The sequence below is a fragment of the Sphaerodactylus townsendi genome, linkage group LG01 (genome assembly GCF_021028975.2).
Source record: "Sphaerodactylus townsendi isolate TG3544 linkage group LG01, MPM_Stown_v2.3, whole genome shotgun sequence".
NCBI lineage: Eukaryota > Metazoa > Chordata > Lepidosauria > Squamata > Sphaerodactylidae > Sphaerodactylus > Sphaerodactylus townsendi.
This window is the reverse complement of record NC_059425.1, coordinates 87,819,524-87,937,491: the sequence shown is the minus strand read 5'-3', so window position 1 is coordinate 87,937,491 and position 117,968 is coordinate 87,819,524. Positions and strand designations below refer to the sequence as shown.

The 117,968-nt window shown below is 43.8% G+C and overlaps 1 protein-coding gene across 1 annotated transcript; it reads left to right on the top strand.

Moving 5' to 3' along the window:
• Positions 1-27,145: 27,145 nt before the first annotated feature.
• PGBD5 (piggyBac transposable element derived 5) lies at positions 27,146-115,700 on the top strand. Its single transcript, XM_048486402.1, has 7 exons — positions 27,146-27,812; positions 80,568-80,995; positions 87,872-88,006; positions 101,157-101,337; positions 107,575-107,772; positions 109,071-109,176; positions 112,008-115,700. Exons 1-7 carry the CDS (start codon positions 27,146-27,148, stop codon positions 112,201-112,203), a joined length of 1,911 nt encoding a protein of 636 aa, XP_048342359.1. The 3' UTR covers positions 112,204-115,700.
• Positions 115,701-117,968: the final 2,268 nt, after the last annotated feature.

Genomic DNA, 117,968 nt, shown 5'->3' with positions numbered 1-117,968 from the left:
AAGAGTGATAAAAAGAAACATTTCTTCACGCAACACATGATTGGTGTTTGGAATATGTTGCCACAGGAGGTGGTGATGGCCACTAACCTGTATAGCTTTAAAAAGGGCTTGGGCAGATTTATGAAGGAGAAATCGATCTATGGCTTCCAATTTTGATCCTCCTTGATCTGAGATTGCAAATGCCTCAGCAAACCAGGCGCTCGGGAGCAGCAGCAGCAGCCAAAGGCCATTGCTTTCACATCCTGCATCTAGAATTGTAATGTGGAACTCCACAGAGAAAATGTTTTATTTCCTACCTCAAAAGATCCGTGAGGAAAGTACCCTTGTGAGGTAGGTGAGGCTGAGAGAGTTCTGAGAGCACTGTGTCCAGCCCAAGGTCACCCAACAGGCTTTGTGTGTAGGAGCGGAGAAACAAATCTAGTTCACCAGATTGGAGTCTGCTGCTCATGTGGCGGAGTTGGCGATCAAACCCAGTTCTCCAGATTAGAGTCCACTGCTCTGATCCACTTCACCACACTACACCATAACTGTGATTAATAATGGCATTCAGATTGTGTTACAATAATCATACTATTCATCCTCATATGAGATCTGGTGTGGTGTGGTGGTTACAGTGTCAAACTAAGGCCCCTTCCGCACACACAAAATAATGCATTTTCAAACCACTTTAACAACTGTTTGCAAGTGGATTTTGCCATTCCGCACAGCTTCAAAGAGCACTGAAAGCAGTTTGAAAGTGCATTATTCTGCATGTGCGGAATGAGCCTAAGATCTGAGAGCTGCTATGTAAATTTGCTGATAACCTTTTGTGAGGATAAAATCGAGGTGAAGAGAACAATGTAAGACACAATGTAAGACAACCCATTGGGTTGAAAGGCTGGGTATAAAGGAAATAAATAAACATTTATTTCCTGCTTTTCTCCCCAATGGGGATCCAAAGTGGTTTACAACAACATTCTTCCATCTTCCATTTTATCTTCACAGTCTGAAGTAAATTAGGCTGAAATTAAGTGGCTGGCTCAAAGTAATCCTGTGAACTTCCTCAGCAGATGGAGAGTTGAACCTCAGCCTCCCAATCTAACGCTAACCACTATATCATACTGGTAAAACCAAGACTGAGAGATTCTGCATTAACCATGAAATCCTAAGAACATGTTCTTGGGAGAAAAGTGTTATCAGCCCATTATGCATGAAACACTGATCTCAGGACTCTTCCCTATGGAGTGGGGTTGACCTAGGCCCAAGTCCAACGTATCGATGATGATAACTACCGTTTCACACACAACCCAGGAAATGGTGGAGATTTGGAACTTCAATCACTTTTTCATTTAATGATTATTTACATCAGCCTGAACTGATTCCTTCATATATTTTTTGCTAAGTAGAAGCCAGCAGTATTTCTGCCTTCCCCCCACCCCACAAACACACATATTAGTAACCAGCCTCAGTCACAATCATGTGATGGTCTGTATTTAAAGTGCTTCAGTTTTATTTATAGCTCCCCTGAAACAAGCAACAGCTCATCATTTCAGCATGGAATAGAATATTTGATCACTGAAGCACAGTTTAAAAATGTCCACTGTGTTTCCATCCTTCTCCAGAGTATTCGAGATCTATGCTATCTTTCTCACTGTCTCTTCATGCATGCACACAGTTTCCCATATACAGCTATGCTCAGGCCAGGTTATCCCATTGCTAGTGGTATTGTTGAAAGGAGATTTGCTTATCTGAGTCCAGGATTTTGCCTTGCATTAAAAGACTAAGCAAGTTAAATAAGCAGGTGTGTTGTAAAAATGCAACTAGTTATATAAGTTTGGCAGATAATTCATTGTACCACAAACCCTTGCACCATTTTCAGCCTGATGGGATACATGTGTGTAGTCTTGCCCACGAGGCCCCAAGGAAGAGACGAGACACGGAGATTTCATCTGGTGGAGAGAGCCAGTAGCAGGAAGCGTGGGATCCTGTGATCCTGGCAACTCTGCCGTGTGCTCGCCCCTCACACCTTTTATTAGGGTTTCACTGGGGGCGTGTAAAGGGGTCGGGCAGGTGGGAGAGCGGGAGGTCGGGAGAACGGGAGAACGGGAGACCATCATGTGATGCATGATCTCATCGGGCTGCTACGTGCGGGAGGAAGCATCTGCGTCTGGGTCTAATCCTCACCTGAGGGCAAGAGCCCTTTTGTCCCTTTGTATGGGACACCTGGTGACCGCGAGTCAGGCAGTTCATGACCCGTGACTCACGGGGGAGCGGGGGTTGGGGGAGCATGTGCGCCCAGAAGGCGTGCCCGGCCGGCATTCCAAGCGCTCTCTCTACGGTTCTGCTGGGTTCGCGGGCTCACCCCTACATTTCCCCGTTTCTAACATTTTAGGAAGGAAGCCGAATCAGTTGGGGCAATTTAGGGGGATGCTTGCCTCCCCAGGAGCTCACTCAAGCTGGCTGAGCGGTTTGTGCAACATGAGGACCTGGTTGCGACATAGGGGAAAGTCAAAGGGTCTCTTACAAACGTTACAGGCAAAAGCAGATACACATTGAACAAGGCAAGATCCGACAATGAGGCATATGATTAAACCAATGAAGAATTGTACAACAGCGCTTAACCATCCCCCTGGCAGCCAACTCCAAAGGGCTGACCAGCAGTGAGGCAACACATCATATTTCAGATTAGATACATCTTGCAACTCACGCACTTTCATATGAATCAAATGGGAGTTATCAGAGAGATTAAAACAACACATATTATGTACATTTTCACAACCTTGGTGATGCAGTAACAGCAAGTAATAGCGACACGATTATCTAAAGTCGCTTGACGAAGTTCCTGTTGCTCGGAGGCCAGGGCATCCAGAGAAGTGGAGGTGGAATTAATGGACTTCGCAAGGGCACAGGCCAGCCGGCCAATAGTCTTAGCGTTGTAGGTGGCAGTCCTGGGACTCCACCAGGGAGGTTCGCGAGGAAACATACTCGGCTTTTGGAGAGAGCAACCGCTGCGTCGCTCCGGCAGGAAGGGTCGAGGGAAGAGTGGAGGCGGCGGCGGCTTGGGCTCCCGGGAAGTAGGCGGAGCCTGAGGCGAAGACGATGGTGAGGCGGCTAAGGCAACAAAGAGTTCGGCTGGGAAGGTGAGCGGGGATGTAGTTGAAGGTTCTCTCCCGCCAAGTCCAGGAACCAACCTTTAGGGTGAAGCGGGATGTTCCCCATATATGGGGGAATGTCACTCTACATGTGTGGCAGTTCCAGTTGGCCGAAGCCGGTGACTGGAGAACCGGGCAAGCTTCTTTGTCCCCGGGCCACATCAGCAATACTGGGCTAAGTGTTGGACCTGCGTGGTTGGCTTTACAGTTTGGGTGATGAGAGAGAGGGCGCCCAGCGGGAGGGTTTTGTACAAGCGGGGTCCCCAGCGCTTGAGCTCATGGAGTGCACCCTGATAGACGAGGCATTCATGAAGGGGCTCAGGCCAGACTCCTCCAGGAAGTCTCCAGGGCTTTGCAGGCGAAGAAGCAGGCAGGAGCTTAGCAAACTTCCCACCCCCCCCCAGATACTCGGGCTCCAGGCAGAAGGAGGTAAGGCGTTGGCAGCAAGCAGCGGGCAGCTCCCAGACGTTGGCTTTGTTGAGCTCCAGGGGGGGTGACTGAGTGTCACCGGCAGGAGGCAGCAAAGCAGGCAGATGATGGTGACCTGCCGAATTCGCAGAGTGATAATCGCGAAGATGGCGGCGCGAGAGATCCCTCGAGGGTGTCTCGGGCAGCCTCGGCTCGTTGCAGCAGCTCCCGAGCTTGGCTGGTCGCTGCCTTGACGCCCCCCCCCAGGTCATCCGGGTTCTCGGACCGCTCTGGTGCTGGCGGCCCGGTTCTTGTTCGAGGCCGCTGAGGCAGGGGTCTTCCAGGGAGATCTGCTCCATCTCGGGGATCGGGTTGGTTTTCGCTTCTGGAGTGCCATTCCATGGGTTGGCTGGACATGGCGTAGACTGGAATCCACTCGAGGACCCTGGTAGGGAGAAGGATTGAAGCATACCCCCCTCTTCCCCAGGCAGGTTAGGGGGGGGATCGGGCCCACGCCAAGCTTGATCTTGGCGCGGGTGGGAGGGGACCTGTACGTGTGGGAGAGGCTCTGATTGCCCAAAGTGCCTCTCCATGGGGAGCAGGTTCGAATTTCAGCAAGGGGGGCAGGCCAAGGGGGGGCACCTATTCCCCTTTCTTTTAATTTGTTTTGGACATGGGCCGGGGAAGGCACGAAGGGCTTAGCTTACTCCTATGGAGAGTTGGCTTCAAAAAAATGTCATCAAGATGCTGCTAGTGCAAAGCGGTCCGAAGCCCCCAGGGAGGGGGGGGGAGGGGCAAGTGGGACCGCCAGAGGAATTGTGGGTATGCATGCCCAATTTTGCAGGATAAAGGGACTTTGGGAGGCGTGCATCAGAGAAGGGAATGTCCAGAAAAACATGACGCATCAAGCACACTTGGGGTTGGTCTTTGGGACAAAGAGGGCTGGGGAAGTTCCATCTTAGAGTGGGTCAGCCCTTACCGTGACTCACAAGGATTAAAAAGAAGCAAACATGAAGCCTCAGAAATGGGGATAAGCTCCTGAGTATTCTAGGCACTTGGCATGACCAGGAGACCAGCTCCTTATAGAGGCGGTTTATTAAGAGCGCCCGGAATAGCCTAGGGTCCTTAATATATTTAGAAGTTATGATAGTGCTTAAAGCTGGCTTATAATTCACCGAGGGACCCCTTGGTTTTAGAAGTGATGATATAGGTTAATCTGGGGGCCTGTCCTGGCAGTGCTTTCGCGGTACCAGGGATGGGCCTCCAGATTTTAATCCAGGGAGGAGCCAGTCAGCCAATTGGCCCTCCTGCCTTCTGCTGGATTGCAAAAAAAAATAGAGGAAGAGGGGAAGAAGGAAGAGAGAGGGAGGAGCCTCTGGAGCAGGGGATTTTGGGGCTGAAATGGGGAACACAGTCGGGGATGGGAGGTGGGAGATCTCCAATGTGACTGGCTGCTATCTTGTTCTTTCTTTCTGGGCAGCGCCATCACCATCGCTGCTGCTTGGTCTTGGTGATCCATGTGGAGGGGGGAAGCGGTGGGAATGGGCCTATCCATCCCAGACTAAGGTTGTCCTGACCTGGCTCATCAAATCCCTTCCCCACAAGTTAACGTGGATGTCCAAGACATCTCAGGTGGGAGCTGGCAGCTCAAGTCCCGAACTCTTGGACCGCGAGCTGGCCGAGGCCCGGTCTCTTCGCCGTCTCGTGGTCTGCTTTCCCCCCCCCCCCCCCGAAGCGCGGGCCAGCCTCTGTTGGCCACTGAGCAGGCCACTCGGCTGCTCTGATGACGGTTACGTCGGCGCCGGTGTCCACAAGCCCCTTGAACTGACACCCTTCTATGGTGAGCTCCAGGTACGGGCGGGAGCTACCGATGGGCATCTGCACTGCCGCCACGGTGGCGCCAGCTGCACCTCGATGGCTACTCAGGCTCGTGGCCTTTATTGAATCGGCGGCAGGCAGCGCGTGGGGCAGGAGGATCAGCTGTGCGCAGCTGGTCCCGCTGGGCAATTCCTGCGGGATGTTTGTCCACACCTGAACGTGAACGGCTCCCTGGTGTGTGGAGTCAATGACCCCGGAACGCACAAAACAAGCCCTGCTTCAGCGGCCAGAGGCCTTAAGGCAAGACTAACCCAACGGCCTCCGGGGAATGGGATAAGCTGTACTGGGTTGGAGCAACGTAGGATCTCATGGGGAAACTTGAGGGAGAGAGGTTGGGGCGCAGGTGAGAGAGATACCACGGGGAAGGGAGGTGGTTTGGTAGCGGGCCTTGTGGTTCTTGGGATGGGTTCAGTATTCTCCTCCTTGGTCCTAGGGCTGGGGAGAGGTCCGGGTAAGAGTTTTCTCCCGACGGGCACTTTCGCTTCTCTGGAAGTGAAAAGCCCCTCTCGACACCTGGGGGGGCATCTGGTCCTGGGTTTTTCTGGGGGGCCTTCGCCTCTCTGGGGAGGAGACCCTCCTCCATCAGGGTTGTAAGCCCCCCCCACCGGGTATAAGCCTACAATCCCTCGGAAGTGTCCCCGCTTGCACGCGGTTGAAGCACTCGCCTTGGGGCCTGTCCCGGGTGGTGGAAAGTGTCGCTGACTAGGAGGTTGGCCTGATGGGGCGGGGAGACCCCGATATCTCTGGCAAGCCTTAAGCATATTGGCCAGTTCAGGGTTCTTCCCTAAACCTGTGATAAGCCTCTAAGCGACACCTCGATTGGAGGCGCTCTCCTTGGCAAAGGCTTATGAGGAGCTTCCGTGGCTGGAGCTCACGTCAGTTGTTCGGCCTGCCTCTGCAGGGCCCCCTCCTCCTGGAGCCTGTTCAGGAATTCAGCATAAGGTCTCCTGAGGCTTCTGCGGGACGTTGGAGAAGCTTTGGGTTGAAGCTGTCCGGCAGCGGGCACTCCTAAAAACGCCTTTGTAGGTAAACAGTCGAGAGGCGACCTTAAGGGTATTGGCCTCCACGGCAGGAGCGATCTATGGCTGGCGTTGGGAAGGGCCGAAACAGCCTTCGCGAGCCAGCCACAACTGCGCAGAGCAGTATAGAAAGGTAAGATCTGCCAGAGGCTGCGTCCTCTGCTTATGCATTGTTAGGCGTGTACTTGCTCTCCCAGACAACATATTGGCGCAGAGGGGTTCAAGAGAGCATGTGGAAAGTGGTTTTTCCAATCCTCCAGAACCATTACGTGATTCCGCGCAACTGCACTCCAACATGCCTCTCACATAGGGGTTGGTGGATTCTACCGACTGCCCCGTATTGCCTTTGCGGAGACTCAGTGAAAACGCGTTATAACCTATGGGGCGATGCTTCGACAACTTCGCTGGATGACGCCATCACTCCCATCGCACGGTGCATTGAAGTGGGCGGGCAATACAGCGCAGGAGATCGGCATCGCCTTTCTTCCGTCAAGGTTTCCTTCCTCCGCAGATCGCGGGCTAATACGGCTCTGCTAGAGAGTTTTTTTGAAATTCGCGCCATTACGTGGCATTGTGACGGAGGTGTGGTGGCTTTCGGAAGCGGGAGGGGGAAGCAGAGCAGAAGGCGGAAGCGAAGCGAAGGGAGGAAGCGGCAGGGCATGGCGGAGCAGTCTGGCGGGAGAGTTTGAATGAGGAGAGGAAACCAAGTGAAGCGGGAGGAGGACGAAGCGTCCTGTTTAGTGGATAGAGAAAAAATCTCGGGCTTGAAATTGTAGGTGAAAGATCAAAGGAGGGAGATCCATGTAAAAGACACCACCATGGACCTGGTGCAGGCTGATGGCGACATAACATTGGTCGCCACATCAGTAGCGCAGCGACATTGTCGGCGTGGCGCTCTCTGTGCAGAGAGTGCGCCCGGGATGCGTTTTGCCCCAGTCCTTAAGATTGAATGTCGCCCTCTCTGGGTACCATGGACATTGGCCCTATCAATCTCTCTCAAACCAATTCGCCACAAGCGATCCCTTCTCTTTACTGGGACTTCCCCTGTCAGCTGCTTTACGTTAGATGCCTTCTAGCTCACTAACGCGTGCTTGTCATATAGCTTGTTGCTTTACTGGCGCCCATGCTACTTACCCGGTGGTTAGTCAGGCGAGAGAGTGTCCTAGAAGAGCGGGTCTGAGGATGCGCTGATCCAGGTGGGACGGTGGGGGGTACCCGGCGTGCGGTCCGAGGATGCGCTGTACCGATCCAGCGGGCCGGTCGGTACCGGTGAAGCCCTTTCCCAGAGGCGCACGCGGTAAGCAGGGTGGAGGTTCGAGGATTCCCGGGTTTTAGGCACCAGCTTGTAGTCTTGCCCACCGCAGGGCCCCAAGGAAGAGGCGAGACACGGAGGCCTCAAATCTGGTGGAAGAGTAGCCAGTAGCAGGAGGCTGGGATCCGTGCGGCGGATCCTGGCAACGCTCTGTGCTCGCCCGCACCTTTTATTAGGTGCTCTCGCGACCTTTTATTAGGGGTTTCACTGGGGCTGTAAAGGGGTCGGGCAGGCAGGTGGAGAGCGGGAGGTCGGAGCGCGGAGAAAGCGGAGACCATCATGTGATGCATGATCTCATTGGGCTGCTACGTGCGGGAGGAAGCATCCGCGTCTGGGTCTAATCCTCACCTGAGGGCAAGAGCCCTTTTGTCCCTTTGTATGGGACACCTGGTGACGGTGAGTCAGGCAGTTCATGACCCGTGACCCACGGGGGAGCGGGGGTTGGGGGAGCGTGTGCACCCAGAAGGCCGTAGCCGGCACCAGCATTCCAAGCGCTCTCTCTATGGTTCTGCTGGGTTCGCGGGCTCACCCCTACACATGTGCTTCCCAAATCCCAACAGAGAACATGTCTTTATATTCAGAAGGTCATGTATGAAGCAGAGCATGCATATTTTTCAAGTGTCTGGTGTATGTGTGACTGCTACAAATGGTCCTTGAAGATATTTTTGTGCTGCAGTTAACTGCTTGTTAATTGGCTTCCATTGTCTTCTCAGCTTCTGTGTTGCATCATTCTCAAGAGTAAGAGAATGTTTCCACTCCACTTTGCATGACAGAAAAATCCCATAACAGCATGAAGCAAGGATCCCTAAGGTGCTTCCATTTTCTTCCTTGTCTCTGTGACTAGGTTCAACTTTGTTGCTTTGTTTAAATACTAGAGCCCAGGTAACGTATAAAAGAAAAAAATGAACTGCACTGTCTCTCAATGGATTTTGTTCTGTTATCAGATTATATCTGCATTTTCTTTCTTTCTTTCTTTCTTTCTTTCTTTCTTTCTTTCTTTCTTTCTTTCTTTCTTTCTTTCTTTCTTTCTTTCTTTCTTTCTTTCTTTCTTTCTTCTTCTTCTTTTTCTTCTTCTTTTTTTTCTTTTTCTTCTTCTTCTTCTTTCTTTCTTTCTTTCTTTCTTTCTTTCTTTCTTTCTTTCTTTCTTTCTTTCTTTCTTTCTTTCTTTCTTTCTTTCTTTCTTTCTTTCTTTCTTTCTTTCTTTCTTTCTGACAAATTCTGTATAGTATGTTCTCCAAAAAAGCTCATCATTCTGTTTTTCATATTCTGTTATTATCTAACTTTACAGAATTGCTGTGAAGACAAATGCAAAGATGGGATGTCGTTACCTGTCCTGTGGAATTAGATTAGCCACTGACAGCATTCTGCATGCTCTGCATCTTAAAAACAACCCAAGTCAACATTTTATGTAAACTACTCAAAAGCTATGCCAGGAAGGCTGAATTCTGCAACTTAATCATGCAAATTAAGGACATCTGCATGCAAATGCTGCTTTCTGTAATTGCTAGCCCTAGCTTTAAAAACAAACCCATTTCACTTCTTATTCTCATCTCAACCATCATGCACCAGCCAAATGAAGTCTTGTCATTTCTGAAAACTCATGTATTCTCTAAAATAGTATATATATATCTGTATGGGGGGGGGGGGGGGAAATAATACATGAACTCACCCAACCATGTTGGCAGGTGTTGTTTTCTGGTACAAGCACTTTTTTCACCAGGAAGTATCGTGGGTGGTCAGGCCAGCTCAAATTGGCTTGTCTCATTCAGCTGGATCCACAGGGTCATCGAACTTTAGAGGACAAGTCCTCAGAACTCGGGGTATCTCCAAAGAGGTTTTGGATAGACTAGAGAAGAACATGGAAAATACATTTTTATGCCCTTCTGAGTGTCTTGTAAAAGCTGGATGGGACACAATTGAACATAGGAATTGTAGTGGCACATGGTTTTAGGCCTTTGTCTCAGACATGTTGGATCCAACCCAGGGGTGGATTGGGAAAGTTAAAATGGCCCAGATAAACCACTTCTGTCAGGGCTGTTCAGGTGTGGCTAGTGACTCCAGCAAGGGATGCAGAAGGAAGCAGGTAAGCCAATACTCATTTGATTAGCTGTGAACTGAGTCGCCCTGTAGTGCTGGCAGAGATACTGGGACTTGTGTCTGCTTGCTCCAAGCAGCCAGTTGTCTTTCGAGGGCACACCAGAAAACTTTCCTGTAAGCTAAATAGCCAATCAGCCTCTAGACCAAGCCATTACTAAGTGTCTCAAAATAAGCATGAAATAAAAAAGAGAATGGGTATCAAGCATTTTCCTATTCTTTTTTCTTACTATAGGTAAACAATGACAATGAGGGACCAGCCAATATATAAAACTGATCCTCAGCTTCTTGGAATTATCTTGTCCAGTCCATCTTCATATCATTTTAAGTATATTGATTCTCCTTCCTTGTATTTAAGATCCATGTATTTAAATTCCACCTGACTGAAGTGCTCTTTCAGCACCCGTAGCCTTATTTTTATTTCTTGGAAAGACTAGTGATATCTTTTCCTTATCTGTACACTCTTATCTAGATGGATAATTGATGGCAATACAACAAGCACATGGTGATGGAATATCTTCTTCCCCTTTCCTTAGCGTGATTTGTTTCTGACCTTGGCTACTTAGTATTTTGTAGCTAAAGCTGCTTCATTCTAGTTTTAATAATGCAGCCAAGCCGCTTTCTAACATAATCTCAATATAATCACCATAATTCCTTCAGTTTCCAATATAGGTCACATTGTACTTGATTCAATAGAACATCTTTCTAAAGCTTCATTATTGTGATGGTATATTAAGTTATTTATTTTTATACCAGACCTGTTATTTTTATATTCTTTTAAGATACTATTTTCTTCTAATATTGAATTATGGTAAAAGCCAAATTTCACATTCATAAAATCACTTTATAAACTACTGCTCTTCATGACATTAAAAAGATGTTGTTACCCCAACTTGTCGATTCTGTTACTTTTAATTGTTGGGGGAATTAGCTGGAAACAGACCTGCAATGCAAGAGGTGGGTGGGGGAAACTCTACTGATGTATGCAGAGGTTACACTCTGAAAAAATGCACTTAAAATCAGTATTGAAAGGAAAAGAGTTACAATTTTATTAAAAGATTTAAAAATAATTTTAAGAAATACACTTGCAAGCTGGCAAACACACACACAAAGAATTTTAAGAGCTTAGGAATAAAGAGATGAGTAATAGCGGAAGTAGAAAAGGGGTGTTGGGAAGAGTGATATTTACAATTCCAGAAGTGGAGAGGTCCAAGGGAAGTGGGAGAAACAGCCAGCACTTCTCTTAGGGAGGAAATCCAAGTGCAATTTTTCGTGGATTTGAGGGGGTCTAGATATAGCAAAACTTGATCTTATGGCAATGATAAGAGGGGCAGTTCCTAACACAAAGCAAAGTTTCATTCCCAGGCATGGAAAATGTTGAGGAAAAAATGATTGGATTGGATTGGATTGAAACCTGGGAAAGCCCAAGACCTGATCAGTTTTGGGGAGCAACATTACATTGATAATTCCAGGTCTTTATGAGCTTGGACTGTTAAAGCAAAGTAACTCTGGAGGTTTGATGACCCTTAATAGTTAGACAGGAGGTCTGAGATTAAGTTAACACTTGGGGGAAAGGGGATTGTAGGGCAATCTAGCAGGTTCTTTGCAGGTTCTTTGTAAAGCAGGAGCCAGGTGTGTGGTCTCAAGGCTGGGATGTTAATCAAATTTGAGTGGTTGTGCACTTGTCTGAAATTCTGCATTCTTAAAGTTGGAGGGGAAAGATTCATGTCTTGTGTCAGGCACACCCTCTTGATACAAAGCCCGTGAATTAAGATTAGTATCCATTTTACCCTTGCTCTGCTCCATAAGATTGGGCTGTACATGATATCAAGATTATGGCTGGTGGGGCATTCAGCTCATCCCAGCAGAAATCCCCCCCCCCCCGTCTGACTTCAATTTGTGTGGGTGTCAGTTTTTAAGTGACACAGAGCAAGCTGACCAATATAATCTTAAATATTGGGTTTCTATAATGAAATGTTACTAAATGATAGTAAATAAAGGGCAGTAGTGTCATAGGACTGGCCAACCTGAGTAGTCTACATAGGATGACAGTATATCTGTATTGACATATTCCTGTGTCTGCATATATAGTATTAAAATTACAATCCTAAATTCAGGTCGATGGAATATAGATAGAAGAAACAAGTGAAAGAAGCATTTGTGTAGTTGTCTTTCTGCAGAAAGAAAAAGAAACACTGGGATCATTAATAGAGGCCTATTTGTGGAGTGGCCTTTTCCTTCTCCTCCCTGCTCCCTAAAGTGCTGCTCCCAGGGGCCCAGAAGTCTCTCAGAGAACAACACGGGGTACAGTATAGTGATTCACAGTGGAAGGGGGTGATGAGTGAAAGTCACCCCTTTTCCACTAGTGCAAGTAGTCCTCTCCCAGTAGAGTCAGGTTTGGATCAACCCAAAAATTTAAAAAGAAAAAAAAATGCATCCTTTGACAATATACAGCAGCATTCATTAGTATAATTGCATATGTTGAAAGCTTCATTATGAAAGAACAGAGAGTACTCACTGGCTAGAACATTGTTGCAAAGCGCTAATTTTCAGATGGCTGCCTGTCAGCATTTTTATTTGTTTCTTATGGCCAGAATGTTTGGGATGATATTTTTTTTTTGCCACATTTCAACTTTTAAATAACTCTTGCCCAATAAGGACTGTATCACCCGGATTTAATGAAAGGGAACAAATGATTTTAATCCTGTTGGTAAAGAAAGCTTGGCATAATGCTGAAAATATTTTACACTGCAGGATTAAAAAGAGGCATTTCACACATCATAATAAATATCAGATTATTTAAAGAAATCCCATATCATTTTAAAATTCATTTCTAATTTTCTTGTTTGGAAAGTATTAGCTCTTTCCTGCATGTACAGCTTACCACAAATTTTCTCACTAGTCAAACCATGTGTCATGGAAACATTTTCTGTGAAATCATTACGATACCTCCTTCCAATCTGTCATTTTGGAGTTTTCCCCCCCTTGTCTCTTCAGTTGCGTTTATTACACTTGCTACTACTGACAATATTTTATTCCTGATGATGGTGGGATGTCATCCATGACACTGAAGATCAACCCTTCCCTTTTTAACTTTTGTGCACAGGCTCTAGTATTACTGCACAGTTATCCTTTGAAGTGTCAACTCCAAAATGTATCAGCCTCCATTTCTACTATTGAGGAGTACCAACCCAAAATGGAAGGCTCCACAGCTCCTGGAGTAGGTGCTATTACCTGATGGAATGGAAGTACATAACCCCCCCCCCCCCCCCCCCCTCACACACACACACACACACACACACAAAGAACCATATTTTCAGGTCAAATCTGATCTGCAGTAACACACAATTGTTACTGCAGCAGTCCCTGATTTCATGCAGCATTTACTCCTTGTTTTTTTCAAGCGCCTCAGTGTTCTATTGCTGATGCAGTCACCCCCTGATTCAAAATTGCTCTCTGCCCTTAGATTACATTGCTAGTTCTATGTGAAATTGACAACGCTGATCCAATTGCCTTTTCTTCTTTGTATCTCTGCCTCAATGTTACATTGCTAATTTATTATGACAAAGAGAAAAATTGCTTTTGAAAATGGAGGAGAAAGGGGAGGAAAAAATGGCTGAAGGGGAAGTTGGGCAACTATGGGGGTGTGAATAAGAGTTTGGTGGGACAGAGAAATAAAGATTGTTTTGACATGGGAAACTGGCTTGGAAACAGGTTGTAAAAATGTGGTTGAAGATCTTGGGGAAACATTTCTGGAACTAAACAGGAAAAAACAAGCAAAATTAAAAGACTGGTTGTTGTGGGTTTTCCAGGCTGTGTGGCCGTGGTCTGGTAGATCTTGTTCCTAACATTTCACCTGTATCTGTGGCCAGCATCTTCAGAGGTGTATCATAGAGAGAAATGTGTTACACACTGTGTTCAGTGTGAAGGAAATGTTTAGTAAGGTATATATTGTCCATGTCCCAGGGTGGGGAACCAATCAGTAAGTATTTTGGGTGGAACTTGCTATGCAAAGGTGTGGTTGACTGCATTGTATTGTGGGTGGGGTTTTCAATCCATTTACATTTACAGTCCATTTATGGACTGAAAACCCCACCCGCAATACAATGCAGTCAACCACACCTTTGCAATGCCTCTTCCTCCTCCACTGAGTCTAGAAGCGTCTCTTAAACAAAATTTCTGGCTACTGGCCACTTGGCCCATGCTGGGATTCTTCTTCAGAGGAATAAAGAAATACTATGCATTCTGCCAGAGCTGTCTGCTTGTCAAGGGAAATTAATATAGCTATTGTCTGACAGGATGTTTCTACTTTAGTTGGTCCTGATGGGGTTTTATGTCACTGTGGAACAAAGGCACGAGCTGATGCAATTTCCTATACAGATGAATCTTTGGTTTTTATTGGTTCAGTGATCTCTTAGGGAGATAATAACTCCATGACATTCATTTTAGAGTTCATTCATCCCTCTCATTTTCTCAAATAGATCAAGATTGTGTGTTTCAGGAACAGGTCAACTTTTAATTTTTCTACACTGGGGACCCAAAGTGGCATATATCATTCTCCTCTCTGCCTTGTTATCCTCACAATCCTGTGAGGTAGGTCACGCTGAAAGAGGGTGACTGGTCCCAGGATTCTGTGGGAAGGCAGGGATTTGAATCCTGGCCTCCCAGATTCTAGTTCAGAGGTGGTCAAACTGTGGCTCATAAGCCACATGTGGCTTTTTGCAACATAACGGTCATTTTCACACAGTCCAAATATCCCGGGTTAAGCAAGGGAAATATCCTGGTTTGGCCAAGAAGTTCGCACAGTTCCCAATCCTAAGTGGGTTTGTCCTGCGATATTTCCCTTATTGCATTCCCCCCCCCAAAAAAATGCTAAAATCAAGATAATTTTCTGGGTTTTTTCAAAATCCTGTATTGAACCTGCTACCGTGCAAACACCATGGGAGCAAAACTGCTTTATTTTTCCCACCCTGCCGCCTGATCTCCTCACCCCACTGCTTACCCCGCCTGATCTCCCCACCTGACGTAATGGCAACTGGTGTGGCAGACCGAGTGCCATTAATCCTGGGTTAATTGAGAGTTAATCAGGAACAGAGTCCCCAAAATCTCCCCTTTTTCTTTTCTGTATATGTACTGGTAGCTTGGAGTGTGCAGCTAGGGAGATGCACACCTTCTGTCGAATGTTACTGGGAATAAGGGGGGGCAGTGCCTTGTTTTCTGCAAAATAAGAGAATGTGAGTGAAAATGTGATGTTCTGTCCCATTGTTGCTCCACATTTTTGGCTACCACTTGCCGTGTTGCGGATTGCGCCGGCCCCTATCCAAAACTGAAAAAAAGCGGGGGGGGGGGGGGCTTGGTTTTCCTGCAGTCAAGGTGGGTTGACCAATCAGAGTTGCTGCCTTTGTGGGGGTTGGAACATCCTGAATTGGCAAGAATAGCAGAGCAGGTATAATGGTGGGCACTAGCAAATCAAAAGGGCGGAAACAATCATTCAAGTTGATATCCTGCAACAGCCTTAGCAGATGATATCCTGCAAATGCCTTAGCAGACCAGGTGCTCAGGAGCAGAAGCAGCAGCAGGTTATTGCTTTCACATCCTGCACGTAAGCTCCCAAAGGCACCTGGTGGGCCACTGCGAGTAGCAGAGTGCTGGACTTGATGGACTCTGGTCTGATCCAGCAGTTATTGTAAAATCCAGGTCTATTTTAACCCTGTTTCTCCCTTTGCATGGGTGTCTGCTTCCATGAAGGAATCAAGCTAAGATTGGGAGGAAATGCTCCAGTTTGTTTTGCACAAGCCTGGGTTTTTTTTTTATTTACACCCCAAGCATACCCGCATATGCACAATCATCCCCTGTATCCTGCGTTCTGATTGGCTGTACTTTTTGGGTAGTAACTTAAGAACATAAGAACATAAGAACTAGCCTGCTGGATCAGACCAGAGTCTGACCAGATATCTGAACCAGAATCTTGTACCTAATAGCACTGTTATACAGCATAAATATCTGCAATGTAGTTGTTTCAACACAAATGCAAGGGCTCAAACTCTTTATACACAGGGTCTTCCCCATTCTTTTTATTTATGGACAGTGCAACATTCCATGCACACAGCAGTGCATTACCATGCATAGCCAACAGCCAGAGCACCTGTCTTCATATAAAAAAAAACAGAAGAACCTGCATACTTGGTATCCCTCAGTGACATTCCCCATTGATATGTGTGTTTTGGGAGCTCATGGAGAAAGATTATATAAGATGCTTCCCATTCTGCCTGCGAAGTTGATGGCATATCAATCCATTCCTGATATACAGATACAGTAGCTGACTGCTTTTCTGAGGTGTGGATATACCAGTTGTATTAGATACAGCTTTTTATTTATCCTTATTTATGGACAGGTAGAGGCACAAGGTCTTCTAATTTATTTGCTGCCTTTAGCTATTTTTCTCCATAGTGGAATCAATGGTTCTTTATTTAAAGTCCACAGACGTAAGCTTCTTTGTGCCTGGCAGAATTGTTTAAGAAGCTTTTCCACATAAATCTTGGAAGAAATATATCTGGAGAGAAACATTTCCAATACAGATAAACATTTAGGGGTTTTTTAAAAAAACTTTCCTCATTTAGCTTTCATTCTACTTTTGTGAGGATTTCAAGATAAAGAAGATTTATGAGATTTTTTGCTTCTAGAACTGGGAGAAAAGATATTACCATCAACAGAGGAAAATTTGAACTCTGTTCTCCTTCACATCACAAGAACTCAGAAAATAGAGTTATAATGTTTCAAGACTTATTTCAGAACATACATCTGATAAGATTTACTGCATTTAGTGGCTGGAAAATGATGGAAAAGAAAAATCAAGACTATGTCCTTAAAGAACAATCATATCACATTATTAATCTTGAGAAAATAAATTGGTTTGCTGCCACTGTGGTTAATGACTATTTTGCTAGAAATATATTTGATACAGTTGATATATTTGATCTTTAAATAGGAGTAAGTGTGAATTTGTCTGGAAGAGGAACATGTAGAAAACTGTGTATATCTTCTTGGGAACTTCTACTCTGCTAGCTTGATTTTGAAAGTTCAGTACACTGAAAAGGCATACAAGCCATGCTAAAATGCACATAAATCACATATTTGTCCTGCTTTTGTACTGTCAAATGCTTTATGGCCAGAATCGATTGGCTATTGCTGGTTTTCTGGGCTACATGGCCCTGGTCTGGTAGTTTTTGCTCCTAACATTTAGCCCATATCCATGACTGGCATCTTCTGAGGCATGTCATGATGACATGCCTCTGAAGATGTCAGCCATAAATGCAGGCGTAACATTAGGAGCCAAAACTACCAGAAAACCAACAACAACCAGTTTCCTGCTTTTCTTTGATCTTATCCTCTAGCCTGTTCACACAAACAACCCGGTAGTATAGGTTTGACAGAAAAAAATGCCTGATCCAAAATCCCCCATTGAATTACATGGCTGAATTCTAGTATAGCATTAACATGATACTGGCACATTACTGGCAGTGGTTACAGTAGCTTTAATTCCAATAGTTAAGAATGACTCAAGTTTTTAATTTAACAAAAGACCCAGATTCAACTCTAATATTTTGTGCTTGATGCAGCTTTGACTGACATTGCCAATCACCTGTTCAGTGTGGGATGGGAAGGGAGAGGAAGGGAGTATTTTTACTTCACTAATTCTAGCTTATGCCTCTAAACCTTTGAAATATGGAAGTTAGGTTAAAAATTTACATTGGTCATAACAAATAAAACTGTTTGCATACAGAAACAATCTGTTATTTTTCAAACTCTTAGCATTTTTCTCATTTACCTTACAAAATTATGCGCATTGGCAAATAAAGTATTGTATCAGATTTATAGTGAAGTGTTATTTTTTTTCACTATACCTCACTGTTCACAAAAGTTATCCCAGACAATAGCATGCATTTTAAACAGTTAAGCTCTTTACAGAGAGAGAGAGAGAGAGAGAGAGAGAGGGAGGGAGGGAGGGAGGGAGGGCGGGAGGGAAAAGTATTCATCATTGCAGAGGAAACAGATCACTTGGGGTAGTGGCACAACTTCTATATTCCAAATGAATACATATATTCATGTGATGATTGCAGTTATAACATGATGACTTTCATGTGCATGTTAGCATTAACCCTTGTGTGACTAACATTTGCATAATCAACATGACACTGGTTATCCTGGAGCTGAACTGACACACTTGAGATGGTTTGGTCATTACCTGCTGAGGTCTGGATCTGGCAGGACTAGCCCAAATGTAACACAAGATAACCCAGGACTTGGTGAGGAGGATTTCAAGGGTGCCACAAAGCAAGTAGGGAAAGAGAAGGGAAAGGGAAAAACAGACAGAAGAAGCCATTTGCTGCATTCAGATGTCATGATAGACCATGTCTTAGTTTGTGGCATGTGCCATAACATCTGGTTAATCAATGTAAACAACAAATGCAGATTTGTGCACAAGCCCCAATTTGCCATATTCATACCTCCTTTCACACCACCCAGACAGGAAGGGGGAGTACTCTTCATGTACTGCTGTCTCAGTGGCCAGATAGTGGTGCTAAGCAGGAAAGGATGATTTTTGAATTCAAATGTTACAAAAAATAACACCTCACCCTCAATTAATTTCCAACTATGGTTCATAAAGCAGTGATCCACTCTAGTTTCAGATCCCAGGTAGTGTAATTTCAGTTTGTTGGATCATCTGTATTCTGGTGTCACAAGCAAATGGTGTTTGATTACACCGTAATTCATAAACCATACTTTTTAAATGATGTCTGAATGTAGCCTTTGCTGCTTGATCTCTTGCCTCAGCAGCAGATTTGAACATAGGGGGAGTCTCTACAGGTTGTTTGCGTTGAGCCCCTGAGCCCTAGCACCGCCTGGGGTGCCCCTCCCCAGGATCTGAGGAGCCCTCCCTCTGGCCTCAGACAGGACGTTTGGGTGCAGCTAAACTTCAGTGGCCCTTTCCCAAGACTAACAAATCCTTAGTTGAACCACAGCTACATGGGAATATCCTCCAAGCCATCCAGGCCCTCACCCTTTTTATTTCCTCCCCTCAGTTTTGGCTCTGCCCCCAGCCCTCCCCCTGGCTCTTGTCACAAAGCCTTTAAGGGCCCTCATCCAGCTCACTTGCTCCTCCCCTTCCTTCCTAGCCAGGCTGGGCCCTACCCAGTGGTGGGATTCAAATAATTTAACAACCGTTTCCAGTGGTGGTTGTGGCTCAGCCTTCCTTCCACGCCTCTTCTGTCACTGTATAGCCTTTGGAGCCCAAACACCCTCTGCTATAGGGCAGAGCTCTTCTTTGCAAGCTGCCTGGCCCTGCAAAGTCTATCCACTGCCTGCTGCCCTGTGTGCCCCTGTGGTCTGGGTAAGTCTTTCTCCTGAGGCTTCTCCTGGGCCTTCATGACTCTGTCCTGGGCCAATTACACACAAAGTGTTTGCTGTGTGGCAGCGGCAAATGTCCTATGTGGCAAGATTTCTTGTACAGTCATATTTCTTCCAGCCCCACTTTCACCTTCCACTCTCTCTGCAGCAACCAAATCCCCTTATAGCATGATTTTAATTTTGCTTTGCTGCTACAGTTAGACAGATTTGCCAGTGGACACAGCTTTGCCCCAGACCTTTTCCCTCCACTTACAACCAGCCCACCTAGTCTCGCCCCTCCCACTCCTTTGTGATGCTTTGTACACTTCCCCCTCACCCTCCTCCCTGTTGCTGACTACTTTCTGCTTCTTGTCCTGTTGTATCATTTCTATTGCCCATAGCCTCGCTGCTCTTGCATATCTTCAGATCTTTAGATTTTAAAAAAATAAATAACCACATTGGTAGATCAATAAATTATTTGAAATACTAAAAAAGTGAAAATAATAAGACTATCCGATCAGTCCAAACACCCAATTTGCCCCTGCATTTGATCAGCAAACTGGGACATCTCCAGCCTCATAGTTTTATACACAAGCAATCAGTGATTCAAGACTACCTCAGGGAAAAGCCTATCAGTCTTGACCAGGGGTGGAACAAGGGGGAACTGCCCTGGGCATACGTGCACCCTGTGCCCTGTCATTCCCCTATCTGCTCTCCCCCACTCCAGAACAACACCCACATTCCCCCATGCCCTCACCATGCCACGGCAGGGGCGCACACCCACTTCATCACGTGCCCCCCCGTCCCCTTGGCGCTACACCACTGGTCTTGACACTTGGGTTTTCAGCACATTGGGAGATGGATTATTGTAAACCTGGGGAGCTTAGCAGACAGCAGTTCACGTTGTCCTTTTGCAGTTTGGATATTGCCATTACTCCCCCCTCACTTCCTGCCATAAAAGACAATCAGTGTTCAGGCAAAGTGTACACATGCTGCATTCAAGATTTTTCTGTAACAGTTTCCTTTTTTATGTTGCTCTATCAATCTATCGATTGATAAATTGCTACATTGATAAGATTAAAGATAAACATGAAATATTACATTAAAAATTAACACACATACGCATGATAGAGAATCCACGAAACAAGTCTCCCCTGGGATGCAAGCAAAAAGCCAGCTGATGAATAATGCCTGCCCCACTGCAAACAGGGTGGTGGGTAATAATGCCAAACATGCCTTGAAACAAAGACTCCCTGGCCAATTCTCTTTGAAGTCGCAGGAACCTCACCGTGTACAATCTGCCCTAATTGGTGTGGGTGTCCGGGGACAGTTTGAACAAGGTAACTATATGGAAGAAAACACAAACGGATCATAGAGACTCAAATCACAGATCTGCATTTCTGAAAAATCTCTTAACTACTCATAAAGTACTTTCAAATGCCAAAATGGCCAGATCAAGCAACCTGTAGGTGAAAATAAGAGTAAAGTTGTGACAACTTGGCAAATTTCAATGATTTGGAGCAAGCAAAATACTTTAGTCTACTAAACTGTGGCTCTTGGCTAGCACATACAAGATCCATGATTTAAAGCTGCAGTTCTGTACTTACATTGACCACAGTGGGATGTACTTCTTGCTAATAGCGCACAGGTCCAGGATATATGGCTACAAGCATAAGAACACAGATTTGGAAGAAAATCCCATTAAAATCAGGGCAGCTGACATCCAAGCAAACTGCCTATCCCCCAATCTGGCAATTTGTTTTTTGAAGAATGATTTGTGTACCTATTTGGGATCACAAAAGAATCATCATGAGTGGAGCATGTTGTTCTTCAACAAATGTGGATCTGATCATGAAATACATTTAAAAGCTGCATGCATCTGTGTAGAAATCAATGGTTTAGTTACATGGCAGAATGCATGGACATGACAATAACATGACATGACAATAACAAAAGGTACCCAACTAAAATATAAGCCCAAACTTTAAGTGCTTAACAACAAAGGCCCATTCTGCATAAACCAATAAAATGTTTGGAGGCAGGAACATTTCCTCTGTGGAGTTCTGCATAGTTTTTAGCCCAAAATGTTTTATTTCCTGCCTCAAAATGTCTTATTTGTATGCTGTTCCCAAGCTATTCTTTTTAAAAAAATAGTTTTGTGGAAGCTTTTCTTTGGTGAAATGGTTTTCACTTGCTGTGTGGATCTCTTTAAAATGTTTCCCACACCACTCTGCAGTCTCCGGACTTCCTCACTGGCACCATTTGTGAGCTCACGCTGTCAGTCTCATGTTCTGTCATTTTTATTTATTTCAGGGGGTCATGTCTACATAGCTACAGCCCACAGAGAATCACAGCACAAGGCTTTGAAGCCTCATAGCATCAGATCTACAGATGTGTTAAAAAACACAAACAGAATGACCACAAAATGGTGGCCAGGAAGCATTTTTGAGGGGATGAGTGAGATCAAATGGGCGTTTTTGAAAACATTTACAAAACATATTCAGGAGTTTGTTCAGAAAGGGCCTTTGTTTAAATCAACTGTACATAGTTTCTTTCTGAATTATCTGGGACTTGTCTACAATCAAGCATTTAAAGCCAAAACATTAATTATACATGCACATAAGATCATTTACCCTAGAAATGTGTTACTCAGTCTCAGTTCTAATTTTAGCTCAGTGAAGATAGCAGTCATTTTAAATACCTGTAGTTTTCAAGCACACAAAAATTCCAACCTCTGTACTAACTGCATACATATTTTCTGTTTCAAAGGGGACAAAATATACTTATTCCACAATATAAGCACCTATCTAGTCCATATAGCTGACCACACCATCCAGCAGCAGAATATGTGACTGCATTGCTCATAAATGTTGTTGTATACAGTCTACAGTATAGCAGACAGATCTTGAGTAGCTTAGAAATGAACAGAATTACGCAGACATTTGGTGGGGTTATTTAGGCAGAAAGAATGAGTGGATCCTTCAGACATAATTTGAATTTTGGAAAGCCACCACCAGCCTCCTACCTTAATCCACCAGGATGGTTCCATATGAGTACACTAGCTGTGGCTAAGCTACACGTGAATGAAACCTCCTAATATATATTTTAAATGTTTATTGCATTTATTTATTTTATTACGTTTATATCCCACCCCTTCCCAACTGCAGCTGCGTGCGGGGCGGCTTACAATATATAAAAATGACACATATAAAATACAATATTGAGTAGGTTAAAAACACTGAGATATACAGATCCAAATAGCAGAAATTATAATCCTTGGGTTCGACCTACAATCAACATTCCCAATCTTTCATTGATCTGTATCCTGGGAGTAAAAAAGACCACAGGCTGGATGGAAAATAAGGCAAGCAAAAAGGGGATGTGCTAAGCATGAAATATAGTGCGCTAGATGACATTAGTTTTTTTTTCTTTTTTGCTGGTCAGTGGCTGATCTAAGATTGATTGTTGGGAGTCTGGCAAGATGGTATAGGGACAGCTGGTGGTCTCAACCAAAGGCCTGGTGGAACATCTCTGTCTTACAGGCCCTGCGAAACTGTACTATATCCCATAGGGCCCTGGTGTCAGCCGACAGAGAGTTCCTCCAGGCAGGAGCCATGGCAAAAAAGGTCCTGGTTCTGCTGGAGGCCAACCTAATGTCCTTGGGGCCAGGGACCACCCGCAAATTTCTATCAGAGGATTGCACAGTCCTCTGTCAGCAATTTTACTACAAGGGCTCTAAATTTAGCCACAGTAGAGACACTGGGGAAGGCAATGTTTCCCTCCATGCTGTTTTCCTGATCTATATTGATCCTGCATTTTTTTTTCCTCTTGCAAGGCTAACAGAAACTTTGGTGGAGCAATTTAGATCAGAAAAAAAATCCCTCACAGCTTGTTCCAACCATACCATGTCTGCTTCCAAATAAAAATAAAAGCACCGGAAAGGCCAAGCGTAGATCTCCTATGCAATGTCTCCTCTTACAGTTTGATGGTTACCCCTGAGATTCAGAGGTGAGCAAATGTGTCACCACTGAGGAGCAGAAAAAAATTCAGGCAAGAGGGAAAACCAAACCATAGCAGTGAGGACTGCTGGCATAGCACAGTCTGTTTATTGCTTTCTGCTCCAGAAATGAATTGAGCCAATTTTCTTTAGTCGCACTAAAGACATTCCAGCTTTCTGGCAGATTATTAGGCTGGGAACAAACTATGCACCTGCCCTTGATACTGAAGTCATTAATGTTATGAGGGGAAAGGTTTTCCATCAATGAAATGTATTCCTTGGAGAAACAATCTGAATTTTTCACAGTTAAATGACTCATACTTTCCACCCACTAGAAGAACATGAAGTGCTGCTTCAAGGAGCCACCGATGGATTGGTGGTAGGTGGGCAGGTGCTGTCACTCACTGCTGGTACAGGGAAGTCCTAGGAATTCTAACAGGAGTGGTGGAATGTACACCCCCATGTAGCCCTTGCAGTATACTTGACCACCTTTTGCCCTACCACCTCATCATGAAAAACATAACATGCTGGTATGTTATATAATGGTGCCCAGTGTAATTATCAGAGAGAATTGAGAAGGGTTGTTAAAGGACCTGTGAATCAATTCACTATGAACAGCCCATAAATTAATCCATGCCTTGCTGCCTCAACCAAGGACTTATGAGCAAAGTATTTTGCTTTCTCTCTCTCTAGATCTTTTATAAGGACACTTAATATTACTGCTGCTCTTAAAAAAAAAGCACATACAATGGGAAATTTTTCACATGCTGATGACTCAATTAGATTTATTCCTTAAACACTCAGAGGCAATTTCTTTGTCAGAGCTTATTTGCTGTCTTTTACTTTTCCCTGGCTAAAACTAATTTTAAAAACTTAGGCCGTTTCCGCATGGTGCCGGAAACGGCTGGGTCGGCGCATTTCGCGCAGACCCGAAGACGCTGGGACCGTCGGCATGGACGGTCCGGGGAAGAGGTGGGATGCCGGCGCCATGGAGCGCCGGCGCCCGGCTGGCGTGTCCCTATATAGGGCCTCGGCCGGCGTCAATACGAGACCTGGGGACCGCCCCTGGCCCTGGCCCTCGCGCACCTGCTCCAGCGCCGTACAGGCCAGGGGGGCGTGTCCCCAGGAGCCTCGGGCGACGCGCCTCGAGGCCCAGGAAACGAATACCGTAAGATGCCCGGTGGTGGAGGCTGTGCGTGAAACGCTGCCATTCGCTTCGGGCAGGCGGCTTCACGGCGGCGTATTCCCTAAAAGAGCGCTTCCCAGCGCTCTGGGAATACGCCGGCTTCGGGCCTGCCGGGCGGCACGAGGGCGGCGCAGCTGCGCCCCCTGTGCGAATGGCGGCCTGGAGACGGCGTTTTTACCCTCTCCAGGCCGTCATTTTCTGCCCGTGCGGAAACGGCCTCAGCTTTTGAGGGGGTGGTATATATAGTAGAGCAATAAGCCCCATTCTTACTTACTGCATCTCTCTGTGGTGACCACACGGTGATGTTGGAATGATGTGCACCCTGCAATCACAACATCTGGCCAAAAATTTTAGCCATATATTTATTTTGTGTCTCCCTTCCACAGGTTTTAGCATTTCCTGCAATGTTAGAGGCTTGGGACCAGGGTACTTGAGGGACTGCCCTTCTTTTCCAGCCCACCACTTAAGATCCTGCTATCTATGCCACCACCTTCACAGGTGAGGAGGGTGTGACCAGGTCTTTTTCTTTGGTGGTATCCCAACTTTGGAATGCCCTCCCTCCTTGCCTGACACCTGAGCCCATTTAAGCTCACCATTTTTTCCCCCAGAAGCTGTTCCCTATGTGACTTCAGAACATGAGCTCAGTCTGGGGAACAGTAATATTCAGTTTGGCCCTTTCCCATGGAGTTTGGCTGCCCTTAACTGACATTGGAGCAGGAGTAGGTTTTCCCAGTTTCAGTATTCAAACCATTTCTTTTTGAAGTAACAACATTTCTCAACAATAACCTGTTTGATGGTTGCTGCGACTAACCTACTTGTATGTTTACAGATGTGAAAATCAATTTCTTAACTCATCTTGAGTAGATTAATGATGTTTGAATGAAATTTGTTTCCCAGTTATTCAACCTGTCCTGTAAGAGGAATTTCGGGTAAGCTGGCCTCTGGATGTGGTGGGCATCATAATGCAGTTCCCCCTACATAGGCCTGCAGGCTCTGGCTGGATTCGTCCTTTGATTTGGATGGGGATGTACATTCACACCCAGGATGTAGGATTAGCTGTCTCTTGCTATATCTGAGTCATTGCCTGTGTGTTTATTTCTGGGGTAAAACTGGAAGCAAGAAACAGCAGAAGTCTGTGTGATAGATCCCTTGTTTCCCATGGTGTTCATGTTCATTCCATTGGTCACCTTTAATCTCTGGTTGAACAAGGGTGGCAGCTATACAAAATAAACAATACAATTCAGCTCCAGACTTTATTGCACAAACTCCCAGAGGCAGCAATGGAAATTGCTGAAAATAGACAAGTTCAGGACTAGAAATTCTACAATTAAAAAAATGGTTTCAGATTACTTTTTATCTTTACCAATCACATGTGCAAACCACAGTATTTTTTAAAAATAGAATATGTGTTCTTTTCTATAGTAGCTTGTAATGCTAATTCTTTACTTGCAGCTCTGACATGAGAACTGTGAAATATTTTGGAAGGTGAGGCAATACACTGGAACAAGATCCTTTTTGGAATTTGTTAGGCCTTCAAATATTGATATGTGTGGCATACTTTACTGACATGGTCCTGAACCTAAAACCATTGTCAAGACTTCGACTGTAAAAATCACCAAAATGGTTTTTGAGAGGAAGGGATTGGGTGGGCCAAGCCACAAACATTAGACAGCATAGAAACCCCAAATGCTTCTCTGAAACGTAGTGTGCTTGTGGCAAGTGGCAAGTGGCAGCAATGTGTGTACATGAAACACATCTTTATGTTCACCGAGGCCACCCATTTAACGGTAACATCTGGTGCAGAAATATTTAAGAAGGGTTGACTTTTGAATATTTTAGTGTAAATATTTTAGTGTAAAATAAATATTTTAGTGTAAATATTTTAGTGTAAAATATTTTAGAATATTTTAGTGTTACCCTCCTTGCCATAACAGCCTTGACAGCTTCTGGTGTTGGGGATGCAGATCAACCTTTTTGCAGTCTTCCTCAGGAGCAGAAATGTGTGCTCTCCACATGTATTTGTGCCACTTCAATTCAGCCTGCCGTGAAAGTGTCTTGACCATAGCTGAGTGCAGTGTGCCTGGTTGCAGATGCTATTATGGATGAAGAGGCTATGACAGGATGATTATTATTACTGGCTGATTGCCGTACAGCACAGTCTTTGCAGAAAGGCAAGCAGGTTGTCTGTTTTTCTCCCTACTCTGGCTCGGGTCCTCCTAGGTCCTCCTGCTTGTCTACTTTGATATGTGGACCCTGTGCCAAGTCTGTTGACCACCGTGGGTGATTCAGGAGAGCGTCAGCCCCTTTCCGCTTTATCTCACAGGGCGAAGGTGGACACGTTTCTGAACTCCAGGTTTCTAATGGGTGGGTGGGCGTCAGCACCAGCGCCGCTGGACAGCACCACGCGTGCAGAGTCCAGGGGATACAGGCGAGCCTCGCTCCCGCCCGGCTTGGGCTGATGGTGCTCGACTCCAGGTCTGCCGGAGGAAGCCTCAGTCGGCGCCGGATGGGGCTCTGCCGAGCGCCTCCAAGCCTCCGTTTGGAGGGTCACTTGCTCTTTGCGCAGCCTCTGGCACTTCTCAAAAATCAGCCCTGTGAGTTTAAGCGGCGGACCCCCTCCCCCCTCGGGGGTGGGGACTGGGAGGGCTCTGGGAGACTGGAGTGCCCATAAAACCCCTCCTCTCCTTTTAGGACTGCAGCTATAATTGGCTAGATGAGGAGGCACCGGGAGCGATGTTGAGCTGGCTGCTTCCACCCATGGCTCTGCACACACACAGGGGCGGGTTGTGCCGGGGAGAGCGGGAGGCTGGGCTCCGAGGCGGCGGCGGCGGAGGCGGAGGCGGTGGTGGAGGAGGAGAAAGCGGTGGCGCTTCTTCCCCGGCTTGCCTGCCTCCCTCGCTCGCCGAGCCGCTCCTGCTGCTGGGCTGCTGCTTACGGCCGGACGATCCGGCCGAGCGGGGGCTTTTGCTGGCGCCGGCGGCCGCGATGATGGCGGAGGGCGGCGGCGGCGGGCCGCGGCAGAAGGCGCTGTCCCTGCTGGAGGCGGCCCGCTGCCGCTACGAGAGCCTGCAGATCTCGGACGACGTCTTTGGGGAGTCGGGCCAGGACAGCAGCGGGAACCCCTTTTACAGCACCACGGCCGACTCGGCCTCCGAGGAGGAGGACGACGAGCGCCCAGCCGCGGAGGGGGAAGGCGGCCACCGGGGCAGGACTGGAGGGCGGCCGGGCTCCAAAGCGGCGGCGGAGCAGCAGCTGTTGCAAGCGCAGGGCGGCTCGGAGGCGACTTGCTCGAGTCCCGTGGAGCAGCAGCAGAAGGTGACTGAGGAGGAAGAGGAAGACCAGAGGGGCTGGAGTCAGCGCCTGCGAGACACCACCACCCCTTCCTTCAAGGATACAAGCGGTAAATGTGCGGGGGGAAGGGAGGTTGGAGGGGGACGAACCTCGAAGGTTCCAGCTTGGCATGCTCAGATGTATGTTTGGGGTTGGGGGAGAAGAACCTCTTTCGTTAGGGGGTGAGCCCCGGGGGGGGGGGTAGTGATTGGTTTGGAAGCCCTTTTGCTGCTCCCTTCAGCACCGAAGGTTGAGGAGGACTTTGTTGGAAACTCTTGGTTAGAAAACAGGGGGGTGGGGTAGGAAAGATGTTGCGCTGGTCAAGTCAGCTTTCTGGTGTGGCGCTCCCCAGTTTTCAAGGCTGTCCTCCTCTTTATTGCCAAAGCACGTGCAAAGCAGCTGTCTGGGCTCCAGGCTCGACTAGGCTTTGCACTAGGAAGGACTGTTGTCTAGTGGCTTTTCGCGAGGAGGCTAAACTGGGAGCAGGGACACCCTTGTTCCGCAGCTCTCTCCCTTTAAGCATCCCAACTCTCCAACCAGAGCAGAGTCACCTACTAGATGAGCTCGGGGAAAGAAAGCTGATGTAGCAGAAGCCAGAATGCAGACTGCGGTCTGGTCTCTGCTGCTCCAGAAACGGAGAGGAGGGGAACTGCCAAAATATACTTTCCTTCTCATTAATCAGTCATTGATGGTGGGGGAACTGCGGATAATCCACTACCATCCCCCCAAACTGTTTCAACCAGAGGATCAAAAGCGGCCTCCCCCCCTCCTATCCAACTTGTTTGAGCTAGTTTCCAAATGCAGGGCCTTGCCTAACTGTGTTACCTGCTCTGTAGGGCTTGATGAAGGTGCAGAGCATCCTAAAACAAGGTATCTTGGGAGTGTGATGTGGTGTAATAACCCCTAAAATAAAAGAGGTGGTCTTTTAGATAAAGGTCAATTGAAACTATGGTTCAGTCTGATTCTTCCCCCAAGAAACTGCTGTCTGCCAGTGTCTGGTTCATCTGACAAGCCAAACAAACTCAGTGTAAAGAGAGCTCGGCAGGGCAGAGCTGGCTCTCTCTTTCAGGTGTTTGTGAGGGATGCTGGATTCCCAGAACTCATAAGACAACCTAGCTCGGATGTCTGACTGCATCCTGGCCTCATTAAAGGTCTGGCTTGCAGGGCAGACTCCACTTCATCATGTCTTTCATTCATTAGGGAAACAAGCCCCAGGGGTGGGGAAACAGCTGCACAAAAGCAGCAGGGTCTAGATAGCTGTTCGATCACTGCCTCCTTTTGAGAATGCTTGTGTGAAGAGATTCCTGGGCAGAGGCTTCAGTTTTCTTTGATTTCACTTTAATAAAGTACTGGTTGCACACACTACTGGGGACTGGAAAGCTTAGTCATGGACAGCAGGGCTTGCCTGGATTTGACAGCTGGACATCTTTTGCTCAGTGGTCTTCCCTGGGTGCAGGAGACCTCCCGATTGCAAATACTTGTTGCTGCCCTTCTTTGATCATTTCAGGGTGAATTGACAAAAATGACAGGTCGTTGCTCAGTAGCTGCCATATAAAGCAGTGACTTGTATGGGGAAGCAGTGGTGACATGTCTCACAGAGGCAATGGAGCTGTAGCTTTTCTTCCTCACAGACTCAAGCTCGGGAGTCTTGCTGGACAGACAGTTCCCTTGTTCTGCTGAGCAATGAGTATTGAGGGGTATGCATGCATATGTCAATCCAAACTAAGGACACTTGTGAACGACCAGGCACATGATGCACGATGCAGTGTTCTCTGGCCTGCTGCAGCTCTGCACGAACCACAAGTCCTGCTTGTTTTCATCTCGCCCATATCTCACAGCCATAGAATCAGTGACTGGGAAGACATTTGGAAGCCGAGAATGCCAGTGGCCAGTGAGAATGCCAGCTAACAGGTGTGAGCCTTGATTATGTAAAATGTCAGGTTTTATACATGTGTCACAATGGAGATCTCATCTGACCTGGTTGCAGCATTTTGACATGTTCTCAACTCAGTGCCCAGCAGCTGTATTGGATGCATTTAATATAAGGGGTGAAGGGCATTTGCAGTAATAGTCAATAAATGTCTGACTGATGGCTGCCAGTCATTATTATTTTGTACTTATGTATGCAATTGTGGAGCAATTCTAGACTGCAAATCTCTCGTTATTCTCTCTGAATAAAAATGAGATGGTTCTATACAGTAAATACTATGCTTACACAATCCTTGTTGTTCCCAATTATAAGCCAATAGTTATAATGAGTCCTTAAAAATCAATATGGCACATGCTACATCCACACATTGCTATTTCATAGCACTGTTGCCACCCCTGCCTTATCAAGAAGGTTGAGAGCTGGCATCAGGAGAGCCAAGGCACCAAACTACAAAGAGAGAAAGAGCAGTAGTAATTCTTTGATTCACCCAGTGCAAGGTGTGTAAAGGATTGCAGAAAAGCTCAAGGCACAAAAAAGGTATACTGAAGGATGCAGAAAAAATATGGCTTTTAAAAAAATAATTCTTGCCTCTCATGTCTTTCCCACATTGTTGGATAGGTGGTGGCTGTGGGCTGTGTGTGCCCATGTCCTTCGTGTGCTTCATGCTGCATGAGAATGTTGGCAGCTAAGCACAGCTTGCAGCCATGAAGTCTCAGCTTCCAGAATTAGGAATAATGCTGAAGGGAGCAAGGATCTACTCTGCTTGCTTCCCTATAGCCTCTGAGGAAGTGCTCCATGAGATTCATCTTCTCTTTGCTCCATTTCCTTCCTTAATCCTTTTAATCAGTGAATTTATATGGGCAGGGAGAATGCTAACCGTGAAGGATGTATGATGTGAAGCATACTTACTGGGTAGCTTGCCTTGGTTGATATAAACAAGAGGAGTTCCTACACTAACAGTACAACTGTGAAGTATCAATGAGTGAAAAATTCCAGAATATGTGCCTACTGTAGATGGTTTAGTGAGGGACCGTGGATCATTGGTAAAGTATGTGCTTTGCATGCAAAAGGTTCCTGGTTCAGTCCCAGTCATCACTTGCTAAAAGGATCCAGTAGTCCAGGGGTCTGCAACCTGTGGCTCTCCAGATGTTCATGGACTACAATTCCCATCAGCCCCTGCCAGCACGATAAATCGGCCATGCTGACAGGGGCTGATGGGAATTGTAGTCCATGAACATCTGGAAAGCCACAGGTTGCAAACCCCTGCAGTAGTCGGTGATGTGGAAGATCTCTGCCTAAGACTGCCAGTCAGAGTGGATAGTACTAACCTCTATAGACCAGTGGTCTGACTCACTATAAGATTGTTTCATATGTGTCCATTTGGCACAACCTGTACTATGATTTCTGGAGGTTTAACACTCTGCCCCGTGGCACTGAGTGGCAAATTGCAGTATTGCAGTCTAAGCTCTGATCATGACCTGAGCGCGATCCTGACAGAAGTTAGTTTCAGGCAGCCAGCTCAAGGTTGACTCAGCCTTCCATCCTTCCGAGGTTGGTAAAATGAGTACACAGCTTGCTGCAGGTAAAGTCTAGACAACTGGGGAAGACAAGGGCAAACCACCCTGTAAATATAGTCAGCCTAGTAAATGTTTTGATGCAACATCACCCCATGGGTCAGTAATGACCCGATGTTTGCAGAGGGAGCCTTTACCTTTGCCTGACTTTTATCCTTTCGGAATATTATACATTACACACTGACCCTAAACGTATTTCAGCAAGACAGTGCACACAAGCCTGCCATTCAACATACATTCGTAAAATTATTCAACATAATCCTGCAGAATAACCAATGAGCATAAATCATCAAAATCATTAATCAGATCTCAGCATCACTGTGGGTAAAAAAGAAAGTAATATAGCCTACCCTTCCCCCGTGCTGAGGCAGATGAATTAGAGAGGGACTAAAAAGAGAAATCATAATAAGAATAGGGGACCTGGCTACCCTTCCAGCCACCTTCTGATTATAAAAGAGACAAAATGTAAATCTGATGAATGTTTGTGCCTCAGAACAGTCAGTGATGAAGCCATTTTCCTCCTTATAGAAAAGGCAGACCTAGGGCAGGGGAGCTGTAAGGAATTGCAAGAGGGCAACAATGGCGAAATCACACCACTCCAAAATCTCTTTTTTCCTAGTCCTCTAAACTCTCAGGGATCGGCAGGATGATTTCTTTCACCCCTTCTGTTCAGTTGCTTTCATCTGGGGCCTATTTAGTTCTCATTGAGGTTTTTGTAAGGCTTGGGGTTTTTTTTCAGTCTTTCCAAAGACTTTTTTTCTCTCTGTTAACCTGTGGAGGCCCCTGAGCAGAGTGGCAGTGTTGTGCAGCTTCTGTCATCCATGCAAGGGCCAGCCAGGTTATTATTAGATATAGTGATGCTTATCCAAGCAGAGAAATGTTGAAAAAGAAGCCAAACAGAGAGATACTAAACCTCTGAATACCAATGCCAAGGGGAAGTCTTTGGCCTCTATGGTCTGCTTGTTGGTCCTCCAGCGCGTCTGGTTGATCACTGGGTAAAACAAGATGCTGGACTAGATAAGCCACTGGAATAATCCAGCAGAGCTCTTCTTATGTTCTAGATCTGTCCCCAGGAACCCAACTGTGCTCAATAAGTCCCTTGGTCTTCTTGTTTGGTTGTTAGCCTGTAGCTTCTTCCCTGAGCTTACAGATATCTAAACCAAGTTGACTTGGGTTTTCAGAGTGAGCATTAAGGAGCACAACCAATGTTCTCTGTATGCTGTGTGGATGCGCAGCTGCATGGCCACCTTATTGGTGCTGTGCAAATAAAGGACCGCCTGGTAGGGGGAACTCTCCCAGGGGCTCAGTTCAGGTCAGCTTCCAAGAAGTTCTACACAGCACTGGGGGACTATTGAGCACAATATGTCTTCTAACTCTTGTGCTCATTTAAAGCTTGTATCATTCTTGTATCATTCCCAGCCTTAAAAAATGGCAATCCAACCCACCCTGTTTTTAGCTATGCATAATATTTTCTAGCTGGGTAGTTCTCTAATGTGTTTAATTGTGTTTTACCCTTTAGCCTCAGAACAGACATTGAAAAAAGGAGAACATCTCCTATTCTCTCCAGGGATTTCATGCATTATGACCTCACAGATGTATAAGCTCGGCTCATTAGAGTTGTTATATTCAGTGTGGAAGAGCATGACACGTCTTTTGATCCTTCTGCTTATTTAAATACCATGTTTTCTCAACACTAACTGTCAGATTTTTTTCCCTGCTTCATATTTCTAGTCATGTTGATGGCTGGTTTCATAGTGCATTTTGATTACATTTGACTGCAGAGAACGGATGCTTGAAAAAACCTGGAATACAACTGATTTTTCTTAAGAAATTCCGTGCCGATAGACCACACTGAATACATTAAGGAACTTCTATCTATATTATAATCAAGGCTTGGATTTATTTTAGACAGTTCCCTCCTTTGGTTAGCTAGAAGAAAAGTGAATGAAGAAACAATACACTGAGAATAGCAATAAGTCCTTGGCCTTAGAAAGGTCTAACTCAGCTTAGTATCGCACTGTAAATTTCTCTTGCAGCTTTATATTCTTGTTTTATATTCATTATGTTTAAAATGTTTATATTCATTCTATAGTTTTTTAATGAGGGTTAAATAGTATTTTTATAAGAAAGTATGGTGCATTGTTTAGTGTGTACTATTTTTTATATTTTATAAACTTTGGCTAGTTTTTACCACAAAACAGGTGGTTGTTCCTCTATGAATAAGATCTTTTAAGATCTTCCTTCTGGTAGCAACCCCTTCAACTCCAGAAAAACTCACTCAAGTTCATGGACACTCTGGAATAGCACCTCAGGAGGCATAATACATCATCTCTGGGAGGAAAAGTTTGTTTCTTTCCTCTGTACATGACTTCCTGATTATGCATGGGAGTCTGGATCCCACCCCATATGATGTGTGTAAAGTTTATTTGTTTGCTATAGATTGCCTTGGTTAATGGTTTTTTGTGTCCTGAAATGAATTGGACACTTTAAACTGAAAAACTCTCTTTGAACTTGATTTGCCACAGTATTCTTTTGTGGACTGATCTTGTTTTGTGCTCATTTGTGGGAGTTTTTTTCTTGCTAGATCAGAGGAAAAAAATCAGACAAATCTGCGAGGACAAGGCTTTCTGTAACAACCAAAGTTCTTTCCAAATGAGGCACATTAAAAGAAGCATAAACTAGCCATACACATATGAGTTGATAGTGCACACCAAAAAAGAATTTAAAAGACCTTAAAGACAAACCAATTTTGTTCAATGCATCAGAAGCAGGAAAACAATCAGGGAAAGAGTGGGATGATATATATGATGATGTTTTAAAAGTTAATGAAAGATGATACGGAGATGGCAGAGGAGCTGAAAGAATCCTTGCTCTCTATTGCTCATGTATACAGCCACACCACAGATTTTGTAGCCAAATGGACATATGCACCCTTTTTTTCCAATGAGGGCATCTGAAAAACTACCAAACAAAGTCTTGGGTTAACTAATCAATTAAAAAATACTTAAGGCACTCAAATGTGAAATTGTTGATCTTCTAAAAAATAGGCAGTCTGAAGTCAACCTCCTAAAATCAGCCTCCTTATCAAAGAACTGGAAATAGCCAGTATAAGACCATTTTTCCCTAAAGGGGAACTGGGAAATTATAGACCTGGCCATCTAGGTTTTTTCCTAAACTGGTAAAATATTTTTACATGTATAGAATTAATAAACACATAGAAAGTTTTGCTGAAGAAGAATCATTATGGATTCTGCAAATGAGAACGCCGGATTCTCATGCAAAGGAAAGGAAATCTGAGCATTCATAATTGTTGAGAGACTGAGGAGGGCTTTAGGGATTATTATAGAGGTAGCATACCTGACAGGAATTGGGATTCCTCTAAAGTACCCACTCAAAACTAAGTTAGTAGCACTTGCCTATCAGGATAAGGGAGTGAGGACTGAAGCTTCTGCTACCCAATGACATGTTCTGATCCACAAAGGAAATTAAATATGCACACATATCCGAAAACTTGACAAAAGGTTGGGGGAGGGGCTTAGGAACATAGAGCTGGTCAGAATGAGCTGATCAGGCTTTAGAAATCCCAATAATATAGGTCATTTTTCACATGGTTATATTTCAAATATATATTTATATAAGGGCATCAGGATTCTGGTTGTTACGTTTTCCAGGATAAAATGGATATTTACTGCTCACTCTTGACTCCAGATCATTTATGAATAGATCAATATAGACAGTTCCAGTACTTGAGAGATCCAGCTACTAGTGCCATAGCTGTGGAAAATGGAGCTTGGGGGCAAGCACTGAAATTGCACTCCCTGGACTTTGCCGCCTCAGCATAGACTGCACAGCAGAGTCCAGATGCTTGGCAAATGAGGATTCCTCCTCCCAGAATCCAGTGCCCCAGCATGGTCTCCACAGTTCTTCCTCACTGAAAGGAGATGGTTTGGCTGCTGAGGAATCCTCAGGAGCCAAGTCATTTTAGTTAATAACTAGGGTTGCTTAGCTCTTCCCCCTGGACTCTGCTGCCCCAGTGTGGCTTCCACAGCCCTTCCTTAGTGAGGAGGCTCCAGCCTGGAATCCAGCACCCCTGAGGAAGGGTTATGGAGGCCACACTGGGACACTGGCTTCCAGGTTGGGGGGGGGGATTGTTGAACAACCCTAGTTACTAACTCAAAGGAGTCACCTTGGCTCTTGGAGAACCTGGACTTTATACACAGAGGTTTGTAAGAAACATTAATTGCTCACTACTGGGGAATGTACAAATTGGCAATGCACAAAAAGAGAAAGAATCTGTTTGCAATCTCAGAATGTTTAGAGGCTCTCCAATCTCCTTCCTCACTTAATGGATAGGAAGGAGTCAGTTGAATCAAGGTTCCTGTGAAAAGAAGAAGGACTAATGGGGTGTGGAAGCTGGAATGTTTTTCTCTCTTGGCATGCTTGCTGCTGCCATTGATCATCCTAGCAGGAATCCCCATCAGCCTATCAGGTGGTCCCTTATTCTGTGCTGCCACCAGTCAGGTTTTTCTTGACTGGCAGTCCTCTGCTTGTCAAATATAGCACTGCATCATATAAAATTCAGTCCATATAACTGCTGCCAAAAGACTTCTTCTAAGTAATGAGGCTGCACGCTGGGACATAATATCTTTGAACTGGGTAGGTTGACTGATATTGCATCTTCTTGAGATGCCTTTGGAGAAGAATTGGCACAGATCTTCTCAAATCCTCCCTGCTCACAGTCAGCCTTACCCATGATCGCAAAATAATGTTTTCTTGCCAATGCTTGTCAGCCACTCCTCCCATTTTTACTTAAATGCTAAAAAAATGGGCATAACTGAGTCCATTTAATGCTGTACACTTTAATTCTCTTCCACTCCTTTTATATGCATATCAAGCTAGCCAGCATTGAAGTCATTTATCCCTGATTTTATGGATACCCAGGATGAGTACAAATGATATCACTCTTTCTCTGTCTCATGGATATTCATTTGTTTCAGCATCCAGAAGAACTCTGCTTGATTTAAAATCTGTAGGACAACTGAAATTCCAGGGCATTAGTGGTGGTTCTAGTATTGTTATACTGGAAGTGTTGAATATGGGAGGAACTGATGGCTATACTAGTAGCTATATTTTTGTGGATGGTAATTGAATATAAACGATATTAATTTCTTTTTGAGATTATGTTAGTGTGATGCTGCCTGTGGCCAATGGGTTGGTAAACATTGCTTGACATTCAGTGCTCTGATGGCTCTACAAAAACTGAGTTTGCAGTAGGATTTTCCATTGGTCCTAACAGGGCTGAAAGCACTTTGTTTATTTACAGCTTTAGCTAATTGATTGGTGGAGGTCAGATTTAATTGGCGAAAGTGTGAGTTAAGGGCACCCATATGTGAGACTATCTTGGTTTTTTCTCCAGTGTGTTACTGTAACAGGGAATGAAAAAAGAAGTACATTTTATTTTTAGCAATAAATGGTGGCCAGATCATTGCAAGTGTTCTCGTTCTTCCTTTCACATCTCAAACAAAATAGGAAGGTTTGAGCAATGTGGGCAATCCAGTCCGAGTGTAATGGGTGGCTGCTGAACTAGCACTGAGCCATTATAATGTAGTAGCAGTCCTAACCTCATCCTGCTGGAATAGATGAAATAAAGGATGATTCTGTTGATTGGTTAGTCAGCTAAATCCTTCAATTGACAACTTTTGCTTTGACTCATTACTTCAGATAGGTTAATTCCATAATAAAGTAATTCTTGTGATCAATAGTGATTATGTTTATGTAGACTTTTTGACTTTTATGTAGACAAGTATATTGTGCCTGACTTAAATGCAGGTCTGGTGAGGCAGCTTTATGCATGGGCTCAGGGTTTTATTTAAATGGAATTGCAACTTTTTGGAGTACTTCTGCATTCTTAAATATGTGTGATGGCACAATATCTGTGTTAAGTAAACCAAACATGCAGAAATGAGTCAGTACAAAGTCACTTGGGGAAGCTCTTTTGCCTCACCAGTTCCACAGGGAATGCAGACCTCTGTTTTCTGAGAGAGGACTCACTCCTAAACTGGTGTGACCATTCTTTCCTGATAGTTTTAGCAAGGTGCATTTATCCCATGAGTCTCACCTAATCCCCTTTCCATTTAAGATGAAAGTCAGGTTCTCATCACGCAGTCTCCGTTTGTGCCTTGAAACCTCTTTTTCTTCAGCTGCTTGCATTGTTACAACAAGCTCTGCTCATAGCTGTGGCCTCCAATTCTGCCTTGCTAGTGAATGAAACCTGCAAGGGTGTGTGTGTGTGTGTGTGTGTGTGTGTGTGTGTGTGTGTGTGTGTGTGTGTGTGTGTGGTGATTTTTCCATGTAAAACTTGAAATACAGCACACAAGAATGCAAAACTGTGGATCTTTCAAGAGTGGATTTTAATTAAGGAAAGAGACGTGAGCTGTGCCATTATTTTCAACAATATATTACTGGTAGTTACCGCTAAAATTGCATTATTCCCATTAAAATGGTTAGTTTTGTCTGTTGATTATTATCATAATAATATGCTATTAAAATGTCTGGCATTTAAAAATGTCTGAATGGTAGAAAATGTAGAGGAAGCAACCTTTAAATAACACAACATTGTTTGCAAAATGAGATGGCAGTTTAGGAACTCCCAAATTCCTAAGGACAGTTTTGGGGTAATGGGTGGGCTGAGAGACAGGGTGGACTGGGGAGCTCAAAAATGCCACTTGACCTAGTAATTTTCAGCTCACATGCCCTGAAAAATCCATATCACAGTATTGGGGTGATTGGTCAGCACTAGTTTGAAAGTAAAGCTGCCCCGGATGTCCCCATTGCTGCTACACGTCTGCCCCGTTGGGCATTGCTGGGGAATTTATGGTCAGCTTTTGTTAAAAGCAGAAAAATATCCATATAACACAGAAATATGATATAACACAGAAATACTGATATAATCTAGAAATATTGATATAACACAGAAATATTGATATAAAAAGTGAAGGGGCTTTAAAAACAAAGCCAGCAATGGTTCAGTGACTAGGAGCAACCTGGAAGTGGGGGCAGGGAAGCCATGCAGTGGAGCGATAAACCCCGAGGAAAACACTCAGTGCATCATGGACCTATTTATTTATGTCACACTTTTCTCTTAAGGAATCAAAGCTGCTTACAGAACAAAAACAAACCAACAACAGTCTAAAATATCAATACAACAAGAGGATAGCTAGGAATGGTGCAAAGCAAGCTAAAGAACTTAGCCACCACCGGTGGAATGCTCTCCTCTGACAAACAGCTGACTTGACAGCCTCAGGTCACAGATCCTTTCAAGCTGGGGGGAGCCAGAAGGCTGAGCTTCAGCATGGCAGTTCTGCCAGGTGCCTCTTATCCATACCTAGGCCTTCCAAAGACTTTGGGCTTTTTTATAATGGGTATATGATGAGTATATAATGTAAACCTGTTGATTTTCTGCTTATTATGGAACTAAACTGTCCTTGGACTAGAACAGGGGTCTGCAACCTGCGGCTCTCCAGATGTTCATGAACTACAATTCCCACCAGCCCCTGTCAGCATGGCCACTTGGGCCATGAACATCTGGAGAGCCACAGGTTGCAGACCTCTGGACTAGAAGCAGATCACAAAACAACTCAAGGTAAAACTCCTTAGCTAAAAACCTGGATAAAAATAATTTTTTCTGGCCTGACGACTAAAAAATAAAGAGGTAGGAGCCAGGTGAACCTCTGAGAGGACAGTATTCCACAGACAGGGTGCCACTACTGAAAATGTCCTGTCTCTAGTTGCCACATGCTTCATTTCTGCAGGTGGGAGCAGTAAGAACAGGCTTGTAAGGCAGACTTGAAAAGAAGCATCCTGCCCTTTAGGCATAGAAGGGGTTATATTCAGGGACGTAGGTATGGATTTTTTATGGGGGGCGTTTGGGGGAGGGGCCACACCACCACCACCCGCCCCTAGGGCATGGCCATGCCTCTCCAAGCCCCGGCCCTGGCCTAGCGCTTATAAAAGCAGCTCTCTGAGGCTGGGACGGCAGACTCCCCTGCCCTCCCCCGCCCCCCCACCAGCTGGACTCCCAGCCAGCAGTTCCTTCTGCCCTCCCCTGTGGGCAGAGGCTTAGAGGGAAAATGGAGCCTGGTGCAAAATCTGAAATCCCCCCCCCCCTCCCCCGGGCAGCCGCTGTGATGCTGGAATCCACCCCCAAACAGCATCACTTTCAATGGTGTTTAAACTAGAGAGCCCAAATTCTCCTTTTAAATCCACCTTAAAGGGAGAATCTGAGGTCCCCAGTTAAAACAACATTGAAAGTGATGCTGTTTTGGGGTGGATTCTCCCCCACACTGAAACAGCATCACTGTCAATGTGGCATAGTGGTTAAGAGCAGGTGAATTCTAATCTGGAGGAACCGAGTTTGATTCCCTGCTCTGCCGCTTGAGGTGTGGAGGCTTCTGGGGAATTCAGATTAGCCTGTGTACTCCCACACATGGCAGCTGGGTGACCTTGGGCTAGTCACAGCTTTTCAGAGCTCTCTCAGCCCCACCCACCTCACAGGATGTTTTTTGTGAGGGGTAAAGGGCAAGGAGATTGTAAGCCCCTTTGAGTCTCCTACAGGAGAGAAAGGGGGGATATAAATCCAAACTCCTCTTCCTCTTCTAAACTGGGGACCTCAGATTCTCCCTTTAAATCCATGCCGAAGGGGGTGGATTTAAAAGGAGAATCTGGGGAAATTTGGGGGAGGGGTGCCTGCTGTCAAGGGTGCAATTGTTAAGCTAGTAGCACCAAACTTTCAGGATATCTTTAAGAGACTCTTCTAATGATACCATCCAGGTTTGGTGAAGTTTGGTTCAGGGGGTCCAAGGTTATGGACCATCAAAGGTGTAGCCCCATCTCCTATTAGCTCCCTTTGGAAAAAATGGGGGATGGGGGCACCCCCTTTGGGAGTCCATAGCTTTGAACCACCTGAACCAAACTTCACAAAACCTGGGTGGTATCAGTAAGAGACTCTCCTGATGATACCTCCCAGGTTTTGTGAAATTTGGTTCAGGGGGTCCAAAGTTATGGACCCTCATAAGTGTAGACCCCATCTTCTATTAGCTCCCATTGGAAAAAACACTAAATATGTTTTAAAAACCCACAAACTGGGGGTGGGGGGTGGGGAGCTTCGGACATGAATGGGGGGGTTTGAACCCGAGAAACCCCCCTTACCTACATCCTTGGTTATATTATTGAAGATATATTTCTGCCTTTGTTAAATATAGTCATAAAAGGCATGCTCTGACCAGGATGGCCCAGGCTAGCCCAGTCTTGTCAGATTTTGGAACCTGGTCAGCCTGGTTTAGTACTTGGATTAGTACTTGAAGCTACCAAGGAAGTCCAGGGTTGCTATGCAGAGGCAGGCATTGGCAAACCACTTCTGTTTGTCTCTTGCCTTGAAAACACTGAGTTCACCATACCGTTGCTGCAACTGGACAGCATTTTCCACCACATGTAAGTCAAGGTTGGTATGGAACTCATGAACTCTTCATGTGACTTTTCTAGGTGTCTTGTGTGAAAAAGTTCTATTAAACCTGTGGGCCCCTTGCAAGTCTTATAGGGTCTCAACAAATTTCCAGACTTCCAAGATTCCGAATATTGAGCCAGTACATGGGAATTTACATGGATGCTGTCTGAATTTATCATCCTATTTTCCTAATGAGTAAGAAATGTTTCAAATAATTCACATGCCACTTTTACTGGAGGAGTTTCTCCCCTCAGATTTAATAGGAAAAGAAGCCCACTGAATAGATTACTGGAAAAAGAGCTGGCCACAATCCACAGGGGAATGTAGTTGCCTCTGAAATTAGGGGGAATTGTTCCGAAGAATGAAATTGCCTCTCTGCCAAGGAGAATGTAGCTAGACACTTATAAATGGATAATCTCTTCTGCTGAAGAGATGATGACCAGGCCTGTATGCACTGGTGCAGCACAGTGTAGATTTTTATGCCAGGAAGGCAAGGAGAGTATTTGATTAATGCAGAGGCCTGTTTGGTCGCTAGCCAGTGCCATATTTGCTAGATCTGCAGAGCGCTGCTGATGAAATGCAATGGAGAGCATTAAAGATTTTACTTACCAAAATGTCCTTTCCCACTGTGTTTTCTCAATAGTGGATCAAAGAGAAAAACAAATAACAAATGTATGGTAAGCGTAATTTCTTGATGTGCTGCATTCCATGTGTGCCACAACATTCAGTTGGCCCTTGTGTTGTTTTTCTCAGTTAAAATATTCCTGGCAGCAACAGAAATCCTGAGCAAGCATATAGGATGTGTGCACCGTGTCCTTGATTATGCATGGGACGTTGGCTTTCCTTTGTCAAATGCTCCCCTGGAGGAATATGAAGAATTTGTGATTGGTTGGAAGTTGCAAAGAAAAGCTGGATGACAGCTTTAGGGCACTGTGATGACACTGTTTGAGATGAGTCAGGTATCTCCTAACCTACCGCGACTTTTCCCGTATATTCATGTATAAATAGCATAAAGTCATAATTTTTTAAATGAAATCCACTGATTAGGTTAATAGATTGGAACCTATTTAATTAAAACGATGACCGCAATTAATTGGGAAATTAATTTTTAACCTTTGACAGTTATTTTTAATTTAAGAGCATATAAAAAAGTGCAAAGCTGGTAACATCTTAGAAAAGGCATTCCCTCTATATGACAGCTGAAAAGGAGATGTGTCTTACCAGAAGGTGATATAAGAACTATGCAGATACCAGCATATTCTATCATACATGTGACCACCCCTTATTTTTACTAGATCACTATAATCTATATGACCCCCCATTTTGGATTCACGTCAATGGATATGGGATGCCTGAACAGTACTGTCATTTTTTAAAAATGCAAGTCCAGTTCGGGGTATTTTGTCACTGCAATCAAGGTGTGCTTGATGCCCACTCCTATGCTGAACAACTGGTGCTTTTGGTGCATCAATGCCTTTCTCATGTGCTTTTAGTGCATCAATGCCTTTCAATGCATTTCTCAGTCCAATCAGCTGCTTTGTTGTTTTGGGCAGAGGACTAGAACTAGACGTTTCTTAACAAATGGGAGAAATTCACTTAAGGTGCAACTGCTTGCACATTAGAATGTTTTCTTATTTAAACAGGAGGCTGTGGTTATGAGTGGTGAATAGGCAGGCTCAAAATAGCCCTCCTCAAGATGTCTTCACTTCCCACAGTCCCAAGGACACTTTGCTTAGAGCAAGCTCACTCAAATAACATGAAATATACTTCTGCTTAGCATTGGTCCCTGCAATGGTAGCTAGTTTGGTTTAGGGGGTCCAAAGTTATGGACCCTCAAAGGGGGTGCCCCATCCCCCATTCTTTGCTAAGGAGATGGGGGCTACCCTTTGAGGGTCCATAACTTTGGACCCCCTGAACCAAACTGCACCAAACTTGGGGGGGTGCCATCATCTCCAGATGATACCCTGAATTTTTGGTGCCGATACATCCAAAAATGCACCCCCTGCAGGAACATCCTAGAAATTTGCCCAAGAATCTTTGTTCTACATTGAGTTTTCTGCATTGCTGTCAATGGGGAGGCACATTTCTGAAGGCACAGTCTCAAAACTTTCATGGTCTCATCAGGAGACTTCCCTAATGATACCCCCCAGGTTTGGTGCAGTTTGGTTCGGGGGGGCAAAGTTATGGACCCTCAAAACTGTAGCCCCCATCTCCTATTAGCTCCCATTGGAAACAATGGGGGATGGAGCACCCCCTTTGGGAGTCCATAACTTTGGACTCCTTGAACCAAACCTCACCAAACTTGGGGGGGGGGGTAGCATAAGGACAGTCTCCTAATGATACGCTGAAAATTTGGTGCCACTAGCCTAAAAACTGCGCCCCCTGCAGGCCAAAAATGGAAAACCACTAAAAATACCCAAAAACGAACCCTGCATTTTGATGCCCCCCACAAGGTGATGCCCTGGGCAGCTGCCCACCTTGCCCAATGGGCATTACGCCCCTGCTTCTGGCCATATCTCTACAAGCTGGGGTATGGCGGTGGTTGTTTCTTTTTGTTAAAAAAAAGTCTAGTACCCATTTTGTTCCTGTTGCCCTCAAATTATATCCAACTAAAACATTAGGACAACTTTTGTATGGGACACACTTGGGACCACCAGTTACTTGTTTTAATCCACTGAGAGGTACAATCCAAGTTCTTGACAGCTGTCCTCTAAGTGCCAAAAGTGTCCCAAATTCTCTGATACGGCTTGAGACAGGGATGTTAAAAGTTGAGGCAAGGATTACGCTCTCATCTCTATTTGTGGCTTAAAGTCAATACAAATCCACATGGCCTACTTCCTTTGATTTTGCATAACTTTAAATCTAAATAACTTGAAGCTGTCAGAGGCAAAATAAAGAGTCTTTGCTCCCCACCCCATATTCTGTTGGGGCTAGCTATGGACCTAGCAAAACAGGGTCTAAGACAAAGACCTGAGAATACAGAGTGCCAATCTGATCTTTCGACATCTCCTGTTTTGAGATCATTGTTAAGCACTAAGTATATTCCCCCGTAGTGTTTCTATAGCAAATGGAGTCCTGGGCAAGAACTGATTCCCCCCACCCCCCAGAACATCTGGCCGGCAAGGGGGTCTATGTGGCTACCTGGCTGGGATCTCCAGGGCAGACTTTTGGATTAAGCCCCCCTCTTCCGCTGCCACCCCTACCCCTGTCCCCCAGATTTCTCTATTTTGTTAGGCTGGAAATGTGCTTCACGACACATTTTTGTTGAGTGCTGAGGGGGTAGAAATGCTGGATGCATTGCCCCTATAGAATGCTTATCCAACAAATCTAGAAAGTCAGGGATTAAGTTCAGAGTTACCTGGGCTGAAGGAACTGGGGAGGGGGCTCTGCAAGAATTGGAGAACATGCAAAAGGAGCGACTGCAGAAAAGTGGCAAGTTTTCTATGCTTTAGGGCATAGGTGTCAAACTCGCGGCCCTCCAGATGTTTTGGACTACAGTTCCCATCATCCCCTGCCAGCCGCGAGTTTGACACCTGTGCTTTAGGGGGTCTCTATCGTGGATACAGCCTCAAAGAAGGTGACCCTTTCCTCCATAAGCACCTACCAGTGTCAACCGATGCAATCAGAGCAAAATAGACAAATGGAGAAAGCCATGTTAGTCTCTTGCTTACTAGACTCTTTGACCCAAGGTTGCCACTGGGGCCACCACACCTCCATCCCAGCCAGCAACTCTCCTGGGCCTTGACAGCCAGGGCTGAGACGGGCACTTCTGCTATCTCCAGCTAGATGTTCTGCCCTCAAGAGTTTGGGAAGGGAAATTTAGTTAGGCCCCTCCCTGTCTTGGAGAGATTGTGCCCATGCATGTCCAGGGAAGTCGAAACTCTGGAACGTTTTGTTCATAGTATATTCTATAGGGTGGCTCACTCCAAGGTTCTTTGCCCATGATAGATAAAATCCAGAACATTCAGAATCAGCAAGGATACAAGCAACTAGCTGATAGGATTTCATTATGTCACCAGTCAGATTGCTAAATTTTGTACAGCAGTTTATTAGGTTCACAACATAATATATGGAAAGGCTCAGACCAGAGGTGGGATCCAACCAGTTGTCACCACTTCTCTAGAAGTGGTTACTAATTTTTTCTGAGTGCCGAGAAGGGGTTACTAAAGCAACCTCCCTGCCCAATAGGGACTGGAGGTGCGTGTGTGCGGCGGCGCCACTGTTTGAATCCCACCACCATCGGAACCTGTTATTAAAATTTTTGGATCCCACCACTGGCTTAGACCACAATTGAAGGAGAAGACTAAACAATTATCATACTTCTTTCAAACTGTAAATACCTGAAAATGTGTAATTTTAAGTAAGTTTTGGACTAACATATTTTCAACTAAAACTTTGTGTTATAGGGTCTTTTTATGTATTTTGGCCATAGATTTGTGTATTGTTTATTGACCAAATTAATAATAATAAATTAATAATAATAAATTGAATTGAACCACGTATACTAGCAAGAAGACATCCTTATTTATTTATTTACAAATATTTTACTCCACCTTATACAGGGATTTTTAGGCTGCTCACATTGTTCATCCTTGAGCAATGGATGCATTGGGAAGTTGCTTATGAAAATGATAAATTAGATTTTAAAAGACTATTACTAGCTGTTTTCAGAGTTAGATTCAACATTTATTTTTACTACTTCTCCTAAATTCTACATTTAACATAAAGTCAGCAACAAAGTACAGTTGTTCTGAGAGCTGAGAAACGAGGCTGGCATGGAAACTTGTTTTTCTGCTTTGAGAATAATAGGCAACTAAGTACACTTTGCACTAAGTGCACAAAAGTTAGCAAACAATGCAATTTAAAGATCCAGGGCTTTGTGTAGAAAAGTCCCCGCCAGGGGAGAGGGCAAGGATGCCGTCGTCTGGTCACCCCTCAGCTCCCCAGTTGTTTAGCCCCATTGAGGGCTTTCCAGCATTGGATGTTTTCATTTTCCTTGCCTCCCTGCATGGCCAGAAAATCCTCTGGAGATGGAACAGTGGTGCGGTAGTTGCACCGTCACCAGCTGCCTTGGGCTGTGGATTGGGCTGCCTGTTTGCTTTCCTAAAACCACTAACTAGAAAAACTGGGCAGACTGCCAGTTACTGTCATGAATGGTTCCTGTACTTTTCTTGATCTGATTTTTGCATAGTTACAGCTCACTTTGTATTTCCTGCATTTCATGGCCCCTTGACCCTGCTGGGAGCATTTTTTCTTCATGACTTTATCTATAAATGTCTGCCTATTGAAGTCCTTCCAGTTGTGTGTGACAAAGTGAGCTCCAATGTACCAAAAACTTATTACAGAATAAAAGCTTGTTTGACTTGAAGGTATCATAAGACCTTTGCTTATATTGACTAGACCCAAATAAAACATTGCCAACTGGTCCCTCCAGCAGTCCCTTTAATGTCAATTTGATCTGCAGCAAATACCTAGAGATATAATTTGCAGTGTCCAATACTTCAATAGGCAGACAATCGGCAGGGAAAAAATGCTCCCAGCAGGCTCAAGAAGTTAAGGTGTGGGCACATAATACTCTGGACATCACAGTGACTGAGGACAAGAAAGTGACCATCATCGACATACAAGCAGGGTTGTTGAAAAATAACATGAATCCCTAATTTTAGTCACTCAAGAGCAAGTCATTAGAACAAATTTGATCACGGCCAGAATCAAAAAATCTTCTGATGATGCAAAGTGCAGATTGTGCATGGAAGCTGGCTTTGATTAAGATGGCACTACCTGACAGTTCATAGGATGGTACTACCAGACACTCCCCCACCATGACTGAGCCCACCAAGGCCGCCCCTCCATCCCAATCTTGGAAGAAGAGCCCACGCCTGACTCACCAGCTGAGGCAGCCACCCCCTCCCCCATACACACAATCCCAATCTCCGTGTGCTTGCCCTTGTACCCCTCTTGGTTGCACTAGGTCCAAAGCTGCTGGCTGGCATCTCGCCAGGCAGCTGCTACTTAGTTTTGGGGAAATTTAAACCCCTTCATTTATGTTTTAAAAACTTTTTGGATTTTTCTGCAGACCCCAGGTTTTTCAGGTAGTGAGATATTCTGGGGCAGTGCAAGATGGGTTGGTTTCCTTTGGATATGGATTTAAGTATCCATAGGTGGAAGGCACACCTAGGAATAAGATATATAGTCATTAATTAAAGGCCAAATATTAGGTGTATGTTTCCAGTAACTCCCTCAATAGGAGGAAAGTCCAATGCACTTTATATTGTGTCAGTTGTCCTGATATACACAAACATTCAATATTGAAATAATTTTGGCAAGTAGCAACTTTCCATCCTCACATCAACCACAGCAGAACAACCCCATAGTATTCTTATGGACCAATAAAATACTCTCTGAATTTGGATATTGTCCAAGTGAAGAAAGTCTTTTTTTTGTGAGCTACCTGAAGAAAATCCCATCTTAGAAACAGCTTCATGCCACTTCAAGAATTTTGCTGTTCTGCAAACCTCTCTCCTTTCTGCGAGGCAGAAGCCTACCATAACCTTTTAACTCTATGTCTCTGATGTGTTTTTGAAGGAGCAAGCTAGAATGAAATTGTTTGAAGGTTCTTATTGTCAGCAAAACTAAAGACTGAAAAGAATTGTTCTTCTCCTCTGTTTGGAACTGTGGATTTCACCCTGGACATTACTGAACATTGACAAGATACCTATTTAAAATTCTTTGCTTTCCCTTTGCCTTTGAGAGGTGCTTCCTGTGAACAAAACCCCGTGCCCATTATAAACTACTGCATAACCATATCCACTTTCTGTACAACTGTCCTCTAATTAGCAACAGCCTTGTCAAAGCAGCCAAATATATCCCATTATTCTTTCTCCCACAGCACCCAATTTGAATGCCTGCACTATCAATTCCACAATGCAGCCTTGAAAACAGAGGTCATTTATGCGTTGCATTACTTACCCTGGAGCTGTTTGCAACACTTTGTTGTTGTTTTTGTTGTTTTCGTCTATACAGAGGATTCTCCTCCTCCTGCTAAGTGTCCTGAGCCAAACCGAGCTGCCATTTTGGCCAGCCGCCATTTCCTTGTTGTTTCCATGCAACCTTCATTCAGCTGTAAGAACTTTCATGGCCATGACATGACTTTGAAGTTGCCAGCCATAGATGCGGGTGAAATGTTAAGAGCAAAAACTATCAGACCATGGCCACATGGCCCAGAAAACCCACAAGAGTCAGTGGATCTATGAGGGAAAATATACATTAATGAGACAGCCCCAAAATTAAGATATATTAAACAAAATACTTTGAATGGGCAGATAAGGGTAAATGGCTAACAACCTTAGGGGGAAAATTGGATACAAAATCAATAAAGGCGTTGAAAGAAAATGAACAAATATTTACTAAGGGTAATGAAATAGAGAACAGTTTAATGAATTTCTATAGGAATTTATATACAGAAAAAGAAAAAATAAATGAGGGGAAAATTTATGAATATTTCAATAATTTAAAATTTCCCAAAATAAACAATCAATTATTGGAGGATCTGAATAAACCTATCACAAAAAATGAAATTCAAGAAGTAATTAATTTACAAAAAAAGACAAAACACCTGGACTAGATAGTCTTTCAGAAAAATTATGTAAATCAATATCATTCCTACTAATACCAAAATTATAAAAAATATTCAATAATGTATTAATGGGGGGCATGGAAAGAAACTACAATGATTTTGATTTCCCAAGGAAAATAAAGAGATTCGAGAACCAGATAAATTTAGACCAGTTTAGGCCAATATCCTTATTAAATTCTGATTACAAAATCTTTACAAATATTCCAGGGAATAGATTGAAATAATATGTAAGGAATACAATTAATGATAATGAAGTAGGATTTTTACAGGACAAGTACCCAAAAAATAACATTATAATTACGTTGGATATAATTGAATATGCTGAAAGATTTACCAATAAAAAGTTAGCCTTTAAAAGTCTTTTTAGATGCTTAGAAAACCTGTGATAATGTTAATTGGAAATTTATGCTGAAGATGCTAGAAATGAGGGGTATTGTAGGATCTTATCTAAAAGCCATTAAAGCAATATATGATGAACAAACTACCTCACTGAGAATTAATGGTCAATACTCTAAAAGTTTAAAAAAATTCTAAGGGCACAAGACAAGGGTGCCCCCTATCATTCTTGCTGTTTATATTATATTTGCTTGACTTGACTTGACTTATATTGTATTTGGACTGTTTAAACAAAAATATTGAGAAAGAAAAGAATTGGAAAGGATTAAAAATAAAACATCAATTCTACAAATACAAAGCTAATGCTGATGATCTAGCTTTAATTATAGAAGGACCAAGTGAAAATGCTCAAAGAATGCTTCAAGTAGTAGAAGAGTTTAGCCAAGTTGCTGCCTATAAATAAATAGAGAGAAAAATAAAAGTATTACCCTTAAACATGAAAGAAACATGAAAGAAACAGAAAAATTTACAGAGCTGATGGGCTTTAAGGTAACTAATAAAGTAAAATACTTAGATACCACCTTGGGAAAAATAAATAAGTTGAAGATAACTTTAAAAACTGTGGGATGAAATAGTGATAGATTTAGAAATTTGGAAAAATGAATTTAACTACATTGGGGAAAATAGAAATTGTAAAAAATATACTACTTCCAGAATCTACCTATAATATTATCTAATACACCTTTTATTAATAAGAAAAAAATAACTAAGTTTATATGGTCTGGAAAAAAAGAGCAGAATTAAATATTTAAATATGATTGGGAAAAGAAACCGTGGGTGGGGGTTTGCACTCCCCGATCTGCAATTATATTATGAGTCATATACATGAATAAAAGAATGGATTGAATAAAAAAAATAAAAATTTGTTAACTACAGAAGGAATACATTTATATAAAGGATGGCATGATTTCCTATGACCCATGGATAAGAATAAAAACTTTAATGGTTTCAACTCGCATCTGATTAGGAAAGCTTTAGCAAGAATTTGGAATAAATACAGAAATATTTTTTATAGTAAAATCCCACAATGGATCTCAAGAATAGAAATATTAAATATAAGAGAATTTGCTGAAAAAGACCAATGTGTAAGACAAAAAGATATATTGACAATTGAGAATGGAAATATAAAACTAAAAGAAAGAATGGAAATAGGTAATCAAGATAAACAATTTCATTGGTTGAGTTATCGACAATTACAAGGATGCCCAGATGCAGGGTTGAGCACTGCAGCAGCACTCCCATGCTACTGCCAGCCCCATCAACATAGAAGGGCCATGGCAGAGGTGTTCCCAGGGGTGGAGCCGATGTTAGTTGGCTTCCAACCTGGGTTTGTGGGGAGATGCACAGTGCCCCGGCCCTGGGACATATGCCACCCTTTTGGATGGTGTATGTCCATTGAGCCCTATGGAGGGCTTTCCAGAAGTAAGGAGTTTTTTTCTGTTTCCTCCCTGTGCCACCAGAAAACCCTCTGGAGGTGGTAGGGTGCCACCACAGTGGGACCATTCCTGGCCACCTGGGGATTTGAATTGGGCTGCCCAAGTCCAAACCCTTTCAGAATCCTAGAACTAATTTCCTTACACCTTTTACACCTTCTCTCCACACCACTTCTTCTCTATCTTGCAACCATGAGGGCAGGACTTGTGAGCTGTATCTCCCTCCATCCTAGTTAGTTAGCCTTGATTAGGAAATCATATTTACTCTTTTCTATCTATAAAGGACCTCTTATAATAAATGAATAGATTAAAAAGGCTCTAAATAATTTTGTTTCTGGCATACACATAGAATAGATAGGATTTGCTGCCCACTGGCTTTGTGCACTGTGCTAAATAACCAGATCCTCAATCTAACAGGGCCCAGGTTCTGAATCCAATACCCGCAACAAGTGTGGCAAAGGTTTAAGGAACTAAGTACTGATAGTCATTTTTATTTTAAAAAGAGTTGTATTGTATTGTATTATTTGATTTGTAACCATAACATCAGTAACCATAACATCAAGCACATTAGGGAACAGCCTGCATGATGAAGTTAGGAAGAGACACTTAAGCTGGTGAAGGCTCCGTGGGCAATGATTGCCTCCGTCCCAGCAACATTTATTTCAGTTATTTTTAATCATTCCTAAATATCATACTTTTTTGTTTGAAAATACTACTGAAAAAGCATTTATGTATAAACATATGTATGCCAGAAAGGTGCATGGGATTTCTGACTGGGTTCAAGTTAATATTGGAAGTTAGTAATAGGGAATCGAAAGTTTTCCCAGATTAGTTCACCAACTACACTTCTTATCAGTTTCACTACCAGCATGGCCAATTGGCCATGCTGACAGAGGCTGATGGGAATTGTAGTTCCTGAACATCTGGAGAGCTGCAGGTTCCCTACCCCTGGGCTAGATGGAAGGGACTGCTGCTGTTTGTGGGGTGGTAGCATTTTAGTTTCTGGCTGAATTCCCACTGAAAATTTAATCTAGATACAGCCAAGTTTCAAAAGAATCGGCATCTTTTCATCCAGGTTCCAACATCCTCACTGCAGCATGTTTCTAGTGAAGACATCTAGCCTGCCCCTTGGGGTGCCTGCTGTCTGGGGGGCAATTGTTAATCTAGAAGCACCAAAATTTCAGAGTATCTTTAGGAGACCCTCCTGATGATACCACCCAGATTAGGTGAAGTTCGGTTCATGGCGGCCAAAGTTATGGACCCTCAAATGTGTAGCCCCATCTATTAGGTCCCATTGGAAACAATGGGGGATGGGGCACCCCCTTTGGGAGCCCGTAGCTTTGGACCTCCTGGACCAAACTTCATGAAACCTGGGTGGTATCAGTAGGAGACTCTCCTGATGATGCTACCCAGGTTTGGTGAAGTTTGGTTCATGGAGGCCAATGCTATGGGTATTCAAACGTGTAGCCCCCATCTTCTATTAGCTCCCATTGGAGTGTTTTTTCAAAAAGGTGCATATACAAGCAGGTTCAGGAAAATCCCGTGATGGCGGGGGTGGGGGGGGGGCACCAGAAATGGGACTGATCTGTTTTCTGCAGTTCTGCTGTGAGGAGATCTCGAGGGAACCTGGATATTTTGGGTGACTATCCCAGGATTAATCTCCAGTGAGGAAACCACCTCTGTTGCTTTTCAACCTGTTGATTATATTGCTTTGGTTTTATGTGAGTTTATATTGATCTCTATGTATTTGTATGCACTGAATTTTCTGCCTTGACTGTTCTGTTGGCAGAAAGCCAGTGTACAAATATTTTAAATAAATGATATGAAAGGAAATTACTCAGTGATGGACCAGTACATGTTCTGCTTCTGTGAGGTTGATTCCATAGTACCACACTGATGGATGGCAGGTCACGGGAGGGGGAAGACATCTACTCTATTCCTAGAGAGCTAAGTTTAAGAACTCCTATTAATTCACACAGTCCTGGGCAATAAGGATCATTGACCTGCTGTTTGATCTGCATAAAATAGTTCCTCCCCCACCCCCAAGATTATGTTTTATTTAACAATTGCATCAACATGTAACCCGGGAAACAGAACCTGCAGAATAGAAAACATACTAAAAATTTAACTTTAGGAAAACAGGAGGCTGGATCCTATGGTTGCATAAGCAGGATGGAAGCATTTGTGGTGGCAGATCTTTCCTTTTCTTCCTCTTCTGTCAGCAGCCCTTTGTGACCCGCCCCCCCACCCAAAGGCACTGCCATTAGAGGAGTCAAATAGTCAGAGGCAAAGGGAACAGGAGGAATTAGGTGATACTGCTACCACTGTTCTCTGATGCCAATAAACAAGATGGTGGAGAAATCTTAGTAGAATACAGCATTATTAGCAAGGATAATTTGGGAAAATATAGCTTCTAAAAAGATAAATCAGTTTCTTGAAAAATGTACATATTCACTTACCCTAAAAAGCACTGTCATAATTGTTGGGCAGCAGCTCTCCGGGGTCTGTTTTTATGATCACTTTCTGCCTGATCCTAACCAGAGATGCTGGGGATTGAACCTGAGAATTTCTGAATGCAAAGTAGATGCTCGACCACTGAGACACACAGCCCCTCTTCTATATAAAGAGAAGAAAGAGGAATTAAATCCTAATGTGCTCTGTTATGCCATGTGTCATGACAACTTTGAAATATATTTTAACTAAATAAAGAAAAATGCAGTTCTTGTACCATCTGTAGCATTAAAATAATATCTATCGTTGGGCAGAATACAAGCCATGCAAGAGGATAATATTTTGTTTCTTTGACATGTTTATTTATTTGTTTTATAACCCATCTTCCCCCATCAAGATGGTCTCATAGCGGTTCACAACAATAGTTTCATACAATAAAATATATCATATCAAAGAAACTGGAAGGGGGACCAGCAAAGATGGATACCATCAATAACCTCAGCCATAGGCCTGGCGGAACAGCTTACAGGCTTTGTGGAATTGAAGCAAGTCCCATGGGGCTTGGATCTTACTTACTGTTCTACCAGGCCAGGACCAGAGCCAAGAATGTTCTGGCTCTGGGGGAGGACCATAAGCAAGTTGTGGTTTGCTGAGTGTAATACTCTTTGGGAGAAGGGCTGAGAGAGGTGGTTCTGCAGAAATGAAGGTCACAGACCATTTAGGATTTTAAACATTAATTTCAAAACCTTGAACCTGATCCAGTATTACATCTGAGTGCAGCTGACAGAACATGTGCTGTTCATGGTGTCCTAGTAAGGACCCATGTAGCTGCCTTCTTGACCAGCTGATGTTTCCAGAGTTGCCTCAAGATTAGCTCTACAAAGAGCAAGTTACTGTAGTCTAGCCTGGAGGTAACCATCACATGGATCACTGTGGCCATATCAGGGCACAACCGGTAAGCTGCCAGTTGCCTAGCCTGGCGAAGATGGAAAAGTGCCAGTTTGGCTACATTTGTGACCTGTGCCTCCATGGAAAGGGAGGCATCCAGGATCACACTCAGATTCCCAACAGAGAGCATAGATCATAGTCAACTGAGTCAAATGCTTCTGTCAGATCAAGAACTAGCAGCAGTGCTGACCCACCCTAGTCCACTTGTCTCCACAGATTGTTTGTGAGGGTGACCAGAGCCATCTCTATCCTGTGGCCAGATTGGAAGCTGGACTAAAATGGATACAGCACTGGTATGTCCTCCAGGAATGCCTGGAGCTGTTCTATAGCTGTTCTCTCAACTACCTTCCCCAAGGATGGGAGATGCAACACCAGACAATAATTGGACGGAGCAGCCTTACCAATGCCTTTTCCAATCTGCCTGGAAAGACAGATTGACAATGTCCATCAAGGGGGTTCCTGTCTCATCAGGGACATAGGTATAGATTTTTATGGGGGGGGGGTTGGGGCAGGGACACGCCCCCACCTGCCCCTGGGGTGTGGCTGTGCCTCCCCAAGCCCTGCCCTCGGCCTCAGTGCATTGATGAGCAGAGGGAAGGCACTTGGCAGAACGACACAAGTCATGTGATATGACTAAAAGAATGGGCAAATCTATTGTATCAAATGAGAAAAGAGCTGCAATTTTTTAAAATAGGAAGCAATGAACCTTTGATCTGTAGTAATTTGCTTTTTAAATTTTTAGATTACATTTTAATAGCAAGCATTCATTAGTTGTGCCCCTTATTCCAATCAAGAACAAAAAAATTAAGAGTACCAACATTTTCTTTAGATTTCAACAAAGTTTCACTGATGTCTCTTTCATTCTCTTCTGTAATTCAAAAGGTCTGTATTCTGACCAAATATTGTGAGTAAATATGCATGAGGTGAGAAGGAATAGGTCAGTGATGGCGAACCTATTGCACGGGTGCCAGAGGTGGCACTCAGAGCCCTCTCTGTGGGCACACACACACACAGAGTTCCTCATGTGGGGGGCAGAAAATCATCCCCCCCCACACACATCTAGGCTGGCTTGGACCACTGAGAACGACGGGTGCGCATCGCGGTGAGCAGAGAGGACTCGGCTGGCGGGCCTGGTGCCTGTGCTCCGGGTGGCTGCTGCCGGGGGGGGGGGGGCAGAGGAGGCAGAGATGCTAGAGAGGCACAGAGCGGTGTGTGCGGGACTTGCTGGAGGCTAAAGCAGACTGGCCCCTGCTCGAGTGGGTGGGGTGGAGGAAGAGGGAGCCAACCGGTTTTTTCTAAACTAAAACCTCAGCATTCAGGTTAAATTGCCGGGTTGGCACTTTGCGATAAATAAGTGGGGTTTGGGTTGCAATTTGGGCACTCAGTCTCAAAAAGGTTCGCCATCACTGGAATAGGTGGTGGTATTCATCATCTTATCTGGAACCTTCTTGAGAATTGCCTATTATAGCAGATGACAATATGATTATACTTTTGCTAGTTGTGTAGAAGATGAAATTGTGGTAGGAGTTGCTTGTCAGTACCGGAAAATATCTCTGCCTCTTCTTTTTACTGCATCTGGCTATCCTACCTCTGGCCTGCCTTGTAAAGTTATAAAAAGCAAGTATAACTCTCCACTGTAGCCTGCAATAGTTGAAAAGTTGCCATACATTTCAAGTTCAGAATCCCCTTCAATGCCTCATTTCAAAGCTTTCATTTCAAAGCTTTCTAACCATCATTACCTCAGACTTGTAGGATTCCATTTTAAAGGTCCAGACAATGAGTCAGAGCCTCTCTGCTAGGCAGAAACTTGTAACATTTTGTTCTATGTCTAATGCTTTCAGGATGAAGAAAACTCTGTGAAGTTTGACATGGTGTGAGTGTTGTAAAAAAACACAGGGGGTTTATGAAGAAAATCAGTTGTTAATATTTGAAAAGGTTCAGTGAATTACTGAAATGCATTTCAGTTCAAAGAAACAGGTGTGTGTGTGTGTGTTTCTCAGAGTGTTTACAACATTTAGTATTTATACTGGAAATGTTGTTATGTTCTTACTTTAGATTTGAATCTTGAAAGTTTATAGCTAAAATTTTGTTGGTCTCTAGGTGATATGCTTGAATCTAGTTCTTCCCCTGCAGACCAACACAACTCCCCTCTGAAACTATCAACCATGCAAGATGCTACTATAGGATGGCCTACAATAGGCAGCATCTTGCTGATGCTAAGAAGAGTTGATCTGGAGGTGGTCAGTTTCCCCTCTGTGCTGTAGGCTGATCCTGCATTGAGCAGGGAGTTGGACTAGATGGCCCCTTCCAACTCTATGATTAGATTCTGTTGTCAAGGCCAGGATGGGAAGCCTCCTATGAACCCTTTATGGGCACTGCCTTGTGTTTCTTGAAGGAAGAAAGATGGGATAGGACTAAAATAATTGAATTATTTCCATTTTGCAAATCTTTCCTTCTTTCCTCTAGTGGGTTTTGTGACCAGCAGGGTAACCCTGTGCAGGGTTACTCCAGTTTAAGCCCACTAATTTCATTGGTTCTAGACTGAAGTAACTTTGCATTAGTTAATTAAGTCAGGATTTTTAATGCCACCTGTCCAGGGTCTTGCTGGCTACATCTTAAAATTAATAAATTAATTAAGTATAATAAAAAATATTAATGTGGAAACAAACTATGGGTTAGATCAAAAATTGGTTTCTGCTAACAGAATGAAACTTTTCTACCACCAAGCTCCTGCCCACTGAGAATCCCAAAATGATCCTCTTTCATAAGAAGAGTCCTGCTGGATCAGACCAGCTGTCTAATGTCTCCAGCATCCTGTTTCACACAGCGGCCAGTAAGTTGCCTGGAGGGGCAACAAACAGATCTCAGAGGCCAAGGTCTTCCCCTGATGGGTTTCAGAGGTTTGTTGCCTCTGAATATGGAAGTTCCCTTTACTGACCATGGCTAGTAGCCTCTGATACACTGAACCTCAATGAATCTAATACCCTAGGAATTGCATTTTGGGCAGATCTGTGGACTGCTGCAAGAGTTCTACTCTGCTGGTGGATGTGCCTTTATTAATGGGAAATTTAGTCTTAGTCCCATCTAGTGCAACTGTGATTTTCCTGAAAGGGGAACAAGCCCTTCAGTGCAACAGATGTCTACATACCGAACATCTATGAACAACCACAATAGTAAAGTGTTGAACTAGAAAGACTTGGGCTTTTTCTGCACAACACATATTAAAATGTCTTGCAGCTGTTATAAAAGAATCATTTTGGCTTTTTTTTGTCCACATAGTGTGGAAAATAGTGTCTCTGGCAACAACGGTTCTTTCTGTTTTTAATTTTTTTCTGAGATGTATCTTCAAAGCTATGGAGACTCAAAATCTGTGCATATTGCTGATTCTCATATGTTTCTGTAGCTTTGATGTTGGCTCACAGAAAAAAAAGGAAAATTAACATGTAATCAGCAGGCAATACTGAGTTTATTCATGTACTCAAATCTCTGAAATGGCGGGCAGCCACAAAGCCAACTGAGGAAATGTCCGTGGGAAATGTTCAGCAAATGGCAGATACCATGGAGAATCCTGAAGCAGCACAAAATGGTGGGCGCGAGCAACATAGAAAATGGAAGTGAGAGCTTTAAACTTGGGCAGGAAAAATAAAATGTTTCTTGCTGTCTGCACAGCAAGCAAGAGACATCTTGAACCCATCGTGGAGAAAAAAGATTGCTAGTTTAGCATTTTCAAATAAAACCGTCTTGGGCTGAAATAGACTGTTTTGCAAATGTTTTGGGGAAAAGGCTGTGGGGAATTCTTCCCCCAAACTTCTTCTATTTCTGTCCTTTGCATTGTGTGGAATCAACCTTGAACTCAAATTTCCACTCTACCGTGATGCTGCCTAGGTGGCTTTGGGCTTTGAGCTGCCTCAGAGGATTATTGTGAAAATAAAATGTAAACTCAAATAACTTCTGTATGCTGCCTTGAACTCTTTGGGTAAAGGGCTGGGTAAAATAGATCATTTTTGTTGTCATTTAAAGTCGACAGGTAAAACTAAGCTAAAACTCCTGTAAAGACCTAGTTCTGTCTTTTGTTAGCTTGCAAAGAACAGCATTATATTTTTAGTCTATTTTATTATAAGCAAAAAAATTGCATCGAAACTACAAATGTTGAAGATGTTGCTCATTAATTTATTAATGGTCAGCAATATCAAAAGACATAAAACTATTTTAAACTATTTTTAAAAATACAGAATCTCCTGGTTGGTGCTTTGACTGCTTCCTCTTTTTACTTTCTGAAATTTGCCTCTCCCACAATTCCTACAAAAGTTACCTCACACTAGAGAAAGACTAGCAGACAATCCTTACTGACTTGTAATTTCATGCTTCTTTTGTTCAACTGTGCATTATTAAAAACGAACTCTTTGAAGGGAAGAATGTTCAAAAGAAAAGCAGCTCTGAAGAACAGCAAAGGCACCATGAATTGTTATAAGTCCAGCAGCAGTGACAGTTGCTTCCAACTGAAAATCTGAGGTCCAGGACTGATGCAGACTATGCTTTTTCCCCATTCCAGAGGCTCCAGTGTGCTTGTGAGCTTCCTGATGTGTGTGTAAACCTCCAGGGGGTGGATGCTTTCTTAGTCAAAGTTGGACAGAGTGGCTAGGGTTTGAATGTTGAAAAGCTGGGGGCCTTTGAAACTTATTGCAGTAGTAAAATGCTGTTTTGAAATCCTTGAAGGGAGGCGGGATGACCAAAGTACTACATTAATCCACCCGTTAAACTTTACCAGCTACCCTTAAGTGCAGTCTTGCACAGTTTGCCTTTTAGCTGCTGTCCAGGGATGGAGTTGCCTCCCATTGCCTCCGCAGCCTTCCCACCTTTCTTCCTTACCCAGACAGTTGCCCAAGGACCAAAGGATGCTCTGTAACTGGCAACACCATTCCTGGACTTACCAGCAAACTACAGAGCATCCTGGAAGCCAGAAGCCAGGAGAAGCTACAGGCTTAATTATGTGGGCAGCAGGAGCAGGCCTCAGCTGTTCCACTGAGTCCAGCACAGCCCCAACCCAGCTGCAATCAACAGGCTTCAGCATTTTCACAGAGTGGGGCAGGGCCAGCACAGCCCACCACAGGTTGCAGTCAGGGAGGAGGGCCTGGAGGCCAATCTGGAGTCAGCAGATATTGACAGCCAGCCTGCCACCACTGGTAGGCTGGAATAGAGAGCCTCAAGGGGGGAGTGAAGAAACCCTTCTCAGAGGGATAAAAAAGGAACATAGAGAAGGAAGCCAGGGTGGGGAAAAAAGGAAGGAGAGAGTTGAGAAGGGTGCAAGAGTGCTGTAAACTGCTTGCCATCAAAGTCTGCCTGCTGGAAACAACTGACCCCCATGTGCTTTGTTACTCCATGGGTAGTCTACTTTATAAGAATGGTGGGGAGGGGAGATGCTCACAGTAGCATAGATCCAAAATATTAATAGCATTGCAAGATCATTGCAAGATCCCCACTAGTGTCTTAATAAACTGGCAAATCATCTGGAGATTCAGGCACACCAATGAAATGTGGAGTGTTCCAAACCTGTGAGCCTAAATGACCAAATGATGCTGTAACAGCAGCTCTTCTGCTTGTCTGTCAAACCCAGGAGGTGCAGCAATAACCAAATGAAGCCAAACACTATCAATAATGGAAGTTCCAGCCTGCTCACACTGGTCACAACAAGGCTTCACCATCATCATTACTTTTCTATAGTGTAGAATTATTACCTGCCAGGCAGGCCAGATCGTCAAGTTAGGTGTCTATGAGCTCTACCTATTAGAAATATCTAAAATCGCTAAGCACTAACATTTTACTGATCCAAACAGCTTTATTATGTTTCATTTAAACTGCTTCTCTGCAGCTCAGACTTCATAAGAATCAATAAAATAGTCAATTAATTTTCTGAAAAACAAAGGAATTTTTTTTGGCCACACTTGGGAAAAGCCAGGATAGATGAGATTTTTCATACTCTTCAAGGATTGGGCTCAAAAGGATAGGGTTGCCATGGAGAAAGATCTGGCCTTGTCACTTGCTGTAATGGAGAAACCACCCACAGAGACTGTTATTTGCATTGTAACAATGTTGTCGTAAGATCTGAAAAGTCATCTTATTTGTCAGCATCTGGTATCTCACTTATGCATGACTGTCTGGCCAGTGCTGAAATGGTATCATTTAAAACTTCAACAGAATGACAATAGTTCAGTGGTTGAGTACCAGCTAAGCATGCAGAAAGTCCCAGGTTCAATCCCTGCTCTGGCATCTTCCAGTTAATTGGATCTTAAGGAGGAAGTGTTGAAAAATAGTATTTTTCTGCCCCAAATCCTGAAGAGAGATGACTCATGGAGTATTGATCTTGGGCCAATCACTCTGTCTCAGTTTAATTCACCTCACAAGTTGTTGTGAGCATAAAATAGGAAAGGGGAGCCCTGTGCCACCTGTAAGGAAGGGTGAGATAAATATGGGGGGATAAATAAGGGGGGAAGCCCTAAATCCTAAAATGTGGCATGCATGAATTGGGAATTTGCATGTAAAATAATAAATACCGGTAATGCTTGTTAGTGGCACAAACCTCTCCAGTTCCAAAGACTAGACTTGGAGCATAATGTAGCATGTATGGGTGTTCCCCAGATAAGCAGAGCTACTGAACCTTCTTTTGAAAAAAGGACAGCTTGAAACAGTGTTGAGACTGATTTTAACCAACAGGCCATAAGTCAGTGAGAGAGCAATACTTAACAAACAGAAGGTGCCAATGTCTGTTTCAAAGGAGTTGAAGACTGAAGGAGATATTTGCCATTCACTGTCAGAGAAGGGAAGTAATGCTTGGATAGATGTGTCACTGATTTATATAAGGCAGCTTCAAATGCTTATACATTTAAATAATTAAAGAATGAAGGAGAATGTCCCACATGGCACAATGCACTGTTAATTTCTGTCCATTTTCCTCTTATTCATTTTCATTAAGATACAAGATATTTCCATGTGGTTTTGGTTTATATTGAAAATAGGCACATGTGTGGTCCAGTGGACAGAATGTATCTAGCTTGAAGACCAAGTAATTTAGAAATCCAAATAATTTATTGGTTTGCTCTGGGGATTTTTAAAAATCCTGCCCTTTTGCTTAAAGACACTCATGGTGGCAAACACTCTACAATCAAAACTATAAAATAGTAAAATATGTGGTCAGCCACAAACTTTATGTCATTAAAAGCATCTGTCAATACCTTGTGCTAAACTACTATGAAGTTCACTGAGTAATATTGGGTATCAGCCTCAAGGACCTCACAAAGTGCTTAAAAGAGAAGAAAAGAGAATAATTTTAACAGTTTCTACATTGATGAAAGCAGGGGTGAACCATTAAAAACCCCTCCACAGTGGGATAACTGGGGTGAGGGGGCAGGACGAGCGGGGCAGGCAGGCTATCTAAAATTCCCTTCCTTTGGAGACTATACACAGGACTAAGCCCATGCTATCTATGGGAAACTGATACTTAACAATGAAAATAATAAAGGCTTCTGTGGGGGCATGACAGATGGTATTTCTCTTCTCTACGAATCACAAGCAATAATGACTTGACCAACAAATATTACCATTCAGTTCAAACCAGGCTGGCAGGATTGATTTAATCTTTGACTTAGCATGATGTGCATGAAATCAGCTCCTTCAGTTCAAATATTTCTTCTTCATTTTTTTTCTTTTCTGCTATAAGGCAGTTTCATTTAAAAAGGACAAAATCTCCACTAAGGAATGGAAAGGATGGCACAGTTTCAATAAATAGGCCACACAGAGAATAGGGAAATGGAAGGAAGTAAAAAATGTACCAACAATAGGCTTAATGAGACTCCAAATAGGAGATGTGAAGAAAGAGACATCAGGAAAGTGGGTGGCTGAAAGAGGAATAAATAGAGAATATATGATCCATGATTTATACTTATAATTTCAGTCACATTAGTTCTCATAGACTGCATATTCTTCCATGTTATTCTGTTGGAGGTCTCATTTAGCTTTGCTATCTGCAGGAGAGCTGGTAAATATTATGTGGTAAGCTAGTAAATGGCCCAAGCTAACCAAATCTCCTCAGATCTCAGAAGCCTGGCAGGCCGCCTCTGGTTAGTAGTTGGATGGGAAACCACCAAGGAAGTCCAGAGCCACAAAGAAGATGCAGGCAATGGCAAACTACCACTGTTCATCTCTTGCCTTGAAAACATACTGGGGTTATTATTATTATTAATTTGATTTAGTAGGGGTTATTATTATTATTTATTAGATTTAGTAGACTGCCCTACCCCTGGATGGTTGCCACAAGTCAGCTGAAATTTGACAGTGCTTTCCACCACCAAGCTGGAAATGATAAAAAAATCATTAAAATTTTTTTTCTAGAAATTATGGGAACGTTGACGACATGTGTACTGAATTTCACTTTCCCATTGCTTGGGAAAGTACTGGGGTTGGGGGTTGGGTTATGCAACTTTTTTTGTCTTAGGGGACTGCCTGGTGCTATTATATATAATGATAATGCTAATGACCTGAAATTCTAAATACAGACTTCTAGCTAAATCAAATGTCTTACTTGACTAATCAAGGCCTGTTGATACCAACCTTAAACCGATAATCTCAGGAATCCCTAACAGTATGGCAAATGAACTGTTCCACACCAAAAAGATTTTCAGTGGCACTGAATTAATCAGAAACAAATGACATGATTTTTTTTTGCACTTTTTGCTTTCTGTCATCATTCCAAGATTCTTCTTCTTCTTCCTCTCAGGAACATAGAATGATAACACCCTTCGAATGGGGGCGGGGAGAGAGTTAATGTTTGTTCTAAAAGAAAGTTCAGTACTGCTTGAAAGGATGGGGAGGTTTCTACCTCTTGTGAGCCTGGACAATTTTTCCTGCACTCCACCATTTACTGCCATAACAAGCTGCCTGTTGCACTGTCACATTCTTGGCAGTTCTTGATTGGTGCTGTTCAGGTGTGCCTTCTGCATACAGTTACTGGAGAGGAGTTTGCAGAGGTGGTGTTCTGTTGCTGAGGAACGCTAATGCTATTTCTAGACGTTGCTCTGACATGATCAAATTATTTGTCTGTCATTTGCATTGCTGCCCTCTTTTGCAAATGTCTGCAAGTTGCCTCCCATACATCCAGCTATTTATTGTTTTCCCAACCTTTTAAGGTAAGCAGTTGTGTATTGATCATCAATGTATTTGCAGTGTCTCTAAAACGTCAGTACCAAGGAGAGGGGCATTTCAAAATCAAAAGCAAATTCCCATAGTCAACTGAACACTCACAGAGGATCCTCTCAAGTTCCAACAAGATGAACATTCCAACATAGTTCTCAAATTCATGTTAACTGATGCCTGGTGCAAAGACCTATATTTCAGGAAAATATTCAGAGAATCCTATAATTGTAGGGTAAGTTCATGTAATCACTTTTGGAACTTTTGGCTCATAGATGACATGCCCAAGGATGTGATCTCAGCAGGTAACAGGCAGTAAGTTGTTTAGAGCCATGTTTCCCGCTGTTGGCCTTGACCCAGAGGTGAACACTGAAACCAATGAAAATGAGTCCCAGGGGTTTGCAGTTTTATTGATTTGTGCATGCACTTTTTTTAAAAAAAAGTAGGTCACCATACCAAGTAGATTTGGCTTGTGGGTCACCATACAAAAAAAAGGTTAAGAACCACTGGTTTAGCTTATTAGGTGTGTGACAAAACAAGCACTTTTCAAGTCAACTCAGACATATGTAAGATGTGGTTTGCATCAAGGACAAGATTGTATTGTATAGAGCAATAGTTTATTTATTTATTTATTTATAATTGGTTTTATATACCGCCCCTCCCCCGAAGGGCTCTGGGTGGTGAACAACACAATAAAACAATAGTTACAATAAAAACCCCATTAAAACCACAATCAATAATATTATATTGGCATCCAATCATAAAACAGAACTTCATAGATCCACCCTGGAAAATAAAACAGAGAAGCGGAGAACCCAGAATGTAAATAAAAGGAAGGAAAGGAGGGGCATCAGCGGCCCGGCCCCTCCAAAGGCATCCGGTGGGAACAATTAGGTCTTACAGGCCCTACGCGAACTCTCCAAGATCCACGCATGGGCCCGGATAATTAGTGAAGTAGCAGTGTTCCATTCGCAGGCAGGGGAGCCAGGGCTGTAAGAAGCCCTGGCTGGGTAGAGGCGTACAGTCAGATCATCGAGGGGCCAGGGACCACCAGTAGAATTGGCCTCCTAGCGAGCGTAGAGGCCGTAGTAGGGACATATGGTGGTAAGACGGTCTCCGAGAAGGTCACAGAATGGGTCCCAGGCCGCGTAAGGCCTTAAAGGAGTAAGCAACCCATACCTTAAGTGAATGATTCGGAACTCAACTGGAAGCCAGTGCGAGGCGGGCGCAGCACAGGTTGGATATGTTCTCTAAAGGCACCACCTGTGAGAACACTGGCAGCCCGTCGCGATGCTGAGGACCAGCTTCAGCTTCAGAAGCAGGCGTAAGGGGAGGCCCAGCTTATAGAAGCCCCGAAGTTACAAGTTAGTCCCTAACCTACGAGGTGACCGTTGCATGGATCACAGTGGCGAGATCCGCTTCTGGGAGAGGAAAGGGGCCAGCCGCCGAGACCTGTCGAGAAGATGTGGAAAACGCAGCCGAGGGTTATATGGGCCACCTGGGTCTCCCATTGAAAGAGACTCTAATCCAGGTGGACCCCAGGCTGCTTGAAACGGAGGAGGCCGGTGCCAATAAAGCCCCCTCCCACTCCGGCGGTTGGAAATCCCCCACCTCCCCCCTGCGGCCCAGCCAGAGGATCTCCGTCTTTGATGGATTCAGTTTTAACCTGCTCTGTTGTAACCATGACTGCCCCCCCCCTCCATCAACAGAATGAGCTGAGTGTCATCAGCGTACTGGTGACAGATCAGCCCAAAGCTCCGCACCAACTGAGCAAGGGGTCGCATGTAGATGTTAAACAACAGCGGGGATTTAACGGCGCTCCTGAGGCACACCGCAATGAAGCGGGCACTTCTGGGAGGCTTGATCCCCGCACCACACTTGCTGACTCCGGTCCCGGAGAAACGAGACAATCCACTGAAGGACAGTGCCCCGCACCCCGGAAGCGGCCAGGCGGTGGGCCAAAAGGTGAAGTGGATTGACCATATCAAACGCTCGCGGTAAGATCCAATAATACCAGCAAAGCGCCCGATCCGCTTCCGGTCCAAGTTGTATGTGGAGCGTATCTGCTTGACAGCAGCGAGGGACAGTCTCCTGGTCCCATGCCCAGCACGGAAGCCGGACTGGAAGGGATCGAAGCCCGTGCAGGTCCTCCAGAAAGCCCTGAAGCTGCTCCAACACCACTCTCTCACCATTACCTTCCCCAGAAACGAAAGCATTCCAAAGCGGGTCGTGATGGTGGCCAGATCCTGCTTGATCTAACTTGATGGTCTTTTTTCAAAGAGTGGGCGGACCACTGCCTCCCTTCCAACCCACCTCGAAAGGCGCTCCTTGCTCAAGGGAGCCATTGATGATTTTTTTCAACAGGTGGGGTCGGCCTTAGCTCCCCCCTGGCAGAAGCTCTTCTTTAATAAGCCAGGAGGGGCACGGATCCAGAGGACAGGGTAGTAGGTCCTAACAGCAGCCAGGACCCTGTCAACATGGGGCTCCGGAGAGCAGGGAAAACTGGGCCAAACAAGGGGCCAGAAAGACCGGCCAAAGGGAGCCTCCTGGTTCGCTAATTGTAGTCAACGCGTGGCCGGAAGGTTCCTATGGCGGGCGATCAGTCGACTTTATCTGCAAAAAAGCTCATAAATGCCTCTACAGCTGATCGCCCAATTGAGAATTTGCTTAGAACCTCTAGATAATGAAAGGGTCAAAGACTGAGATCCAAAGCGTAAACAATTGAGCCGAGGCGAGAGCTAGCAGATCGCTTGAGAGAAGAGGAGAAGAAAAGCTCTCTTACCGCCTCGCTTTGTCGCATACATCTCATAGGCTTTCATAAACATCCTATAAGATGTTCCGAATTTTTTAGCTCCGTACACGAGATTTCTTCCACACTCGCTTAGCTAGCCGTCCCCACGAGCTCCCGATCTCATATATGAGCGTAGCTCCTCGGTATACCACCGGGGCTAGCCGAGGAAACTGGCGAGGCGCAGAGGACGCCCGAGGGGAGCAGCGACCTGCGATGGCATCGGGAAAGCTGGGCATTCCAGTCTTCCACTTGCTCATCCCGAAATGCGTGCCAGCGGGTTCAGGGTCCCGTAGAGCATTCAAGGAAACCAAGTGTGGATTCCACTAAGTCTCCCCACGGGCGGACATAAATCAGTCCATTAAGCCCTAGACAGGGGAGGAGGCATGACAACCGTCCATCCGGACTCTTCAGGGCATAATGGGTCGGACCATGGCACTCTATCAATGAGAGGATACGCACCATAATATTGATTCCCGACCCGAAGACCAGGTCCAGCGTGTGACCAGCCTCATGAGTGGGGCCGGAGTTTATTAAGGAGAGGCCCAAGCGTCATGCCATGGATGACACTAGGTCCAAGCAGCCACCCATTACATGAGGTGGAATTGTCGAAGCATCAGAACGTTAAAATCCCCCAAAACAATAAGTCTAGAGGGAACCTCAGCATTGTCCAGTCGGCCACCACCTCCAGCAGCCGCGGCAGGTCCGTCCCCGCATGCGGCTGAAGCTTAATCCGAGGGTACACCAAGAGGGATCGGCCAACCTCTCCAGAGCCAACCACTCTAGGCCGACACACTCCATGCACTGTAATCTCTGCGGGACCCGGGATAGCCCTAAAGGGAATGGAATCACGGATGAACAGCTGCCACGCTCGCCCCCCCGGCCCCGATGTTCGTGACTGGGTGGGAGACACACGGCGAAACCTGGTGAGGTGAGACCTGCAGCGTAAAGCTTAACTGTCTCCTCCTTCACACACCCAGGTTTCGGTGATTAGCAAGCCAGGTCCAGTTAAGCGCTGACTCCCTAGGAAATCAGCGAAGCACTGCTGTTTCTTTTGTTGTTAATGGACCTGGCATTGATTAGCACCAGAGGACGAAGTGCGGTGTCCCTGAGCCCAGCTAACCTTAGGTGTCTTGGGATAGGTCCGGAGGTCCAGAAAGGCGAGCGAGCATACCCATATCTTGTCCGTCTTCTCTCATAGGGCCACCGCCTACCGCTATACTTGCCCCGTCCCATTAAAACTGGGATCCCTAGCCCCAATGGCGCCCCCATATTTCCACGCGCTCTGTTTATCTAATGGCCTACTAAATAAATACTAAATCTTTAAAGGTGAGTCCAGACTTACTACTAACAACATCAACCAACTTAATACAAGAAATAGGCTGGACACTCCACCTAATCAGACTAACTAACCTAACTACCCACTAATTCCATAAATACTAAACAACTATCCCAACATTAGCCTTCTAATTATAACAATAACAGGAGTTGGATGGAAGAGCAAGATCTACATTTCTCTTAAATATAGCAGCCCAGTACTCTCACTAGCGGGCTGCCATAGAAGTAACTACATGCAGGCACCTGCCTCCAGCTCCTAAATAGACACTTTGCACTTTGGATTAAAATTTTGCACTTTGGATTAAAATTGAGACTGTAAAGGACAATTTGTGTCAAGTTTTGTTTAGCTCATAAATTATACAGCAGCCACTGGGTGCAAATTGGCTGGTTTCCAAACCTCCAGGTGGTGGCTGATGATATCCTGGCATTACAACTGATTTCCAGGCGACAATGATCAATTCACCTGGAGAAAATGGCTGATTTGGAAGGTGGACTCTATGGAATTATACCCCATTGAAGTTCTCCCTCCCCAAACCTTGCCTTCCTTAGGTTGCTCTCCCAAAATATTCAAGTATTTCCCATCCCAGAGCTGGCAACCTAAAGCCTTAAGCTTATCTTATCATGTGTCAACTGGCCCTGTCTGTCAGCTAAACCTCAACAATGGAACACTCATAGAGCTCCAGCAAAGAAAGGCAGTTCTGTCAATCAGGTGGCTGGTGAAGACTTTTTCTATTTGCTGCTGTTGTTGCTGCTTAGGAGTATAACTCCCAGTACTTTACATTATTGCATCTGCTCTGTTGCCTCCAACTTCAAGCGCATAATGTTATCCCCAAGGCACTAGACACCAAGTCTGAGAGGCTAACAGCTGTTTGGGTGCTGATAATACTGATTGGCACTACTCACAATAGAAACCAGCTAGATATTTAATGACTGGCATAAACGCTTTCTACTAAGGGCTCCCCGCCCCAATGGATCAATGGGCAATGAGAACTCTTCATATTTGTTTGTGGGTTTTTTATTTGTTTGGCTGTTGTCCGTTTTCTGGGCTATGTGGCTGTGGTCTGGTAGTTTTTGCTCCTGATGTTTTCACCCACATCTATGACTGGCATCTTCAGAAGGATGTCATAATGAGATGTGTTTCTCCAGTGAGAAACACATCTCACCAAACAATTTAAAAAATGCCAGCCACCATGGAAATTTTTAATTTGTTAGTGCCAGATTATTGTCCTCTGTCTCCAGTGTGTATGTTGGTTCCAGACTAATTTTTCCAATGGCAGAATGGAACTTCTATGCTTCTGCCCTCCCACTGTACCCTATCAGTCTGCATGACAAGCTACTTCTGGGGATAGGAGATCCAGAGAAACACAGGGGACGGGGTTGTAGGGTGAAGTGCCTATTTAGTCTGGATCTAACTCTACACATGCAACAATTAACTGACACAAGTATGCATACATGTTTTAGGAGAAGAAAGCCATGAAGGTTATAGGGTAACAGACAGCATTAAGGTTTCAAACTGACACCCAGAGGCCCCTAAGAATAAGCCCATCAACTAAACCAAATCAGATCTATTAACTTTTTGACACCTCCTTCCCAAAGTTTACTTTGAGTATGAAAGAGTAAGTAACGTTCATCCTCAGGGGGTAGAGGGGATGTGGCTAAGTGGTAGAACATCTGCTCCACATCTAGAAAGTCCTACATTCAATCCCTGGCATCTTCAGTTAGAAAAGAATCAGATGGTGGGTAATGTGAAAAACCACCATGGTCCTGGAGAGCTACTGCCAGTGTAGACAACACTGGTCTTGACAAAACAGTGGTCTGACTCAGTATAAGGCAGGTTTGTGTTATCAGGAAAGCCTACCTCTAATAGTCAGAAGTCCATTTCATGTTTTATATTAGTTCCAGAGTGCCAAAGTCTGGAGTAACTCCAGTCCAGGTTTTATTTGTGCCTCTAAGTAAGGTGGATAGGTAAGCTGCTGTTAAAGACTTAAGTAGGACATGGGTTCTTTTTTTTTTGTTCTCAGAGAAGTTATACTTGGTTTACTCAAACCCTCTACATGTCCCTGAGACTTCAGCAACCCACACAGTCTTTTGTGATTCTGTATTTGTAACTTGGCTTGTGGGAGAGGAGAGAAGACTTATGGGGCAAAGCAATCCCAGAGCAGTGACTCAGAGAGAGACAAATCAAATAGCCTCCCAGGGGTGGAAATGATTATGCTGCATCTCTCCTTCAGGGGTAACTGAATGATGCTGAGACATGGCAGAAGTAGCTGCTTCCGAAAGAGACCAATTAAAGGCAGTGCCAGACCAGGGAATCATGCAGCGGGTTACCCTAATCTGTGAGTGGGTAGTTTTTGGATCTCACTCTCATGGGATTATCATGAAGGGATGGCATTATAATGAACCACATAAAATTTTGCTATGATTTGTTCAGCCAAAGTCCAGAATGTTGTATAATGGAAGATTGCTTGAAGGTTAAATAAGCCTGACAATAACTGACACAGAATTTAGCGGCCTTGCATTTGATGGGGTGATTAAAAAAAATAGTCATTTCGTATATTAATGTATTGATGTGTATACCTTGCATAGTGATCCTTAGGCAAAATTCTTTTTTTCCAGGTTAGTATTTATTTTCGAGTCTGTAAACTAACAGCACTGGCTTAAATAATCAGTCGTTTCCCTAGAACAGGGGTAGGGAACCTGCGGCTCTCCAGATGTTCAGGAACTACAATTCCCATCAGCCCCTACCAGCATGGCCAATTGGCCATGCTGACAGAGGCTGATGGGAATTGTAGTTCCTGAACATCTGGAGAGCCGCAGGTTCCCTACCCCTGCCCTAGAATCACACATGAGAAAAATCTGACCTTAGGGCTGGAAAAGAAGCTTTCAGCTGTCTTGTGTCTCACTCTTTGGTGTTGCCTTTATGACAGCAGAGAGATAAGAGCAGGCACAGAAGTACAGGCAGGGAAACAGAAATCGCAAAGCAAACATTATTTAATTTTTTTAAAAGAATAATTGCGTTCAACCTTTGTTTGTGTAAGATGACTGTGAGAATTGTAATTAATAGATAGTCCCCTACATGCTACTTGTGGACCACAGTGATTTGCCATCACTGCAAAGGAAATGATGTGTATCAGTGCTGGTGGGCAAAGCAGAACCAGTTCTGGGACAGCGTCTCTGAAGATTCTTTTCAGGCTGTTGAGTCATAATGTCCTCAAGAACAACCCTTCACTCACCATATAAATAGGGTTTATCCCAAATTTTCATATGTTGGTGAATGTTTATTTTATGCAGATTTTTAATGTATGGTATAGTGCAAATTGTCATGGAGACCTGGGCTTAAATTCCCACATTGTTGTGACCTTGCACCAGTTATTCTCTCTTACCTTGCAAAGTTGGTGTGGGGAAAAAAAGGAGAGTATGTAAATTATCATGAGTTCCTTGAAGGAAAGATGGAATAAAAATATGCTAAGGTAGATGCTGAATTAAACTACTAATGCACTACTGGCTATATCTGATTCCTCTTGCGGCAGGAACACATGCTACCAAACAAGAAATATGTGTTGTGCTACAAAAAAAAAAAGTATTCTTCCATATTGTTTACTTCGTATACACTGAGTTTGATTTAAATCAGTCCTTCTCTGTCCTGCTGTTTTCTCTGCTTCTTCTCTCTTGCTCTCTCCCCTTCTGCTCTTTCTGGGGTTGGCAACAATCTGGAGAAAAAAATGTCCTGTCATTTTGATAGAGGTCTGCTGCATGAAATGGGCAGGTGAAACTTTTCTTGGCATGGAGGTGAATTATATCCCATTAAGTCTTGATTAAAAAGATGGAACATTTTTTCCTCCAGGTTGCTGGTAATCCTACACTCTTTCTCCAGGATGCCATAAGAAAACTCTTCTGGCTATGTAAACCACCTCCTTCATTTTATGTCTTCTGCATTTGGAAATAGCTATCTCTGACTGCCTAGACAGAAGTGTTGGTGATTATAGCATTTATTGTTTTCCTTCCCAATGTCCTACTAGTCAGGAGTGAAGAATTCAAGCTAGACTGCAGGTGAATAACAGCTACTGGGCTGTGTGCTTCTGCAGGGGTGCATTTTCTGCTGAGAATACACATTATCAAAAAAAGGTGCTTATTCCTTGAGGCGCTACAGTATTTCATATATAATCTGGTACTTATTTGTTTCTTGACTACCTAGTGGAGCCACAATGCAACACCAATCAGAGGAATGTTCTTTTTGGTTCCTAACTTCCAAACTGTGTGATAATGTCCACACAGCAGCCCTTAGGGAGCCTTCAGTCACTTGATTTCACGCTAATAGTCACATCACACAATGGTCCCTGTAGTTCTATTACTGCATTAAGTTACCCTACCACGGAATGCTGAGTATAGTGTAGATTTCCCTTTAATTGCCAGTCAATGGTGCTATTGCTGAAAAGCACACTTTGTTTAAAGCAGTGCAAAAGAATGTCAACCATGATGGGCCTTTCAGTGGCAGAAATTAGAATCTTCCTGCAAAGCAGCAACTGGGAAGTTAAAATGGTCTGCAAACCAGGACTGCAAGGCCACTCAACTCAGCAGGGCCTTTAATGGGCATTGGGTCACCCTGTGTTGATGAACAGGGTGGGCCTGGAAGAGGCTTATTCCTCCCAAGTGGGTTCAGTTCTGCCATTATCATTCCAAGAAATGGGGTGAGCAGTACTGAGTGTTGCTGTTCCCCTGTAGTTCAAGAGCCATGAGTGGGTCTCCCAACACAACTTGCCAGAGGATGCCAACCCCTAATACTGCAATTATTCCCTCCTTCCCAGATCTCAGGGCACTAAACAAAAGTCACAGCAGGGAGCATGAACCTTGCCCAATGTTACCCAAAATGGTGAGGTCTGCTCCTTTTAAAATGGGGAATTAGCAAGGACAGACCTTGTGTAGTAAGAGGCTGGGTAACTATTTCAAGATCTTTTCCACCAGAGTTCACAAAGGTGGGTTTCTGCAAGAATTCTGCAGGAATCAGGAGTAAAAGTTTACCTATTTTAGAAAAAAAATATTATAAAAAGTAAAAATTGAGTCTTTCCTCTGTTTCTCTCTGTGTCCCCCTCTCTCCTCCCCTGCAAAGAAGGTAAGGACTAGAAATATGCATGGAGAAAATGCTGCCAAGTCATTAAATTAAATTGGAGTAGATGAGGTCATTATGGAGAAAGCTGCGTAGCAACATGCAGGGCTGAAGGCAGAGTGCTCGCTTGGCAGTTCTGCACTGTTTCAGCTTCAAAAGCAAAGAGGAGTGTTTGCAGGACCAGGGCTGACATGATGGCTAGGTGCCAGCCATCTCCAGCTGGAACACTGTCTTGTTAAAAGAGGCTGGGAAAGAGGAGACTATGTGGAAGCAATAAGTCTGCTTCCTGCTGCTAGAGCTATGTGTGTATGTTTATTGTCTCCTTTGTGCTGATCTTAGCCTGGGCTCCTGGATTTTTGTTGATCTTATTGCCTTTGTTTGGAAGCATCATTCATGAGTAAGGACTATTGATGCTGACCTGGGACTGAACTTTAAATATGGTCTGCATGTGCGTGATAGGTAGTTTGATATGACAAAAAGAAAAAAATTAAAATCCTTTTGAAAATAGAGGTGGGGAGGAGAAAATTACTGAAGAGGAGGATGGGCAAAAACCTGGGGAGTGGATAAAGGCCAGGTGTTTGCACAAAAATTGAAGCAAAAAACCTCTTACTACTGGAGCACCATTACCTGAAGGAACAGAAATACATTGGTCCCTCCCCCTACCAAGAGCCAAATATTCCAGCCAAATTAGAGCTGCAGTAACATACGATCATTACTCTGGCAGTCCCTTGTCAATTTCTTCCTGCAAAAGCAACTTCCCTTGTAATTTCTCTTGCTCTTAACTGTGGACACAGTGTGTCTTTACTCAAGGTTACATTGCTGAAACAATCGACCTGGCTTGTGTCTGTGACCTATCATTGCATTGCTAATGCAATATGACAAAGAGAAAAAAATTAAAAATTCTTTCACAAGTGGAGGATGAAGGAGAAGAGAAAATGGCTGAAGGGGAGATTGAACAACTACATGGGGCATGGATAAAGTTCAGGTGATTGGTAGTGCTGAGAAATAAAGACTGTTTCAACATGTTCTCATGCTGGAGGGAAGCTGGCTTGGAAACAGACTTTAAAAACATTGTAGTAAAAGTGCTTGGCAAAACTATGGTGGAAAAATGAGGGGGAAACATTTCCAGAACTAAATGGAGGAAAAGACATGTAGAATTCAAAGGAAAAATGTAACATTTGGCAGCAAGATATGTTGTAAACAACTTGTTTTATGTCTGAGCACAAAGGTCTGTTACACTCAGCACAAAAAAGACATCTGTGGGACATCTTAAAAAGAGGCAAATGCCTCTTTTCAGTCCATACAACCATAAGACACCCAGGGGACATCTTAAAAAGAGGTGGCTTCCAGTGTGTTTTCCAGACAGCAAAGGCATCAGAAAGGAAAAAAGGCTGCTTCCCGCCCGACTGTTTTGCTCTCTGGTCAGTTTCACCCTCAGCTTGCCCCTGACATTTTGTATACAGCTGAAGGGATTCTTCCTGCCACCATTTGCTGAAAGTTGCCCCAGGACATTTGCTCTGCAGGCTCCAATCCTGGGTGCCTTTTCAGCCCAAAAAGTTGTACTCAGCTGGTCCTGCCAGTCAACCAGCTGGTCAACCCAATGCTTCTCAATGGGAGGTAGAGGGTTCTTTCCGAGCTGCTTGTATTCCGAGATTCTTGTATTTCTGCCTGTATAGCTATGAAGATAGCTTATTGAAAAATTTTTAAAATAGGAAAACTATATATTGCCAGAATCAGCAGGACCAGCTGAGTACAACTATGCACTTTGGGGGGCTGAAAAGGCACCTAGGATCAGAGCCTGCAGAGCAAACGTCCTAGGGCAACCTTCAACAAATGCTAGGGAGAATTCCTTCAGCTGCACATAAATATTGGCTGCAAGCTGAGGATGAAACTGATCAGAGAGCAAAATGGTTGGGCAGGAAAAATAAGATGTCTCCTGAGCTCTGCAATCCACACAACCAGGCAGGAGATGTCTTGCAGGCACCTTAGGGGGAAAAGGGGCACTTTGAAGCATTCTCCAAAAAAGATGCCTTGAATAAAACTAAAATAAGGCAGAGACTGTCTTGGAAAGAAAGCTGTGCAAAGTGCCTTCCCAGGATGCCTTTTTAGCATCCCCAGGACATCTTATTTAGGGTATATGGAACAGACCAAACAGGAAGCATTTAACCTAAATCCCAAGGAAATTAATAGGATCTTAGCTTCTACTCTCTGGAATTAAAACATTCAATTTCTTTTAAACTAAGTCCACTAAAGCCAGCATGGTGTAGTGGTTAAGAGCAGGTGGATTCTAATCTGGAGAACCAGGTTTGATTCCCCACTCCTCCGCCTGAATGGCAGAGGCTTATCTAGTGAACTAGATGTGTTTCTGGACTCCTACATTCCTGCTGGGTGACCTTGGGCTAGTCACAGTCCTTCGGAACTCACTCAGCCCCGCCTACCTCACAAGGTGTCTGTTGTGGGGAGAGGAAGGGAAAGGAGTTTGTAAGCCATCTTGAGTCTCTTACAGGAGAGAAAGGTGGGGCATAAATCCAAACTCCTCCTCCTCCTCCTCCTCCTCCTCCTCCTACTACTACTACTACTACTACTACTACTACTACTACTACTTCTCTTCTTCTTCTTCTTCTTCTTCTTCTTCTTCTTCTTCTTCCTTCTTCTTCTTCTTCTTCTTCAGAACTTGACAAACTTAAGAAACATTTTAAAATCCACTCTCATTGTCTTGTTGTAAACATGAAAATTGTGATTTGGCCTTTGAAAATCATAGTATGTTCTGGTCAGATCTGATTCAGATATAGGCATGCATTTAAGAATTCCTAGGTATCTAGTTAGCTTTCCCAGACCAGATCATTTAATTCCTAGCCAGAGGTACACATTACTAGTGCTATAGATTCATTCTGGGTATGTTACACAGGTAAATACTACTAGAGAATCTCTGCTTCCATTCTACAATTGTGTATTAAAGCATAATTAATATGTTCTTGACAGACTAAATCCACAAAGCATTATAGTTTCCATCCATTATTATTACATAGATAATAATTATTACATAGATAATTGTAATAATTATTATTACATAGATAATTAAAAGAGAGTAATTACACAAGTCCATCAGAGTTTCTCACCCCAAAAATAAGCAGGTCACAGCCAAGGAGTTCTTTCTAAAAAGAACTCAATACAACTTCCCATATTTACAGACATTTAAAATAACCTAACAGTAGCTAACTTTCCCATTTGATTAGGTCACACATTCTTGGCTTCTTCATAATTTTATAATGCCAGACACCATTATCTATACTTAAAATAACTTCTTAGAGTATATAACAAATGTTAATTTATTCTTGCCACTTTTTCTCTTAGTAAAGTGTTCTTTAAAATAATGATGATAAGTTTCTCATGAATATTAATATCTTTTGTCTCTCAACCAGGAAATCCGCTCCTTGAATTATATCTTCTCTTCTGTGAAGCTGGACATTCTTTGTGATTCTCAGATGCTTCTGCACATGGGTCTCACCAAATTGTATCTATTGATAATGAGTTAGACAGCTTCTAATCTACACAAGATTATATAATTGTTACCATTTCATATTCTTATTTCTCTTCAAGGCTGTTCTGTTCTGGGTCTGTTCTTCTTGGCATGTTTGCTTTGTTTATATATACCACAACATCCTCTATGATCTTTTTGGTCAAATCAACCAACTTTTCTCCTATATTCCTGGCCATATCTGTGACATGTATACAGATAGGAAACATCTGATGGCAAATATAGGTTCTTAATCTGTCCAACTTTTCAGAACTTTTGGTATGCGTCCATCACAATTCCAAGTGTATTCAAAGGAGAAAACAGATAATAGGTTAGAAAACAATCTGAGGAACTTGCATTTAGGTATTAGGAGGACATAACAAGAGGCTGACCATTGCCTTGGATGAGACCAGTTGTCATTTGGTTCCTCCACACCCAGCCCTGTGTCCTGCAGTAGCCATTCCTGTTGGGCATTATGTAAGCACGATGCAATATGCTCTGTTAAAGGAAGCTGTGTGTGTGTGTAATTATGAATTTGGCATGCTGTTGGATAGTGTTAGGAGAGACATTACCTACATGTTCCAGTTGCAAGATGTTCAGAATGCCCCAGGAACTGTGGTTCAGTAGCAGAGCATCTACTTTAGAAGGTCCCAGGTTTAATCTCTGGAATCTCCTGGTAAAACAATCACACCTACTGGAAAGCCTCTGCCAATCAGAGTAGCTTTATGCATTCACATGTAGGTTCTCCTGGCTCCCTGTCCCTTTCTCCTTTTCTACTGTATGTATTCAGTGTAGGGAATTTGTTTTGGATTATTAGTCCCTTTACATGCAGCGACAGAAATGCCATAAATGTTGTGTTTTGCCCTGACTGTTGTCCTTAAACACGGATCTATTGACCAATACAATTGATCCACATAAAGAGAATTTGCAAGTGAGAATCTGTAGCATTTTCTTGACAAGGATAGCTTTCATCCTTCTGTGGTCTTTATGATGCCCTGAATGTTTTTATACCATGAAGCTGGTTGACAGATCAGATCAGATGTGCAATTTATTCCCTCTTCCCCACCCCTAGTGCTGGATCCAGCAAGACTACTGCAGCAAGCGCTCATACTTATCAGAGCCAGAACAGAGTGTACAGAGCCATATGAGGCACCTGTCATGTCCATTCCGGAATGTGGATCTCCAGAGCCTCTAATTGCTTGCAGCCTTCTAACACTGACTTCACAAGTAGCTTTGGGGAGACGTGTGTATGATTATGAACTTGGCATCCTGTCAAGCAGCATTAAGGGAGGCAGTGCTTGTGTGTTCAAAATGCCTCGTAGAAAAAAATTGGCCAAGGTACATCAGTGTATGAGGAAACTGAATATAATTTATCTGGAAAATACAAAGATGGATCTCTGAGTGTACAGGAACGTGTGTGCAGCAATAAACAAACAATATATATTCCGCATTTTATTGCAAAGATACATTTATGTGTGTCAGAAAGAGAGTTATCAAATAATGAAAAACCAATTTGCAGGTACATGAGCAAGTTTTAGACATTTCAGATACATGATTTCCCCCATTTTATAATTTTGTGAATATGCAAACACAATCATCCTGTTCACAAATTACAGTGAACACATGTACGTATACACCTGATTTTCCATTGAGTAAGTGCTTCATTCAAAGGGGGGTGGGCGAATCTGCTTCAGGGAGTGGCATACCACTACGCCGGCAGATTCACCCTCCCTGGGGCACTTACCCTGGCAGAGGTGTGAACCAGTGTCAGTGTCCCAGTGCCCCTACCATTGGAATAGTGGGGGTGGGACAGGGAAGGACTGACATTAGTCAGGTCTGTCTCTTCTAGCCTTTGCTGAAGTTATGCTGGTGGGCCGCAGTCTGCACTTAAGCCAGCCTTTTGGCTGGTGTAAGTCTAGTGTGGCCCATAGAAGCTTTCTGGGCAGCAGGAAGGCGTTTTTACTTCCCCATGCTGCTGGGAAGCCTTTTTCTGAGGGACAGGCACTTATGCCTCTGACCCCCATGCCCAGGCTCTTGCTGCTCCTTCCAATTTCCCCGTCCCGTAACAAAGCATGCCAGTGCAGCCAGGGCTAAGGATGTGCATGACAGGAGACAAGTCAGGAGAGAGACCCGCTAATCTGAGGCTGCCTATTTCCATCTTTTCTATTCTGGTTGGGCCTGATTTACTGTTGCCATCGCGGGCCCTGCCTATTCCCTCCCTTCTTTTGGCCTTAGTCGGGCGCCTGTTTTAAACAACTTTTGTTTTAACAAACTTTTGTTGTTTTAATTTATTGCTGCATAGGTTTTAAGGGGTTTAAGTTTTATGTTGTTGATTTGCTGTTCGTTAGAACAGCCGTATTGTGAGCCGCCTCGAGCCCTTCGGGGATGAGGCAGCCTATAAGTTTAATAAATAAATAAATAAATAAATAAATCAACCAGCCTCCCTGGCTGCAAACCACATATTATGTGGCAAAACCAGCCCCAGGACAGCAGAGCAAAAATCCAGCAGTGCCGGTATGGAGAACAAAAATCCAGCAGTGCCGGTATGGAGGTGGCAGGGCATGGAGACAGCAGAGCAAAAATCCAGCAGTGCCGGGATGGAGGTGGCAGGGCATGGAGACAGCAGAGCAAAAATCCAGCAGTGCCGGGATGGACAACAAAAATCCAGCAGTGCCGGTATGGAGAACAAAAATCCAGCAGTGCCGGTATGGAGGTGGCAGGGCATGGAGACAGTGGCATGCAAGGGAGGGAAGGGAGGGGGAGGGATTTGGCTACCCCTACTATAGAGGGAAGATAACCTTGATTTCTCTGGTTTGCTGTTTTATGCTATGCTGCTGGATTTCTGGACATACTTGTGGGATTGCATTGTTTTGCAGAGGACTGGCATGGTATAATGTTTTGATGTTCTGAAAATTGTTGGTTATGACAATGTATGTGAATTTTTCTATATATTATTTTTTTGGCTTCTGTGAATTGTATATTTTGTGTGTGTTCACCTCTTGTGTCCAATATTAATTTAAGCCACATATTAACTTTCCATATTAAGTTGTTGCCCAGATTCTAAAGGCATGGCTGTGTTGTAGCAAAAACTACAGTCTTCTGGCACTTTCAAGACCAGCAGAGGTATTGCAACACTACTTCCAGTCCATAGATATTTATGATACAATGCCCTGGATGGTCTTCAAGACGCTACAAGATTCTCTGAAGCTGATGTCCAGGGGTTCCAAGTGGATTAGAAGGCTTTTGGATGTTGTAGTGCCTTACAGAATTTTCTTCTGATTCTTCCAGATGAAATACACAATGCTGTTTGTGATATGGAACACCCGTTGCCTAGGAGACCAGTCTCAGGGAGCTGAGTTGGAAAATGAGATCATGGAGAGAGTATAGTGGGCACACTGCTTCGAAGAGTGTGAATCTCATGTTGGAGGGAGGGAGTGGGAAGGGTTGATGGGTCAGAAGATTATTGCAGAAAGTTTACTTTAGAGGTATGAGCAAGTGCACGTAGTGGGAGACAGATAGGATTCAGGCCCCACCCAACACAATAGAGGTAGAGTTGAATGGGATGTTGTCTTTATTTAGGAGTGAAAGTTATACTTGGTGGGGAAAGTTATACATGGTCGGTTCCCAAAGTATGAGAGTGGACATGAAATTTTGGATAGACATATGGGTGGTAAATGTAAGATTGCACAACAGGGAGAAGTGAGGAGAAGTGTACATTAGATTCTGTACAAATATTCTTCCACAGACTTATCTGTGCTGGTGATGGGATGGACTTTGTCCTTATTGCATAACTAACCTCTTTGGATATTGATGAAAACAGATAGAAATCTAGTACTTGGGGAAAAACTGTCTGTTGAGTAAATGAATGCCACTTTAACATAATGGCTTCTTAGGGGGGAAGATGAGGTTCTGAGTGGCAGCTATTGAAAATGTAATTATGCAAAAATTTTGCAGATGTTACACTTCCCTCTATCTATCTGCCTGTTTTGAGTAGTCTACCAGTACGTATTTTTATATCTGCTCTTTGCCTTTTTGGTACATTGCATCCTATGAATACCAATGTTCTGACTTCAGAATCCTAATTCAAGATGTTTTACAAAAGAAAAAAAATTCCATGTATTCCCTTTCCAGTCCTCAGTGCCACCTAGGTTAACTTAAAATAATGTGGGCTACCATCCCAAACAGTAAGTGCTGAGGAGCAATTAATATAGATCAACATGGATGTTGTGATACAGTGAAACACTGAAAAAAATGGGAGGTCTCAAATGCTTTGCACTGTTCATGCGGTAGTTGTCAGCCTGGTGTTCAGCCTAGGGCTCTGTGAGTCAGCCTTAGATCAGTTAAAGCAAGCTGGACTATAAAGTTTGTTGCTGTGATTCCATAGGAATGCAGAAGATGTGATATAACACACAATTTAGATTTCTGATAATTTCAGTATATATACATATACATACACGCATACTAAACATGGAATTTGGGTTGCCTGGACACTAAAATTTAATCTTCTTTAGCAGCCCTAGGGAGAGTATTATTGAGTATTAACAAAGGTACATACTGTAGGAAACATTTCTGTGTTTGAGAGGAATGACCTAACAATGATTCCTCCATTATTTCTAAGCTATCTATCAATCACCTTTTTATTCCACCCTTTCTTCAAGGAAGACAATATATATGGATTTCCTCCATTTTTACCTTCTCAACTACTCTGTGAGGTAGCTCAGGTTGGTCCAAGATCATCCAGAAAGCCTCATGGTGATGGGACTTTGAACCCAAGTTTCCTCAGTCCTGTTCTAAGCATTACATTTATCTGGCTCAAACTAACTGAAGGCCAGTGTGGTATGATGTTTAAGTATCATACCAGGACCATTGATGAGGAGTTCTTAAGCAAGCTCATCACCCTGAGCTTTTCATAGGAAGCAAAGGATAAAAATCCAGTAATAATAACAGCAAAATTAAAATAATAATACTAATCGTTTTATAAGTAGCATCAAAAATAGGCTTTATATTTTTCCTGTTGCTTTCTAGGCCCAACTCGCAAAATGTCACCAGCTGCCAGTGCCATGGACTTCTTCCAACTGTTTGTCCCTGACAATGTGCTAAAGAACATGGTGGTACAAACCAATATGTATGCCAAGAAGTATCAGGAACGGTTTGGAAGTGATGACACCTGGATGGATGTCACCCTGACAGAAATGAAGGCTTTCCTTGCATATATGATCTCCACAAGCACTCACCACTGTGAGTCTGTCCTCAGCATCTGGAGTAGTGGTTTCTATAGCAACAAGAGCATAGCATTGATCATGACTCAGCCAAGATTTGAGAAGATCCTCAAGTACTTCCATATTGTGGCCTTCCGTTCCAGCCAGACAACACACGGCCTCTACAAAATCCAGCCCTTTCTGGACTCTCTACAACATAGCTTTGACTCTGCTTTCAAGCCTTCCCAAACCCAGGTGAGAATTAATAACTTGGATGTTAGTTTTCTCCATATAGGTTATCAGCTCTGGGTAGGGAAATTCCTAGAGATTTGGGGGTGAAGCCTAGAAATGGTAGGGTTTGGAGTGGGGATGGTTGCCTCAGCAGGGTGTTAATGCCACTGCAGTCCCCCCCTCCAAAGCAGCCATTTTTTTCTCAGGTGAATTGATTTCTGTAATCTGGAAAGAATTGTAATTCTGGGAGACCTCCAGGCCCCATCTGAAGATTGGCAGCCTCAATGGCTTAAAAGACTATTTTGTTCAAGAACAGCAAAACATGCAATTATCCAGCTACTTGGGTAAGAGTCGAATACACTCCAAGCAGTTCTAAGTTTAAAGGTTAAAAGATTAAATTAAATTTAGAAACAAATTGGAAGCCAGTGAATCTGAACAGTTGAAATGTCTCTGTCAATAACTAGATAGTCGCATTCTGGACCAATTATAGTTTTTAGGGACAACTCCATATACAGCACATTACAACAGTCTAGTCAGGATGTCACGTGACTACATGTGAAATGATAATGGTAGTGATGTACAGACAGTTCTGAGAAAGAGTTACAGTTGGATCCTTCCTGGTGTGCCTTGTGTCAAGCCCTAGTCAGCTCTTGCCATGTTTTACCATGTCTCCAGGATGGGATTTTGCATCTGTGTCTCTGGTTTGTTACTGTTAACTGCTCTCTCTTGGTTACTTTCACTTTGCTTGCTTTGCTTGAAGGTGACTTTTGAAGAACAAAGATTCTCAAACAGAGAGATAAGACGGATGCTCTTTTGGGGAACCTTCAGAGCTTGAATAATGGCTAAGGGGGGCTGGGTTGCTTGGACGTTGTAGATAAGGGGGGGCTGAATTGCTTAGCAATGGGCAGGAGGAACAGAACTGTATATCTTGGGAAATTTGAGCGCCAAGAAGTCTTGTCAAAATATCTTTACTGTGCATTATACCTGGAACCTGTCTTTCCATAAAAAGATGTCATTATCAATTGAGTCTTATTATTGGACAGACCAGTGACATGACCCCTTGCAGAACTACTTACATGTAATTAACATTCTGACACTATTTTTACATGGAATATTGGCAAGATTATTTCTGTAACAGAGTGACAGTTTTGTTGAAAGCGACTCCGATTTATCTACATCTACTTAATTTGCTAATCACAGAAGTCTTGACACCAAAAAACTGCATTATTTTGCCTCCTCAGCAACATTGTAAGCATAGCAAATAGTTGAAACTGAACTCTTATAAGAGATAGCAAGAACCAGATTGATTTTTATTCGAACCAATTTAAGCAAAAGAAATTGCACTGTACCACTTACAAAGGTGTGCTTTCTTTCATCCATCCATATCATAAGACAGTATTGAGAAACTGAGGTTGATTCCCCACTCACCATTAAATGCATGCTTGGCGCTCCAAATATCCATGTTTCCTACAGAACTCCCAACTACACCAGTGCTGAACGCGCATTCACCCCGTTTCTGCTCCCCCCCCCCCTGCACATGTTATTTCAGAACCTGGAAGAAAGTAGACCTTTTGAAAAAACACGCGCTGAACAAGGAGCAGTGGGGAACCTTGGGGTGAATCCGAATTTTAATTTCCTGCCACTGGTAGTGATGTGGAGCCTTTAGTCAAATCAGGAAACAGTGATGCGCGTGCAGCCCTCCCCCCCCCCCATGGAGCCAAGATCGATATCGTTTTGAGGAAACATGGAGCCAGTGACATAGCAATGCAATGGAGCATTCACTTAAAGCCTAGTACCATGTTTCCCCAAAAAGAAGACAGTGTCTGATATTAATTTTTGCTCACAAAGATGTGCTATGTCTTATTTTCAAGGGATGTCTTATTTTTCTGCTCCACAGCTGCATGTTCGATGGGCATGCTTCCAAACAAAAACTTTGCTACGTCTTACTTTCGGGGGATGCTTTATATTTAGCACTTCAGCAAAACCTCTACTACATCTTATTTTCAAGGGATGTCTTATTTTCGGGGAAACAGGGTATTTATCTCCTCCTACCTGTAGAGCTCCTGTGGCTTAGGTGGCTAAGGCAGCCTTCTGCTGCAGTGTGAAAGCTTATTGGTTCTAGCCAAGCCACGGACAAGTAATTTTTCGGTTTGTTTTTAAAAGGTTTCTTTGTCTCCTCGTTTCTATGTCAGTCTGCGCATGCTCGCACAGACGTGGATACGACAGGGAAAAAGTAAAAAAAAATCCCACCCAGCAGGAGCAGCCGATCAGGATGGCCCCTGAGCTGAACGCGCGTTCAACAGCTTCACAGTGGGGAATCCTGCATGGCTGCTGCCTGATGATTGTTTGTGGAGCAGAAACTGCAGTGGGCATGCTGAAACCGTGCTCAAAAGGTCCTGGTTTTTCCCAAACCGGTTTGAATTTGCTTCCATTTTTGAAGTGGGGAATTGACCTGAGATGGAGGTGAACAGCTGAAAGACAGCCAACTACAGTTGGCCCCTCTCAACCACATCCCCAAACCCGCAGGAGTGCAATGATGCTGCTGTAGTGTCCCACACCATGTTCCTGTGCCTAGGGGCAGCAACTGAATGCCAGCAGGATCACCCCTCCATCAGGATAAGTTTCCTAGGGAGGGCAAATCTTTGAAGAAATAATGTAGAAGCACAGGCCCCTTCCCGGCTTCCTCAAGCAGATCCTGCCACTAGATGGGAGCCATATTAGAGGCTAGCAAAAGCACAGACAACTGTTGGAATTCTTGGAAAGTCATGTGTAAATCAGCCCTTAGAGAAATTGTGATAGTATTAATCATTTAAATAATGCTTTTTCTGCTTTTTCTGGGGATAGGGTAATCTGCTTACCACAGGAGACGTCGTTTCAAACATAGTTTCAAATCAGCTTACCACAGGAGACATAGTTTCAAAGAGGAAACAATTGTCCATGTATTTATTTTATTATTATATATTCCATGGCATAGCAGAAGATATCATTTGCATTTTCTGCCTCAAGTACCAAAATATTTTGGACTATCTCTGCCAATTAATAGAGAGACATGGCAAGGGAAAAAGAGTACACAGTGAAAATGGAACATCCTTCATTGCATTAAACTACAATTGTTCAACAATGACACTAGAACAAACAAGCCCCAACTACTCCCAAATAAATGATTTGTGTAAGTTAATGTGATTTGATTAAACCTATAATCTAACGTGATCATGAATAAGGGGAAGCGTGTCAAATTTCAGAGCAAAATGTATTGTGGGTGTTGAACTTTCCCTGTGCCCTCTGTAGGTCGACTCTGCGGTGATCAGCTTTGAGTAGAGTGGACATGTCAAACGAACCCCCCTCCCCCCCAGTTGTGTGCCCTTTTGCTTGGTAAATCAGACTGCTAAACCACACTTAACATATGATTGGGGCAGACACAGATTTAAACAAATGAGTCTGGTTCCCTTATTTATAGTCCATTCCTGGAATGCTACTGAATCTATTTCCAGGCTATCCCCCCACCCCACCCCACCCCACTCCCATAACCCCTACACCATATTTAAGTTATTTTTGATTATTGAGTGTTTACTGTTGTAGAACAAAATCAGTGTTGTGAGCATCCAGCCTAACTTTTTTTAAATTTCTTTGAATATTGAATAGTGGATCTGTTAATTTTTAGTTGAATCTAGGTATTTTAAGTGCTTTCAGATGGTGCTTTAAATCTTTTATGAGCCATTAAGGTGTCTGTGAATGAACTTGTGCACTAGCCCTAGAGCTAAAAATGTCTATAAATGGGGATGCTGGAGTGTAGTTTTAACAATATCCACACTTTCGAAGCAAGCACCTGTTTCTGGATTTAATCTCTTAACTATAACATCCCAGCAGATACTTACAATACCCTTCCTATCACAGTGATTTCAGAAATGGTAATGAAGAAGAGCATGAATATGAAGAAGAGCAGTAATAGAAAAAATTCAGATTCTACTACAGGAGAGGATTTTTCACATACATTAATGGATTTGGAGTCAATCTGAAATTATACATCTTTGAGGCTAAAAATAAAATAGTGATATTTTGTGAAAATATAGTGGAAAAATAAAAATATAAACAATATTAAAAACTGGGAGTTGCCTATCTGTAGGTCCCCCCCTCCTCATCCACTTTAGAAAAACTTTAATTTGGCCTTCTTGAACACTTATCAGACTGCAACCTAGACAGCCTGATAATTTGATTACAGCATGAAGGTGGAGGTTGGCTACTTCTGTCCTTTCCAGAACTAAATTGCTAGTATGGAATGGGGCTGACTTCTGCCATTATTATTCTCTTTCCTAGCCTCATAATTATGCCATTGTAACATGAGTTAACATTAATAGCTGCCAAGCAAGGAAGAGCAATTTCAAGAAGAGAAAGGATGGGCAGGTTGAGTTTGCTGAACTTTGGCTCCATTTGCTACTCATTGCAACTCCTCTACATACCATGTGCACAGCCCTTTCCAGGTAATAACAGGAGCATTGTGCTTGCTGTAGTTCCCAGCATCTCTCAGTGCAACACCTGTTGATGATTTTGCTTGGCTGTTTCTTCTAGAATTACATCTCATGAAGTAAGGGGCAAGTAAGAGGAAAGTTTGTGTTAGTGAGGACCCTGGCCCATATCGGACCCAATTGTGGGTCCAGAATACTTTTTAAAAAAGGGTATTTGGCAAAATCATCAACATTATTTCCAGGGCAGACTAGACGCAAAGGTGGAGCTTTCATGGGAACATATGAGGACTTTTTCCTCAGGTGCACCACTGTTCAGTCACAGGGGTGTGTGTGTGTGTGGAAAATTGCCCCTACATCCCTCCTGCTTCTCCCCTTGCCTGGCCTTGCCCCACCCCACCAGGCTGCTCCTTCACACAGCACACCCTCTGCTGGCTGAAGGAGCAGCCTGGAAGGGCTGCCGCTGGGTGCCCCTCGGCCCCACCCTGCCAGGCCCCGCCAGGCTGCCCGGTAACACCACCACCTAAGGTAAGTGGGGTGTGGGGGCACCCACAGCAAGTGTTTCCCCAGGCCTCATTTTCCCTTTCTATGCCTCTGCAGGCTGCCAAAAGCCTGATGCGAGCTTCCCTGCCCTGCAGCCCAGGAAGCTTGAAGGGGGTGGGGCGGGAAAGCTCTTGCTGGGCTCTCCGCGGTGTGGCTTGAGTTGGGATGGGGGCACTTTCTCTGCAGCCCAGGGAGCTTCGGAGTGGGCGGAGGTGAGAAAGCTGTCATTGAGCCTGGCAGGAGCTGCTCCAACCCTGCCCCCCTTTGGGTTCCCTGGGCCCCAGAGGAACCAGCCAGAGCCACTCCACCCCTGCCACCTTCCTCCACCCTAGACACCCCTTGATACCCTCTCCAACCCCTACCCACTTCTTCCCACCCCTTCCCATCCCCCACCCTGTGCCATCCCTTTTACCTTCCCTCACCCTAGCCACCCCTTCGCACCCTCCCCCACCCCTAGCCACCCCTTGTCACCTTCTCCAATCTCTACCCACCCCTTCCCACTCTCCCCACACCCCTAGCCATCCCTTCCCATCCCCCCACCCTGTGCCATCCCTTCCCACCTTCCCCCACCCCTAGCCACCCCTTGACATCCTCTTCAACCCCTACCCACCCTTTCCCACCCTCCCCCCACCCCTAGCCACCCCTTTCCATCTCTCCCACCCCTAGAAATCCCTTGCTACCTTCTCCAGTCCCTACCCACCCTTTCCCACCTCCCCCCACTCCTAGCCACCCCTTCCAATTTCCCCATCTTGGGGGAGGGCGCCCATACAAGGGGGGCAGAAAACTCAGATTTTGCCCCAGGCTCCATTTTCCCTAGTTACACCTTTGTCTAGATCAGGGGTAGGGAACCTGCGGCTCTCCAGATGTTCAGGAACTACAATTCCCATCAGCCTCTGTCAGCCTCTGTCAGCCTCTGTCAGATAGGGGCTGATGGGAATTGTAGTTCCTGAACATCTGGAGAGCCGCAGGTTCCCTACCCCTGGTCTAGATGGATCCACCTATCACTAGTTTTAAGTAATGTGACTGATTTCAATTGCTTTGAGCCTTTCCCTCCACTCACTGTTAACAAATTTAGGATACTTGTACTGCTGAATCCTTGTATACACCAGCTGTCATGAAAGATGTTTTCCAAAACAGATACAAGTTTCAAATTACCGGTAATGGTCTTGTGTTTTGAAACTTCCACTGTCGTGCTATTGGGTAGCTGGTGGAGTAGAATGAAGCTGGCAAGAACCAACATGATTTTAGTCAAGGAGAGATATTCTAGAGGGAACTAAAATTACCGGGGGGGGGGGGGGGGGGGGCTCCCTGGAGAGAACAGGCTCATAAGCAAGCTGATCCTTTTTCCACTAACAGTCTACAAGTCTATGCACGTTTAAGAAAACCTCAGTGAATTCTAATATGTTGGAAAACCCACAATTAAGCAACAACCTTGTGTTTTTCCACCTATTCCAGAAGACTGTAATGATAGCTCCAGAGATCACACAGGTCTTCCAAGACAAAGGCAGATGTAACCATTGAATCTCATCTGAGTCTTGACTTCCTTGTAAAGACCACAGCATAAATGGAGTAAACCAGGTTGGGAAATACCTGGGGATTCAGAAAGAGGAGGGACTTGAATGGGGCACAATACCATAGAGTCCACCTTCCAAAGCAGGCATTTCTTCCAGGTGAACTGATGACTGTCGCCTGATATCCATTATACTAGCAGGAGATCACCAGCCACCACCTGGAGGCTGGCAATCCTAAATTAATTCTTGAGAACCCAGTTAGGTTCAGCTGAAACTTCTCCAGGACTAGCTGGCAAGCTCATGGTGAAGTATGGGTTACCAAAGTCTCTTTAATGTACTACACTTGCTTTAGAGGTACTGGCTAATAGTATGTAATGTTATTACAGGTGCTCCATGAACCTCTGATTGATGAAGACCCAATTTTTATTGCCACTTGTACAGAGCGAGAAACACGCAAGAGGAAAAAGCGGAAATTCAGTCTCTGGGTACGGCAGTGCTCATCAACTGGTTTTATTTGTCAGGTAAGACCCATAAGAACATAAGAACATAAGAACATAAGAACAAGCCAGCTGGATCAGACCAAAGTCCATCTAGTCCAGCTCTCTGCTACTCGCAGTGGCCCACCAGGTGCCTTTGGCAGCTTACATGTAGGATGTGAACGCAATGCCTTCTGCGGCTGTTGCTCCCGATCACCTGGTCTGTTAAGGCATTTGCAATCTCAGATCAAAGAGGATCAAGATTGGTAGCCATAAATCGGCTTCTCCTCCATAAATCTGTCCAAGCCCCTTTTAAAGCTATCCAGGTTAGTGGCCATCACCACCTCCTGTGGCAGCATATTCCAAACACCAATCACACGTTGCGTGAAGAAGTGTTTCCTTTTATTAGTCCTAATTCTTCCCCCCAATGGCATGTGATTTGGCCTTTGCCTGGTTACATGCAACTGGACAGAAAGTAACCTGAATTTATACTTTAAGGCAATTTCCAGTGTAAGTTAGCACATGGGAGTAATATCTGACTGCAAAGAAGGAGCCATCAGTCCTAAATCTGTGCATACATAATCTCTGCTCAGTAGAAACTTTCCTAAGATCTCTAATAAGGAGAGAAATGTTCAGTGCATATGCCCTGCAGGAATCAGTGTTTTTAAGTTGTTATTTTCTATATAATGAAAGAGAATAGATAATTACAAAGAGTGTAGACAAACTAAAACAACATGTAATAGCACATTAAAAGTTCTCTGTACATAGAAGCTTCTGCCTCCAAATGTCCATGTCTATTAAACATTAAACATTCAGATCTCAGTAGCCAGGCTAACCATGTTCAAGTAATGATTTAGTTTTCTAACCATTCCTGTCTGTTAAGAGATAGGCACTTCTTCCAAAGGCGTGCAAAACCCATGTGTGCAGCAGTAAGTGCATATAGTACTAGACCTCAGGTTTTGCCCAGAATTTCTTTGGCATCGATCAAGTAGAACAGTATCATGAGACAGACGATCTGATACCATCTGCCAAAAAAGAAAAGCTCTGTGACATTTCCACCACAAAACACTGTCCTTTTTCTCCCTCTCATAGTCTTTCCCAAGCCAGAAGAAGAACCGTGTCATGGAGGAATACTGTACTCAAATGGTTACAACACTACTGAAAGCCTCACTCTGTTCTGAGGTTTTAGTGATATTCAGATGCAAAACAATTTAACTCGAAGGGATAATGGATGGGAGGGTTAGATGGTCCCTGGAGTAGCTCCATTATTAATTGTTCTCTGTAGACAGACTCTGAGAGAGAAAAATTAGGAATATGGTTGAACAACAAAAGAAAAAGAAAAGCTTACATCTTTTCTCCATTGCAAGAAGGGATGTTTGTAGTGAGTCCAGAAAATTTGTTTCCAGGTCTTTTGAGTGAAGAAAGGCAAATTTGGGTGCTGATGGTCTGTCCTTAAGTTGTCGGGGGTCACCATAGCTTGGTTTCATTCAATAATGTTCAGCTTAAGTTGGACTTCCTGATATCATATGAGAGGGGCAACTGGTGTAATTGCTCTCCATGCCAGAGTCACTCACCTCCCACCAGTATGTGGAATGCCATTCAGTGAGATCCTTCTACGTCATCTTGGGGCTTTTTCATGGGATGGCAAGAAGCTACACACTATGGCAATTCCTTATCTAAGTTCCCCTTATCAGGGGTAGGGAACCTGCGGCTCTCCAGATGTTCAGGAACTACAATTCCCATCAGCCTCTGTCAGCATGGCCAATTGGCCATGCTGGTAGGGGCTGATGGGAATTGTAGTTCCTGAACATCTGGAGAGCCGCAGGTTCCCTACCCCAGCCTTAGATAATATGAGAATTTGATCTTTGCCTGAGAAGTGAACCTTCTGCCTCTATGAACTGGTAAAGAGAAAAGCCCACAGATCAAGAAGCAAAACTGTTAAGAATATGGACATGCTGGAGAGATTCCATATATTCTGGGCTCTACGTGGATTTTATTTTCTGCCCTCAGTCCATCGCTATTAACATACATCTTCAAGTTGTCAGAATCAATGAAAATGGATGACAGTTGGCATATCATAGGATCAAGCTCAAGAGTTTGCGTAAAATAATGACATTGACACTCGTATTTGACTCTTCATCCAAATAGCTTCCAAAATAATCTCAAGAATCTTTGATGTCCACATATATTTTGACAACTCTGCTTTCCTATTGTAAAAGATCAGATGAGAAGGGATGAAAATGAGAAGTCGTGAAAATGAACACTTCCAAGTATGAAACCATCAATATAATGGGTTGTAAGAACATCTCACATGCACCCTCTCCACCATGACTATACAGTTAAATATTGCACTCAGCCTTTTGCTGAGACGTCCCTGGTGCCTTTATATAAAGGCCATACAGAAATCAAGCAATTATTGAGGATTCCTGCAGCTCCATGGAGAAGGAAAACAGTAATTTATTCCACGTACAAAAAAGGGACTTTAACTGATTCTAAATTATTAGTTCCTATAAAGGGATAATTGATCCAAATGACAGAAAATGGTAATCTTTCTGTCCTGCCCATATAACTGCATATTCCCAACAAAATGATTTGTGCAAGTAGTTGGTTGGGCCCAAAGGGGTACATTTGTTGTGCCCAAGGGTTTGGCTGTGCCCAGTATTTCATTGTTTTATTTATCCAAAACAATTTTATACCACCTTTCCATATAATTAGGGTTCTCAAGGTAGCAAACAATTAAAAAAGATTACCAACATTAAAAATCAATTTAAAAAACAATGCATACATATATAAAAAAGCAACTAAAACATAAACAGGAAGGAGGATCAATAGGAGTATGACAAAGGAAATAAAACCCAGCAGGCCTTTCTATGTCACATTATTTTGAAATATTGCATTGTCATGCAGTCTGTGAGTGGGTGTTGGCCTCTTCAAGAACAGGAGCTCTAAGTGCTTGTGGGCATATAGAATTAGTTGCCCTTTTATGGTAAAGGCTTTCAGTAAGAAATCTGCGTATTCTCAGTTAAAGGGTCAAAGGTGGCTGGTGTTGAGAAAGACCTTTCTCTGCCTGAGAAAACCATTATCAGTTAGAAGAGATAGCACTGAGCTGGATGGACCAATAAGGCCTGACTCAGTGAAGCTGCCTTACACTGAGTCAGATCGTATCAGTACATCTAGCTTCATATGTAACCTAAACTCATTTTGGAATTGGAGAGAAGGATTGTAAACAACAAGAACAACAACCACACAAAAACCGCTGGCTTGCAAGATATTCTTATTTCAAACATATCCTAAAGCAGAGATTTTTCATAGCTTCCGTACACAGTGATGTGAAACCTAACACTGTTCTTTCCACATGTCAGTCTTAGCAATTTGTATACATAAGGGCATTATCGTATCTTAATTGTTGCCTTCTCTTATCAAGAGGAATATGAATCCAGGAGTAGCTGACTGGCATATTTATGGAGTGCCGCTGTATCTCTCATCCAGCTCACTGAAAAGGACACCATGATCAGTGCCCCCAAATTAGCTGAAAATAGATCAAGAAAAGCAATTATCCAGGAGAGTCTGGAACTGCAAATCAACCATTTATTCCAACTCCCTGCCCAAGAAGGGAATATCTGCCAATGGCTGGTAGTTGTGTCAGGTCTAGGGTTGGCTTCTTTAGGGATGAGTTTCATGACTACCATTTTCATAGTTCCCTCTTTCAAAGAAGTATTGATCTGAACCTGATAAATTCCTTCTGATTAGATGTAATAAGGCATGATGGGCGAGGGTCAGCCTTCAGTGAATAGACATGTGCACACTAAAATGGGCTGAGATAGTTCCATAGTTATCATGGCTTGGGCCAGGATTTTGATCCACAACTACCAACAATCAAGGTAATCTCAGCACCAGGCCTTATACCAAGAACACCTTAGCAGTGCAGTTTGGTAGACTGTTAGGCAATAGAAGACCAACAGAACCTGGTCCAGGTGCCACATTCCAGCTACAAAAACCTAGACAGAGGGACATGATTATGGTAGGCCACATCAATTCATCCTGCAAATTGAGTCTAGCCTCTGATGGTGGCGTGGATATCCTGATGGGCAGGGCTGGGAGAGATTAATCTCTCTGGCCCTTCATTTACTCAGTGATGTATAGAAGATAATCCTTTTTGTCCAGGATTAAATTCCGGATGACAGATGTTCTTCCATAGGCTGACCTTGCATTTATCAAGTGCAACATGTAGCTGGTGGTAATGTGGTTAATAGGGCATTGCTGGTAAAGAGCAGGACAGACATAAGGGAAATCTCCTGGGTGTTAGACCTTTGGGAGCAACTGCCTGTGGCAGTATTTATTTTATTTAAAACAGTTGTTAACTATATTTATCCTTTGCCAAACTCAAAGCAGTTTACTATGGAAATAGAACATTATAAAATGAAAAAATAGAACATTATCAATAGAACATTATAAAATCAAGAATTGTTATAAAACCTGTAACAAAAACAGATTTAAAACCTCCAATTAGGACTACTAGTAATAAAAGCTAAATCAATCAAAATGCAATCAGCAATAAAACTGTCTTCAACTGCCTCCTAAAGATCGACAATTTGCCAGGGGCACCACCCTAAGGAAGTTATTCCATAATTATGGGGTTGCACAGAAAAGCTTGTCTCTCACATACACACTAAACCAGTGCCTTTAATTGGTGGGACAGTCAGGAAAACATCTCCCTGCAATCTTAATTCCCAGGCAGTAACATATGGAAGAAGGCAGTCATTCAAATAGTTGGGTCCCAAGCCATTTAGGGCTTTAAAGGACAAAACCAGCACCTTGAATTGGGCTTGGAAGCAGATCAAGAAAGCAGTGTAATTTCTACAATACTGGGGACATACATTCCTGGTAACTGGCCCTGACCAGCAGTCTAGCCACAGCATTCTGCACTAGCTGCAGCTTCTGAATACTTTTCAAGGGTAGACCCAAGTAAATGACATTGCAATAGCCCAGTAGACCCTAGAGAGAGACCTCCCAGACAGAGATGACATCAAAGGAAATTGTTGATATTCTATTCAAGGTGGGGGACTCTGAGTATTACTGACTTTTCTCTAGATATCAGATATCAGAGCCCTTTGGGGGTAGAGTGATATATCAAGTGCCATTAATAACAATAACAATAACAACAATAACAACAACAACAATTAACAACCACAGCAAGAAAAATTGAAAGATATGAAGCAAGAAACATCCAGTACAGACAAAATCAGCAATTTCAATCAAACCAAAGGCATTTCTACCAAAGCCTCAACACAAAGATCAGTGTTGAAAGCAAAAAAACCAGAGAAAAATGCAACACTTCAGTTTTGGAAGGATCTGTGGGAAAACGAGAAAGATTAGAACAGGACGGTACAGTGGATAAAAGAGTTTGAGAAAGATGTTGACCAAAAACAAATGCAAGAGCTGGAAATAACAACTGATATGATAACAAGAAAGTGAAAAACTGGATGGCAACAGGACATGATCAGTTGCACCAGACAATGGCCAAGCTAATGGCCAAGCCAATGGCTAACCAGTTAGCACCAGACAATGGCCAAGCAGTTCAATGAAGCCATGCAAAATGGTGAAATGGATCAATGGCTAACAACTGGGAAGATATACTTGATTCAGAAAGATCCAGCCAAAGGAACAACACCTGGAAACTACAGGCCAATAACATGTTTACCCACAATGCTCAAACTGCTCACCGGCATAATAGCAGATAACATCATGGACTACTCGGAAGCAAATAACATCCTGCCAGTGGAGCAAAAAGGGAACAAAAGAAGAAGCAGGGGTACAAAAGATCAACTCCTTATAAACAAAATGATAATGGAGAATTGCAAGAATCAAAGAACGAATTTGCATATGGTCTAGATCAATTACAAGGCATTTGACTCACTGCCCCATAGTGGATCATGAAATGCTTGGAAATAATTGCCGTCAGCAAAACATTCGAGTATTCACTGAAAAAGTGATGAGACAGTGGAAAACTGAACTGACAGTCGGAAATGAAAACTTCGGAACGGTCAGCATTAAGGAAGGAATTTTCCAAGATGATTCACTATCACCTTTACTGTTTGTCATTGCCATGATCTCACTAACAGTAATTTTAAAGAAAACAAAGTTGGGCTATCAAATGGCCAAAGACTCGAAAAATTTGCTGTACATGGATGATTTGTAGCTGTATAGGAAATCAGACACAGAAATCCAGTCACTGGTGAACACAATCCGAATATTCAGCACAGATATTTCAATGGAGTTTGGACTGGAAAAGTACACTCCTGTGGCAATAAAAAGGGGCAAGATCACCGAGAGTGATGGGATTGAAATGCCTGATGGCCAACTCATCAAGTGCAACCAGGAGGCAGCTTATAAATACATACAGTGCTCTGTGCCTAATCTATATCCGGAGAAGGTAAATCTGCAGAACAATCTGTAAGTTTATCTGAAGGAGAGGCATAGAATGCATTTCTGCTATCAAGAAAAAATGTTGTGGCTTCATCAAGAAGTTCAATGAATGTAGTCAAATGCAGAGATTCTCCAACTTGGGATCAAAATGTCATTTAGCTTGAAGTTCAGTTCTGAGTATCTCCAGAAACAGTGGGGGCAACTTTTCAAAAAGAAAACATTGGGACCAGCTCCTCATGCTTTCTCCCAGCGAGATACAACATTGTATCAAGGTACGGCTATTCGACCAGGAACACCAATATCTAGTTAGTAAAGCAAGGAGCTTGTTCTCTCCCCTCCATTTTAACATCATGCCCGGGAAATGCAAGACAGCTGCATATTTAAACATCTTGTCCAACCCTAAGCTGAGGTGGCTATTGACCAGAGCGAGAACCAACACATTTCCACTAACCTTTTCCCCAGAGAGATTCACGGCACCTTCACAGCAAAAGCGTACCTGTGAATACTGTCAAACCTCTGAGAAGTCATTGGAGCACATTTTATTAGTTTGTCCAAAATTTAACGATTTTAGACCAAACCTGTTTCTAGGGGATCCCCTACTGGTCCATCCAAGCCTTTTTAATCTTAAACTGAACTATCTTCTGAATACAGAGAATCCCAAGCAATTGGACATAGTGGCCAAATTCTTGCTCACTATTACGAAATAATTTCCTGGTCTCCTCTTTCGCTCTGATGTATGCATTTTTGAAACAGGAGTACCTGTTCTATCTTGTAAAACTGTATTTGGATTACTTAGCTCTGCTATGTTTTAATGCCTAATAAAGGTCTTAAAAAAAAAAGAAAACATCACGTTTTGGGAAAAGCAGTGCAGAAAGGATAAAATTGATTTTGGAGTGAGCAGGAAAAGAGAAAACATTACAAAAGGAGGTGTGCGGAGCTACTCTGTGGAATGTGATTCTAAGCCTCACGGGTCAACCATGTGGAAAAATCTGGGGTAAGCCAGTGCATGTGGAAAAGGCCATAGAGAGTCACTGCTGGTTTTTGAAAATGTCAGAACTGACCAGAATTGGAAAGGCAGTCCACTAGAATGGGGATGACTTTGATTGTCCTCACGTCATGAATAAACTTATTTGTTCCTAATTAAGTCCTAATTGATTTACTAGCTGTGCTAGACAGAGGAAAATATAAGACTGGAGTAAATGTGCTTGTTAAGGACAAAGTTGAAGGAGGCTTATCCATATGTCCCTTTTATGATTATCAGAGGATTTAATTGCTAAATATGCAGAAGTTTGGTATGGAGACTTGCTATTTTGGATGTTTCAGCATCCTGTCCTGCACCTCATAGAACAGTGGTGTTGATCACGTTGGACAGTTGACCTCTGTACATCCATTTCTATCCTGTCCATCTACATGTTAGGATTCCACAGAAGGGTGGGGTGGCCGTGGTAGTGGTAGGGGGCTGAAGCCAGGAAATTGTGGGGGAAATTGCTACATAGATGCTTTGTTGCCACTGAAAAATGCTTCTGTATTGGAAGTGGAAAGCTTCAGAGTGAACCGCTGCTACAAGGAAGCAGCTTGTGTTGTATTGTAATAAAGTAATATTTTCATTTAATGTTTTATTGTTGTTTGTTTATATGCTTAAGTACATCTGTAATCTGCCTTGGGCTCTACTTATTGGAAAAAGGTAGTTTCTGTTTCTAGACTTCCATGGATTTGTCTGATTTCTTTTCAAAGCCATCTAAGCAAGAGGCCTTTGCTGCATCTTCTGGCAGCAAATCCCATAAATTATGTATTTTGCAAAAAGTACTTTCTTGTTAGTCTTAAATCCACTGCCCACCCAGTTCAATGGGCATGAATTTTAGGGGAGTAGTTGTATTACTGCAACCAAGTAATAGCACCTTAAATGCTACTGAATTTTGTTGTGGCAAAGGCTGAGGTGAGCCAGAGCCCATTTCCTCAGATGGACAAACATGGACTCGGACTTATGAAAGCTAAGGCAGGACAAAAATCTGGAAGCCTTGCAAATGCCACAAGACTGTCATTTTACTTGAACTTTGGTGTTACAGGAAAGAGAGAGAAAGTCTTCTCTTTGCTTTCTGCGTACCTTACATGGTTGTATAAACTCCTACTATTTTTCCTGAACAGTTCTTTTTCCTGAATGAAAAGTTCCAAATTATTAACCTTCCCTCATAGCAAAAGTGCTCCAACCTTCTGCTAATTTTGCTTGCCCCTTTCTGCCCCCTTTCTAGCTCTATGATATCAATTTTTTGAGATGGAGGATGGAGCAAGCAGAACTATAATCAGTGTTCCAAATGAGGCCGCACCAAAAATGTATGTAAAGGCATTCTGATGCTGGCAATTATATTCTCTGTTCCCTTTCCTAACAATTCCTTGCGTGGAATTTCCCTTTTCTAATCTTGCAACCCTGAGTCCCAAACGGATATTAGAATGCAGTCTTAAAGAAAGTTACACCCTTCTAAGCTAACTGAATTGGTTTAGAAAGGCCTAACCCAGTTTAGGATTGCATTGACAGTGACAGACAAAATACAACAGAAAGAAAAGCTCTTGATTTATTTGTAGATTGTGTTTCCTGCAGCAATAGTAAAGAAATGCAACAGTTTCATTATTATCTGGACAATTACAATCAAGCCCTTTCACATTTTGAGCTGAGGGCAAGAATAGATATGCTTGTTTCTTTTAAAAGTTGAGACCATGTTCCACAGACCCAGCTCAGTGTTCCTACATACACACAGCAGCAGCTATGGGGAATGACTTTTAAACTGAAGAAGTACCTGTTTAGGTTCAGAATGCTGCCATGAGGAAGGAAACGTTCCTTCTCTATCTCAAAAGTTGCCAAGTCCCTGCCAGGAGTAGGAGATCCCCTGCCTCAAGTGCTGTTACCCTGTTTCTCCAAAAATAAGACATTTCCTGAGAATAAGACATAGTAGAGGTTTTGCTGAAGTGCTAAATATAAAACATCCCCCGAAAGTAAGGCGTAGCAAAGTTTTTGTATGGAAGCATGCCTGTCGAACAGAACACCAGAGTATGTAGCTGTGGAGCGGAAAAGTAAGACATCCGCTGAAAATAAGACATATCACATCTTTGGGAGTAAAAATTAATATAAGAAACTGTCTTATTTTTGGAGAAACACGGTAGTTGTAGAGCAGTGGTGGTGAACACGGTGCCAGAGGTGGCACTCAGAGCCCTCTCTGTGGGCACTCACAAACAGAGTGCCCCTCCCCACATCTAGGCTGGCCTGGGCTGCTGGGCTCGATTATTAGCATTAAACCTAAGACCTAGTTTTGGGTAAGCAGTGTAGGTAACCCTGTTAAGCGCTGTTAAACCCCACTGATTTTCATGTGAAGAACTAAAGCGCAACCCTTTACCTTGGAGTAAGCTAGGTTGCTGGCAATGGGGCTTGCTTCTGAGTAAACCCTCCTAGGGTCATGATTTACCCTTTGGAAGAGATGCATGGTTGCTTCAAAGCAAAGCCACCGACTACCACCAATCTTACTCCTGAGTAACGCACACCTCGGAGCCAACCGTTTTTCTAAATTAAAAACTCAGTACTCAGGTTAAATTGCCGTGTTGGCACGTTGCAATAAATAAGTGGGTTTTGGGTTGCAGTTTGGGCACTCGGTCTCAAAAAGGCTTGCCATCACTGTTGTAGAGGGAGAAAATATTAAAAAATGGCCATTGGGCCAGTGATGTGATGTCACTTCCTGGGAAAACTCAAAAGTGACATCACACTTCTCTTGGAATTGCCAGAAACTCAGTGGTATTACCATTGCTAAGGGTGACTCCTCCGGATCTCCTGCTGCTTCCCAGGTCCTGCTTGGCAACCCTATTTCCCTTCTTCCCTTCGAGCTGCTTTCCTGTTCAGAAAAAGTGGGCTTTTCCACATGCTCAGCTTACCACAGACTTCCCCAGTGGTCAGACCTTGTGTCCTGGAAACGTTTTTGTGTGAAGTCATTCTACACACCTTCCTTTCCCCCACCCCTCTTCAGTTGCATTTATTCCACACACTATTGCTGAAAAATGTATTATCCCTAATGGTGGTGGAATGTCACCTGTGGTGCAAAAGAACAATCTTACCCCCTTTTTTCCTTTTGTGCAGGCACTCCAGCATTACTGTGCAATTAGATTGAAGTGGCAATTTAAAAAAATGTCTCAGCCTCCAGTTCTACTATAGAGAACTGTCCACACAAAATGGAAGTTCAAAAAAACCCTACTGGAGCAGCTACCATCCATCGCCTCCTCCCTACCCAAATTGGAGCTACAGTAACATTTAATTATTACTGTGGCAGTTCCTTGTCAATTTCACTTGCTCTTAAACAGTGTATCTCTGCTTAAAGTTACAGTGCTAGTTTGATGTGAAATTGACAAAGCTGATCAAATTGCCCAGCTTCTGTCTTTTTTATTTTTCATCGATACAAATTAATATGACAGAAAAAGAAAAAGAAAAACAGATGTCATCACTGTTACAATTTGAAACACTAAGAGAGGCAACAAAATTGTATATGTAGAACTAGATAAAAAAATCTTAAATCAATTACCAATATTGACAATTTTAAAGAGATTCTAATAAGGATATACTAATAAAAAAGGTATTTGATTACTGTTATACATTTCTATAATTTTCTCACAAATTAAAGCTCATATTGTCTAATTATGACCATCTTAATTATGCCTTTTCCCCTCATATCATCAACTTGTGACCATCTCATTTCTTTGACCATCTTGCTTCTTTCTATCTATGACTGAATATTAACATCACAAGCTCTAGGTAAAACTGACAAAGCTGATCCAATCATCCCTGCTTTTTTGTATCTGTGCCTGAATACCACACCACTAGTTTGATATGACAAAGAAACAAATATTAAAAATTCCTTTCAAAAATGGAGGATGAGAGGGAGGAGAAAATGGCTGAAGGAGAGGTTGGGTGACTTCACAGGGGTGTGGTTAAGGGCCAGGTGTTTGGTGGGGTGGAGAAATAAAGACTGTTTCAATATGATTGATTCCATGCTCAAAGGAAGCTTGTTTGGAAACATACAGAAAAAATCACTGGGGGGGAAATACTCAGGAAAACAGTGGAGAAAAAATGAAGGGGAAACCTTACCAGAACCAAACAAAGGGGGGAAAATGTGTGATGTTCAAAGAAAAAAAATAGCATTTGGTGGCAAGATTCATTGTAAACAACTCATGTGGGAAAGTGCAATACTAGGGAGAATTATTTCCTCATTTCTGTGCATTTGAAACTACAAAAAGAAGGAAATAGCTACCCCTAGCACTGTTTCAATGTGGGAAAATTGTTTTGGGGGGGAAGGCAGAGCCTTTTGTCAGAACATGTGTTTAGATGGACAAAATCTAGATGACAGGTGGACCCTCCTTCCAGCAGGTGCCGTGTGCATAATTAGGGCTGTGTGCACAACTGTGTACCGTGTGCAAAGACAGATAAGACATGGGCACCTGATTGGCACCTCAATTGTATATAGTAAGCACAGACAACAGGGTGATGTGTGCCTGTAAACACCACAATGGTCTGTGAACACTTTGACAGTAGTTGGCAATAGAAAGCAGAACTGCACTGGTGACTGTGTGTCTTTAGGTTCTTGCGGCATTGCATCCTGCAAGGTGGTCTACTCATGAGTAAGCCGCTGCTTCAACAGGTTATGGGCCCAAATTCCGCCTTTGCACAAGTGAGTAACTGTTTAACGTTGCTGTGTGCCTAAACAGTTCTGGCTGCACCATAGCTGTATCTTTTACTGGATTTACTTATTCGAAGGCTGAAAGCAGAGCACTTAACTAATAAGTGACCTGGTGTTTGAAGATGAAGGCTTATCTTCTGCGTGAGGATTTGTGGACTTTTGTGGAAACTCCCTTACCCGCACAGCCCACAGCTATACAAATAAGGGCTGAGGAGCGGGCAAGAGCATCCATCATCTTGGCAGTGGAGAGCTCCCAACTGCTGTATATCAAGGACACAGCGTCTGCTTCGAAATGCTGGAACTTACTCAGAGACGTCTACCAGCGTGAGCCTGTTGGCATTAAAGCCTTATTGACAAGACAGTTGCATCACCTCAGGCTCACGGTACACAGTTGTGCAAAGACAGATAAGACATGGGCACCTGATTGGCACCTCAATTGTATATAGTAAGCACAGACAACAGGGTGATGTGTGCCTGGAAACACCTGTGGTCTGGCGGAGCACTTTGACAGTAGTTAGCAATAAACAGAACTGCACTGGTGACTGTGTGTCTTTCGGTTCTTGTTTGCATTGCATCCTGCAAGGTGGTCTACTCACGAGTAAGCTGCTGCTTCAACACCTTTCTGCCCCCTACAGGGTTGTTCCAAATCCCAACAGCTCTCCTCAGTTTTTTAAACGTCATTCCCCACAGTTGCGGTATGGCTGCATGGACCCTGAGTTAAGTCTGTAAAACCCAGAGCCCAATTCTTAAAAAAAAAAAAAAGCATGTCTAGCTACATTCTCAATAGTGGTTTCAGTGGATCAAACCATGTATGACAATGTGCTTTTTTCAAATATTTTTTTCTAGTAATGTTTTTTGAATAGGATTACTGCTCAATTTCTATGGGACTGAATTTCTTATAACAGTTCCAACAGACTGTTTAAAAATAACTAATAGGCTGTAATTCTGATCAAGTATTTCCTCTTGATGTTTATTAAACTGGTCGCCTGGAAGGGCAATAGAATTGCAATAGGCCTCTTTACAAATTAACTTTTCTCCTGCTGTTTTTTCTGCTTGATCAGATTTACGTCCATTTGAAAGAAGGGAGCGGTGCTGAAGGTCTGGATGCTTTGAAGAACAAAAACCAGCTCCACAGCATGGTGGGCAAGAGTCTTTGTAAGAACATTGCAGGCAAAAACTACATCATCTTCACTGGCCCCAGTATTACTAGCCTGAATCTCTTTGAAGAATTTGAAAAGCAAGGTTTGTGATGGCCTTCATATTGACAGCAAAAAGAGGCCTGGGGCCTCCAGTCCGAGAAAGTTTTTGCACAATAAAATTGTCAGTCTTCAAAGTGCATCAGGGCCCTGTTTGTGCTGCAGAACCAGGTGGAGTCAAAACATACAAAACAAGGGGGTGGCAGGGACTCATCGTGGCTGCCATTTGCTGCCAGGGGAAGGGTGGCGTGCTGCTCCTTCTCTTCCGGCTGGGTGGGGGCGGACCCGTCCCATGGGGATGAAGTCTGCACGGCCCTCGCCTGCTGACTGGCTGGCAGCTGACATGAGGACACAACGTCTTGGCTCGGCCGCCCGGGCCACCCCCTCACTACTTAAGGCGGGGCCAGGGCACGTGCACAGCAGCTAGGTAAGGCCCCCAGTTTGGACTGAGGTTATGGTGGAGGGAGAGACAGCACTTAACCCTCCTATATACACTGTGCTATCAATCAGAGCCAGCCGTGTTTTCCTCTTTTCTGTTGGTCAAGAACAACAAAAAACGGTAGGGAGTCAATTTGGATCCATCAAGTTCTCTCTCCCTGTGCATCATGTCCTCAATTTGTATTCCACACAGTTACTATTATCCATTTTTTTTGAATGGTGGGAAGTCTCCTGTTCACATCTCTTGTGGCCCTGACAGAGCTACCCCATTTGACCTTGGAGGATTTTCCATTTTATAAACATAAACAAAATATGAAAGAAAGGTTGGATTATTTTGGTTTTTTGGCAAAGAGATACAGAACTATGAATGAGATCATGCCTCTCACTTTTGGGACCTCTGATAGGGCAGGATTAGTGTCTCCTGCTCCTGACCTTCTAGTAGCCTCCACACTATCTGGAATAACAAATAGAACATTAAAATCCCTCTATAGCAGGGGTCGGCAACCTTTAACACCCAAAGAGCCATTTGGACCCGTTTTCCACGGAAAAGAAAACACTTGGAGCCGCAAATACTTTTTTGACATTTAAAATGAAGATAACACTTTATATATAAGCCCCACCCCTGCCTCCTCATCAAACAGCCCCAATGAGTGCAACCTTGTAGGGCTGCAGCTAATAACTCCTTTAAAACCTGACATTGTCTTTCTCACCTGCACTCAGCCAGGCTGCCATCCGCCAGGAAAGCCCCTGGAGCTCAGCGGGGCTGCTGAGGGGTGTGCAACCCAAGGTGGCACTGCTGGGGTCCCCCATTTGGTCCCTGTCCCCAAGAAGACCCAGGGGAGGGGAAAATGAGGCCACCCAAAGCAGGGTCGACCCCTGACCCCCCATTCAAGGGGGGGGGGCGGACTGAGGTTAGGATTGCGCTGAAAATCTGCGCTCCTGCAACTCCCTCCCATTTCCCTCCCTTCACCGCTCACCCGTTCAAGAGGATCCACCCTACGTCGTCATCACCGGCATCAGCCAACCAGGCAGCTGGGACAGGGAAGCCGGAAGTGGCTTGGGATAGCCATCTCTGGCTGTGCCTCTCTAGGAATGGGGACTCTTTTCCATTAACCCTTAGGGCAACTCTCCGAAGGAGGCTGAGAGGACCCAAGCCACACAGAGCTGCAATACAAGGACAAAAAATCCGCATGTGGCTCCAGAGCCGCAAGTTACAGACCCCTGCTCTATAGCAGATGGGAAAGACAGGCAGACAAACTGAAGCTATGCGGAGTCCCTGTTACTTTTTCTCCTACAAGCTAGAGAACTTGTAGACACACACTTAAGACCAGTTAACTACAAATTTAAAAACAAAAGGCAATGCTTTGATTGTGTGGCATTTGAGAAAGTAACTCATGCAATATCTTTGTGGCAATTAGGCAAATAAGTATCTGATTGTAATGTATCTTAATCTGTTCTTTAGATGACTGTAGAGTTGAGTCTGTTCAGCAACTTTTCAGAATATTTTGTTGAAATTCTGTTGCCTCTTGAATCAAGCAAGCATCTTGTCTGTTACATATATATTTAGCAGAATTACATATATATTCTATATATGTGTGTGTGTGTGTGTGTGTGTGTGTGTGTGTGTGTGTGTGTGTGTGTGTGTGTGTGTGTGTGTGTGTGTGTGTGTGTGTGTGTGTGTGTGTGTGTGTGTGTGTGTGTGTGTATATATATATATATATATATATATATATCCCCCACCCCCCCCCCCCCCCCCCCCCCCCCCCCCCACCCCCTTGCCCCCCCCCCCCCTCGGAACCCCCTTAGCCCCCCCCCCAACCCCCCGGGCCACACCCCCCCCCCACCCCCCCCCCCCCCAATTTAGCATATATATTTAGCAGAATTAGCATGGACTAAAGCCCAGCATCAGATAAATGATGCATATCCTCAGTTGGTAACTTAAATAAGACTTTAGTATAGATCAGTGATGGCGAACCTTTTTGAGACCGAGTGCCCAAATTGCAACCCCAAACCCACTTATTTATCGTAAAGTGCCAACATGGCAAGTTAACATAAATACTGAGGTTTTAGTTGAGAAAAAACATTTAGCTCCGAGGCGTGTGTTACTCAGGGGTAAGCTTGCTGGTAGTCAGTGGCTTTGCTTTGAAGCAACTGTGCAACTCTTCCAACGGGTGAATCATGACTCTAGGAGGGTTTACTCAGAAGCAAGCCCCATTGCCAGCAAACGAGCTTACTCCCAGGGAAAGGATTGCGCTTTAGTTCTTCACATGAAAATCAGTGGGTTTAACAGCGCTTAACAGGGTTACCTACACTGCTCTCCCAAAACTAGGTTTTAGGTTTAATGCTAATAATCGAGCCCAGCGGCCCAGGCCAGCCTAGATGTGGGGAGGGGCACTCTGTGCGTGCCCACATAGAGGGCTCTGAGTGCCACCTCTGGCACCCGTGCCATAGGTTCGCCACCACTGGTATAGATGAAATAATATTAAAAAGCTCCTCATATCTAGACACCACTCAGCAGTGAAAACAGTGGGACCTAAAGGCCATTAAATGAAAATTGCAGTCTGTCTCAAAGATTGCAAGCCCCAACCTTGTACTTGATGGGACTCCTTCTGAGTAAATATGAGTGAAACTGAGCTGCTGCCGAGCCTCTGTCTATCTTCTCCTCCTGTCTCTACCTCTGTCCTCCATCTCTGGCTCTCTGGCTGATGTATGCCTGGTTTATGTAAAGGCTTCACAGCCTCAGGCACAGCACAATATCAGATGGGACTTGGGATCCAGATTTAATAAGATAGATCAAAGCTATTGATCCAGATGGATTTAATTTTCATTACATGTTACTATCGCAACTGTGTGTTCCAGTGGCACATTTAGTTTGTTTTGTTTTTAATCCTGGTGATTTATGTGTGCTAAGCTGTGGTACTGTTAACACTTACTACTTTCCATGATAAAACTGGGATGCCTCATTGTTTTTTACGTTGGAAAGGTAGTTTATATATGACTCCCATTATTCCATGTAAGATATCCTTCCTTTTACATGCTCTGTGTCTGAACTAAGGGAAATATTTTGTTTAGTTTCCTCTTATTTAAAATAAAGTTATCTAGTGGGAATTTATTCTATTGCATATAATTTGATTTTGGAAAAGGAGCCTTGGGATTTATGTGGGGGTTTTTTGAGATAGTGGTATTACTGACAATTTGCTTGATCCTGAAGATATCATGCAGCTACAGTTGCCAACTCTGTCTTGGGACATTTCTGGAGATTTGGGGACATTGACTGGGGAGAATAGAGTCTGGGGATCCTCAGTCAGTGAGTATCTGATGCCATAGAGGAAGCTCTCCAAAGTTGTTTCCTCCAGGGGATTTAGTTGGGAGATCAGTTATAATGGCAGAAGAAATCCAGGCCCTACCTGGAGGTTAGATACCTTGTATGCAATCAAGTCCTCAGTATGTTTACTTGGAACACCCACTTAGTCTAATAGAGCTTACTCCATTGTGCACAGCCTTATTTCTATTGAAACAGTGGGATAACTGTGTTCAAGCCATACTTTTTTGCCAACTCTATAATAACCATCTAGCAAATTTTAGCTAGCATTTTTTGTTCAAAAAGAGGCAGGAGTCTTTGTGGCACCTTGAAGAGTAACAGCAATTGAGATAAGTGAGCTAGAAAGCTGTTTCAGGTTATGTGACTGACTGCAAGCAAAGGAGGGTCTGCCGTCCAAGGCCTGCAAAAAGAGGAATACCAATATCTGATTGCAGTTTCCCACCCTCCTAGGGGTGCCTGGAGTTCTCCTAGAATTGCAGTTGGTCTCCGGACTATAGAGACCAGTTTCCCTGGAGGAAATGGCAGCTTTGGAGGACAGTCTTTATGGCATCACATCCCTGCTGATCTCCCTCCCTTTCATTTCCCAAACTCTGCCATCTCCACACACCACAGCAAGACAGAGTTGGCAACCCTCCCGGTCACAAGATCAAAGATTCCCTATTCCCCTGCTTTTATATCTTTCTCCTAGCTCTCTTGAACATTAGGAGTTTGGGGTTTGTGTGTATATGTGAGGATCAACTGGGGTTTGGGGGGGGGTGTTATCCCTCCTCCGGTTTCTCTCCCTCTCCCTCACAGCTCTTCCATTCAGAACTGACAGAACTTGATCAGTGTAAAGCAGAGCAGCTGACTAGTGTGGGTGATATTCTACAGAGTCAGTTCACACTTAGAGATCATGAATAAAATGAATTTTAATAACTACACAGATAACTAGGAACATCAATAGCAGAGAGTTACTGGCAGAATCCTAAGGGGGAAAAATCAAAATGTACACTGTATAATTATAAGAAGATACACAACATTCCTGTCCAAGGAATGGATTCACAACAACCTATTTGGCACTGGCTAAGTCTGTCTATAATCAGAGTCTTGACACAGAACTCTAAGACAGGCTAACAGTGGCATAGATTCTCCTGCAGGCAGGGGAGTTTCCCTTACCAGCCCAATCAGAATTAAGGAGTTCAGTCAAGTTTCCTTCCAAGCCTGCTTTTGACCAATCAGATCAAACGTTTGGATAAGAAGGTTAAGGTGCTAAGCAGGAAAAATAAAACTGATCCACCCTGGCTTCTTTGACAGCTTCACCAAATGGCGGGATGAACCAGTGCGGCGGTAACCAGTGCGGCGGCCCGCCTACTCACAGGAGGTGCCGCCAGAGAACATATTTCACCTGTGTTGCGCCGCCTGCACTGGTTACCGGTTGAATTCCGAATCATCTTCAAGGTGCTGGTATTGACCTTTAAGGCCTTGCGCGGCCTGGGACCTCCGTACCTACGGGACCGTCTTGCCCCATATGTCCCAAATCGACCTCTGCGTTCAGCAGAGGCCAATCTACTGGTGATCCCTGGCCCCTCAATGACGCGGCTGGCCTCCACCCGGGCCAGAGCCTTTACAGCTCTGGCCCCTGCCTGGTGGAACACTCTACCTCCAGCTATGCGGGCCCTGCGGGATCTTAATGATTTCCGCAGGGCCTGCAAGACAGAGTTGTTCCACCGGGCCTTTGGAGAGTCCAGCCGCTGATGCCCCCCCCCTTTCTAACATCTGTGGACCCTGCTGTCTCTCTTCTCCTCTTTTCTTCCCCCTCTTCCGTTAGGGAATGTTTAATAGGACACCATCGATATACTGATGCTAGAACGCTGCATTTTAATGGAGTTGGTTTTAAGTATATAGAGCCATTATTTAATGATTATTGATTTTATTGTGCTCTATCTATTTGTTTGTTCACCGCCCTGAGCCCTTCGGGGGAGGGCGGTTTAGAAATATGATAAATAATAATAATAATAATAATAATAATAATAATAATAATAATAATAATAATAATAATAATGAACCCAAAACTCATAGATGACTATACACCTGTCTAGGACTTTTGTTGTCAATCACCACCAATGCTTTATGTTATTCTAAAAGTACACTTTTGAGAGCACCTTTGCCCATCTCTGCAGATGTTATGTGTTATTCAAAGAACACATTTTTTCTTCTTGCAACACCTGCTACATAGTGAAACTCTAGCAAGAGCCCACTCATTGTATCTACATCAGAAGGGTCTAATTCCCTTATGCTTATGCTGGAATAAATTTGTGTTATATTCTTATATTTGTTTTTGCTGCCACAAACTAACACAGTTTCCCCTTGCTCTGCCTCTGCCCAGGCATGTTGTGTTGGGATATGACACAAGGACGATTTCCTTTTTAAAAACCAAAGATTGCGGCAGCTTTTTTCATCCTGATTCATTGAGAATATAGTTCGTTTCCACTGTGAAACCGCAACATAGTTTGCTAACAGAAATGTATTGTCCTCTTTTTGTAGAGATTTATTGCTGCGGGCTGCTAAGTGCGAGAAAAAGTGACTGCACTGGTTTGCCTCCATCTATGCTTAACAACCCAGATGTGCCTCAGTCTCGAGGGCAGTACAGGATCAAGATGAAAGAAAACATGTCCCTGATCTGCTGGTACAATAAAGGGTATTTTCGGTTTTTGGCCAATGCTTATTCCCCAGTTCAACAAGGTGAGTGGCCTATGCTATTTATGTGATGTGTTTTGTAGGAGAAAATAGGGGATGGGGTCCAGAAAGAAGCACAATATGTACGACAAAGAAGTATAACAATGTTACTGACAATTTTTCTCATTGATTTTAAGCAGAGCATTAAATGCTTGATGAAGTCAGTGGGCTTCAAAGTGTTTTGGCAGGTGCATTTAGGTGTTTTATTTGTAAGCTTAGATAGAACCTACTTGATACAGATATCAGCATTCAAGCACATTCACCGGCTAGTCCTACGTTAAAGAGTAACACCTATTTAGAATCTCTGTGCAGATATCATATGATCTGGGTTGCAAGTATTTAGCTAAGGCTTTAGCACTATCAGTGGACAAAATGCATGCAACCCAATACTAAACTTGCTTATTTCGAAGTAAGTCTCATCGACTTCAGTCATGCTTATGCCCAAAGTCAGTGTATGTGGGATTGCTGCCATAATATCAAACACACAAATTTATAATCTGGATTTATAAGCGTAGTATCCATCCAACCATTTGCAATGAAGGAGGGCCCTCAAGCAGTTTTTCTACTACCAAACCGCTCATTCTAATTAACGACTCTTGGGGATCAAAACTTCCCTCTGCATTACTGAGCGGGGGAGTTTGCAAACATTTGGTGGCATCTTTCATTCTAGGTCACCAGTGACAATTATGTGCGAGTAAGTGGGTTAGTAAAAAAGATGCACTAGCTCAGTGGTTCTCAACCTTCCTAACGCCGCAACCCTTTAATACAGTTCCTCATGTTGTGGTGACCTCCAACCCTAACATTTATCCATTTTACAGATGGAGAACACTGATGCAGAGAGTCTTAGGTGACTCCTGTGAAAGTGTCATTTGACCCCCAAAGGAGTTGAGAACCACTGCATTAGCTAGTAAACTGTTGTGGATCTATTGCAGTAGACATGTGAATTCCAAATCTTTGTTTCTGTAATAAAACAAAAAACTATTTGCTGCTTGACCTCTTGTTTCTGAGGTTTCTCTGAATGCTTGAAAACTATTTCATCCCTTCCCATTCATTCTCATGTATTTAAATGAAATTATCATGGCAGAGGAAACAAATATAATGACACTGCTGGTTAGGTTTATGGCCAAGGGATTAGAGTATGAAAGCACAGTACAAAAGGGAAAGAGCAGAACCATGTGTGCTCCCCTCAGCAACTTGAATTAAGAGCTGGATAAAAATGTGTTAGACATGCTGTCAGTTTACAAACTATAGATAAGATCACTGCGACTAAGCACAAATGGTGCTTTTCTTTTTCATTGAAACAGGGGTGATAATCAAGCGGAAAAGTGGAGAAATCCCCTGCCCACTGGCAGTAGAAGCATTTGCTGCTCATCTTAGTTATATCTGCAAATATGATGACAAGTACAGCAAGTAAGTGAGCAGGTGGCTGGGGAAGGGATGATCCCTACACCATTATAATCATGGACTTTTGGAAGAAACCAAACATCTTGATTTTAGTTTAATTAACAGCAGAGAACTGAAATACTGTATCCCATGGGAATAGGACAAGCCTCTGAAGCACAGAAGCAATACATGAATTTATTTTAGGTCCATGGGCAAGGATTATATCCCCAAATGCTGCAACAGTACAGTCCCTCCTGGCTGTACCACTTCATCCTGGGGAGGGTGTGCATATGTTTATATGTTAGAATGTTTCTTGATGTGAAATGAGAAAAGCCATTCTGTCAGTATCAGAGCTTTCCCCCCTCTAATTAGAATCTGCCATTTTAATAAAACTGACAAATGGTGGTGGTGGGGGGGGGGGGGTCACTTTCTGGATGTGACTCGGGCCGGCTCTGGCAGATTAACCTTCCCCTGGGCACTTACCCTGGTGGAGGGGCAAAAGTGCTGGTTGTAAGATGCTACGGCCCTCCGGGTTGCCTGAATGCTCCGCTGGGCATTGCGCCAGCACTCCTGTGTGCCTGTGTCCCAGCAGGTGTGTCCCAGTTGGAGGTATTTCAGGAGATGGAGCTGACTGTAGCTGGCTTCCACCTGACTTTAGAACTATAAACACTGCAGCCTGGGCCTTGGAGTTTTGTCGTTTGAAAGGATGGTGTAACTCCATTCTGATCTATGGAGAGCTTTCAAGCAGCCAGGGTGTTTTTTCTTTTAGGCCTATGCCACCTGAAAGCCCTCTGGAGGCAGTGCAGAGGCATGGCAGTGGAGCTGTCCTCAGCCATGGTGCCCTCTGGATTGGGCTGCCCCACCATTTAGCAATATAATTTATTAGCAAAAACTATTTCTTTTATTACCTCCGGAGACTCCGACTGCTCTGTACACCTAAAAACAATGAATATGAAAGTCTAACCTATGGTCACACATGCACACAGAGACACCCCTCTGTCTGACAGAAAAGATAACTGGCATTTCAACTGGACATTCCTAGGAGTCTACCTAAAATTCACAAACATGTTGCTAGGATATGATGGAAGGATTGATCTAAGCATGTGTATGTTCTGGTGGGAACTGGCTACTTTCAAGGTTTGCTGACACCCAAAATTAAATTTATATGTAAGAATGTGGCATCAAGTCACAACTGACTTAGGGCAACCCCAGCAAGAGGCTTTCAAGGCAAGTAGGAAGCAGAGGTGGTTTGCAACTGCCTTCCTCTGCAGTCTTTCTCAGTGGTTTTCCTTCCAAGTGTGAACCCTCCTTAACTTCTGAGATGTGATGAGATCAAGCTATACCATTCCACATCTCCCAACTTAAACCTTAGGCAGTATAAAATGATCACAATCTTGTCAAACTTCAGCATCAGTCTAGGGTTGCCAACTTCCATGTGGGGGCTGGAGATCTCCTGCTATTACAATTGATCTCCAGACAATAGAGTTCAGTCCCACTGGAGAAAATGGCTGCTTTGGAGGGTAGACTGTGTGACATTGTATCCTGCTGAAGTCCCTCCCCAAACACCACCCTCAAAATTTCCAGGTACAAATTTCCAGCTGGAAAAGGTACAAAAGTGTGCAGCCAGTGACATGCTCAGTGAGGAAAGTGTGTGAAGGGGGACCAAATGAAGACTTTGGTGTTGGGGGGTGGGGGCAGTGCTGATAGCTGACCTCGTCCTGATTCTCTAAAAGGCAAAAAAGGCTTGGCAGGAACAAGTCTGGGAATTATTTCTCTTCCTGCCATTGAAATTCATTATACAAACCGCTTAGAAATAGAACACAAACATTGTGCTCTTTTTTTTGCCAGCTCAGGTGGTGCCAGTCGGCCAAGATACCAGTGTGGAATATGGAACTAGGAGTCATGAATAAGCTCTTGCATGGAAGGGGCCATGTTCTTTGTCCCAAAGAAAGATGCAGACTTATTTGGGACAATTCTGGCCTCTGGCTTCTGGCATCAAATCAAGGCTTTCCCAGGTCTCAGTTGCAGCTCATTATGAGACTGGATCAAGTGTCTGGATGAGAACCCCACTTTCAGGCTCTCAAAAAACAGCAGGGAGACCTTATCATGCATACTCAAAGTCACATTTTAGGTGTTTATAAAACTATAGTGTTTTTATTAAAATGATTTAGATCCTCAGAGATATAAAAAATCCAAATAAACTGCATTCAAAGCCATCCCTTTAAGTGCGAAACTACTCTCCTCTGTCTCTGTACCCAGTGCACTCAGATGTAAAAACCCAGGGTCATCTCCTATGCATTGTCAATAGATTACATTGGTAGTGTCAGATCTTTTCCACCTTTCCTTTTGCCCAGCAGCCCTCTGAGTGGGCATCAGCTACTGCCAAAAGGGGGAGGGGGAGGGGGCTTCAGCTGTTCATTGTGAATGGATTTTCATCTACGTGGAATCCACTGGCTCTTTGTATCCCCTGTTCAGCATTTACAGAGCCTGCTGGAAGAAAAGAAAAGCAGAGAGCATCATCTTCCATCAACACTTTATACTTGTGATTCATAGAATCCAGGATAATTCCCAGGAAACATATAACTTGTGTAATGTATTCAATGGCTGTTTTAATAATGAAGAAGCATGTCCAGGACAGGCAGAGCTCATCCTATGTCCATCTTGCCTGGCTGCCTATCACTGTTTATGGTGAAATGAACAACAGCAGAACAGTAGCACATAATCACATCTAGTTGTGTCAAATGTAAGGAGCAGAACTTTCTGTCATGTCTAGTTCTTGAAGGCAGGGATCTTTCTTGTCTTCTAAATGTAGTAAACAGTAACTTTTTTCCCCACTCCTCTTTTCTTCTGCTTTTTAGGTATTTCATTTCTCATAAACCAAACAAGACCTGGCAACAAGTGTTCTGGTTTGCCATCAGCATTGCCATAAATAATGCTTACATCCTCTACAAGATGTCAGATGCCTATCATGTGCACAGATACAGCCGCGTGCAGTTTGGGGAGAGACTTGTCAAGGAGCTGCTCGGCTTGGAGGATATTTCACCTTCTCATTGACGGATCATTCTATGTGTCTTGGGTCAGGAGAGGAGGGAGGAGAAGACTACAACTCCTGGACCATCTGAATTGAAAACTCATCAATCACTCTAACCAGGCTGCTCTCCTGAAAAAAAGAAAGGGGGGAAAAAGGCAAGAAGCCAGTAGAATGGTGGAGGTTTTGCAGAAGGTACTGCTGGTGGTCAAAGGGCCCTGAAGAGAGCACCACATCGAAGTGGTTCATGTGAATGCTCCCTGGGCGTGCAAGTGCACATCAGAAATGATTTTACGTTATTAGCTATTGCTTAATAATATTTGTCAAACAGGGTGTTAGTTGCCACATGAGCCCCTTTCCCTGACCCCCCTGCCCTCACTAAAGCAGCACAGCAGCTCCAGTTGGGCATTACAGACAACTGTAGACTTTCTTTAACTCTGTAGTTGGCACACAGTGTAAAGACACATCCCGTTTTGTGGATGAGAATGCTCAGCAAGTAACAAGGGGTCATGAAGAGGTTGCTAGAAGAGAAATGTTTTAAAGAGCATTTAAATATATTTTGCAAGCCTGTTAGGCAGTGGTCTTACTTGATTGATGAAGATTTTATTTTCTTGCAATGCTGTAATAAGAAATATAATTTGGGGAAGGGAAAATAATTTTTTAAAAAATAAATAGACAAATGGCCAGAAACTGGACAGTTTACCAGTCAAAGATGAAGACATTTTGCCACCTCTGAAGTCAGTGTGAGCTTTGAAGTTGATTTCAATGGTGCCATATTAGATGCATAACAGATATAATTCAAAGGTAATATGGCTCATTGTTTTCCCAACAGCATCGCTCAGGCTACAGGGGGAGAAATGTAAAAAGTATTTCTGGGAAACGTAATTATTTTTGATGTTACGGGTTCAGCTTTTCAAAGAATTGCCTAAACATTATATGACCAAGGATCACACACAGAAATGGTATTGGGGTCCATGGGGTCTTTTCGTACATTCCTCCATTCTGGGTGCTGTTTTTCCTCCAAGTTTCTTCATACCCTCATGTTCCATATGTTGTATCCCATCATTTCCTTGTCATTTCTCTGTGCTTTCAAACCATGAGAAAACACAGAAAAGTGATGACGTAACCAGTGGTGGCATTCAAATAGTTTAACAACCGGTTCTGGTGGTGGGATTCAAATAATTTAACAACTAATTGCTTACAAGCACCATTTTAACAACCGGTTCTGCCTAAGTGGTGCGAACCTGCTGAATCCCACCACTGAACGTAACCACAGAAGAGTAGCAAATGGAAAAAGAGGCTATGAGGAAGCTCAGAGGAAAACCTCTGCAGGTCAGCAGCCAAACTGTGGGGAAACTGCTATGTAAAAGTACCCATGTCTATAGGGGCAAAGAAAGCAGATTCAGAAACCTGCCCTCCATGTTATGAAATGCTACAGCAAGGGAATAAATGGAATAACCCCATGATCTGTGCCCTGAGCACATCAAGGGCAGCCTTCTCCTCAGCCTTTCTCAGTGCTGATGCAGATGTGCATCCAAAAGCACATAATACCTTGTTACGTGTGAGGATCTTTGGAATGGAACCATAATATAATGCACTATTTTCCTCCATTGTTCCTTTTTTTTTGAAGTCGATGGATTAACTTTCTTTATATTCAATATCCACACAAAAACTTGGCAGGAAGAAGAAACATTCTGTATCATCGTTCTGGAGATCCCAGAGTTCATAGTGGAGTTCATAGTGTTCCTAGTGGAGACTTCCTTTAGGAGTTGTAAATTTGAAAAATTACCCATTTGAAGAAGTAATGCAGTGTTTTTAAAATGCCAAGCCAAAACACATAGGAAGCAAAATAAAAAAATGTAATCTGTAACAGGACAACCACTTTGAAGTTAATGCTCTAGTGGCCAATATTGATAAGATCTAGGTTTGCCAGCTGCATGTTGGAAAATATCCAGAGATTTGAGGGGTGGAGCCTGAGCAGGGTGGGGTTTGCCAAGGGGTGGATTTTCCATGGGGTATAATGCCATATAGTCCACCTTCCAAAGCAGCCATTTTCTCCAGATGAACTGATCTCTGTCACTTGGAGATTAGCTATAATTGCAGCAGATCTCCAGCCACTGGCTGACAACACTAGGTTTCATTAAAAACGGAAAGGAATAACAAAGTAACAAATTGAAATTCCTTCTTTTTTTCCTTTTTAAATGCCCATTTAAATCCATAACACACTAAACTGATGAACTTTAGGGGCTGCCTCTGCTGTGTCCCCCATATAATCATGTCAACCTTCACTTGAATGTGTAAAGCTTCTGTCAGGGACCATTGCTCTGTAGCACATCAGGAAATGAGCAGCTCTTGCCCTCTCTCACTGCACATTTGAACTTGCACTTAGACAATTAAACAAGAGTGGAATACGCCTGCTTTGTAAAGCACATTGTGCAATTTATTTTGGCTTGCAACTAGTTGTTAGCTCACTAAAAGAAACAGCAATTTGTTATAGGTGAATCCTGAATCACAGGCAAACATCTGTGTGCCTAGACAAATGAAGAATTGTCAGATAATCACAAAACATGCTGATGAGCAAAAATGGCCAGACAAAATTAGGAGTTTGTTGTGGCCTGTGTGGAGCTGCTTGCTCAGGCCCGTTACTTTTTGTAACCCCAGAAACACCTCATCTACCATTACTCTTGAAATGCCAGTCGAAAGAGACTATAGATCAAATAGTTCCACATATGGGGAACAGCCTGCAATGTACACATTGCCATTCAGCCATGCTCACTGCCAGTAAAAATATCCTTGAAAATTTTGTTAGTGTTTTTAATTGCACTCCTCCTGTTGTCAGCAGCCACCCAGAATGATAAGTTCTAGAAGGGAAGCGACAAAAGTCTTCTTATAGCAAAAAAAAAAAAAGTCAGACCAATGGCACCTTAACAGCTAACAACTTCATTGCAGTATAAGCTTCTGTGGACCAAAGCCCTCTTTCCTAGCTACCCTCTGCAGTGCCTCCCAGGCTCACTATGTGCCTCTCTCCATTATGTTGGTCATCCAGTTTGTGGCAATATCAACAGTTTCGAAGCAAAATGTTAGCCATCTCCAGGGCACCTTGAAAACTGTCTTGTGTTGCACTCAAAACAGCACTAAATAGCACTGAAATATGCAACTAGACTGTATCCCTTCATTTCATAGTAGATTTCAGGTGTGACCTTGGTTGCTAGAGAAGTTACCCACAGTTCAATTTCAAGTGTCATAAATAATGTCAGTAAGAAGGATCTTGTTACAAACAGCGTCTACCCAGCAGCCTGCAAAAAACGAATTCCTCCTCTTGAAATGCACCACTGTGCTTGCCTGAGAAGAAGCTTCATTCCTTTTTATTCCCAGTGATGCCAGTGGTTGTTAGGCCAAAGGTCTTGAAAGACTAGGGCCGTTTCCGCACGGCTGCCATGCGCCCCCAAGCCGCCAAGAGTTCTGCCGGCGTGGGGGCGCAAGCCTGTTCACACGCAAGCATGCGAGCAGGTTGAAGCAGAGTTCTCCCAGGAGAAAGGCGGGCGGTCCGCGACGGGAGCAGCGCCTCTTCCTCTCCGCCCCTGGAGGTGGGAGGAGGACAGTGTGGTGCGTAAATTCCACGGCAAGCCAGCAGGTGACAACGGAGACATCGTGAGTGGGGCGGAGAAGGGAGACAGCATCTTCCCGGCGGCGCGGTTCGCACCGCGCCGCCGGGAAGACGCTTCCCCCCCCAACAACAACCCTTTAAAGGGTTGTTGTTTAGGGCGGCCTGATGCCGCCCTGGGGGGAAGGAAGCGCAGTCAGGTTGGCGCTGCTGTGTTGCAGCAGCGCCGCTTCAGTCGCGAAACGGTGGCCTGAGAGGCGGCGCTATTGCTTCCCAGACGCGTCGTTTTTGGGCCGTGCGGAAACGGCCTTAGAGATGGTACTACCCTGCCCTGCAGATTTTGCCATTGTGACATAAAGTGGGGATATGTGAGCAGCAACAGGCTATGGTGGGGCATTCTCTCCAAAGAACTGTATCCTGTGCAACCTCTCTCTGTTCCTTTAAGATCAGAAGAGCATCTATGCGCATTCAGCAGTTTGTCTTCCAGTTCTGTGCCTCCCAGAAACTTGTGAGCCCAGTCCTGATTGTGACAGTGGTGTGTAGGAAGAAGAAAGTTAAGGCTATACCCCCTGCCCTGCCCGTGCACCCCAATATCATTTTTGCCTCTTGAAATGGCTCCAAGGGTCACTATTTGCTCTTGTTCAGAAACTTACATGTATTGATTATTACATGAAATTAAGCAAATAGCAGCTGCTCAGGGCCATTTCAGTTTGAAAAAACAGCACTGGGATGGGGGAGGTGGATGTCTTTATTTAAGTTATACTGTTCTCCATATTTGATGTAGGCATGATCAGAAATTAGCTCCATCTTCTTAGGAGGCACTCCCCATGCACCTGTGATAGTAGAGTCCTTCTAGCAGCCCCAAGGACTTTATACAGTGTGAAATCATCCCCGAGGCTCCACTTCTCGCTGTTGTGCAGGGTGATTTCTATCCTCATCTTCTTTCTCCCAATGGGGTCCCACGGGGTAAGCTTTGTACTTTCAAGAAATACCTTGTAGGAGCTTGGAAGGAGAAAGAAGATGAGGGTAGAAAGACAAGAATCAACCTTGTACAGTGACAAGAAATGGAGCCTCAGGGATCATGTCACACTATACAAAGTCCTTGTAGCTGCTAGAAGGGCTCTGCTGTTACAGCTGCATGGGGCTCGTGATTTTCAGCCCCTGCATTTCTTCTCAAAGTCCCTGTTTCCTCACCTAGTGAACATAGGTTTCAAGCACTGAACAAAGCCTTCTGCTTTCTATAGGAACAAGCATAAATCTCATTGAAGAATAATCTTTCCTCTGACTTCACTGTGGATCATGCTTTGATCAGTGCACACCTTATAGAAATCTATGGCAACATGTAGATAGGACTTAAGAAATTAGCTGCTTCCTTGTGCTAAAATTTCCATCAGGCCTAATTTTGACTTCTGAATACTTATCCATGGAATTAATACAGACAGAATAAACTCAGGATAGGTCATTTCTAGAAAGTCATTTTCCAGGGCGAAGTTTTACTTGGAAAAATTGCAAAATGGCAGCAAGACTTTCCAAAATTGTTTGGAAATTAGCTTCAGTTCCTATTTTGGCCGCCTTCTCATTTACAGGAGCTGGTTTCCTTCATTTGATTATTAGATTACCATTTGTGCTATGTTGTCCAAAGATGAGTTCTCAGTAGTATGATACACACGTAGTTACTGTTGAACGACCTGGTTGGGTAAAACTGGGTCAGCAAGGGTCTTTGCTATTGTTATGTCTGGCAGTTACCCAACACAGGAAAATAGAATGGGAGTTGTATGTTGAGTGCCACTTTCAGTGATGTTGACCCAAAGTTCATCTGCAAAAGTGATTTGTTTTCAACTTGCTCTATGCATGCCTAAGATGCAACATGGAAGCAGGGTGGGCAGCACATGCATAACTGATGCAGAGGCACACCTACATGCCTATTCCCATCCCATTGTGATACTCACGGATGGCACTCTGAAATGGCTTGATGAACCTTTGAGTGCATTCCTCATCTGGGCCACCAACTGTTATGCAAAACGTACTGCCCATGCGTAGGGCTGATCTGGGCCTTTGTGTGTGGCCCCCTTGTTTCAAAGGATCGAGAATAGCAGCCAGGCAATGTAATGAACAAGCCACCCTCTATGCACAGCACTTTACCCTCCAAGGATTCCTCTCCCACATGCTGTTAAGATGTTCTTTCAA

Bases quoted from the DNA above. Each gene is read 5' to 3' on its own strand.
- PGBD5 (XM_048486402.1), top strand. From the start codon at position 27,146: ATGTTGAGCTGGCTGCTTCCACCCATGGCTCTGCACACACACAGGGGC. The intron at 88,007-101,156 runs GTAAGACCCATA...CTGCTTGATCAG, and splicing joins CAACTGGTTTTATTTGTCAG to ATTTACGTCCATTTGAAAGA. The intron at 107,773-109,070 runs GTGAGTGGCCTA...TCATTGAAACAG, and splicing joins TTATTCCCCAGTTCAACAAG to GGGTGATAATCAAGCGGAAA.